The 144,179-nt window shown below is 40.3% G+C and overlaps 3 protein-coding genes across 4 annotated transcripts; 2 read left to right on the forward strand and 1 right to left on the reverse strand.

Moving 5' to 3' along the window:
• Window positions 1–5,093: 5,093 nt before the first annotated feature.
• DMGDH (dimethylglycine dehydrogenase) lies at window positions 5,094–70,897 on the reverse strand. 2 transcript variants are annotated; one of them, XM_059916630.1, is made up of 17 exons: window positions 70,879–70,896; window positions 64,992–65,432; window positions 63,901–64,075; window positions 55,787–55,885; window positions 54,169–54,333; window positions 51,260–51,464; window positions 44,572–44,820; window positions 42,509–42,707; window positions 35,859–36,028; window positions 35,212–35,365; window positions 33,039–33,204; window positions 32,445–32,575; window positions 30,957–31,174; window positions 29,406–29,563; window positions 26,987–27,046; window positions 11,736–11,870; window positions 5,094–5,470 (listed from the first exon to the last, which is right to left on the reverse strand). In XM_059916630.1, exons 2-17 carry the CDS (start codon window positions 65,075–65,077, stop codon window positions 5,255–5,257), a joined length of 2,586 nt encoding a protein of 861 aa, XP_059772613.1. In that variant the 5' UTR covers window positions 65,078–65,432; window positions 70,879–70,896; the 3' UTR covers window positions 5,094–5,254. The 2 variants fall into 2 exon arrangements, with proteins under 2 accessions (XP_059772613.1, XP_059772614.1); XM_059916631.1 differs by lacking the exons at window positions 32,445–32,575; window positions 33,039–33,204 and having other exon boundaries at window positions 70,879–70,897.
• BHMT2 (betaine--homocysteine S-methyltransferase 2) lies at window positions 65,073–81,049 on the forward strand. The gene is made up of 8 exons (XM_059916632.1): window positions 65,073–65,277; window positions 70,101–70,233; window positions 72,182–72,273; window positions 73,238–73,429; window positions 74,672–74,819; window positions 75,889–76,071; window positions 76,334–76,562; window positions 80,084–81,049. The coding sequence occupies exons 1-8, from the start codon at window positions 65,245–65,247 to the stop codon at window positions 80,163–80,165; spliced, it is 1,092 nt and encodes a 363-aa protein (XP_059772615.1). The 5' UTR covers window positions 65,073–65,244; the 3' UTR covers window positions 80,166–81,049.
• Window positions 81,050–100,942: 19,893 nt separating this feature from the next.
• Window positions 100,943–121,125, forward strand: BHMT (betaine--homocysteine S-methyltransferase). The gene is made up of 8 exons (XM_059916634.1): window positions 100,943–101,039; window positions 104,594–104,726; window positions 111,220–111,338; window positions 112,677–112,868; window positions 113,241–113,388; window positions 116,836–117,018; window positions 118,469–118,697; window positions 120,442–121,125. Exons 1-8 carry the CDS (start codon window positions 101,007–101,009, stop codon window positions 120,623–120,625), a joined length of 1,221 nt encoding a protein of 406 aa, XP_059772617.1. The 5' UTR covers window positions 100,943–101,006; the 3' UTR covers window positions 120,626–121,125.
• Window positions 121,126–144,179: the final 23,054 nt, after the last annotated feature.

The raw sequence follows: 144,179 nt of genomic DNA on the forward strand, positions 1-144,179 counted from the left end.
GCTTACATACTTATAGAGAATCTCAAGAAGGATACAGAAGAAATGATAACATTGGTTGTCTTTGGATAGGCTGGTTGACTGCAGACAGGGATAGGAGAGAAATTGACTTTCACAATATATCCCTTACACCTAAATTTTAAACTCTGAGCATATATTATCTGTTTCTAATAGTATTATTATTAACAATTTTGTAATAACATAATTTACATTTAAACAAAAAGTAAAATGAATTTTAAGTTAGAACAGAGTGCTAAGAATAAATATCCCCCAATGAACATGGTTGTAAAGCCCAAAGGCCGTACACTGAGAAAATCACATGGATGCTTTTGCTGTACTTCTTTATTTCTCTGGTTTGCAGAGACTCGGGTTCTTGTCATGGTGCTAACTGGCTATAAGCTATGCTCAGAAGTCATGATACCTGTGTTTCAATGCTTGTCTCAACCTGTTTGATTTCAGTGCCTTTGAATATGATAAATTTTGTATACAAAGGCTGAACAATTTTCAACATATCTCTAAAGGTTTAACCGTTGGAGTAGAGATAAGAATGGCAAGAGGTCTTTCCTCAGAGAGATAATCTGAAGTTTACTAACTAAATGTGGTTAATTATGGTTGGTGTTACTCATTGCCCCATCACTACCTTGAATAGTCCAGAAGGAGATAGACTTGAATATCAGAAAGAATAGCCATACTTTGTTATTTTAGATGTCAGCTATTAAATTATTTTCAAAATATATTTAGTTTTGAAAATTGATCTGGGATGGGTTTGTTTCTACCATATCTAAATGAGGGGGTGAGAGTCTTCTTAAAGGCTTGTAAGGTCATATACTGGACTTAGAGATGAGTATATAAGTTGGCAGTAGTTACATGCATCAGTTATATGCATGAACTGCTATCAGTGCTAACTACTGCCAAGGCATTAACAATCGTCAAGCCTCCAAGCATGTAGGAAGGTAATTTTCTCTAAGAAGCACCTTCAGTTTATTGTTGGTTTTGTTTTGTGTGTTAGTGTATGTGTGTGTATTGAGAGGAAAAGGATCTGTTTAAAAAAAGAAGAAAGATTTCTTTTAACTCTGAAAAATCTCCCAATTTCTGAAATTGAGAGTCTGGCTAAAAAGAGCTATGGCCAACTCAAATTGAAACTCCTTTTACCCCCTCATCTTGCCCGTTGCTTATCACCTCCTACCTCCTCAAAACCAACTAGATGAGAGTAGATAGTGGAAAATAGTACCATTTGTATAAAAAAGATTTTGATATAGCATTTTCTGTGTGCTTAAGACAGTGCACAAAAGTGTACATAGGTCAATGAATTCTCAAAAAGTGAACAGACTCATGTAACCACCATCCTGATCAAGAAACAGGATGTTGGTATTACATTTTGTCTTGTGTCTTATTTCCTTACCCTCAGCTTTCACCCAGCCTGAGCCTTAGTGTTCACACAATATTTATTATATACAACAACTGAATTGCATTCACTTTATCTGTATTGAATTTTTTTACATTGTATACCAATTTCTTAAGCAGTTCTAAGCCAACTCTTTCCAGCCATCCTTAAATATCTCAAACCAATGTGAATACTGTATTAAAAAATAGAGGGTCACATTACATGACCAAAAATAAGAACTTACTTTTACTAGATAAGAAAGCACAATTAATATATATGTGGTCTTTTAAAAAGTGAAACATGTACATAATTTAAATAAATCATAAAAGACACACAGTGAAAAGTAAATTTCAACCCCTCCCCAGAAATACTAGTGTTACTCTTCCAGAGATAGTCTATAATATATAAATACAATTTAAATATTTACATTTTTTCCAATTTGAACCTAAATGATAGCATGTTGCATATTGTAATACACCATGCTTTAAAAAAATTTTTATTTAGTATTTATTTATTTTTTTGGCTGTGTTGGGTCTTCATTGCTGCGCGCAGGCTTTCTCTAGTTGCGGCGAGCGGGGGCTACTCTTCATTCCAGTTCACAGGCTTCTCATTGCGGTGGCTTCTCTTGTTGCAGAGCACGGGCTCTAGGTGTGCAGGCTTCAGTAGTTGTGGCACGTGGGCTCAGTAGCTGTGGCTCGCAGGCTCTAGAGTGCAGGCTCAGTAGTTGTGGCGCACGGGCTTAGTTGCTCCGTGGCATGTGGGATCTTCCCGGACCAGGGCTCAAACTCGTGTCTCCTGCATTGGCAGGTGGATTCTTAATCACTGCGCCATCAGGGAAGTCCATACAACATGCTTTTTAAAAATTATAATGTAAGTAGCCCTTTTAAATGTGTTAGCCCATCCCACGACCTCCTTCCATCCTACTAGCCATGTTTGCACCTCTTGACCCTTTGGCCAGAGCTGAACAGAGTGTTGGTGTTGTATGCCAGTCATTGTCTTTTGCGATGCGATCCATTTCATGATCTTTCTTTTCTCTGCTCTGTATCACAGGTGGGCCAAACCCTACAAACTACATATCCCAGGCTCCTTTACCTACATGGCTCCCAGCTAGGTCCATCCAGTGGGAGGCACTTGTGAGAGATTGGAAGGTGGAAGGAAGAAAGAAGCCAGGGTGTTTCTTCCCTTCTGTCTGCTTCAGGCAGCATCTTCACCGGTGTGGATATATCTCTTCTATGGTTCCTGCTCCCACTAGCAGGCCCTCCCTGTATGGTCCTAGTGTCAGCTTGGCAGCTGGCATCCCTCGCTGATTCTCCATGTTAAGTTCCCTCCTCTGAACTACCTGGCAAGTCAGTCACACAGTGAGGCCATATGGAGAGAGGTGCCCTGCCAGCCCCAGGTGTTGCCATCAACCTTAGTGAGGTGCCAGACTTGTGAGCGAAGAAGCTACCCTGGATGATCATTTTTTAACGATTCTCTGCCCCTTTTACATGACAAAATTATTTTTAGCAATAATCACAAAATGAAATAATAACAACCAGAAAAGAAATGCAAAGAGTGAAAAGTTTCTATTAAACTTTGAATATATAGTCATGCCAGTAATAAGAAAAATAGAAATAAAATAAATGTTATAGTATAAAAAAGCAAGGGGTTAATATTTTTAAATTATATTAAGTAGTTTTGAAAAAGGAAAATATTTATACCCACAAATTGGTCTATTGTAATAAAGTGGTCTGTTGCCTGTGAATAATAAACATTTTCTGTTTTTAAGCTTTGCAGTGACTTCACTGAATTTTTTCTTTGCATATTAATATTTACCAGACAGTATAGCCAGATTTATCCAGTTGTCTTTGCACAAAGTTGATAGAAGAACATTTTTTAAGCTTTTAATTTCAAAAGTTTCTTTTACATGAGCAACAGATGTAAAAAAAACTAGGAAAGGACTTTAACATAATGACAAATTTGGCAGAAATTCATAAAAATCTTTCACAACAAACTCCAGGAATTGCAATACTGCCTTTGGTTCTTTGGGAACAATTATAGTGGCTTTCAAACATGTCTATAGTTTAAAAGTTTCCACTAAAATATCTTCATCAGAAAATTCATCATACATTTCTATTACATACAGTAAAAACTTCTGAAGTTTTTCTTCATCTGCTAAAAATCAGAGAAAGTGGCTGAATGGTAACAAACTTTGATGTTATTTGATCTATTGCTTTAGAACAAGTGCCCAATTATTGGTGAAAAAGATGAAGGCATTCAAATACTGCTTTACTGATTTCTTCTAGCAATGTAAGATCAGCATCTTTTGTTGTTTCTCCTGGCATTCTTTAAAATTTGACTTTTTAAAATAAATGACCATTTCTTTAGATTTTGTTTTTGCATAGTCAATTGCCTTCTCCACAAGTTCTGAGTACTGTTCCTTTGATTAGAGTCTGCTATAATAATATTTTATGTAAATAATTTTCCAGTAACTAGTTACTGAAAAGTTACAACTTAGGTAACTATTAAATTGTGCCACTGACGTAGCGTTATATTTTCTCAATTCTTTCATTAGTTTTAACACAATTAACAATTGGGCTACAGAGAGGCAGAGAATGAAAAGCACCTATACCCTATACCAGAACTGGGAGAGAGGGTCTGGATAATATTCTAAATAATTAGCAAATGTTTGTTACCCAAAAGATTTCCTTCATTTCTCATGTAAGAGGAGATACCAAAGATAAATGAATGGCATGTTGAAGAGTTCTGATACATGATTACTTTTATAAAACATTTAAATGTAAATTTGGCATGTTTTCAAAACTTACAAGTTAAGAAATTATTTTAAAATCTATTCTAACTATAGAATCTTATTATGCTTCACATTCAGCTTCTTTAATACCTATTTACTGAACTTTTCCTAGGCAGCAAGTGTGTGTGTAGAACAAATGATAAATGACAAACTACCTTTTATGAAAAATTTGATTTATTCTGTCAACTAAACACAAATAATTTCAAGAGGTACATCAAAGAATTATTCCTAAATGGCTTTTTTTTCTTGCTGTACACAATGTTAAGGGCAATCCTGTCAGCTCTTAAAGCTCTTGTTTGACCTGCTTTGTCAAATGCTTGTGAAATGATATTCAGAACGGCACAATGTGATGTCAACTTGCATTAATTCTTTCCCAAAGAGAGGTGTTCAGTATTCAGACTGTGTTTGTACTGGCACAATTTATATTTCGGCTTCATCTCAGAAGGTTTACAAGTACCATTTCCTTTGGAAGACTCTGTTCTTGTTTGCAATTTCTCTTCTAAAACAACCTTTGAAAGGACAATAATGATGTCCCATAAAACTGCTTTCAGGGAAGTCATTAAGGAAGTAAATATTTCAAGGAATTGAATAAAAATGTTACATATACCTATATTAAATTTTACTATTTTCTTCCTAGATATATTATGAAAAATTAAAATGATCCCTTATTCAACTAGTATTTTTCAATGAAGTAAATCCATCAACAATACTGCTTTTGTCTTTATGTAAAACATAATTTGTTTTCAGCTAACAAGAACCACATACAAATGTTCCTAAAATTATATAATGTTTTCTACTTCAGTTGTAATAATGATTGTATGTCAGCAAACACTTAAATGTTTTGCTGAGTTTCATAAACAACAATATAGAATAGTAAAAACATTAGCTTCAAATTTCATCTGAAACAACAATGTAAATCACTCATGCATTATTCTATCTTGCTTAGAAAACAAGAGAACGGTTTTAAGATTCTGATGATTTTGAAATAAATTTTTTGGTTTCCCTTATTCCCCAGCAAATCAGTTATAATTTTCAGTGCAATCATATAGCAACCATAATTCAGTTGCCTGCTCAAAGTCTTTTCAAATTTTGTCCTTTCCACCTTTTTTCTGAAGTTGGTTTCTGATTGGTTCCGTCAACACCAAGGGTTCTTTTATGACGGTTGCTGAGTAATTTTTGCCTAATAGTTCAACTTCCACTTGTTGTCCCACTTTACTTAGCTCTACAGGGACGTACGCGAAAGCCAGACTCTTCTGGATGCTGTAACTGTAGCTTCCGGAGGTCGTGTTGCCAACCACCTGAAAAACAAGACCCTACCGCCCTCAGCATCTCGGTCACAGCTTTGTGTGCTTCCTCTTTAGATGAAAATTCTCAAAAGATACGTTCAACTTACAGAGTTTTATGATATGCTGTCTGTGAGGATAACACTAGGAGGAAAACTTCACTTTTTTGAGAAGCTTAATGAAAGTTTAAAACTTATGAAAAACAATTCTCAAAATACACATCCATGTTGCTCTGAAATTTATCAGTTTTAAATAACTACATCTAGTTTCTTAATACCTAGGACTATTTTGCTCAGTTTCATGCCAAGAGATCTGATAGGAAGAAGGATCAAATATTTTCATTTTGAACTTTAAAAAATTCTCTTCCATCAAACTAGCATGGCAATAATAGATACAAAGGAGAAAAATCTAAAAATCCAAATGCAAATCTAGTCAACTGTTCCTGCTGGTATTTAGAAAATGGCCTGCCAGAATAGTGCTGAATTAAACTCTATTAATATATCAATAGTCAATGTGAAGTGAATCTTCTATATGAATATATACAGATTTAACAATTCCTGGTAATTGCTAGGCATTTAAATAAATGTTAACTTTACCCTCTCTAGCTCTACCATGTACAAAACATTTTGCTAGACATTCTGGAGAATGAGCAGAGGCATGGTTCCTACCCTCATGAGCTTCCTGCCTAGTTGAGGAATTAACATACAGACACGAGAAACTGTAACCAGGAAGCCAAGGTAGGCAACGTAAGTAAGCCAGGATTTGTTCTACATTTTGAAGGTAGGTGGAGTTAGGTGGGTAGAGAAGGTGGATAAAACTTTCCAACATGAGTGGAGACATGGAGTTCGGTGTGAATGATCAAAATTAACAAGGATGAAATAGGATAACTTGGGATGGCAAACCAGAGAAAAATACTGAACAAGGAATCAAAATTTAGGAGATGAAAACAATAATTTTATGCTACCAAAAAAAAAATCTATGTAACAATCCTGATTAGAAGATTAGATCTGGTTTCCACAACTCCTCTTATCTGAAGGAAAAGATGCAAGAAAAGGAAAAACAGAGTAAAATGCAAAAAAATTACAATACTGGTTTAAACACCACTTTTTTTTTCTAACATCTTTATTGGAGTATAATTGCTTTACAATAGTGTGTTAGTTTCTGCTTTATAACAAAGTGAATCAGCTATACATATACATATGTCCCCATATCTCCTCCCTCTTGCATCTCTCTCCCACCCTCCCTATCCCACCCCTCTAGGTGGTCACAAAGCACCAAGCTGATCTCCCTGTGCTATGCGGCTGCTTCCCACTAGCTATCTGTTTTACGTTTGGTAGTGTATATATGTCCATGCCAGTCTCTCACTTTGTCCCAGCTTACCCTTCCCCCTCCCCGTGTCCTCAAGTCCAGTCTCTACATCTGCATCTTTATTCCTATCCTGCCCCTAGGTTCTTCAGAACCTTTTTTTTTTTTAGATTCCATATATATGGAATATGTATGGAATTGTTATATAGATTTTATATAGACCTAAGCTTCTAATCAGGATTGTTCCATATAACATATATATGGAATATATGTTAACATACGGTATTTGTTTTCCTCTTTCTGACCTACTTCACTCAGTATGACAGACTCTAGGTCCATCCACCTCACTACAAATAACTCAATTTTGTTTCTTTTTATGGCTGAGTAATATTCCATTGTATATATGTAAACACCACATTTTTAAAAAGTAAAAGGAAGACAACAAAAGCAAAATGATACATAGCCCGACTTAAAACTGCTTCTCCTGGCTACGCAACATCGCACTAATCTTTACAGCCTTACTGTCTAGCACAGCGGCTGCTTATAGCTGGTGCTCAAAAATATCCATGGACATGAATCAGCCTGGTGATGTTTCAGCTGCCTCAGCAAAGGGCTCACGACAGTCAACAGTCATATTACAGCATTTCTAGTCTCTTATGCATATATGACATTAAGTACAGACTCCTATCTCTGCAGCCCCAGTTTTTAATTATCTTGTTGAAACCCCAAATCAGAAGCTCTCCATATAATTTCTGAACTTGTTATGGTGATAAAAAAAAGTGAATGCATTCATTAGTAAAAGTTTCTCTCTGGCAGATTATTAACTGCCAAGGTATTGCTGAGATAAAACACATGTTTTAAAATGGCTTTTCTCCTCTAGATCATATTTCTGTGATATAAAACTGGGATTTGGGTCAGGGAGGCTGGAGTTTGAATCATCGCTTTTTTGAAAGACCTTCTTGGTAACTTTGGTTTCACTTCTGAGTCTCTAAAACAGAGATTTGTGTTTGGAGCTCTGGGAAAGTTAACCTGGTTTTCTTGGGCATCTTAAGAAAACAGGAAGAATCCTGATCGAATCTCTTGGTCAAATCCCCTAACTCACTGGGTAAAAAACCCACAATCACTCTTCAGAGACTGCGTGCCCCATCTCCTTGGGCCTTCCCATCTCTTAAAATCCCAGCAGTGATTCTTCTTGCAGTTATTTCTGCATTAGTAACTTTAAAGAAATTGCATGTTTATTTTGTGAGTGCTTTTCTTAAAATATTTATTGAATACTTTGCTTTCTGTTCGATTATTTTCATTTCTCCTTTAATTTCTCTCTAATCCAGGGGTTGGTAGTCCAAAGTATTTTAGAAAACTGGCCTTTCCTTTTATCTTATTACTAAATCTCCAGGGAAAGGTTTTCCCTGGCATAAATTCTATATCATTCTACCTTAAAATCTTCCAGATTCAATTAAATCCATTGCTTCGTTTTGCTCAGTGAATCACAAGAACAAACCACCCTCACCCTTTGCCTAGTAGATTCTCATATTCTTTGTGAAATCAAACGTCAGCCTTCTTTTTACCAATGTAAACAATCCTCACTTATTTTTAGCCTTGTCTCATTCTTCTCTTAATTATGAGACTTAAAGACGCCTGTAACAGACTTAGAGAAGATAACATGGTAAATAACCTTTGAAAGCGGGAACATAATTTAAATTGGATGATATATTATGTTTCTTTGGCTGTCCCTGTGTGTTTTAGTTTATTAATAATGAAAAAGAAGACTTTCTAAACTCTTCAAACTTCCTTCCTCTAAAACCTTTTCTTCAAAACTTACTTCCCAGCAAAGCTGCTTTTATAACTAATTAAAGCCCCCTCCTGCCCACACTTATGCCTTGATTTTTTTATATAAAGCCTTACTTAAAGTCATAATCCCTCCCTCTAGCACTGCCCATCTCCCAATTAGACTTTACTTTTCCCCAAAGTATTCATCGCCCTCTGACATGCTATTTATTTTATGTTCATTGTTTATCTCTCCCTCTCCTGGAATATAAGCTCCATAGGGGCAGAGATTCTTGTCTGTTTTGTTCACTGCTGCATCCTTAGTGCCTAGAATATTTGTCACATACCAGAACTCAGATCTGTTGAACAAATAAATTAACATGTACCCTATCGCTAGCATTGCAAATATCTGCATGAATAGAATACCTAATACAAAAGGTAGACCAAATCCAAAGTCAGGAAATAAAAATAAAAAAAATTTCATCTCATTCTAGAGATAAGGAAGATCAAGGAGTGTCATCTGCATGATAAAATGATGATCCTACTAAGCATCCAAGAGCAGACAAGCTGATATCAGGAAATTTAAGAGAAATATTACTAATAACTAAAATTACAATTGCCTTAGCAGCTCTATAAACAGATGGCACGTATAGGAAAGATGAAAAATATAATGTGTAAACTCAGTGCACAAATGAGGCAAAGGGAATAAAATTTAAAAATGGAACTTGAAGGGGATATATGTATACATATAGCTGATTCATTTCATTGTATAGCAAAACCAACACAACATTGTAAAGCAATTATACTTCAATAAAAAAAAATGGAACTTGGGTTTCCAGGGTTCTTCTTTTTTTCCAGCTTTGTTGAGATACAATTGACATATAACATTGTATAAGTTTAAGGTACAAGTTTCCAGTTTTTTAACTTGGGTATGGTCGCATTTAAGATGACTAAAAATCTGTCAGTTGAACATGGTCGATGTGGGGTTGCATACAGAATGTTATGACAGAGCTTCTCGTTCATTCCATGGCCAAGTAAAACAGACTATCAGTAGATGTATGAGTGCAGACCGTATTAGGAAGACTGAGATAGTTGGATGAGAATAGAGTGAAAAATGTAGAACAAAAAGATGAGGTGAGGGAAGTGTAACAACCACGGAAAAATTAATTAGAGGCGGAAAGAACCTTAGACATTATCTCACTCAGTGGCTTCATTTTGTAGATGAGAACACTGAGACCCAGAGAGGCTCAAGCAGTTAGTTAATGGCAGAGGTGGTTATCAGTGGAAATTGTGGGCAAATCTTAAATCAGAGAAAGAGCATATTAAGAAAAGAAGGCTGAACCAGAGGTCTAGAATAGAAACAGGAAGGGGAGACCGGGAGGTAAGACTAGGAACGGTTCAAACAGAAGAGCAAACAACACAATTAAAGGTGAGGCATTTGAGAAAGAGCTTCAGATCTGAGAAAAGATCTATTGGCTTCATATAATCTAAAACTATAACATCCACCTGTTACTCAGATGTGCAAGAACTGTGGGTATATAATGAAGTGCTTAGGAGAATACAGTGGGCCATCAGACAAAGAAGAGAACAAATGGGGGTATTCAGCATGGCTTAGAAGAAAGGATAAGAATTCAAAGTCCAACTGTACCTGGGTCAGAAATCAGCTTCGTCAATCACATGTCATAGCTGTGTAACCTCAAGCAAGTTACTTAATCTCTCTGAGCCCCAAAGCCTCATCTTTAAATGAGAATGATCATACATATCTAGGAGGGGTGTTGTAAAAGTAAATGAGAGAGGGACTTCCCTGGTGGTCCAGTGGTAAAGAATCCGCCTTCCAATGCAGGGGACACGAGTTCAATCCCTGTTCAGGGAACTAAGATGCCACATGCCACGGGGCAACTAAGCCCGTGCGCCATAACTACTGAGCTCACGCGCCTCAAGGAGAGAGCCCGTGTGCCACAAACTACAGAGCCCATGGGCCCTGGGACCCACGTGCCACAACTACAGAGCACATGCGCCCTGGAGCCTGTGCACCACAACTAGAGAGAAGCCTGAGCGCCGCAATGAAAGATCCCATGTGCCACAACGAAGAGCTCGCATGTTGCAGCTAAGACCCAATGCAACCAAAAAAATAAATAAATATTTTTTAAAAAGTAAATGAGAGTACATAAAAATATCCAGCACTAGTAGGAACTCTGGAGATGTTAGTTCCATGTCAAACTGACCCCTGCCTCAGGCCAAATGGCCATATCTTTAGTAGTCCAAAGGCTGAGATTGACACCACTGGCTCTCCTCTCCTCCAGTGCTCGTTTTGTCACTGAAGAGATGGGGAAAATGAAAACAAGTATTAAGTAGGCTGTAGTGCGTAAGGAAGAACAAAACCCAACCTGGGAATAGAATCTCTGAGTATTTGGGTGTTGACCAAGCAGACCCTGCTCAATACAGAACAGATGTTTAGATGAGTCTTGACGGCCCTGTGGTCGCCACATGGTCTAAGCTGAGTGTCCCTGCCTGATAACCCCTGCCTGATAACACCAGCCAAAACACAGCAAAACACTGAGCCAAACTGGGTTTTACAAATAGTCATAAAAAGTGGAGGAAGTGAAATTCTATTGATAGGTTATCTAACTCTGGCTTTACTGAAGACCAAGAGAGACAGTGAAATGTAGCATCCCGAAGGGAGAAGAAGGTAGTCTTACTCCCCCTGAAGAACCAAAGGACTTCCACTTTTTCCTTTATTTACTAAGGTTTAACCCTCTCTTGTCATAGATGTTTTCATTTGGAAATTGTTTTCTGCTAATGTGCTAAGGTACGAATTGCTTCCTCCTGAAAGATCCCTGAGAAGCTAAGTCAGAATACTAAATTCTCTATAAAATCTCTCTCTTGCATTCACAGATACAGATGTGGTGAGCCAAGAGGTCATTTTACCTTCTCAATCATACCTTCCTCATTGTCCAATGTATTTCAAGTCCTGCAGTTTATTTTCTTTCATTAAACCATATAGAATATTATGTTTTCCAAAATGAGCAGCATTTCATTTTCCTTTCTGTTAAGTAATTTCTGTTTCTTGAATGTCACTTCAGAATTCAAAAGAGTGTCATCTCACCAATAGATAAATAACTAGCAAAAAACTGTAAACGGAAACAGAGACAAGGAGTTTCTGCTGCAGAAACACTGCAGTGGCCCCTCGCTATGGGGCCTCAGCACTCACCTTGCCATCATACCAGATGCTTTCATTTCCCTCCGGATCAACATCGTCCGTTGCCAAGGTGAGGCAGACCAGTCTCCGTTTCAGCCCCTTGGCTTTAATCTGTTTCAGTGCTTGCTTTCCTATGAAGTCTGCTGGCTGCAGAAATCCAAGATAATGATGATGAATGAATACTCAGACACTGTGACAAGGTTAGAGATGCAAGCATTTAAATTTGCCTTTGCTATTTTCTCGCCAATTACACATTAAATAAAAATACAGATTGGATCAAACGTCTAGACAAATATTTCTTAGTCCCTGAATGACACCTATTCTTTCAGAAGAGGTTAGACTTAAGGGTAATAACTTGTGATAACAATTTTACCAGAACTACCTAGGCAGAAAAACGTAAGGCATGATATTGAGATGGTGGGTTACGAAAGGGACCCTTGTATCTACTGGTTCTGGACAGTGGGACCGGTGGACAGTGATCAAGGCGCGACTCAGTTTCTACCTAAAGTAAGCCTTTCCTAAGAAGGAAATTCACTTTTTTTGAAATGTGATGCCAAAGCAACTCCAAAATGCCTACAGTTTTTCCTTCTTCAGAATAATGGTCCCCGGAATGCATTAACCTACTGGGTTACACCGTTAGTTCATTCAAGAAATTTATTGAGCCCCTACTGTGTGGGAGGTATCATGCCGGGCCCTGGGTTACAAAATTAGTCAAACACAGACATTTTGATCAAAGAGCTTATTCTGTAATGCTGCGCTTTTCAACATTTTTTTCCCCTCCTTCCCCACAACACATGACAGATGACATTCCTACTCCTAGTGCAGTCCCCTGGGCACAATCAGGGTTATTCCCAATGCAGCACAAGTGAGTGAGAATGACACTGTTATACAGAGGACGTTGAATCCATTCTTACACGCTAAGAAAAGTAGGGAGCATGCAAACTTTCATGTTTATTAGTAACACACCTTACAACTGAGTAGGACAAACAGGTGAGCCATGACTCCTCAGTGGAGACACTTAGCTGATAAAGGAGACACCATTCTATCCAAGCAGAATGCCAGGGACACTTGAGAAGTATAAGAAACTAGTCAGAGGCTAAGAGCAGTGAGAGTGCAAAGGAGGGAAGGCTGACCCGGGTGGGGTGTTGGGGTAAGGCTTCTACATAAATGTGCCCATCTCTTTTCTTAAGGAGCCAAAGGAAGAATTTGTGATATCTAAATCACATCTCTGGTGAGTTAGATTTATAATGTGGAAGAAAAAATTCTCAAAACAGTTCTCAAAGACTATTCTCTGAAAGAAAAGGAAACAATAATTTTGATTTCTTCACTGGTCACAGAAGAAAGGAAGCACTCTTTCATGCCAAACATGTCCTCTGCTACCAACATGTAGGATTTATACAGCTCTTTCTGTGCACATAACATTAAGGATTAGGTTCAGCAAGCCCCTTCACCTCTCAGTGAAGCAGCAGGAGGGGTCCTCACACACCCTCTGCCTGAGACCCTCCCCAGCTCACTCCCTTACTGACTCAAAGCTTCTAGGACAAGCCCAAAATGCAGTATGATTTCTATGGATATTGCAACTTTTGATTGCTGACTGCACAGGAAGCTAAAGAAAGTTTCCATTGGCCAAGGTTAAAATAATTGCAAAACAAAAGTCCAGTTCTTTCCCCTCTGCTGTGATCCAGATAGTGAGAACCAACTACAAGCTTTATTATGAAACCAGATAAAAATTCAAAGAAGACTGGAACCCATGTTATTTAAGACAGGACTACTGGGGGAAAACAAAACAACAAACACAGGAAGAGCTTGATTCATTTGAGTTCTTATGTAGGATAAATTCATGATAACGCAAGTCATAACAAACCAAAGTTTATTATAGTTAAAACATGTTTATCTAAATACAGAAAGAATGTTACAACAGAATTTTTTTGCTATCTTGGTATATTTTTAAAAGAAGACTTGCTATCATGGATACATGATGACAAGGGATGCTTTTTAGTGTTCTTGTCTCTATAGGAAGCCAATGATTGCAATGAAAAAAAAAAAACCACTTTATCGTGTGGAAAAGCACACAATCCTGGAGTGGCCAAGCACTATATAGTGTGTTTTGTGGAGTGCTGGGAGATCCTGAATAACTTCCTCATCTCCTATTATGAAATCTGAATCTTTGCTGATAGAGATTCATTTAGATCTTGAAGGTTTGGGGTCCTCCTGAGTCCCTATTAAAGAATTTTCTTTCAATTATTTACTCAGTTGTTGTTATGCCCCTGCTATGTATCAGGTACTAGATACAGGATATTCAGAGCTAAATACAACAGGGTCTTGTAGCCTCTGGGAGGTCCCTGAGGAGATGTGACCCCTTCCCTCCACATCACAATATGCCCAGCGCTGAAATTATTTTATCTCCTCAATGTTTTAACATATCAGAGGAAAAAAGAATGATTTGAGATTACTGGAAACATGGTAGAATATGACAGCAATAGTATACAAATCAGCTATACCAATTTGAAACACGATTCACTGTTGCTTCTGTGTGTTTTATGAGAGTGTGAAAATCACAACATTTTGGAAATTTAAAACAAAAAATGTCTAATGCATGTCTAAGGCAGAAATGCAAACAAACAGTTGCTATGATGGGGGCATGTACAGTGGGACCTCAAGAAGGCGTATGATCAGTTCTATCTAGGGTGAGAGGGGGTCTGGGGCAGCATTCTGTCAGCAACAGCTTTATAGAGGAAGCAGCTTGAACCGAGTTTGAAAGATGAGGCTTCATGATAACTACTGTCTGCATACCCTTCTCCAAAAATCCTCGCGCTTTTAAGTCGATCTTCCCAACAATCCATAGATGGTGGATTTGGGGTCTAAAAGAAGTGAGTTAATTTAGCCAAAGACACTCAACCAAGATCTCAGAAGTCCCAGCCCCATTCTTTTCATCTATTTTGAGCTGCCTTCACTGAGCCTCTTAAGCCAATATCTGCCACACCTTCAGAGGGACTGTGGTGAAAGCTGGCCGCATCCAAAGCTTTCAGAAATGGGCACTCTGGGGGGTGCTGGACGAGAACTGCTGGGGTGGATGCCATGGGGGTGGGGGGAATAAGATGTGCTGGAAGGGGAGTCTAACTCTGCCAAATTCATAATTTTACCAAAGTCTAAGCAGGAACATAAGGTACCAGTGAATCATAAGAAATAGGAAAGATGGGCACCCCAGAAAACTTCCTTTAAAAGAGAAAATTTATAGTAAAAAATTCAAAAAATAATTTAATTCATTATTAATTAAATTAAGTTACTAATTTAATTCAAAAATTAAAGTAGTAAGTAAGTAATATTAATAATATTTACAATTTATTAGGCACTTGCTATGTGCCAGACACTATGCTGAGGCCTTTACAATCATGAGCTCATTTAATCCTCATTAAGATTCCTATAAGACAGATCATTTTATCCCCAGCTTAAGAAGAGAAGGCCCAACAAAGTTAAGGGTCTTTCCTGAGGCTCGGTTATGTAAGTCAGCACCTTTAGATTTTATCCATATGCATTTTTTAAATGGCTGTGCCTGGAGTCTATCACTGGCAGGAACAGCTGATGTAAATACTCTAAAGAATGTTTCTTTTAAATTATTTTGAAACACAAATATCTGATATCACTTATATGTGGAATCTAAAAAAAATGATACAAATGAACTTACTTACAAAACAGAAACAGATTCACAGACATAGAAAACGAATTTATGGTTACCAAAGGGGAAGGGGGGAGGGAGGGATAAATTAGGAATTTGGGAGTAAAATATACACTCTACTATATATAAAATAGATAAACAACAAGGACCTACTGTATAGCACAGGGAACTCTACTTAGTATTCTGTAATAACCTATATGAGAAAAGAATCTGAAAAAGAATACATATATGTGTATAACTGAATCACTTTGCTGTACACCTGAAACACAATACTGTAAATTAACTATGATTCAATAAAATAATTAATTAATTAAAAAATTATTTCTAGGTAGCCTGAACCTATCTTGAATGACATTCACTACACAATAATATTTTTGTACTATGTGAAAGGATTTGAAAACACCCTGAAGGTTAATATTAATGAAATTTAACCTCTATATCTGTATATCCCTGAATTAGGAAGTGATCTTGTCAGCAATATCGTCCTTAGACATGAATGAAAACAATACTCAAACAACAACAACAACAAAAACCTAATTAAAAGTAAGGAACACATACTTAAAATACAGATAAGAGGTAACACCTGCCCCTTGAGACAATTCTCCCTTCCCAAGCTAACCTTGGGCCTGACTTGGGAAGATTTAAAAGTGGGGTACGCAGTGGTTGAGAATCCGCCTGCCAATGCAGGGGACACGGGTTCGAGCCCTGGTCTGGGAAGATCCCACATGCCACGGAGCAACTAGGCCCGTGAGCCACAACTACTGAGCCTGCGCGTCTGGAGCCTGTGCTCCGCAACAAGAGAGGCCGCGACAGTGAGAGGCTCGCGCACCGCGATGAAGAGTGGCCCCCACTCACCGCAGCTAGAGAAAGCCCTCGTACAGAAACGAAGACCCAACACAGCCATAAATAAATAAATAAAAATAAATAAATAAATAAAAATAAAATTTAAAAAAATAAATAAAAGTGGGGTGATAGCATTTCATTCTCATTTTGCTTGGCTTTCCTCCCAAGATTGTAGGCTTTATTATATAGTTATTATTTATAAATGAGAGAGGAAAATGTGTCTGAAGGTTAAGTGCTGTGATTAAAATTGGTGCCTTCAGGATGACCTGAGAACAGAAATGTATTTCTTAATGAGTCACTACCAAATTAACTACATAAATAGCTGTTTATGTCTTTGAGAAATATTTCTGGGGCACTGAGATTATACCTTAAAATAATTTTGCCTTATATTTCTAATCTATTAATTTTTAAGAAGCAGTAAGAGCCATTAAAGCAGCCACCTGTGATGCATCCTAAATATAACATCCACACAGATGAAAACATTAAGTAGATTTTAAGTGAAATGTAACTCCTCATCTCTTACTAGCTTTATTAAAAGCACACATATTATTGAAAAGCACATGGAAATGAAATAAATTAAACCAGTATATTTTGGGTTGGGATTCTCAGAGCAATGGAGAGTTTTCAGATGTGTAGCTAAAGCGAATTAGACAGCAGCAGTGGAAGGAAGGTTCTGATACGAACTCAGGGTGGTGGGCTCTTACAGACCAGGAGAGAAATGATAAAAACCTAGTTTTAGACCTCTTGTGTTCCATATTTAGAGTCAAAACCCATCAGAAAATTCAAAGCAGTCATCAGTTTGATTGAATTTCTGGCCAAAATCCTTTTAATCTAAATGTAAAAAGTTTCCAAAGGCATAAGAGGATCAGTGTAACATCCTGGGTCCTAAGAAAGCCCCCCTTAGAAACCAGGCACAGCACTGGTTGTGGAATGACGCTCCCGTGTTTGCAGATCTGAAGACAGCTGCAGAGAGACCCGGTGGTCACCAACTACCGTCAGTGGCAGAGGAGAGATGAAAATCTGGGTGATAGATTTCTGTCGCTGTCCCTCAACACATTCCTGAAAAGTTCCTTATTTAAAATGAGGCCAGGAATCATTCATTAAAAACAGTCCTCATGGGACTCCCTTTAGAAAGCACGTGGCCCTGACTAACCTGCGGTCCATATGAACCTTAACTTTCTCTGGTCATTTGTCAAATACCAGGTGCATCTGTGTTTGTCTCGCAGTTAAACTGATGAAGCCATATACTGGATTCGTTCATTTGGGGGAATGGATCTGACCGGCCCACCACCCCATCAAGACAAATTATACCAACATTCATTTCATAGTCACACAGTTAGAATCACAGAAGTTTTTAAGCAGGCAGAAAACTTAGTCCAAGGTCATTTTTCATATGAGAAAATTAAGGCCCAGAGTTAACGTTCTTGCCCAAAGTGACAAAGTGAGTTATTACCAAACCTCGAATCCAGGCTTCCCAATTCTTGCTTCCTTTTCCTCTATGCAGAACTTTGTAACATTCCATGTAAGTTTATAATAACCACAATTTCTCTATCTCTTTATTAGCAAAATATTAAATTATGAGTGTAGCAAGTCCAGTCTATTATTGACTGGAAATGAATACTCTCACATTCAGTTTTTATTCTTTGCTCTTGGCAATTTAAAACAAACAATTTATCTAGCATTTTTCTAACCAAAACCACTAATCAGTTAAGTATTCCTTCTCAAAAAGGTCTTTAATATAACTAGAAAAGGGACTCTATTAACCCAAAGAAAGGTGTGGATACATTGAAACCTGGAGAAAATATTTAAAATATGATTCCCAAGCCAGGCCAATAATTCGTTAATTAGCATCCAAACCAAACTAGATGTTTTCAAAATGAAAATAGCCCCCATTGTGTTTTATGAATATTACTAGATTCAATATTAAAGAAAATATTTACTTTTCAGTCTTTGAGTCTTATGATTCACAGGAAAACAGTGGAATGGACTTGTGGCTTTGTCAGATGTACTTTTTTTTTTTTAATTGGAACATAGTTGATTAACAATGTTATGTTAGTTTCAGGTGTACAGCAAAGTGATTCAGATGTACTTTTATGCTTAACTGCATTAGCAACAATTAGAACATAGAGTTTTCATAATAGCTTTCATCTCTCTGGACTACAGTGAAGAACAATTGCCCATTTGGTGTTTTAAGTAGAGCACTCAAGCCTAAATGCAAAGTAAATAATTATTATTTATTTCTTAAAGGAAATAAGAAAAACACAACGAAATGAAGCTGGAGTCTTCAAAAAATTGAAAGGGTTTTATCTATAGTTGGTTTTCCATAAAAGATTTGTTTTAGATTCCATTCAATAAGATGGAAGGGACCTAACATTTATTGAGGTATCAAATGTTCTTTAGCTCATCTAATATTTATAACAAACTTATAAGGTGGATATTTTCTTCATTTTACAGCTGATAAAACTAAAGTGCTTTTAGGTTAAGCAACTTTAGTTTTAGAATAGGTTAGTGGCAGAGCCATGGTTCAGACCCTTCAAATACTTACTAAACTGGTACGAATTATTGGACACAGAACCAGCCCTGAGGATTCTTGGCCTCTGTCCCCAAGGAGCTCAGAGTCTAGCTAAGGAGGCAGCCAGTATTATGGGGTGTAAAAATATCATGGTAGAGATAAGTACAGGGTGCTATAGAAGAGGGATCCCAGCACTCCCCTGGCTTTAATTGCCACCTATATATCAATGATCCAAATCCATACTTTCAGAGCAGAGGTCTCCAAACCAATGTGCTCAGCTGCCACTGAGACTCTCCACTTGGCTGTTCCATAGCCCTCAACCTCGCAAGTCCTTCCAACCTCTGAATCACACCCTACCTGTGTTTCCTAGTTCATTAACAATATCCTAGATCCTACTTTCCACTCCCTTCACAAATAGTCCTTCATGTGGTCTCCAGCCTACCTTTTTATTATCACTCATACCTCTTTCTTCTCTATCCTATGGCCACTGCCTTAGTTGAAGCTCTCAACATCTCTCCACTAGATTTCTTCAATAATTGGGGAAAGTTATCTTCCAGTCACCAGGGTAATTCCCTTTTAACCTGTTTTCCATCACCAGAATGTCACTCCTTACTCAAAATCCTTCAAAGGCTTCTCAGTGTCTCCAGGATACACTCCAAATTCCCTAGCCTGGCAGATGAGATCCTTCCTGATGAGGTCCCAGTACTTCTCTGGCATTATCTGCATCTGCTATGTGCCAGCCCTGATAAGTGTTGTGGATAGAATGGTAAACAAGATGTATTTTGTATTGCCAGAATCTGTACTCAAGAAGTTTATGTCAAAAGATCAAGAAAAATGAACAAAATAATTGCAAGCTGTAACATATCCCATAAGGAGGATGTAGCTACAAAATTTCTTTTAAAAATTATCAAATAAAATCCAATAACATAGAAAAACATAATATATCATTACTAAGTGGGTTTTATGCCAAAATTAAAGTTGGGTTAACATTTGAGAATAAATGTAATTCATCATATAACAAAGTAAAAAAGAAAAACCATATGATTATCTCAATGGATGCAGAAAAAGCACTTGCCAAAATCTAATATTCCTAATTCAAAAAACAAAAAACCCAAACTTTTAATGCTAAGAACAGAAAGGAATGTCCTCAGCCTGATAAAGAGCATCTATGAAAAACCTACAGCTTACTCTATGAAAAACTTACAGCAAACATCATACTTAGTGATGAAAGACTGATGATGATGATGAATGTTTTCCATTTAAAATCAGGAAACAAGATAAGCATGTCTGCTCTTACCACTTCTATTTAACTTTGTTGCAGTTTCAACAAGTAGAGGTTCTAACCAGTACAATAAGGCAAGAAAAAGAACTGAAAGGCATCCAGATTAGAAAAGAGACAAAGAAAAGCTTTATTTTCATACAACGCAATTGTCCATGTAGAAAATCCAATGGAATCTACAAAAAAAAAAAAAAAAAAAGAAAGAAGAAAGAGAACTACACAAAAAAAGTACTAGAACTACTAAGTGTGTTTAACAAAGTTGCAGAATGTGAGATCAATATACAAAAGCCATTGTTTTCTACACACTAGCAGTAAACAACTGAAACTTGAAATTTAAAATGCCATTTACAATAGTATCAAAATACAAAATACTTAAGGATAGATCTGTAAAAAGATATGCAAGAGCTATAAACTACCAAACATCTTTGGAATTAAAGATTACCTAAATAAACAGAGAGATATACCTCATTCATGAGTTAGAAGACTTGAACTGACCTATAGATACAATGCAATTCCAGTCAAAATCCCAGCAAGCTTTTTGATTCATGGAAATTCAAAGGACGCAGAATAACTAAAACAACATTGTAAAAGAACAGCAAAGTTGCGGGACTATCACAACGTGATTTAAGCTACAGTAATCAAGACAGTATGGTATCATTATCAAGAAAGATAAATAGGTCAATAGAACACAGTAGAGTCCGGAAACAGACCTAAACACATATGGACAACTGTTTTTTGACAAAGGTACAAAGGCAATGCCATTTGAACATATAGCCTTTTTCAACAAATGGTGCTGTAAACAACTGGACATCTATATGCTAAAAAGTAAACTTCAATCCATATCTTTTACCAGATAGAAAAATTAACTAAAAATAAATCACAACTCTAAATGTAAAAAGATGATAAAACATCTAGGAGAAAACAGCAGAAAATCTTTGTGACTTTGGGTTAGGCAAAGATTTTTTACATACAACATGAAGAGTATGATCCACAAAAGAACAAATTGATAAGAACTTTAAAAATTCAAAAATTAAAAACTTCTGCTCTTTGAAAGTCACTATTAGACAGCTATATGTATACATATATCCCAAGTTCCATTTTTAAATTTTATTCCCTTTGCTCCATTTGTGCACTGAGTTTACATGTTATATTTTTCATCTTTCCTATACGTGCCATCTGTTTATAGAGCTGCTAATGCAACTGTAATTTTAGTTGTTAATAATATTTCTCTTAAATTTCCTGATATCAGCTTGTCTGTTCTTTGATGCTTAGTAGGATCATCATTTTATCATGCAGATGACACTCTTTGATCTTCCTTATCTCTAGAATGATATGAAATATTTTTTTATTTTTATTTCCTGACTTTGGACTTGTTCTACCTTTTGTATTTGGTATTCTATTCATGCAGATATTTGCAATGCTAGCAATAGGGTACACGTTAATTTATTTGTTCTACAGAGCTGAGTGTCTAGCTGGTATACTTTAAATGTCAATTTATTGCATGTTAAGCTGTTAAAATTATAACAATAAAATAAAAGCAATCTAAAGAATTACTTCAATTCATTCCCAGCCCAGGGTTTCCATAGACTTCCAAATTAGAAAGCAGTGAGCTAAATAGCACACTTAAGCTTTTAGGCTGGAAATAGAGTATTGTTTCATAACAGAAATTGGATATATATGAGGATAATGATTCAATGGTTGTAAGCTTAATGTGCTCTGACAGATGTTTCAAGAATGATAAACTAGATCTCAGACTAGATTTTACTTCCTTTTTTTCCTCCCTTTCTTTTTTTCCCCCGTTATCATTCAGCAACAGAAATGGGTAAGAGACTAAGGATGGCTTAATTAAAATAACACAATCGTGTGGCTCATATAGATAACATAGCAAGTGTCTTCGACCACTCTGCAAGGTGGTATTTCATAGAGTTTTAGACACGGAAGGGAGCCCTCATTTTACAGACTAGCAATCCCAGATGGAAAATGAAGTTAAATAGCTTTTCCAAGGTCACAGAGCTAGAATTTGGTGACATTTAAAAAAAATTCATTCAAAAAAAGAAAAAGAAAAAGAAAAAGATTTGGGGCAGAATATATTAACTGGTAGCCAATTGTCTAACCAGGCTGTTTTTCTGCTTTCCTGTTTATGCACAGGACCATAAGCAGGTATGAGGTTAAAATAACTAAGACAGTGGTTCTCAATCTTCATTGCATAATAAAAACAAGAAACCAGACCCTACCCCCAGGGTTGATCCAATTGGTTTGGGCAGGTCAGTGTTCTCAAACTTCAGCGTTCATCAGAATCACGTGGAGGGCCTGTTAAAACAGATTGCCAGCCCCACCCCCAGAGTTTGATTTTGGGGGTTGGAATGGTGCCCGATAACTTGCATTTCTAATAAATCCTGAAGTCACATTGATGCTGCTGGTCTGTGAACCACACTTTGAGAACCATTGAGGGTAAGGCATCAGGTAATTTTTCTTTAAGTTCCTCAAGATGGTAACGTTCAGCCAGTTGAAAATCACTGGCCTAAAAACAATCATTCTCAATCTTTTTTGGTATCACCTGGGGAATTAAAAAAAATACTGCTGCCTGAGTCTCTACCCCAGCGCTTCTTTTTTAATTGATCTGGGATGCAGCCTGAGCCTTGGGAGTTTTTAAAGGATTGCATGAATAAAGGAATCGTACTTCAGATGATTGTGACATGCAGTCAGGACTGAGAGTCGCTGAAAATTTTTTGCCTCCTCAAATCTTATTACCATTTACCTAACATTTCCCCAGAGCTGGGTACTTTCACCACCATCACATATTAGAAATTCCTTTCTAACTGGTTGTCTATGAACAATGATTTATTTCCACTTCGATGTTTTACTAATGCTAATATTTATTGAATACTTGGATGCAGTCGGCCTGGCGGTGAGGGTTTTGCCTCTTTACCATCCTTTTGTTTTGCTTTGCTTACTGAATGGTTATGCTTTAAATCATCTTTCCTTAAAGAGAGACCCTGTAATTTCTAGAATCAATACTGTCTTCTAAGTTGTGGTTAATATATATCACGTTTTATTCTGTTTCTGCTGGTTAGAAACTCAAGACAGGAAAAGAGAGGGAGAGAGAGAAAGGGTGGGGGGATCTTATAGAAAAAAAAAAAATTCTTCTGATCTTAACACATTACCCTTAATATTTGCTTCTCTGTGGCTCTTGGCTGGGGTTATCTGGAAATGGATAGATTCAGTAATTCCAAGAGGAAAATTCCAAGAATACTTATGACTGCAACCTAAGGCAGCTGATTTTCCTTTTGCTTTTAATTAATGCATTTCTTTCATTTCCAACTAAAAAAAAAAAGCCACTAATTTTTTCCCCCAAAAGTAACTTCCTCTGGAACAAATTATAATACTATTAAGCACAATGATATGACTTGTTTCAGGTAAAGGGGATTTAGCTGAGAAGACTTAAAAGGAAATATTCAGTTATTTTTACCTGTTTCACAGCTGTGCTTAACGCTTCCTGTCAGGACCCTATGCTCACTCTTTACAAGACAGTACGGATACGTGCTACTACACAGCCCTCCTCATGCAGAACAGTATTTTCAGAATTAAGGTTAAGAATGCATCCTACAGCTTTAGTTCCCAAAGTTCCATTTGTTCCAAGCTTCATGAGATCTGAGAGCCGTCAGGAGCTGTATCTTTAACTTTTAGACCTGTGGCCTAGCGAGGTGATTAATAAATGGTACTTAATTAATGTTAACTAGATGAATGAATGTATACACATGTCTGTATTTGCTTCACATAAGCCCACACCATAGGGAGACCAAGGCTCAGACAACTCTAAGAGTTAAGGAAGGCAAATGCCACCTTTACGATCTAAGATGTCTTCGATACTCCGTTTTTCTTTTCCTGACTTTTGTACCAGTTTTGATAAGAACACAGTTCAGCCTAATGAGGTCAGATGGTCCATCTCCTCACCCACCCACTTTCCTTCTTAAAATGGCCAAAGCAGCTATTCTGATCCTACCACAAAACACAAAATTACTGATCACAAAAACATAACTGTGGGAGGTATTCATCGATGAAATGTAGCCATGTAGATTCTATGATACATGTTGCCAGAAAATTTGGGGGCAGTTTTTCAAGGCCGATAAGCCCCTTATGGGAAAGGACCTGGCTGGGAAAAGTGGTGGGTGAGAGAGCACTGCAGGGAGGTCAGAGTTCAACCTGGGCCAACACACAGGACAGCACCTGGGTCACTTCTCTGCGCTTCAGTTTCCTCATCCTCAAAGGAAGAGGCGGTGCTGAGTGATCTCCAGTGGTCCTCCTAACTCTGACACAGCCTGCATCTCTATATTTCTCTTCATATTATGGCTTACACAATCACTGTGGAAACACTTAAGGGCCGAGCAGGGAAGTCTACATATTTACTTTGAAGGATAAGAAAAGAATTGATTTTAAACTATTGTAAAATGTCAGGATTTAGGGTTTTGTTTTATTTTGATTGGTATTAAATACAATTATTCCCCTGTATTTGCTGCTTCAGTTTTCATATAACATCAATTTTCCAAAGCAATATGGACTTGCATTATATTATTCTTTAAAATGTTGTATGAAGCCAGGTTGGGTAACATTTTTGTTTTGAGGCACAGGACTTGAATTACCAAGGGACACAGTTCAGTTTATACTATAAATAAGTTTTCCAGGAACCTGTTTTACATTAGAGACTGCTACAAAACTAAGATAAAATTGTTGTGAGACCACCAAACAGGCTTGAAACAAAGTTGATCCAACCTATTCACCTGTCTTGGAAATTAGCAAGCATCGCTACAGTTAGGTTGATGCCCACTAACGACCTAAGTCATGGTAATTAAAAAAGACTGGCTTGATTAGGTCCAGGTCCTTGTGCTACATGGACCTTCACCCAATGAAAGCATTAGAAATTAACTTTATGACACCAAAATGAGAACCAACAATACAGAAATCATAAAAAATACCATAAATCAAAATCATTATCTATTAAATTACTTAGTTTTGAGCTGAGCTTTGGTTACTGAAATAATTTAAAGGAACTAATAAATATGCAATCCACACTACACCTGCTTATAATCATAAAGAGATTATAAGAGAGTTTTAAAAATCCATTTTCAACATGAAGAGATTGTTTGTGCCTTATTCCCGAACAATAATACCCAAACACTGAAGCAAAAAAGTCAGCTATCTATTTACCTATTGGTGACCAACAACAGAACTTTAGTGCTTTCAGGAGTCAGGCCATTTTCACCCTTATTTTACAAAGCTAAACCAAGACTTCTGTTATCAGAAGGAGCAATCTGCTGCTAGGGTCTGCCCAAACTTCAAGCACCTGCTTTCTCTGGTCTGGAGGCAGATGGTACATCATAAAGATAAAAGTCATGGGGAAAATGCACAGAAAGATATTCCCTTTAAAACCCTTTAGGAGGTTCTTTTTTCCTAAAATCTAATGCTATAAATATACATGTTTATGTTAATATCTTAGCTTAGAATTTGGGAACTGATTCAGGGGCATTAAAAAAGTTTCCTTAGCCTGATTCATATTCATGTGTTCACATATTTCCATAGAATGGGGAAACAGCCTTTACTTTAGCTGATTAGCACCTAAGGCAGGCCAGAACAGGAATTTTGGAATTCTAACAAATATCCTGAGCGAAAGCAGCTGCCATCCTTATCCTTCAATATTACTGCTAACTGTACCTCCATTAAGCTCTCTTATAGTAACTAAGACACCGCTTAACAGGTGTCTGAATCAGCTCAGGCTGCTATAACAAAATAGCACAGCTGGAGTAGCTGAAACAACAGGAGTTTACTTCTCACAGTTCTGGAGGCTGGTGAGTCCAAGATCAAGGTGCCAGCCAATTTGGTTCCCCCATGAGTCTCCTCTTCCTGGCTGGCAGACAGTGCCTTCTCACTATGTCCTCAGATGGTAGAGAGACAGAAACCTCTGATCTCTCTTCTTCTTCCCATAAGAACATTGATCCCAACATGGAGGCCGCACCTCATGATCTCATCTGAACTAATTTCCTCCCAAAGGCCCCGCCTCCAAATAGCATCACATGGGGCTTAGGGCTTCAGTGTATGAATTTTGGAGGGACACAAACATTCAGACCATAACAATGGAATAACCTCATTTATATTTGTGGGATTTGTATAGATGAGCTAGGGTGTAATAAATTGGCCTCATAATATGCTTTTCCACAATAATTATGTAGGGTGGTGTTTCTCAAACTTTAGGTACATCGGAATCCCCTGAAGCTTGTTAAACACAGATCTCTTGGCCCGACCTCCAGGGATTCTGATTTAGTAGGTCTGTGCGGGGACCTGAGGATTTGCATTCGTAACAAGCTCCCAGGTGATGCTGACGCTGTTTGAGAACCACTGATGCAGGGGTTCCCTTTGGAATGTTAATATCAGTTATGATTCTTTGGGCCTGTATTGGCTTCTCAGTGATACCTGTTTTATGCTGAACATATTTGAAATGTGTCAGTTTGCTTATACGCAGATGTTGCAATTACATACAAAGATGCTCAATAAGCAGATGGATAGATCTGCTGGGGCGAGGCTTCTTCGTGCTGTGAGCACCCAGGGAGAGTCAATTAATGCAGTATGTCTCATTAGCCAATTGTGACTTCACAAGTCACCAAGATTTACAAGAGTGTCTGCTGACACCTTATCCTTACTGATTTTTAATCTTAGAATTTAGATCTAGTCTTTAAAGTCGCTGGATTCTGCTATCTTACATCTACAAGCACGTTGCAATTGTTTGAACGAATATCAAATTTTGACAAATATTAATATGAAGCATTTGAGCAAATGCTTACTATACATGTTCAACTCATTTGTCCTGTAATCATACTTGGCTAAATTTTAAAGCATGGCTCTGTCATGAAACAGCATAATTTTAAGATTTACTTCAAATACACTTTGGAATGTAAACATACCTTATTTAGCTTTACAAAATATTGCAGTCCAGCTTCCAAGGGATTTGTATCACAGTTCATCTAAAAGGGAAAACACGTATTTTAAATCTTAGATGAGTGCAAATTGTTTTAATAACATCACTTTCATATATACTTTTTAGGGAAGAGAACACTTTTTCACTATGAATATAGATTCTGAAAAAGGAAAATTGTGGACTGGCCTCAATGTAAATTTTTTTAATCTAAAATTCAAATGTAGCCTTTCAGCAAATACTGTTATTTCAATAGCAAATTAGAAACTAAAATTCACAGTTTGTTTCCAAGGCTCTCTTTGCATAATAAACATCTGAGGGATACCACAACAATGATGTCTTCCCAGAAACAAGACTTTCAGAAGCCTTTATCTAATAATTTTACATAAATAGGTTTTGAAAAGGTATTAAGTAATTTACTTATCTTACAATCACCCAGAAATTGGGATAAGTAGAGGAAAAAGCAAGTGGTAGGAAAATGGCTTCTACAGAGTTCAGGAGAGGGAAAAGGAAAAAATAGAGATTGAATCTCAATCTTTTCAAATTGGTTGAGTTATTACAATATAGTTCAAGGGGAACTAAAGCCACTATTTGGGACTAGACTTGATTTTTGTTTGCTTGTTTATTTTGTTGTCGTTGGTCTCTTTTGCTCCAGGAGAACTGGTCTAAACCTCATAAAAAGTAGCCAAACTTAAAAAAAAAAGACAACACAGCCCTCGTATGAACTGGATGAGTAATATAAACTTGTTTTACATAACATAACATTTTGGCCTCATATTTCCTAATCCATTTGAGCACCTCTAAAATTATTTTTTACCTGCTCAGTTTCAGAATTCCAGGAAAAAAATGAAAACAAAGCCCAGATGCTTGATTGATGTATTAACACTAGAGGGCGTGCTGGCACTGCTGGGAAATCGGAGGGACAGGGGATGGAGAAAACCATTTCAGAGGAGGACTCCCAGGGAAAAGGCAGGGAGGCGCAGAAACGCCTGACCGCAAAGGCTGCTTCAGCTGCTTCATCCCTTGTGGAGTGAGGAGCCAGAGCCATCCTCTACTTTTCTCCCTGCAGCAGCCTCCGCTGAGAACCCCACCCACACCCGGCTTGTAGGCTGAGAATCCTTGTAACACAGCACCTCTCCTGCAAAACAGTGACTTGCCCCAGGGCCCTTGTTCTTTCAGGGGCTCCAGGAGGCTGCCCTCTCTACCTCAAAGCCCACTTGCTTCTTCCCCTGGTCTAGCTGTCCAAGGGACCCTGCCTGCACTTTCAAACCCACTCTGCCCTCAAATTTATTGTTATATCCTAGGCACTTTGTAGACTATCTAATCTCGACAATAACTCTGGAGGAGAAAGATTGGCCCTATCTTATAGAGAAGTAAACAGACTCTAGAGGGTTAAGGCCACACAGTTAGTTAGTATGTGGTGGAGGATACATCTGAACCCAAGAGACCCTACCCTGAAGTAAGTACATCTTTTACCACTGTCCCTTATCTCAACTCCCAGGCCTAAAACCTTAACATCTTCCAAGGAAACAACTAGCAAATCTGAAAAAATTAAGGGATCTAAAAATATCCTGCCATATTGGAGATAAAACAGAGAATAGAGCCACTTTTGTGTAATCTGGACCAAGTTGTTTATTATTTCTTAGTGTGATTGTGTTTTGAACAGGGATTGTGTGTAGAACTGCCAACCCCTTGCCCAAGAATCACCAATAATACCTCCTTCAGGGAGAGTTGAGAAGGTAGATGAGATCATGCCTAGGAAAGTGGTGTGTCACTACACAAATAGAAACCCTGAGTTCCCATTATTAATGGTGGGAGTGGGCTGGACCAACACATCCCAGACCACCAACCCCGCCCCCCCCCCTCAGAAAGACCCCTTTGGTTGCTACTTCCCCAAAAGGTGCGGGATAAGAAAGAACTGAGGATGGGCAATGTGACAGAGGAGAAGGAAGAATTTGAAAGGTAGTCCTCAAGTCCCGTGCGGTAGGCAGGCTCCCTTGGGATAGCCACAGCTCCGCACACAGTCAGAGACAGATGTCCAGGGCTCTCTGCTAAGCCGGAGGAATTAGGGCAGAATAAACATTATGTCATAATTCCACTGAATTTGCAACTGGGAAATTGAGGAGAAAAACCTCTTTCCCTAATTAAATAAAACTTCGGGGAATTCCCAGGTGGTCCAGTGATTAGGGCTCTGCGCTTCCACTGCAGGGGGCATGGGTTTGATCCCTGGTCTGGGGAACTGAGATCTCGCATGCTGCACGGCATGGCCAAAACAAAAAAAAATTTTTTTTATAATACATACTTTCTCTTACAGCCAGAGCCAATGTTAACGCAGTTAAAACTAACCCTTATACAAAAATCAGATACAATACACGTAAAATTTTAATAAAGATGCTAGCATTTCAAACCTCTGACCCCCAGGCTCTGAAAGCTTTCTCCAGTCTTAAGGCATTCATGGCATAGGTTCCAAAGTTGTCAATTCCCTCTTTCTGGCCTGCATTCATGATAATGTCATAAAGTGCCGCAGAATCTTCTCGTCTGTGGTACAGCTCCCAACCCAGCTCACCTGAAATACACCCACAAGTGCCCACCAGAGTAAGAATGATGATCATTGAGTCTAATGTGCATTAGCTAAAACACATCAATAAATGGAGAGATTCCATTTATGCAATATAGACATTGTTGAGTTTTAAAAGACCAGTTCAGAAAAAGGTTGCAACCAAACCCCACTGCAAAGGAGCCTGCCATATCACAGACGCTTTTGTGCCCAATCCTGTCCCCCGCACAGAGGGTAGCATCTAGGACATCTCATGACACAGAAAGACTGTGATGCAGGAGGTACTCTTGCCCCTTGACCTCAGCTTCATAATGTTAAGTGAGGAATTAGCATGGCAGAGTTTATCAAGAAAAGGGGTTCAAGGTTTAGACACATCAACCCCCAACTCCTTGGCCCCAAATCACAAGGCTTAAAGATAAAGGCAACTGATGACAATTAATCAAATGGTCTTCGCTGTGGGATAGCCATAGTCTCTAATGCCCCCCACTCCCCCCTTCTTCCCCATTTGGTCATTTCATTCACCATTAGAGCGGTGGGCAAAAAACAAAGAAAATGAAACCCAACCCAAAGAGTCTGCTTATTTTTTATTCTGCTTATGTTTTATTCTGGTCACCATTTTGCCAAGGTTGGGCAGAGGAAGGATGGTGAAAAGGGACAGCAGAAGCCCAGGGAAGAGCTATGGCCTTTATACTGTGTGTTTGCCTCACTCCTCATGTCAAGGGCTGATGGTGAGGTGCTTCTCCAGGACAAACACCAGAACGTGAGCAACACGTAATTGAGTGAATGCCTGGGCACCCAGTACGCCTTCTGTGAAGGGACAGGGAATCTAGAGGGAGTTAGAAGTGAGCCCAGAGCACCAATGGGGAGCATTCATTCATCCCAGTTTCCAAATATCTACTATGTGCAATGTTAGCTGCAGAGCAAGTCTCCCCTAATGCACTTAGAGTCAGAAAGAAAGATGATCAGTGATAATGCTTTAAGAGAGGTGCCTGATACATTCACGCTGTTCTCCATGGGAGACTCTATCAATGGGAGACCATTTTGAATGTTCCCAAACAGAATCAGCTGGCCTGAATATTCTGTCAACCCTTCCAACTATTCCAACAGCCATCTTCTTCCCACTTTCTTACCTACCTTTCCAAATGGTAGACAGCTAGCTATGAGCCTGGAACAACAATTGGAAATCTGTGGAAGGACTCTCTCAGACTAGGAGTGAATAAACAGAATTGTCAGAAGAGTCAGGCAGGAGAAATCTTTCTCCAAAGTTAAAATGACCAAAATGAATGTGTGTGTGTGTGTGTGTGTGTGTGTGTGTGCTGTGTGTATGTGCATGCATGCACACATTTCTGGTAACTGCTTTTAAATTTTAGAGACTTATTTTAGGTTGTTTTCCAATTCTTACCAGTATAAGATATCCTGATAGCAGTGACAGGAATGTTGGAAACCTTTAAAGACTTGGTCTGAAGAAACTTGAAAATATCATCACTAAGATCTTCAGAGGTCAGTTTCTGAAGGACCTTTCTTGCATGTGGCCCTGCGACGCCAAGGACTCCAAGCTCATCGGTTATGTTTTTAATTTCAACATCATATCCACCTTTGACAGCCTCTTCTTCAATCCATCTGCATTTGAGATTCATAAACATCGTGTTAAATCTTGCTTGAATAATGCATGTTAGTAACAGATTATTTCTCGGAAGAAATGCTCTGTGTCTAGAATTGCCAGAAAGTCCCTAGAATGTCATTTCATATAATCCCCTAATTTTTAAAGTTGAGGAAACTGAGTCCCAGAGATGTTAAATGATCCTCTTTAAACTACCCACTTAAATGTGTGGGTAATTTTTCACAGTACAGAAGGACCCTTCCGTTTAAACAAGCTCTGCCACACGATTCTTTTAAATAGTGACAGCCCTGTTGCATTTAAACTGATGATTCAATCTTGGGAGAATTTTCTCTAATACCTGTACACAGGAGGCATGCTTGTGCTGCTAAAGGTTAATAATGTGCCTGCCACCAGACACATACTTGCTTTGACAATGACAAGGAAAAGATTAAAACTCTAAAGACTAGTTTCAATTTCTGAGTCTTGATGAGTTATTGGAACCCAGTTATAGGGTTTGTTTATAATTTATTGAGCAGTCCCTGGAGCTACACAAGTCTATCATAAAATGATCATCTGGATTGACACAAAGCTAAGCTACTAAGATGGCTCCCAAAGCACCTTGGAGTGGAGGATATAATTTGCATCATTTTACAACTAGAGTGAGAATCTGTCAGAGTAAGATGTTTATTAAATAACAATATTCCAAATATTTTTGAAATACTGAAGATTATAGATTTTAGAGTAGACTAAATAGTAGACTAAAGATTCGTGTGAAGGATTGACTTGGCAGGTCAATGATTTAGATGCAGCTTTGTGGCACAAAGCATGAAAAAGGAAGAAGAAAAACCAGGGAGGCAGTTCACTAAAGTGGACCAAATGTGGGCATCAGAATCAACAAGGCTGGCTTGAGCAGGTTACTTTAACCCAAACTTCACTTTCCTCACCTGAAATAGGGAATAATATATACCTTGTAGATATATCTATTAAAAGAATTTATTGAGATAATGTGTAAAAATGGTTTTGACATATTGGTGATGCCTAACAAATGGGAGTTAATATTATTAAAACCAGTAAACCCCATGGATGGATTACCTTTGGGAGGGGGATGGTTATAGGGACCCTTCAAATAATTTCCTCTAAGAGACATGAAGTTTATTTAAAACAATAAGATTTTAAGAATTAAAGTTGTACTTTCAATTACGGGTAAAATAAACAAATAAACAAAACCTCGGTGCAAGATTGGGTCAATATATAATCCATGTAAAATTTTCTTACTAGGTGTACACTTACCTAAGATCATGAAGTTCTGATCCAGAACCAGTTATTAATAGAAACTGCCCAGGAGACTGGTGAGAAACTGTCAACTCAGCATATACTTGACCTTTTGGTGTTAACATGTGACTTATATTTGTAAAACCCACCTACACAAAAGAATTTTAAATTACCTCAGGATGAAATAAAAATCTTATGTGTCCTTTTAACACCACATGGAAATAAAAATGTGGGTGTCAACAATGAAAAACATCTGAATGCTATCATTTATATCAATTGTGTGAACTATCTGTAAACTTAAACCCATTAATTTTGAAGTTTTCAGTTTAAATGATCATTATAATTACTTGTCATAAAAATTACACTTCAGCCAATTTGGGGGTTCCCATTTACACAACTAAACAAAGTCATAAGGTCCTTAGATGATAATTCATTTAACAAAAATTTAAATTTGAAAATTAGCTAGAATACCCTTGGTTAGTTGAAGGGTTCTGGTGTTCATACAGAAATCATTAGGTGAATTGAAATAACATATTGGTTTTTTTGAAAACGAGAGGTAGAGAATTAAGTAGGCCAGAATCCTGGACCTTGTACCCCTATAAGGTTATTTACCTTGGGAATGACATTTGCAAAGAGATGGTCCAACAATCTAATGGAGTCTTGGCCTTTGATATTAAACTTGCCAAATGGTGACAGGTCAATCACCCCTACTCTTTGCATAACCTGTTTATACTCAGAGCCCACAGGATCAAACCAGTTTGTGCGGTGAAAACTTGGCCTGAAACACAATGTTTGTCATAAAACAAGAGTTACTCATTTTCAAAAAATTACAGAATAAGGATATTTTAATACACCCTATTTGCCTAGAAAATTTCATTTGGGGGAAAAGTGCCACCTGTTCTACAAATCATACATATATACTGGAATCTGATTTTTTAAGTTACTCATCTATCCCTTGACCCATTTCATAGTGAATGAAGTATTAATTAACTAGAAAATAAGCTAGGCCATGTGGGTTCTCAGATCTGGAAAAGAGCTTAGAAGTTAACCAATCCTGTAGTTTTCAACCTTGGTTACATATTAGAATCACCAGGGGAAGCATTTTAAAAATACTAATTTGGGGGACATAATTAAACCAGAATATATGAGAGGTAGAGCTATCTTGTTTGTTGTTTCTCAAACATTTATGCAAATACATCACTTGTACTTGTTAAGATGCCGATTCTGATGCAGCAGGTCTGGGGAGGGGACCTAGATTCTGCACTCTAACAGGCTTCATGCTGGTCCACCTGGAGTAAGCAAGGATCTGGTCCAACATCTTCATTTTTTAGAGAAAAGGCACAAAGTGACTTCCAAAGTCTTTGCATTAGTTAATGACAGAGCTGGGCCTGGAACAAAGGTCTCCTAACTCATTATGCAGTGTCGTTTCTACTTTACAGAGCTGACTATTAATGTGGTATTTTAACTTCAGAGCAGGATGCTAAGTCTGCAAAAAGTTTTCAGTGGTTTAATTATTAAAATAGTAGAAGAAACAGGCCAGGTCCAAATAGCACAAGGTGAAGAATAGATCTGGCATTTATCTGAGCCATTTAGGAAAAACCAAACCAGTATTTTGCCCCCAGGTAATCGCCACTGGCTGACTACAGAGTCCAAATTCATTAATCAACAACTGGCCCTCTACTATACTTTGGACCTTTTAGATCTGATCTTAAAGTAGACATCAAAACCTGTTTAAATAAGCAAAATGACAGGTCAAAATAAAAAGAGAGAGAGAGAGAATTGGACTTCCTGGTGGTGCAGTGGTTAAGAACCCACCTGCCAATGCAGGGGACACGGGTTCCGATCCCTGGTCTGGGAAGATCCCACATGCCGCGGAGCAACTAAGCCCGTGCGCCACAACTACTGAGCCTGCACTCCAAAGCCCGTGAGCCACAACTACTGAAGCCCGCGTGTGTAGAGCCTGTGCCCCGCAACAAAAGACACCGCAATGAGAAGCCCGCGCGCCGCAAAGGAGAGTAGCCCCCTCTCGCCACAACCAGAGAAAGCCCATGTGCAGCAATGAAGACCCAACACAGCTGAGAAAGAAAAAGGAGAACTTAATGTGAAAAAGAAACTTTGTTTTCTCTTGGTTTATGGATTCTCATGAGAAAAAATATATAATCACTATTAATCCCAAGTACAACAATGGTATGCAATCCAAGTATAATGGCAACAACTTTAGAGGAATTCAGAGAATTGTTTTAGTGATATGCTTTACGTTTTAGCTCAAATTAAAATAGTAAGTAAATGACCTTTTCCCCTAATTTATTAGCAGTGCGTATAATTTGCATGATTCAATGCACACACACTAGAAAGCAGTTGCTTTGAGCTATTCCTTGACAAATAGAAAATCCATATTTCCATACTGTTTTCATACTATGTGACTTGGCCAGGCATCCTAAACCAGGACAAACCTTTAGGAGCCAACTGAAGCCATGTGGGGATTTGGAGAGGGTGGGGAAGGTTCTCTGAGCAACTGGAAAACGCCAAGCAGAGGCTTCATCTGGGCTGGTTATAGGTCTCGCGAGGCCACATGGGTCCTAGATGTGGGCCAATGTCATGTGGGATAAACTAAGGCCTGCACGGCACAAAAAGTGATTTTTGTGGGAAAAGGCTCAATGCTCTTTGGAATGGGGTGGAGTGATGCGGTGGGAGGGGGACACGGCACTTCTCTGGGGTCCCTCCATTCCACCCCCAAATTTCATTCTGCGTTGAGGGTGACAGGCAGGTTAAGTCACTCACTTACCTGTACCCAGTGTCCTGGCCTGGTTTATAGAACCAGTGTGGCTGCTCCCAGCCTGCATGGAACCCCATGGAACACTTAGGCTCCAGGGTTTTATAAAGCCCACTGACTCGCTGAGTTGGCCTCCCGGCAAACCGTTCTTCTTTAGGGTAACCAACTGAAAAAGGAAGATCGGTGCTCTGAATAGCATAGAACCAAAACTATAAAATATTTTGAAGGGATTCAGAAAATGGAAAACACAGCACTTAAAGTCTAGAAGCATATATATATGTATATAAATATAATATATATAATATATGTATATATTATATGTATAATATATATGTATAATATATATGTATATATAATATATATACGTATATATGCATTAAATTTGTTTGAAAAAAACCCAAAGCTGTCATTTATATTGATCATCAAAGGGTAAAGTAAAAATAGATTTAAAAGTTAAAATCATTTATGCATTCCTCACATTAAAGATATATATTCATATATATATTCATATAGATTCCTTTTTGTGTCTTAGAAGCACATGCTTTTTAGACTCCCTAACCATTCCCCCACGATACACAGAATAAAAAGCTTCTAAAGTCAGAAGTGATGTAAGTCAATTCTGAACACACTTCATAGACAACAGTAAATTTGCACTTTACCAATATTGTTGAATCCATATGACTCTCTTGCTTTGGCCTCGGTGTACTGAGTTGTTGTCCATTTGCCATAGCGATTGGGATCCAATTCTATCAGATCAAAAGGAGGTTCTCCATGCAGGATCCAGTCACTGAGATATTTCCCTACCCCACCAGCATGGATTATGCCATACCTTTCAAATACAGAAATAAATACCCTGTTACTAACACATATTGTTTTCCAACAGTGAAACATGTCCACATATTTAACAAGGCCTCAAAGCTACAGCGTTCTGTGCTATTGCTATTCAGAACACACAATCAACATAATCTTTATGCTATCATTTTTTTTCCTCAAAAAAAAAAATGTTTAGGCATCCAAATTAAATGTGCCTGACTTAATAGCTAGTTTCTTTCCACAGTTTCAAGAGCTGTATATCTGCAAAGTAGTCTATGACTCTTAGCTAGTAAGGATGCTTGCTTTAGGAAAAGGGAGGAGAGGAAGCACATAGGCAGATGTGGTTGGTACCTTATCAGCCCTCTTGAGCTATGATTATCCTCACTAATAGGAACTTTGCAGGAGAAATATGTACACTGTAGAGTGGCACACCCATCTCTTCTCAGACTCAGTTTAGTTCAGGTTCCCATAGCGATGACCTCTGCACAGGGATCTTGGGCCATTATCATAGAAGCATTCAGACAAAGAGGCATTCACCCAAGGACTTGTGGGAAAGAAGAGGAAGAAACAATGGCTCCTGTATTTTGCAATTTGGGTCACTTGGTGGGGAGGGTTGGCTTGTTTTCTATTTCCACATGAGGATGCTTTAAAATCAAGAACATGACTGTGGCAAATAATTTAATACCAGATGGAGGGATCACAGTTTAACATTGCCCATGGGCAGTCCTACCCATTCATTCTTGTGGATAAAGGAAAGTCTTGATGAAGGACTTTACTGTGGGTTCGTCTGTGGTTTAAGTCAAGAGAAGCTTCTGAGGAATTGGATGAGCAGGGAGTCACTGGTAGAGGACCAGGAAAAGGAGCTACACGAGCAGACTTCAAAATGCAAGAAATTCCAGTACCCCAGATGACAGCTACTTAGCCAGCATCGCAGCTTCTAAGAGCATGGGAGGACCTTAGCAAAGACTGGAAATGTTAACTAACTTTTTCTACAAGATACCAGTTTTTCTACTTTATAAAAATGAATGCTTATATTTGCTATAAGGATATTTCTCAAGCAGAATAAAAAGACAGCAATTTATACTTCTCTGGATAGTTTTAAAAAGAGACATGGCTCATCCAAATCACCCACAAACAATCTCATTAAGTTTCAAGAAAGCAAAAAAATAAATAAATAAATAAATACATGCTTAAAATAATTGTGAAATATATGCTTAAAATGTTTATTCACTTAAACAGTCCCAATGTATGATATACAACACTTGCCATTTTTGAGAGCTAGAGATACTGTTTACAAGACTTGAAATTATTTAAAGTTCTTCTGGGGCTTCCCCGGTGGCGCAGTGGCTAGGAATCCGCCTGCCAATGCAGGGGACACGGGTTCGTGCCCCGGTCCGGGAAGATCCCACATGCCGCAGAGCGGCTAGGCCCGTGAGCCACAACTACTGAGCCTGCGCGTCTGGAGCCTGTGCTCCGCAACAAGAGAGGCCGCGACAGTGAGAGGCCCGCGCACCGCGATGAAGAGTGGCCCCCGCTTGCCACAACTGGAGAAAGCCCTCGCACAGAAACTAAGACCCAACACAGCCAAAAATAAATAAATAAATTAAAAAAAAATAAAAAAATAAAAAAAATAAAGTTCTTCTGATATTCACTGAGTACTTACCATTTACCAAGCTTTGTTTCCTTCTAACATGTACCGGCTGATTTATTCTTTAGCAACTCTATTTTACCAATGAGAAAACCAGCCTGCACTCAGGGGTTAGATAAGGTCACGCAGCAACAAAGTGCAGATTCAGGATACAAACTCAGTCTTCTGCCCCCAGTATACACTCCCTGTTATTGGACTTTACTTCTTCAATGCTTCTCAATCTTTTTTCAGCCAAGACACACATAACAGAATTTACATCCTTGGCAGACTCCTTGGGCATAGCTAGGGTTGTGCTTCAGTTTCCTGTGGTCTCACTGCTACACCATCATGTTCTTTCCAATAAATGAGGCAGAGTGCTGTTATTTGAGGATAATACTGAATCAAATCTATTTTTAAAAAGTAAATTTCTGCAAACTTCAGCTCTATAACCATTATTAAGTTATCTGTAAAATCCCATACAACTGAATGCTATGAAACATCTATTGAGAGCCCCTGGTGTAGTGGTTGAAAGTGTAAAAGCATAGAGTAAGAGAGATCTGGGTAGGATTTTTGTTCTGCCACTACCAGCTGTGTGACCTTGGGTAAGCTGTGTAACTACCCTGAGCTTTAGTCTCCACATGTGCACACTTTATGGTGCTGGTGGAGAATTAATTGACATGGCATTTAAAAGCACATAGTAGGCAAGCAGTACATGGTGGCTGTGGGTCCTTGTATAACCAACAAGAATATGTCTCTGCCCAATGGATAAGATTTTCATAAGGAAGTAACGTGTGAAGTGGAAGTGAAAGGGAACTTGAAGAGGAAAGAAGAGTTAGGCTCTTCTTCTAGGTCTACCTTTAATCTGTAGAGCCCACTTCTTCTACATGGCCCAGCTGCTATGCTTTTTGAGTGTTGTATGCTTTTTTATGATAACTGTGAAACTGTCTCTCCTCTCTTTAAATTTGCTGTTTATAATCTGTTCTAAGCCAGGATAACTAGATTCAATTCAATCCAACTCATTAAACATTTGGGGTAGTCACCTAGAAGCAGAAGAACTTATTAGATCTGGTATAAAAGTAAAACAGCTTTGACTGAGGGTATTCTGTGAGTAAGGTAAATGAGCACTGGAATATATGTAGACAGTTTGCAAATACCTATTCTCTCGACTGGTTGGACTAGAATAACAGACAATGCTGAAATGCTGAACCCTGGGTCCCTCTCCAGACTACTGAATCAGAATCAATAGGAGGGGTGTCTGGGAATCTGTTTGCTTGTTGGTTTTCCAATTCCACACACCTCTCATGGATTCTAGTGATAACTAATAAGAATTTCACAGATAAGATGCAAAGGAGGATGAAACACATGTAAGTGACTAACCACAAAGTTGAGATTCTGCTTTTTAACAAGCCCTGGTGCTCAGCCAGATATGGAAATCACTGGCCTTCAGAACCATGGGATGGATCACTGATATAAACTGGGAGGGGTAGCTGATGTGAGGATTCCACCATGTTACATAAGAAATATCTTAGCAATCCCAACTTTTAAATAACAAGAAGGCCTTTTGGGGTCAGACCAAATTGGTCAGAGAGAGTGTGGCACTTTGTCCACCCCGATCTGTTATCTTCCCCATTCACCTCGCAATGTCTACAACCTGGGAAAATTACCCAGAGCAATCAAAGCAGGAGTCCAACATCAGCCCCATACAAGTAGATACAATTTCTAGGTGATAAGTAACTAGTGTTCTAAAGAAAGCAACTTCCTAATTTCCTTAGTGACAGGTGTTCTATTAAAATACAAATATCATGAGGCCAGGAATACTGTCTGCTCTTGTTCACAGATAAAGAGCAATGATCTGAAAATATGTGTTGACTAAATCAATAATTCAGTGATTAAGCTAATTGCAGAATCAAAAAGAATAAAATGTTTAGGAATAAATTTAGCAAAAGAAGTACAAAACTTACACTCTGATAACTACAAATCATTATTGAGAGAAATTTTAATTAAAAATCCTAAACAAATGGAAAGACATCCTTTGTTCATGAATCGGAAGACTCAATATTAAGATGACAATACTCCCCAAGTTGATCTACAGATTCGATGCAATCCCTACCAAAATCCTAGGCGGCTTCTTTGAAAAAATTGACAAGCTGGTCCTAAATTTTACACAAAAATTTAAGAAGCCCAGAATAGCCAAAACAATACTGAAAAAGAACAAAGTTGGAGGATTCACACTTCCCAGTTTCAGAACTTACTGCAAAGCTACAGTAATCAAGACAGCATGATACTGGCGTAAGGATAGACGTATAGATCAATGAAATAAAGTTGAGAGTCCAGGAATAAATCCATACATATATGATGAATTGATTTTGACAAGGATGCTGTGGTACAATAAAAAAAATAAATATTTGGTCTTTGTCCCCAGTTCCTGGCACAGAGCTCCTAAAACTTTTGGAATTTATATTATTTTGTATGCTAACAGATAGCTCCATGGAAGGGGGGGGGGCAGGGGAACTAGATAGCTTCAGAATAGGGGCTGGTCACCATAAGTTCAATCACCAATGGTCAATGATTTAATCAATTGTGCCTGTGTAATGAAACGTTCACAAAAACTCCTAAACAACAGTGTTCAAAGAGCCTTTGGGTTGGTGAACCCATTGATGTACTAGGAAGATGGTGCACCAGAGAGGGCACGGAGGCTCTGCACCAGACCCCTCCCTCCATACCTTGCTCTGTGCATCCCTTCCACTTGGATGTTCCTGAGTTGTATTCTATAGAATAAATAGGTAAAAGTAAGTAGGGTTTTCCTGAGTTTTGTGATTATTCTAGTGAATTATCAAACCTGAGGAGGGGGTTGCAGGAACCTCCAAATGTATAGCCATTCAGTCAGAATTACAGGTGATCCCTGGAAGCTGAAACTGGCATCTGAAGTGAGGACAGTTTTATGGGACTGAGTCCTTAACTAGTGGGGTCTGCACTAACTCTGGGAGTTAGCAGCAGAATTGAATTGAATTGTTGGATAGTCGGTTGGTGTCAGAGAATTGGAGAATTAAGTGTCAGAAGTGGCGTCAGAAAAAAGACATCATAGATGCCAACACATTTCAATGAGTAAAGAATAGTCTTTCAACAATTGGTGCTGGGACAATTGGCTATCCTCAAATGAATCAAGCTGGGCACTTACCTCATAGCACGTACAAAAATTAACTCAGACTTGATTAAAGACCTAAACGTAAGAGTTAAAACTAGGGACTTCCCTGGTGGTCCAGTGGTTAAGACTTTGCCTTCCAATGCAGGGGGTGTGGGTTCAATCCCTGGTCGGGGAGCTAAGATCCCACATGCCTCAAGGCCAAAAAACCAAAACACAAATCTGAAGCAATATTGTAACAAATTCAATATAGACTTTTAAAAAAATGATCCACATCAAAAAAATAAATATTTAAAAGAAAAGAGTTAAAACTATAAAACTCTCAGAAGAAAACACAGGTATAAATCTTCATTAACTTGGATTAAACAATGGTTCCTTATATATGATATCAAAACTACATTCAAAAGAAGAAAAAAATTCACATTCTGGACTTCATCAAAATTAAAAACTTTTGTGTTTCAATGGTTACAATCAAGAAAATGAAAAACCCACAAAATGGGAAAAAATCACTAATCATGTATGGGATAAGGGTCTTGTATCTAGAATATATAAAGAACTCCTACAACTTAACAATAAAAAGACAAATAATCCAATTTCTTAAATGGGCAAAGTATACAAATAGACTTTTCTCCAAAGAAGATATATAAGTGATGTACAAGAGAAACACTCCCACACGAACATGCCTACATACGGACTCTATAGGGGATTTCCTAAGCCCTCAGTTACATTATACCTTCCAGCTTCCTATCTTCATCTGGTTTTCTCCCTCTGGATGTCCCAAAGACCTAAACTTAACACTGTCAAAAATGGAACTCATTATTTTTCCAATTATTTCTTCCTTTGGCCCCAGCGTCCAACCAGGAGTCAAGTAAGAAAGGTTGCCATCATTTGCTATTTTTCTCTCTCCCTTAAGACCTAATGCAATCAATCACCAAATCTAAATAATTTTGTTTCCTATCTCTCAGTGCCCACTGCTGCTTCCTTAGTTCAGACCCCAGCCTCTCTACTGTATTGGAAGAACAGCACCCCAACCAGCCTTGTGCCTCTGATGAGACTTACTGCCTTGTTCTCAGCTGTAGCCCAGTGCCCAGAACTAGACCTGGTACAAAGCTGGCCAATCATCAAATATCAGTTGAATAAATGGCCAAATAAAATGGGGAAGAAAAGTAAAATATTAGAAACTGTGGTATGATAGTAAGGTAGGTTTGACGTTAATATTCACCAAATTAATGGGACAAATATTAGACATGAAACATCAAATGGGTAATGGAACCATAAATAGTAAGTAACCAGAGGAATCATAAAGAAACAAAAATCATGTTGAACAAACATGAATTATGGTGAAAACTGCATCAGACATATTACACATTTGATATTTGGTTTATCTTTGTCACATTGTGTTATGAAAACATCCTTGCAAAAGTGGGGCAAATTGACCCATCTGAACATTCACAACATGAAAGGAAACATAAATAATGGAAATGGCAGGAAATATGCAAAGAGAAAATTCCAGGAAATCATTGCCCTTCTGTGTACAAATCTTTTAAACCAATACAAGTCAAAGTTTTAAGACTAAAATTTTTTATTCCTCACATTTCATTGGTCATAAAAGGGAGAAGACTCTCTGCCTCTCTCCCATTTTCCGTTCTTGGCCTGAGATAATGGGATAAGACTTCTCTAAACTACATAACTCTATAATAAATGTTGAATTACATAGAGATACTCACCCAAAGCCTATAGCCACCCAGTAGTTTCTGACCCCCTGATGGGGCCCTACCATGGGCAGAATGTCAGGAGAATAGGTGATAGGACCATTGACGATATTGATGATGTCAGCCTTCTTCAAGACTGGAACCATTTCCATGGCAGCCTCAACGTGTTCCATGATTCGGTCTAGATCAGACTCAAAGAGCTCCTTTCCAAAACCTGAAGAGAAATGCCACTGTGGTCAGGATGCCACAGCTGCCCTGACGTGTGCTCCAAAGTGATTTAAATCTCTGAATCAGCTTACATTTAAAGATGGCCCGTTAGGAAGGTATTGTACTTTCTTTTTTAAGCCTAACCTTGATATTTACTATCAACAGATGAGTACCGTTATATTAGTATACTATATTACTGAGAAGAATAATGTTATTTCCTGAAACAATAAATCATGAAAGTTAACCTTTTTAATAGAAAATTTTAATTTATGCATATTAGCAGTTTCCAGCATTTAGGCCGATCACCATTTTAAAAAACAAACAATAATAATTTGGTTTGTCAAGAGAGGTCTTTTATCCTTCAATTAACCATAGAAGTCTGCTTCATCCTCTCAGGTGAGGGCAAATGGGAGTTTGCAAAGTCATGTCAGGACACTGGGGATAAATGCAAAACCACTTTAGCATCTAGGATGATGAATTCTAGACACCTTTTAACTCTTAGCGGGGAAGGAATGGCATGGAGGCTTCATTCCCCTAGCCCCCTTCTATACACATCCGAGGGCTGGAATTCTGTGAAAAGAGTCAGGGTCTTGGAGCACAGTCACCCTCTCAGTCATAAAAGGCACTGGGATTGAAGGCAGGGCCACAGATGAGCAGCTGAAAGAATATCGCCACCAATACCAGGGATGCTCCCGCATAGCAGCCAGCCAGCTCTTTCTTGTCCCTCCTGTGGACGGCACGTCAGGTCAGGGAGGCCTGCAGATCGCTAGGGTTAGACCAGGGCATGTGGACGCCCAGGGCCAGCCAACAATCTGGCTCTTCCTCCAACTGGAATTGTTTAAATATTTGTTCAATAAATATTATTAAATATTTGTTCAAGTATTTATTTGGAGGAGAGATTGCCAGCATGGGGGAAGAACAGAGAAGGAGACTCCCAGGTGGCAGATTAGCCCTCCCTCTGGGATCAGGAGCTATTCCCCTCAGGCCCGAAGGTGCAGAGCCCACCCAGCAAAACCGAAGCCCTCAGTTGGCTGGCCCAACTTCTGTGGAAGGTGGTTTATCATTTGTAGTAATGTGGGCACAGATGTTCTTTGAAGAGTAGGAGGGAGGGATTCATTCCCTAGCCCAAGTAGCTTATCAAAGTATAATTCCAGAAAGCACAATTACCTCCATTTCTTTATATTCCCTATAATATTTGTGTGCCAATGACATTTTAGCTCCTTTTATAGATTAAAACCTGAGATACCTCCTTAGGTGGACCAACCCTTCATCTGGCTCTGCAGAAATGTTTCATGAAAAACAAAAACAGGTCCTTCTCTCCCTTACAGAACTTGAAAGAGAAACTATGGTACCTCCTGAGTTAGCACTGAGGCCTAAGACTTTTCGACATCCATTTATGCAGCACAGGAGGGCTTCAGTTCGCAGTACCAACTTATCCTGCTCTGCTATAGACTTTGAGGCTTTCATTCTTAACAGGCTGGATGTCCTATCTCTGCTACCTGTTGTGTTTCCAACTGTCAAAGCACAAGAGCAGCTATATCCAAATCTAGAAACTAGACCAAGTAAGCAGGGGAGTGAGGAGAAAAGGGGGATGCAGGAGGTTGGTGTGGGCAGGTAAAAATTACCTGGGGCCTTCCAAAGCAGCGGGGAGCATCTTTTTCAGCTTTTCCACCACCAATTCTCTTTCCTTATCCCCTGCTGTGATTGTTCAAAGGGATATGAGAACAGAATTTACCTCGAATCCCCCACTTCCAATGTCCCAGGTATCTGATAGTCTAGTATTATGGTGTCATCTTATTCTACAGCCAGCCCCGAGTTACAAGGAAGATAAAATAGATGTGTCTGCACACACTTCTATTTGCTGAACCCACCTGGAGGAACTCCACTGGTGACCCATGAGTCCTGAACTTTCATTTTCTCTTGACTTTCATATGGACCAAACAAAAGCCCATCCCTTTCCTGTCGGAGGTAATAAGATCCTTCCAGGTCACGGAGCACCGGGAGTTCTCGCTTTAAAGCTTTCACTTCAGGGATGGTGGATGTGACAACATACTGATGCTGAACCGGAATGAGAGGATGTTCTAGTCCAACCATCTTACCTACTTCACGAGCCCAAAACCCTGAAATTAAAAAAAACATTTAAAAATGTCACCACGTATAAAAACATACCACAGATGACATTGATACAGCAATTTCAATTAAAATAAAATATTTAGAATACTTCAGTGTTCATGGCAAAGTCTAAAGAATGTCCTAACAATGCAAATGAACTTATCTACAGCACAGAAACAGACTCACAGGCATAGAGAACAGACTTGTGGTTGCCAAGGGTGGGGTGGGGGAGGGATGTCCTGGGAGTTTGGGGTTAGCAGATGCAAACTATTATATACAGAATGGATAAACAACAAGGTCCTACTGTATAGCACAGGGAACTATATTCAATATCCTGTGATAAACCATAATGGAAAAGAATATGGAAAAGAATGTATAATATATATCTGAATCACTTTGCTGTACAGCAGAAATTAGCACAACATTCTAAATCAACTATACTTCACTAAACTAAATTTTAAAAAAAAGAATGTCCATAAAAACTTTACATTTTTTGTCATTGCAAAATTGAACGGGAGAAGAGAAGACAATATTTTACACTACCCCAGAGTTTTGAAGAATCTAAGGGAACTCCATTCCTGAAAAACAATTTTGCCCATAAGCAAAGGTGTGCAAAAAAACACAATCCAAATATATAGAATGTACAAATGTTGATAAGAAAGACAGTAATGGACTGACCTTACTTATAGAGCAGGGACAGTCAGGCAATGGAAGAGGCCCCGGGTCGATGTGATCAACATAATAATCATGCATAATAAAGCCCTGCTAGTCAGTCCTCTATCCCCCAGACCCTCCTCTCCCCAAATTGTTGAAGCCTAAAGTTCCACAAACACAGAATTGTTCTGTTAACTTAAAATTTGAAAATGTATACACTTTGGGAGAGATAGCCTTTTAAGTTTTCTCTTCTTTTAAAAGTTTAGTTTGAATATGTTTGGAAGATCCTTTCTTGCAAAGGCATGAAGGCACCTGGTGTCCAGAGCAGGGGGGAGGAGGTGCCACAGCAAAGAGGAGAGAGCTCATAGATAAGTGGGAATTCACACAACCTATGTTTCTCCCTTCATTGTACAAGGGGACTGTCTTCTTGGGGGAAATGAATATTATTTTTTTTCCTTTGCAAAAGGTGGAACCAGATAATTTGTGACTGAAAGACCCTTGATTCTCCCCCTAGGTGACTCTTCAGGCTACAGATGTGGAGCTAAAGTCCAGAACGATAAAGAGACACGCCCAAGGTCACACTGGGAGACCCTGAAATGGTGGTCACATCTTATTGGTTTTTCTTGCTACAGAAAGACTATATTAAAAATCCAAGACTCCTTCACTTGTCTAAAGGTATTTGACAATCTAAAATGATAAAAATGATTAGTTGGCAGGGATGCAGGGTCACCTGACCCATCAATAAATTATTGGGGGGAAGGAGGGTTCTATTTGCTTGTTTGTTTGTTTCATAATAATTTTGAATAATCATTCAAATGATTAGGGAATCTTCCTAAAGTTATTTCTTTAGAGGCTGCATTCTCTAAATTTTTAACCATTTCTGTTTCTCCTTCTTTTGGCAATCTAATAAGGAGTTCTGAAGTCTCTGTCATTATGAAGTTCAGAGCTAGACACAAATCATCAATTATGAGTCTAGGAAACCTGACTACTGTACTCTTACATGGCATCTAAACATCACTCTTGCATTCTGTTGTTTTGTTTTGGCCTAACGGCTAAGTTGGTCACACTTGGATAACAGCCCCAGAAATGGGTGTCCATTTGCAAACCAAAAATCTTACCTATGGACATTAGAGCTGTTTGCTGGTCTTTGAATAATTTAATGACTTAATTTATTCTTGCCTAGGAAGATGTGAATTACCAATGTCAGGACTTTGTAGGATAATATAGTAAAGCCACATATTCTAGTTATATGCACTGGAGCAGTTTTAAAATATAAAAAGCCAAAATATTTAGCCTAGCAATTCAAACTACTGCAGTGGTTAATATACTTGCTTCAATTAAAAACATAAATTGAAGAAAATAAATCCTGTCCTATTCAAATATATTTATAAATTTCTGAATCTAATTGCTTGTTTATTAATATACTTCATCATTAAAATAAAGTGGAAGTGTATGCATAAATATCATATAACTATGTTACTCCAAACCCCATAGCAAGCTCGACACTGTTTTTCCCTATGTGGTGGTGTCTGTTGGCATTCTCTTCCTCTATATGTCAATCAAGTTAACATAAAACTTGCCAGGATTACACTTCAACCCTTGCTAGATCACCCACCCAGCAAGTTCAAAGGGAAGAGAAACAAATGTGGAGGAATCCTCTATAATCTACCATTATCACCTGAAAAAACACTGAAGAGAAGAGTCAATAAAAAAGTGATCATTAGAAATGGCTTCCAATTTTTAAAAATGCAGTGACTGACAGAAATGGAGTTAAAATGAACAGTACAGGTTGGTGGACAGGTTTACTTCTACTAGATGGTTTATACAGTGACAATGATGTTTATACAGTGACATTCTCTGATGCAAAGTATTGGTAAAATTAAGCAATTCTTTTTTGGCTGAACACTGGGCTTCATCTTGGCATGACCCAATCACATTTCTAATTTACCATATTAGGAAAATTCTTAAGTAAAGTTTACAAAGTTATCTCAGGCTTAATGAGTCAACTGTAAACAAGGTCAAGAGAAACATTCCTCACCGTGCAAAGAAGAAGCTTGCATCACAGTGAATAGCTCCTGTCCTTGCCTTCGAGCTGCCTCTGGGGCTCAGGTTTGACCCAAGGTAGAGTGAAGCTGTGTTTAAAGCAGTACTGAAGGCAAGTTAGCCTATTGCATACCAAGAGGTCAGCAGGGTCAGAAACTGTTCCTCAGCTCTGCTTGCTCAAGAATAAGGTTTCTACATTCCCTCTTCTGTAGGAACACTGATATAGCAGTGTTTCTCAAAAGATATTTTACAGACTATCTGGTACAGACAGTACAGTACCTGGAGTACTTGTTTAAAATACAGCTTCCCTGGGCTTCCCTGGTGGCGCAGTGGTTGAGAATCTGCCTGCCAATGCAGAGGACACGGGTTCGAGCCCTGGTCTGGGAGGATCCCACATGCCGCGGAGCAACTAGGCCCGTGAGCCACAACTACTGAGCCTGCGTGTCTGGAGCCTGTGCTCCGCAACAAGAGAGGCCGCGATAGTGAGAGGCCCGTGCACCGCGATGAAGAGTGGCCCCCGCTTGCCGCAACTAGAGAAAGCCCTCGCACAGAAACGAAGACCCAACACAGCCAAAAATAAATAAATAAAAATTTAAAAAAAAAAAAAATACAGCTTCCCCGCCAGACCACCTGGGAAACTTCCCACGGTGACTCTTACGCACCTAGGTTGAGAACCAAGCTCTTTGGGAAGTCAGTTTACCAGCAGAATGGATGCTGGATGACTACAGAGCAAGTGAAAGGATCTGGGGAATCTTAAGGCTGGTACCAAGAAGCTGTGACACTTGACGCTAGTGTTTTCCAGACCAGGGCATAGACTTTCAAGGAAATAATTATAATAATCATAAAAATGATCATTATTATACTTAATTTGTTTAGTGCTTTCTATGTGGTAGGACTTTTCTGGGTACTTTACATCATTTACGGATCAGAATAACTTGTTCAGATGGCAATTATTATCTCCATTTTACAAATGAGTAATTTGCCCAAGTCACACAGTTGGCAATAATGTGTCTCTGGTCGAGATAGCCCCACTGCCCTGGACAGTGCTGGAGACACAGCAGCAAACTGACAAATTTCTGCTTTTAGACTTCCCTTTCCATGGATATCCTGAAGATCCAGCAGCCTTCTGTTATGACCCCATGTAAAGAAACTTTTAGCAGGTTATGGTACAATTGAGTAGATAAGAGTGGCCTTTACATCATTTACGTTTTGGTTGTATTTCCAAGTCTATATGCTGGTTACTTTAATTAGGTTTCAGAGCTGCCTGAGGGCCTCATCTGAATTTATGAGACATCCTGGACTCACTGAGTAACTCTGGGAAACATTCCATCAGACACACATTCTAAATCCTGTTAGCACAATGCCTTCTGCAGATGGTTGCTTTTATTCGTAAAATTAATCTTTGTTAGCTTTAAAGTCTAGAAAGGGGCATATCCAAAACTTCACCCCCAATTACTGAGGTTTACTTTTTGGGGAACGTCTATACTTTAAATAAAGTTTTTTTTGAAAACAGACATAAATAACTAAACACACACCCCTCCACACCTTCCACGGACTATTTATATGTGATCAGTTAGACTGTCTCCAATAACTTTTGCCCAGTGGAAGAGAAGAGATGGAGAAGAAAAAGGAAAAAAAAGATATGGGCCAGAGATGTGATCTGAATGATGTAAAGAGCTGAGAATTGAGACCGTATAGTTCTTCATACAACTGTGAACAAGGAGCTGCCTGGAGTTACCAAGACCTGAGGATGGAACTCAGACGTGGCTGAGTTAAAGGCATCAGGAGCAAATAATGAAGAAGGACGTCCTGAAGAACAGTTTTTCTGGTGCTGGTCTGGGATTTGTTTTCTGAGGGCAGCACCAGAAAAACTGTTCTCCAGGACCTCCTGCCATTGTCCTCCTCTGCCCTGATCACCCCACAAGATTGCACAGCTGCACAGAATATTTCATCTGGTAACCAATGTCCTGGGCTTAGGTCAGACCTCTTTGGAAATTATTCTTTCTCTTCAGAGATTCCTTATTCTTCACAGATTGTGCTTTAGAAAACAAAATATTACAATGGCAATGAATCGTGCAAATAAATATTTATCCATTTTAGGAAAACAATAGATAAATGTGTTAAATTAAGGTCTTCTATGTTATTTGTCAAAATATCAGTTGGGAGTGTGTGGCCGCCTGAAGCACTGTGTTAAGGAAAATCGTGGGGTTTGTCCAAGTCTCTCTGAAATGAGTGCAGTGATCAATTAGCAATGTCTGACACAGGTGCTGGATATGAAGTCAGAGCATGTTTATTTAGTATTTGCTATCACTATGAAAACAGTCAAATGTTTTTAGAGGCTGAATTCATGAGACCATAAGAAAGTTGCAAGATTACAAAGAATTTTTGCTACTTGTAAAAAAAAAGGATGAATGATTTCATTGCCTTAGATCTTCTAGCAGAATTTAGACCAGATGTACCCAAGGAGAGTGGGGGATGGGGGGGTTGCCTGATGGGGATTTCCTTGGGGGCGGGGCAAGTGAAATTCAAAAACAAAGCAAAGTTTTATGCCTTTGCTCTTATTTATTAGGTAAGTCGTTTTACATTATTTGGAATTTCAAATGATGTTAAAGAATGAATGAGATTTTATGCTTTTCAAATGGGGGGTATGGGTTAGAAAGATTCAGAAATACTAACTTAAACTCTTAAATACTGAAGACATGACTTTTTCCAGGGCCACTAAAAATGGTTTGTTAAAAAATAACATCAATCAGAAGTTACGATTTAGAGGAAAGAATCCTAAGGTTATTAGTTTCTGGCATGTCCTCATGGCGTATCATCTGATCTGATAAATAATAAAGATTGTTTTCATTTTGTAAATTTAAGCAATGACTCAAAGAGCAGAACATGAGAAAATCAGTAGCTGCCTCATGTTTATTTTAGGTTTTAAATTAACCATTATGAACTATAGATAAATATAAATTATTAGCCCAGTTTAGATTGCACAAGCAGTTTCATTCGCACGAGGATTTATTTTTATGTGTGATATTTGAAAATTACTTCATAGGCAAAGAACCTGATAGAAAGTATGTTAATTCAAGAATCAAAAGACCCAGGTTCAAGTCCTGGCTCTGACATAACTGTCACTTTGCCAATTAGTATATCCTTCTTGGACCTTGGTCTCCACAAATGGAAAATGAGTGAGTTGTTAGATTATCTCAAATATCCCTTTTGGCTTCATTACTCTGAGTCTAAATTGTAACAGAGCAACCTAAAGATTATGAAATATATTTAATAATGTGCTGAAAGGAAAAGGGTTAAAAGTTTTTTGAACAGAGTAAAGTAATCATAATAGATGAGAAAGAACATAAATAATCAACTCTGCTCTAAAAAGCAAACTGAGAGCAAAGAGGATGCTCGTGAATTTGAACATTAGAATTTGGCTATTATTATAAAGAAAGTGTGAACACAGGAAGGAAAAAGAAGCATAATTTGGCAAAACATTTTCCGGAGCAGAATAAAATGGAGCATGGAGAAGAAAACCAACTCGCTATGGATAACCAAGGACAGAGTTGTATCTCACACAACAAGAGCAAGGTGATGGAGGGAGAGCTTTGTAGCTCAGAAACAGACAAAATGTTCGCCATGGGAGTACCACGGTGTTTCATAACAATGTTCATGGTATAAAACATTACGTTATGACTAAATATCTTCTTTCTTTGCCACTTGAAAAAAAAAAACAGTATTTTTTTTTTTTTAAATGACGCTTACCTGCAGCATTCACAATTCTATTTGCTCTCATAGATCCCTGTGGTGTTTCAACATCCCATGTTCCATCTGACTTGGGTTTCAGAGAAGTCACCGGTGCAGGATATTTTAAAAGGGCACCATATTTCCTAGCCCCAGCAGCCAGGGCCATAGTTAGAGAGTAAGGATCAATGTGACCATCTCCAGGATTATACAGTCCAGCTAAAATCTAAATCGATCACAAAAGAGTCAATATTCAAATGAATACATATACTCACTTAGTGTAACTGTATCCTGCCAGCAAATGTTTAGCAAAACTGGACTTGAAAAATGCATCATGGCATCAGATTGATCAGTCTCCACTTTTTTTTTTCCTATGTCCAAGCTCAGAGCTAGGCAGGACTCACATTGAGAGTTAAGTAGACAGGCTATTTGACAGAGGCTTGCAATTGTCTCTAACATTTATTCTCCCCTTCCCCACAAAGCAATGGAAACCAAATGTTTATTTAGACACATAACCACTAAGAACAAAGAGTTTCCAATAGTTGGCAGCTACTAGTTCCAGATGGTAGCTAAAACTATCACTAAATTCTGGTCAATGAAATGCAAATGAAAGTGTCAAATGAAAGTGTCATGGTCACATGAACCATTTTAAGGAGACAACTGGCATATGCCCTTTGTCCCTTCTTTGTCCCTTCCTCCATTCTGCTGTCTGGAATGCAGACATGATGGCTGGTGCTCTAGCTGCCATCTTGGAGTGAGAACAAAGAAGTCACATCCTAGGAATGACAAAGCAATGATCCAGAAGGCGACTGGATTCCTGAAGTCTTCATGGATAAGAGCCACCATTCAGCCCTGGACTGCCAAAATGAAAGAGAAATAAACGTCTATCTTGTTTAAGCATTATTATTTTGGTTTCTAACATTTGCAGTCAAATCTAATACTAATTGATTAATTATTTATATTTAATTGTTTAATACTGTTAATAAATTCACATGTTAAATATATATCTGGTGTCAGGAAAATGTATACTTGATTCAGTCATCAACAACTAGTTCTTAAATACCTACTTTGTGCTAGGGCTTGAGGTACTGTGGGGGAAACAAAGAAGAATAAAACTCAGATGAAACAAGGAGGGAGCACTGAAATAGTACAGTTAGTTCTCACCCATTCAACAAAAATCTGTTAAGCACCAAGTATGGTCAAGAGGCTTTTGTCAATTTTTTTTCTGCATCTATTGAGATGATGATGTATTTTTGTCCTTCATTCTATTCATGCAATATTGCATTGATTGATTTTTAGATGTTAAACTAACCCTGCATAGCCAGGATAAATTCCACTTGGTTATGCTAAAAAAATCCTTATTATATGTCGCTGAATTCAGTTTGCTAGTATTTTGTTGAGGACTTTTGCATCAATATTCATAAGAGATACAGGTCTTTCTTTTCTTGTGATGTCTTTGTCTAGTTTTGGTATCACAGCAATACATTCTAGCCTCACAGAATAAGTTGGGAAGTGTTCAATTCTCTTCTATTTTTCGAAGAGTTTGTGAAGAATTGTAGTAATTCTTCTTTAAATGTCTGGTAGAATTCACCAGCGAAACCATCTGGGCCCCAGCTTTTCTTTGTGGGAAGTTTTGGATTACTAATCCAATCTCTTGTTATAGGTTTAGTGCAAGAGACTTTTGGTTTTAATGGAATTTGTATTACTGTAGACTTCTAAACGTCACTTTGGTGTTTTATAATGGATATGTCCTTATGTAGTGACCCTAGATCTATTTGATTTGGCACCCGGCCCACAGCCAGAGAATACTCTTCCCACATATTTCCATTGCCCAATGTCCTTGAGAAAAATCTGTGATGGTGAGAACTTCCAGCAGAGCATCTCAAGATTGACATATAAACAGATATAAGAATATCCTTCCTGGCAGTGGTGGCAGAACTTTAACGCAGACAATGCAATGCAACACCAATCTGCCACCACATTGGCATCACACAAAACTACTGAAAAGGGAGTGCCAGCAACCTGTCAAGACTCACAGGGGCTAACAACCCAGCTCCCAGAGCAACGCTATGAACCCTTAGGCGTCAGAGATACTACACTGGGGAGAAACACAAACCTCTGCTTCCCTGAACAGCTCCACCTTGTACCCTTAGGTAGCATATGTACAGAGGAGTCAGAGAGCCTGGGTTCAAATCTCCTCCAGCTCTTTCTAGCTGGATGGGCTCGGGCTCACTATGTAAACTATCTAAGCTGCAATTTCCTGTTTGGTAATAATCTATACCTTCTATTATTATTGTGAAGAGTAAATGAGATTATACATGTAAATGGCTTTGCATAATACCTAGTACATTAAGTATGTGCTGTAGTGTTAGGTAGTGCAGTATTAGTCATTGTTATTATTATTCAAATGGGATTATCACCCAGCAAAAAAACTAAATTCCCAAGTGGATCTTCTCAGCTAAATTTGGTTAGATCAATACCTGTCAGGGTAGTACAGCTATGAGTTAGGTGATATCTGTGTAGCACTATAACATGTACTTTTACCTTTGATTTTGTAAAAAAAAATGTCAGTAACACAGTCTTTCTATACACACATTTGTCACACCTGGTTATTGTCTTCTCTGCATTTCTCAAACAGAAGGTTTATTATAGAAACCTCCAGATCTGGGGGACACAGTAATAGAGAGGTATTGAAAATGTTTCCTCAGTTGTAATAGGTAGAAAGCTAATAAGATTTTTCATTACCTTTACTGTATTTAGCAAACATAATAGCCCATCTTATAATTTACCCAAATTCCGGCATTAATCATCTGATTTTGACATTCAAAATGTGTGCACAAAGTTTTTCTAATTAAGTTTCTAAAATAACATTTTCTGATCTTAATTAAAATCAACAAATGGTAAAAAAAAAATGCCCTTAGGATAAATACCTTATTCATGTTGAGTAAAGGAAACATCTCTTGTATTTTTTCAGGTTCAATAATATACTGTTCCGTTGCATGCCAGCCAGTCCGAGTCATTTGATATTTAAATTCATCTACCCTTACAGGAGTTGTAGCAATTCTGATACTACCTGGCTGATGGAATCCCACCACCTGTGACAATAATGCCAGTAAAAACTCATAAATAAATCATTATTTGGCACTCAAACATGGTTCTTCTCCAGCACAATGAAAATGAAGGTGTGTAAAAAAAGAGATTCACTATGCAGTGAAAGTGATAGCTATATACCATATTTACATCATATGAAAAGATGTTCATTTTGCAAATATTTACTAAGTGTCTCCTCTGTGCCAGGCACTATGCTAAGCCCCAGAGATGCTGTTGTGAACAAGAGATGAAGATCCTGCCTGGATGGAGCTGACAGTCTATAGGTGAAGATGGACAGCTAAATGCATAATTACAACATGAGATAGTGCTCATGTACAGAGTGGAAGAAAATTATGTGAAAAAAAGAAAGACAAAGGATTTGAAGAGGGAACATGAAGAATCGGAATGTTGCAGTGAGGAGATTAAGTGTGAATTGAAATAAACATTCATCTGGCATTTATTGAAGTCCTTTAGTTGGCCAAGCACTCAACAAGGCCCTGGGTGACAGTGATCAAAGATGCAGTCATTATCTTCAGGTTGCTTGGAATCTGTAGGGAAGACCAATCAGTAAAGCAACAATCACAATTGAGAGGGATTCGTATTATAAGAGGTATGTGCACACATGTTCTTAGAACCAAGAGATATGCCCTCAGCTCCGCCTGACTGCTGGGTGAACAAAGTCAAGGATGTCTTCTCAAAGGAGACGCCCCCCGGGAAAGGGTGGAAGGTGAATGCTGAAATGGGGACCAGAGGGAATGCTGTCTCAGGCAGACAGCCCAGCTCATTCTAGAACTGTAGGTAATTAAGAATAGCTGAAGCATCTGAGCATAGCAAAGAGTGGCAAGAGAAAACCTTGGAAAGGCAGGCAGGGCTTAGCTAATGAAGGCCCTTCTTCTTCTTTGGCTTTTGTCCTGTAGACTGTGGGGAGCCATGTGATGGTTTTAGGCAAGGGAAATAGCATGAAAATTTTAAGTAGACTTCAGTCTTAGTCTGTGGATACTCTGCCTGCCACTTTACTTTGAATGTACTAATACAAATGAGAAGAGATAAAAATAAAAGTGAGGGGCTTTTACTGAAGTACTTTTCAAAGGCATGTGACAATCTGGCATGTACAGTTGTCAGATCCTTTGCAATCCAGTGCAGAAAGGCTGTGATATCTTAGTTTCTAGATATAGCAGCTGACTAAAGATATTTTTGAAAGCTGCTTTTTATTCTTTTCTCATTTAAAAAATCAGGAGCAGATAATTACATGGGTAATACACTTAAAGAAATTAAATTGATTGAAAAGCAAGCTCTAGAGGTTCTCATCTTAAACTCTCATCAGAATCTTCTACCACATTTCACATGCCATGGCTGTCACTACACACAGCGATACATGATGATATCAAAATCCTTCAGTAATCTTATGTATCTCTAAGAAACTGACCTAAAAGACAATTTCAAGCTAAATGTATTTACCTGTCCGGTTTCTTCTTCCAGTTTCTCATAAAGTTTGATGCTATCATAATGTATTTTCTTTAAGTTTATTCCAGGATGAAAGTAAGTTGTTAAACCTGCCTTAAAAGTGGGGAGGAAAGGAAATACCGAAAAAAATTAACATTCTCAAAATGCTGATAGTTTATCTGTTAGGAAGTAATTTACTACTGGCAAGAAATTGACAAGCACCAGCCAGTCCTCTGGGATGAGAACACATCAGCACCAGTTTGAATGCACACTGCATAAGGCTCGTGACAGTTATAAGAACCCACTTGAACCACATAAATAATGTGAGAGCCAGCCAACAAACATATATAGTTAAGTCCCTAAAAGTTATTAGGGAAAGGATTGCTTGCAGATTCAGAAATGGGATGACTTAGATGGAATCACTTAGGTTAGGAATGTACGCTATTAGGAAGAATATGGGGGGACGGCATACAATGTGGATTCAAACCAACAAAGCATGTGCTCCCTTAAGGAGAAGGAATATGAACAAGCAAGCAAAAAGTTTTCCTTGTCCCGATCCCCACCATTCCCTTGAATCGAGCGGCCCTCCTATTCTCTTTCTTGGAATTTCCAAAATTGAAGAAGTGGAAGATTCCTAGGAATCAGAGCCTGTTGAGTGGTGAACAGACCTTTGTCATAGCTTAACCAGTTGATGAATGAGCACATAGATTATACCCCACAAACATTTCCTGAATAAATATTGAATCATCACTTTCAGGAAAATATCTAAATATTACCTGCCAAACCCATTTTATCAACACTGGCGGATGCAATATAGTATCCAGACAAAGAATTCTAAGCAATGATATGAAGCAGTTTCTCTCGGTTAAGTGTCTGGGGCCCCATTCAGCAGCTAATTTATCCTGGAAAGCTCATCCGAATACAATCTATTTAAAATAAAGTCTGTTTGGGAGTATTTATAAAGTTCTTCGTGTTGGGCATTTGGTTCTCCTGATATCACTTATATGCAGAATCTAAAAAAAGTGATACAAATGAACTTATTTACAGCACAGACACAGACTCACAGACATAGAAAACAAACTAATGGTTACCAAAGGGGAAAGAGCCGGGGGAGGGATAAATTGGGAGTTTGGGATTAACAGAGACATACTACTATATATAAAATATTGATAGATAAACAGTGAGGACCTACTATGTAGCACAGGTCTTGTAATGTCTTGTAATAACCTATAATAGAAAAGAATCTGAAAAAGAATATATATGTATAACTGAATCGCTTTATTGTACACCTGAAACTAACACAACTTTGTAAATCAACTGCACTTCAATTAAAAAAAAAAAAAACCCCGCCATTAAAGTTCATCAGTGATCCTTTATGGACCAGAATCCTCCGTACCTATCAAGTACGTGTTCAAGCATTTGGCTACTTTTCTGAGAAAAATGTTGGCCCAACGTCATAGGTCCCCTCATAGCACAGCCCCATAATGAGGCAACTGTGGGTCAGGCTCCCTAACTTTCAGCCAAATATCACATCCTTCTTTACATGCTTGGTATCTAGTGTGATATGAAGTTTTCTAGTTCAATAATAGAGAACCTCTGGCCTTCAGGTATCTTCTAGAGAACTCAATTTTGTTTTCAATATATCTCGTGTCAGTTGAGAAAATGGATATTCACAAGCCTGGGCCTAGGGTTCTGTTCACCAGTCACTCCTCAAGATCCTCTAAGTTTAACCTAGGTTAAGCCAGACCACCCGAAAATGAAATATCTACACTACATCAATCTTCTTCCCCACCCTGGAAAGCTGTTTTCATAGAATGAGTTAATGATCTCTCTTCTGAAAGAGTCACATCGGTTTGTTTTGTAAAGCTCTTACTCAAAACATTTAGCTCAATATCCTTTTTTTAGGGAACAAATTCTTCTAGGAATTTCTGGTCAAGGAAAAATTGGTCTTTCTTCCTGAAATGCTATAACTATTTCTACTGAACAATTCATACAACCCTAGTTTCCTTGCTGCCAGGACAGTCAGAAGCAAATTCTGAGCTCAATTTTTTGTCAGGTATAAAATCACACATATATATATATAATTTTTGTATTCCTTATATTTTTAATCAACCGGTTTTTGTCTTTTAATCTGTGTTAAAAATTTGGGGTCATGGGGCTTCCCTGGTGGCGCAGTGGTTGAGAGTCTGCCTGCCAATGCAGGGGACATGGGTTCAAGCCCTGGTCTGGGAAGATCCCACATGCCGCGGAGCAACTGGGCCCGTGAGCCACAACTACTGAGCCTGCGCGTCTGGAGCCTGTGCTCCTCAACAAGAGAGGCCGCGATAGTGAGAGGCCCGCGCACCGCGATGAAGAGTGGCCCCCACTTGCTGCAACTAGAGAAAGCCCTCGCACAGAAACGAAGACCCAACACAGCCATAAATAAATAAATAAATAAAATTTTAAAAATTAAAAAAAAAAAAGTTGGGGTCAACCGTATCTGTGCTTTTGTTGTGAGTTATTTGAATGTAATGTCCTGCACGGTATTTATTGTTAATTTGTGTGCCAGTCCTGCGGCATGGGGTGGAAGAACGGTACAATGCTTTTCCTTTCTGGGCTTCAGCAAGGATATTTTAAGTGGGAAGTTTGAAGAAGAAGAAAAACACTGTTCTTATCCTTCAAGATTTTATAGTCTGATTGGGGTCATGAAACTTTCATACATGAAACAATGAAATCAAGAGCATATGATTAAGTGCCAGAGCACAGAGAGAAAGACAAAAGAACTAAGGGAACTAAGAGAAGAAAAGATGCTGGAAGAATCACAGAAGGCTTCATGGAGGACAGGCAGGGGCTTACTTTCGATTTGAAGAAAGAAAATGATTACAGTCGGTGGAGAAGATAAAAGAGGGAAGATGAAACACAGACAAGAATAATCATTAAGACAGCAAGGTCCTATTGTATAGCACGGGGAACTATATTCAATATCCTGTGATAAACCATAATGGAAAAGAATATTAAAAAGAATATAATATGTATAACTGAATCACTTTGCTGTACAGCAGAAATTACCACAATGTTGTAAATCAACTATACTTCAATTTAAAAAAAAGAATAATCATTAAGAACTATAACCCTTTGAATAAAATAAGAATTTACAAATTCTTGTTGATATAAATAAATAAATAAGTAGGGAGAGTGGAAAGCTCTTCCTTCTAGCAGACTAACAATAAGTATGAAAGGAATGATGCAGTTAGAAAAATCATCCATGGATGCTAAAGTTAGTGATGTTCTCTCTCTCTTTAATAATCCTTCCCGCTCTGTCATGAGCCTCCACAGCCTCAAAAAGCCCAATGACTGACCTCAAGCCTTCCCATATCCCAGTGCTTCTATGCACTTGCACCCAATAAAAACATTTGAGCATACCCACTAAAATATGTGTATTTCTTTACTCCCACATGACATATAAATATGTATTACTATATTAGCAGAGATCATAAAACACACAAAAACAACTGGAAATGAATTAAATATCATAAATAATTCTTGCTTTATTGATTGTGCAGAAAGGTTTTTGAATTTTAAAAATTTATTGTGTAGAAAAGCTTTTGAATATTAAGCTTATTAATATTTTAGCAAGGGCTATGTAATATTTTATATTACTAAAATATATATGTTGGGTTAATGTTGGTAAAACAGCGATTTGAAGGTCTAATTTCTTGGTGTGTTTTCTTTTGCGATGGTTTGAATGGCTGTGATAGCTGAAGAAGCTGTCAATGATACAAAGATGTAAGTGGGAGAAGTGCCCCCTCTTGGCTGTACTCTCTGTATCTTGATGCCACTTCTTCCATTCCCATCACCACCTACCAAAAGGTTTTTACTGAAATTTGACTATTAATGTTTCACGTTCTCTTGTCCATCAGCTGTCATAAGTTAATTGGGAGGTATTGCATTTTACATTTTAAAAAATGGGTACAAACCCACTGAAACTCCTCATTTGGGAAAACGTTAAATGGGTTTAAACTTAACTTTAAATTTATCTCTTGCATGTATGAGAGTTTTTTCTAGGCAATACATATCATTTTGGCCAGAAAAATCTAATAATGATACGAACATTTCCAAACACCCCTTCTCAAAATGCTTTCTTTCCAACAGGACTATTTTCCAAAAATTATTTTTCACTTATTGCGAGCGTCACCTTGACTTTGAAGGAATAAACTGCATCTATTGTTTTGTATGTATCTACTACATAGAATGACCGGCAGCCACTTCCATGACTACAAAGATCACCAAAGTGGGGACACTTGTCTTTCTGTAAAAGAAAAACTTTAAGTTTTACAACTCTTTTGATTATTGTTATGGGATAACCAACAAACCCCTGTGTAGTACAACACTCTCAAGGTCATTCCCTCTCCCTTTCATCACAAATAATATTATTTAAAGCCTTGTTTCTATAAAATCGATCATAACATTGATATCCTATAGCATGTGATCTGCAATATGTCATGACAGACTGAAGACAAAAGAAAGAATGAGGACACTCCCATTGTACAGCACCAACCTCTCCCTTAGGCAGCATTGGTATCATACACAATATGTCACCCACATCAAAGGTGAGGGCTATTTATAAAGATTAGTAAAGCTTAATGTCTTTCTTATATTTTTAGATAAAAATAAATAGAAAGGTCCAACATTGTTTTCCTACACCCCAAATGGATAATCTTGCATCTTTAGTCCTCAGCCCTCCAAAACATCCACTTTGGCACCATTCCCAGGGGCAGCCTTTCCTGGGGACCCCATATGCCAAAACTGCTTCTTGCTCCATTCTCTCCCCTTTCCTTCCATCCTACAAGAAACGTTCTATATTAGCAGTAGTATTGGGTGCTGACAAAGCAGTCTTGTTAAAATCCAGCAAAACCTCAAGACTATTGGATTTGTGATTCCATTTTGAATATTCACATTGCAAGCTGTGCCCTCCTCCCCAGCGCATCTGATTCCTGCATGTTCCAGAAATGTTTAGCCTTGAGCACATGTTATTCTTCAGTGAGACTGCCTTTATTTTTGTAGTCTGCCCCTTCAGCTGGCCCCCCAAAACGTCCACATTCTCATATCTGCTCCAAAATTTCTCTGTGTTAAAAAATGAATGGATAAAGAAAATGTGGCGTATATATATATATATATATATAATGGAATATTACTCAGCCATAAAAAAGAAGGAAATGCTGTCATTTGCAACAACATGGATGGAACTTGACAGCATTATGCTAAATAAAGACAAAGAACTATAAATACCAAATACCATATGATCTCATTTACATGCGGAATCTAAAAACAAACAAACAAACAAAACAATGGAACTCCGAGATACAGAGGACAGATTCATGGTTGCTAGAGGCAGGGGTGGTGAGGGGGGTGAAATGGGTGGAGGGGGTCGAAAGGCACAAACTTCCAGTTATAAGATAAAGAAGTCCTGGGGATGGAACGTATGCCATGGTGACTACAGTTAACAATACTGTATTGTATATTTGAAAGTCGCTAAGAGAGTACATCTTAAAAGTTCTCATCACAAGAAAAAAATTTTGTAACTACGTGTGGTAATGGATGTTAACCAGACTTATTGTGATCATTTTGCAATATATACAAATATCAAATCATTATGTTCTACACCTGAAACTATTATGTCAATTATACCTCAAAAAAATTCTAATCTGTGGCATTTCTTCAGGATGGTCTTTGGTGGGAGACCCCCTTGTTTGCAAGAAATCCTCTAATCAGCTTCCTAGGGCAATCCAGTTTTCTTTTCCTTTATTTGTAGGGGCCCAAATAACCTGGCTTCTGATGCCTGAGTCCATCTTGAGCTCACACTGCATGAATCTCATTTTGTGAACCAGAGCCTACTACTTTGTTCACAAAGCAGAAAAATGCCTTTTCCACTCATTCTGGTATCTCTCTGCTTAAGGGGAAATTATTTTGCACAGTTGACTTGTAAGAAGAAGCCATCATCTTAAAAACTTTGCCCACTTTTCTTAAAAGATCTTAGGCTAAGGATATGTTGCTTTATTGTTATTATTATTCATGGGATGTTTAAGAAGTAATATTCAGGGATTCTAGTTATTCTAGTTATTCTAGTAACTAAAATGCAGGTTACATCAAGTCAATCCACTATAAATGAACAAAAAAATAATTAAAATATTAAAGTGTACACCCTCCTTAACAATCCGGAAGTGTTAAAAGGGTGTAAGCCCTCCCTCTCAGGATATTCCCACTTGCCAAAATTTCCCTCTGCTCACATGCTCTTACCTGGACAGCCTCATGGCCCCCTTGCTCCCTCACTTCTGCCCGGTCTCTGCTCAAGTGTCACCTTTTCGAAGTAGCCTCCAGGCTCCTCCACCCCCATCATTCTTCATCCCTTTACCCCGCTCGACTCTGCTGGCGCTGATTACTCTAGAGCATCATTTGCGTTTTTTCCATCTGCCCCATCAGAATGTGGCTCCATGAGGGCAGGGGCTTTGTTTTGCGCACTGCTGTGTCCTCACCTCCTAGAACAGTGCTGGCCTGACACAATATAGGCTCTTCATAAATATTTGTTGAAAGACTGACCGAATGTCCACTAAAAAGAAGTCATAGGAGAGCTGTGGGAGAAACTCAGGCTATCTATTCCATGATAAAAGGAAATCTGCATAGAAAGTCTAGTTCAGGGAGGGGAGAAGAGCCAGAAGGGTCAGTGGCTTCCTGGACCCCTCTCTCCAGGTAGCAGGAAGCAAGCTGAGGGAGAACTGGTGACACAAGAGACAAATGTGCCTACTCAGAAAAGACACTCAGGGAGGACCAGGTAGCTGGGCCTCCCACCCAGACTGAGGGGTGAGGGGGCTGGCAGGAGAAGAAAGAAGGAAGAGGAGTAGGGCTTGATGCCGTTTTTCTAGAAGTCTCCATCCAATTGGTGGGTGTGGTCTGACTATGTGACCACAGGAACTCTGGGGTGAACCGGGCTTAAGTCTGGGCATCAATCTCCCCGAAACTCAGCTGGAGGCAGGAGATCCAACTCTATCCCTTACCGTGAGCAGGTTCTGGGTGTCAGAAGGCCCCTAAAAGCAGGGTTCCCTCTTGTCTCAGTAGGGGAAAGCTAATGATGGAAAGGGGTGTTGAGCAGAAGCTAACACTGCCCAACTTTTTTTTAAATTGAAGTATAGTTGATTTACAATGTTATGTTAGCTTCTGGTATACAGCAAAATGATTCTGTTATACATATATATATTCTTTTTCATATTCTTTTCCATTATGGTTTATTACAGGATACTGAATATAGTTCCCTGTGCTATACTGTAGGACCCTGTTGTTTATCTCAACTCTTCCTCCAAACAAAAGTGGCACCTGCAGTCATAAAATCTTCCTCTCCCATCTTAGCTGACTTCAGAAATAATTGGTTTGGCAGTATGAAAGCAGTGTCAATCACCTCATTTACCTGAGCAGCTTTCAATGTAAGCCCAATTATTATACAGCACTGGAACAATTATGCATACCATTAAATAGGCGAGATTGACTTGGTCGTGTGTTTCATTTAACACAACATGAAAGCTGTGTTGTATGTTCTCAGCCCTCATAGTTAAGCCATCATGAAGCCAAGCTGTTGCCTCACAACACTAGCTTAAAATCATAAATCAATAAACATAAAAGGATCACTAAAGCCAGGTGAGGGGACGTAGGTAAAGGTCTCAGGCCTGTATTCAGGATCCCGAGCCACTATCCTTCGGTACAAAAGCTAACATTTACTAACCACTTACCATAATAACTTTACACATATTAATTCAATCTTCATCACAACCCTATTAGGTAGGTACTATTAATATTCCCATTTTACACATCGGGAACTAGAAACTTAAGTAAGTTGCCAGAAGTCACATAAGTAGAAAATGACAGAGTCAGGATTTGAATCCAGAGTCATAGGTTCAAGATTATCTTCTCATGATTATCAACATCATAAATGTCGATCACCCCCTTAAAGTATACCAACTAAACTGCAATTGCACCTTCCAACGCTATAGAAAGGGAACTCACTCTAAAGAGCTCTCAGTGGGGAGCTGTGAATGGGAAAAAAAATCAATTGCACAAGTGACAATTCAGTGCATATGACAGTGTTGAGATGGTTTTCTTACTGCGTGCCAGGTAGATCCAGCAGTGAGCTCCGATTTCTCCAGGAGGACCACGTCTTTCATGCCTGCTTTGGCCAAGTGATAAGCCAGACTCACACCAACACAGCCACCTCCAATTATCACTGTTTCTGCTCTGTCTTTCCATCTTGTTTCTGCACATAAGGGTGGGTTTTCTTCTCTGGAAGACATTTTTTTTTAATAGTAGCTTTACTAGGCTATAATAGTTATAGTTTTTTTTTGGTTTTTTTTCTGACTAGTGTGATTCTCCTTACTTATTCTTCCAGTACTTAACATCTAGTGCCTGTGAGAGTTACACGTGCTGACAATCATTTGGGAGCCTCAACCTGACTTAGGCAACCTGGTTGGGGGAGGGAGGAGGAGGCATTTGAACCCCATTCCCCTAATTCTGACCCATTGTAGATACTTAATAGAGCTAAAGAATTGAACAGATGACTTCTTTTTCTCCAAGAAATCTAGAGAATAATTTTTCTCAGTCTACTTTAAAAACACACTGATAAACATTTTATTCCATAAAAAAAAACCCATAATCATCATGAAGTCCATTATCTATAAATCTTGGATCACCTTCTCCCTCCAGTGTTTTCCAGGCTGAAGAGAGCCAGATGGAGTACAATGCTCTTCCTCGCTCAACGTCCTCTCACCGTGCACCTGCTTCTCTAATTATAAAGATTGCTCAGTGGCTTGATATATTGATTTGCATGTCTGTCTTCCTAGCTAGATCATGAGCTTCTCCAAGGCGCATTGTAAAAAGCAAGGTGTAAGTAAGTCAAAGAAGACCATATATACACCTGCGTTTGCCTCCCCATAGACCATCTCTGGATAGATACAGAAGGCACTACTAACAGTTGACTGGGGAAGGGAATGGGGGTAGGAGAGTCTTTGCACGAGGAACCCTTTGATATTCTCAGTTTGAACGGTTGTGCATGGAAAAGAACACACATAATTCGAGAAGAAAGCCGAATGCCCACTTCTCGGGGTCGGAAGCACCCCTAACCCGAAGACCGCCTCAGCCCTGCGCTCGCACCCCGCAGCTGCCCAGCCGCGGGCCTCCGCGCAGACCCGGCCCCACTCACCCTTCGCGGCCGCAGACGGAGCGTGGGCGGCCGAGCGAGCCCCGCAGCGGGAAGCCCCGCAGCTGCAGCGCACCCGAGCGGAACATGGCGAGGTCGAGGCCATAGGGCGAGGGCGCGGGCACCTACTCCCAAGCCAGCAGACAGCCGGGGCGGCGGGGCCGGCAGGAGGCGGCGGGACCCTCCCCCCGGCGAGGGGCGGGCTTCTGGCTCCGTGCGCTGCCCGCCACTCAGCGCCCGCCACAGCCGCCGCGCGATGGCACTGGCCGGAAGCCCCCGAGCCAAGAAGGTGAGTTTCGGGGAACCCGGGAGGTACTCACTCAGCCCTCCTGGCCGCGGGGCTTCACCTCAGCCCCTAATCGAGCTCTGCGGTCTGGGCGGGGCACCTGGACGGCTCTGAGCCTCGGTGTACCCGCTCGCGAATCGCCTGGACGCCCGTACTGCCTAGGTGTCAGGATGAGATAACAATATTGGGTAGCATTTATGGCGCCTTGACTCGCTGCCCTGCACTGCGCGAGCGCTTCATGCAAATTATCTCCTCTTCACGTTTATCCCCATTTTACAGGTGAGGAAACTGAGGCTCAGAGTCCGTCAGCTAGCTCAGGGTCACCGATCTAGTCCAGGTGGAGCAGGGGTTTGAAGTCTAGCCTTCGGACTCAGGCCGCGCTCACATTTTCTGCCCTCCGCCCGCCCGCACCTACAGCTCTTCGACTCAATGGCCCCAGTGCTCGTGCCCCTCGTGTGTTTGGGAAGGGCCGTTGCCCGGTCTCCCAAGCCTCGGACTGGCCTGAAACCGGTCCCGGGATACCCCTAGACCCGCGGCGGGGATGGAGGGTGGGGTGCGCGGAGCCGGGGGTGGGGTCTCCGCCTCATCTCACGCCGCAGTCTGGGTCTCCCGGCTCCCCTTTCCCGATCTGCTCGCCAGCTGTCGCCCTGTCCCCCCATTTTTACGCTGGATGTGTGTGGTGGGGAGAAGGGGTGACAAAACAAAATTAGGAAAAGGGCATGAACTTGGACGCGGGACATCTCCAAACTCCTCGAGGCAACCCACCTGTGCTCCCTAATTCAGAAGAGAGGGTGGGGAAGGAAGGGGGGGATGTGCACCACCGTTTTATTTAGTAATACTAAAAAGATAGGAACAACCAAGATGCCCTGCAATAGTGGGCTCCGTAAATAAAGTGCATCCACTTAATAAGTTATTAGGCAGCCAATTAAAAAGCTAAGTATGGGAACAGGCAAAGTGCTTTGCAATGTTAAGTTACAAAAGGAGATATATCACAGACTGATCCCAGCTACATAAAAATATTTATACACACACTGTAAGGAAGGACACAATAATGGTAGTAGTTACATAAGATGTGGAATATAGGTTTAAAAAACTTAACAAAGAAACATATTTTGGATATGTTTTTCTGATTATAAAGGTAAAATATGGGCATTGAAGCAAATGAGCATGATAAAAAGAAAAAGAAGTAAAGAACATTGTGCTGACTTCTTTCTCTGAACTTTCTCTAATACTATGTTCACTTTTACAGTTCATTTTTTTTAAAGGTTTTTTAAAAATATGCTGTCCCTGTTCTATTTTTCCTGGCCTCTGCTCTTTGCAACACCAAGATTATCATATGAGAACCCATGTTAATGTGTACCTGGGAGTTAAAATGTTAGTGGGGCAGAGCTAACCTCACCTCTCTGCTCAGCTAACAGGTGCATTTTAAGAATTCGTTTAACTGCTACAGAGGACACCTCCAATTTCTTCTTTAATCCAAAAGAGCAGTCCTGGTGGCAATTTCAGGCAGATGGACCTCTGGCAGCTTCCTGCCCTAGGGTGAAGTTGGTCTACTTCTCTGTGTATGAATAGAGGTCCCTTGAAGCCAGATCTTAAATCCAAGAGGTCTAGATACTGTTATCTGCAAAAAGAGGACATAAATGCCTCTCAGAGATCACCATCAGATCCAAGGTAGAGTCACTGCCACACTGAAAGGGAGGATGGAATGAAAATATAAATATACTGCAAATAATTTACAGTGTTCTTTATTTTACACAGTCCTGTCATTCTAGAGCTGGCTTTAGATCATACAGGTGTAGCAGTTAACTGAGGTGGTAAGTCTATCAGTGAAGGAGGGGCTAAAAGATGCTCTGAATTCAAATATTGATATTTTAGTTATTTTGCTAATGGCTGTTTAGAAAACTGGCAAAATTTAAAATGTTGGACAAACATCCAGATAACAGATCAAAATGCCTTACCTTTACTTGGTATCATGAAGGCAACAGTCAAAATTTGCACTGTCATTTTCTTAAAATCCTAGCTAATTTTCTGTTAAAGAGTATCATCTTTTTCCTCCTTGTCAGGACCAAGCTTATAGCATATGTGAGGTTTGTGCCATTTTCAAAACAGTCCTGTCCATCTGCTAACTCTTGGCACATTTTATTAAGGGCCTACTCTTTGTTAGGTGTTGTATGAGGTGGTAGAGATAGAGCCTCAAGCATCTTACAGCCAAACAGAGGTGACAGGAAAGTAACCAGGTACTGCAGCACAGGTGATGGATGTAGGAATAGAGGATGTATGAACTTAAGCAGGAGACAAAGGAGGATGTAATCACGAATAAGAGTAGGTCAGGCAAAGCTTTGCTCTGGCAGCAATGGGAGATAGTTTAGAGTGGGCTGGAGTGAATTGGAGACCATTTCAATAGCCCAGCGGCAGTGAGGATGGGGGGACATATGTGAGATGTGTTGAATAGATATGCTTGGTGTAACCCTATGACAGATTAGAGGTGGGAGGTAAGAGACTAACCTGTAACACCCAAATTGTGTGTTAATGTTTTTCTCCTCTAGAATTGTTTGATGCATAGTATTAAATCTGATGAAGTTAACCTGGTTAACTTCATTGAAATGTGTTAGATTTTCAAGATGCAATTTTGGAAAGATGACGATACCTCTGATTCTCTCTTCTATGTCCCTCTGCAACATTTATTTATTACACTGTGCTGTGATAATCTGTTGACCTAATGGCTTTCCCCAAGGTAGCCAGACTTGGAGCTTCTTGAGGGCAGGGACCATGTCTTATTCCAGCGTTTACCCCACTTGCCTAGAACTGGACCTGGCATGTGGGAAGGTCTGAATGAAAGCTGAAAGTTTAAGTCATTTTCATATTTTGAAAGTCCGAAATGAAAAGAGCAAATTTCATTTTATGGAGGGAGTAGGGAGAGAGGTGAGAACCGTAGACTACATTAACATTTCTTCTACATTCAGCTAAAATTCATCCTTAGATATAAAGCATGGAAAAATAACCAGAGTCAGGAGCTCTCTCTGTCAAAATAGTGTTTATGGTTAACAGAGCTGGGCTCCACTCCACTTCCCTCCACAGGAAAATGGAGATGTGGTGGAGATGGTGGCCTGGTGCTTAGCCTCAGGGCAACCGCTTCTAATGTACCTTCCTGGGCTGCAGATGTGACTGGTTAGAAGGGGCAGTGGGGGCCTTTCTTCCCCCATTCATGCACTGCTCTGTGTCCAGCTGTAGGCAGGGCTGAGAGGACCTGGCTGGTAGTTTCAACAAAAGGCTGTATCTTCAACTAATGCAGTCTATACAAGAGGGATAGGGATCCCCATGGGGGTGTTTGCAGTTTTTATAAATCGCAGGGAAGTTCTCTCTGAAAAAATGACACTTGACCAAAGACCTGAAGAAAATCAGAGGGCGAGCCGTTCAGGTATCTGGGGAAGCACTTTGTAGACAATGGAAACCATAGCCTTGGATAACTGCTCTAGATGCCTCCTTGTATTCAGATTATGGGTGGGCTGACTAGAAAGGTGGTAAATAGAGACTAGGTTAGGAATTTAGAAGGTCTGATGTCTGCTTTTTCACTTACTGAGCTCTATGATCTTGAGCAACTCACTTAGCCTCTCTGAACCTCAGTTTCCTCATTTATAAAGTGGGAATAAAAACTATCCGCCTTGGGGCTTCCCTGGTGGCGCAGTGGTTGAGAATCTGCCTGCCAGTGCAGGGGACACCGGTTCGAGCCCTGGTCTGGGAAGATCCCACATGCCGCGGAGCAACTGGGCCCGTGAGGCACAACCACTGAGCCTGCGCGTCTGGAGCCTGTGCTCCGCAACAAGAGAGGCCGCGACAGTGAGAGGCCCACGCACCGCAATGAGGAGTGGCCCCCGCTCGCCGCAATTAGAGAAAGCCCTCGCACAGAAACGAAGACCCAACACAGCCAAAAATAATAAATAAATAAATAAATAAAATTAAAAAAAAAAAAAACTATCCGCCTTGCCTAGCTCCCAAAGTTGTTAAGAGTGCCAAATGATAACGTGTCTGTGAACATGCTGGAAAGTGTAGGGTATAATTATAAAACAATAGGATTATGTCCAGTGGTTCACACACAAAAGAGTTTTATTTTCTCACCTAATGAGAGGTCACCTAACGGACGGTCACCGTCCACAGCCTCTGCAGCTACTCCAAGATGTCATTAAGACGCCAGGCTGCGGTTATCAGCCTGCGTGTGGCTTTCAGTGGCATGGCTGCAAGATGATGGCTATACCTCCAGGGCTTAAGTTGACATTCCAGACAGGACAGAGGAAAAGTGACAAGAGGGAAGGGAGTGGGCATCTGTATCAGGAAAGCAAAACTTTTCTGGAAATCTTCAGCAGACTTTCACTTATTTCCCATTGGCCACTGCTGTGTCACATGGCCACCCCACCCCCTCAGCAAAGGAGCCTGAGGATTTTTTTTTTTTTTAAGCTGGGGACATTGTCTCCCCAAACAAAATATATTAGCAAAGAAGAGGAGAAAAAATGCACATTAGGTGACTAGCAGTGTCTACCACAAACATCTTGAAAAACCAAAATAACCATTATGGAATCAGCACTTTAACTACAATTTGACTCAGATTAAATTGTATTTGAGAAAAAATAGTCACAGAACTTTGCACAAAACAAGTACCTGGACTGTCCAATAATAGAGTATTCTCAATTTTTCTGAAATACTATTAGGCACGGATGATTTCAACAGAACTGGAGCTGTGAGAGCATTGTACCACCTTTCCTAAAATTAGAAACTGCTTTAAGGAAAAAAAAAAAGAGGGGTCTTAGGTGATTTTTCTTTCTCTTCTTCAGGGCATTTTGGAACGTCTGGATAGTGGGGAGGTTGTGATCGGAGACGGCAGCTTTCTCATAACTCTGGAGAAGAGGGGCTACGTGAAGGCCGGGCTCTGGACTTCAGAAGCCGTAGTAGAACATCCAAATGCAGGTCGGTGCCAGCATCACCCCTGAGTGTTTATCTGGGTGACATTTTGCTTAAATCTGACTGAGAGAAGATAAATAAAAGCGAGCATTTTCTTTTTTTTTTAAATAAATTTATTTATTTTATTTATTTTATTTATTTATTTATTTTTGTCTGCACTGGGTTTTCGTTGCTGCATGCGGGCTTTCTCTAGTTGCGGCGAGCGGGGGCTACTCTTTGTTGTGGTGCTCGGGCTTCTCATTGCGGTGGCTTCTCTTGTTGCAGAGCACGGGCTCTAGGCATGCGGGTTTCAGTAGTTGTGGCATGCAGGCTCAGTAGTTGTGGCTCATGGGCTTTGTTGCTCCGTGGCATATGGGATCTTCCCAGACCAGGAATTGAACCCATGACCCCTGCATTAGCAGATGGAGTCTTAATCACTGCACCACCAGGGAAGTTCCGTGAGCATTTTCTAGGGACTGTTTCACTTGCCAAAACTGCCAAGATGTGGAGACAGTGGCAGTACATGAGCTGAAGAAAGGGCTTCTCTCTCCTTCCCCCCCTCCTCTACACACACACACACACACACACACACACACACACACACACACTTGCATATTCATATTCAGGGAGTACTAAAATATACATACCAATATTTGTTCCATGAATATTTACCTTGTGTATATTCAAGAGTTTCCTTAACATAGTAAAACTGTTATTGCTTCAGATTCATCCTTCTGGCTAATTTGCATACGATATTAAAACAGTACATTTGGTAGGGACGATTAATGGTAACCACCAGCATAACAGAATATAGACAGTAGGCAGCCAAGTTCTGTTGGGCAGAGGGGAGGGACAAAGAAATAAACACAGTTATACCTCATCTTCCTGGCTGAAAAAAAAAGAATTGGAGGTAGAAACTGTGATAGGATTGGTTAGTAACATCAAATTGGAACTTTATTTCTATGTTTGCTCTTTTTCGTATTTGCTGTTCTAAATGAAAGTGGGAAATAAAGCCAAAGAAGATATGGGTGAAACGGGATACAAGCTGGGAATGGAACTTTTGATTCACTCTGATTTTATTCATATATACACAGTGTATCACACAAACATGGGGTCATGTCTAGGTCCTTCTACTGACCAGCTGAGTGACCTTGGACAAGTCATTTGACCTCTGAGGATCAGTTTCTTCATCTGTCACACGGGGGCATGACATGGGCTGGTGGTGAGGACTTGTGAATTAACCCACATGAAATGCCCATATAAGTACCCACTGGCCATGATTACTGTTTCATCAGACACCCAGAGTTATACGGTAGGACACAGTTTTGTCTTTCTGGTGTTAGCAGGAAGATTTCATCTGACCCAAGAAGAACTCATTCTTAATTTTAGAAAATATTCTTTGCTCAACCAGGAAGAAAGTGTTGAAATAGCAAGGATAAAGACTGAGGTGGGGAGGAGATGAAGAGAGAGAGAGGAAGGAGTTTCTGATGGGCCAAGGAAAGCTCCTTGACTGCGTCTCCCCAGCTGCTTGCTATTGAATACACTTGATGGGGGCGCCACCCATATGCATTCTGCCCACTGTGAGAATTCCCTCATCCTACTTTGAGGGCTCCCCAGTGCTGACTGTAAGTAGACGAGCTACATCCTTCATGACACTGGCAAATGAATAAACCCTCTCTAGACCAAGAGACCAAGGGACAGTTGGCCAACTGGGCCTTAGTGTCTGCCTGTGACTGCACCAGGCCATGGGGCCCACTGGCAGGTCAACATGAGGCTACTCTAAACAGCCCCCATTTGGTATGGACTCTGCCTTGTCCCTAAATTCTGCTGACCTGAATCTGAATTTCTTTATAAGTACCAGGTTTGAAATTGTGTATGATTGAAAGAGATGTGAGTGGATGAGCTGCCGCTGAAAATGATAGCTTCTGTGATTTTTACTTTTTTAATTTCAATGGAAAAAACAACTCCTTTGTAGTTCATCAGCTTCACATGGAATTCTTGAGAGCGGGATCAAATGTCATGCAGACTTTCACCTTTTCTGCCAGTGAGGACAAAATGGAAAGTCAGGTAAATGATAATGGGGCAGGTGGGAGCGGGGAGGGGTGGGGAGAGGGATCATCTTTAATAAAAATAACCTCTTGATGGGAATCCATGGAATTGACCTGATGTGTTACTACACTTTATTACAAACTCCTCCACATAAAATATCTATCCAGTAATTAATCATGATGTAAACATATATGTACTAAATAAATAAGCATTTTCTGTCTCTTTATCTAGTGGAGGGGGTAGGACTGGGAGAAAATATGCCATTAGAAGGGCATGGCCATCCTTCTGTGATATGTTTTTGTAGGGAAAGAACACTTTATAGATGCTCTTGTTACCTTCTCATTTCACATTCTTCTTTCCTGACTTGTCCATGTGGAGACAGGGCGGTCCTAGGGAACACAGCACTGGCCTAGGAATGAAGAGAATTGGGTTTTATACCCAACTTTGCCACCTACTGGTTGTGTGACTTTGTGTTAGACACTTAACGACATGGAGCACTGGTTTTCTCTGCCAAATGGAGGTAACTGATGCTTACATGCATAGGGTTGTTGAGAAAAGTGGGTGAGGATGTGGAAGTATTGTGAGATATCCTGCAAATATAAAGTATTAATACTTGTAAACGATAATGCCCATTTATTCATTCAACCAACCAACATTTATTGAGTACCTGTTATAGTCCATTCTCTATGCTAGATACAAAGATGATACAAAGGCATAGACACTATTCTGAAGTGGCTCACAGTCAAGTATGGGAGACAAACAAACGAGCATTTACTAAAATCCAGTGTGGTAAGTACAATATGGAAATACAAGCTCCCTGGGAGTAGAGGAGATGATACCCAACTCTGCTGGTCTTCTCGAATTGCAGTTTAAACCAGTGACTTGTGCTCATGCTACTTGCTCATTGCCCCCTTTGATATCTGTTATATCTCACCTTTAAAATGCCAAGCTCACCATGTGTACTCTTGCTGTCTAACCTCAGTGGGAAGCTGTAAACACCGCTGCCTGTGACCTTGCCAGAGAAGTAGCCAACAAAGGTGATGCTTTGGTAGCAGGGGGGATCTGCCAGACATCGTTGTACAAACACCACAAGGATGAAGCTAGAATTAAAAAACTTTTTCGGCTACAGCTAGAGGTTTTTGCCAGGAAAAATGTGGACTTCCTGATTGCAGAGGTAAGCCTAGCATTAAAGGACAGGGCTGGAAGGAGCTGTGGAGGGGGGGATAGAGGCTGTCGGGGAGTAAAGCCTAGAGGGTAGGTGGCTGCTCAGGCCTCACCATTAACACTAAGTGCCAAGTAGTAGTTTCCTTGCCCTCCTCCATCCCTGCCTTGCTCACTTCCATCTCTCTGCTTTCACTAAAGCTATAACATCTGAGCGATATTTTGAAGTTAGAATCAATAAGCATTGTCACTGACTGGATATGAAGGCCCGGAATATCCTCTTTCTCCCATCTCCCTATTTCCCATCATGATTGCTAGCATCTAGAGTCAAGACCTCAACCCAGCTCTTCACCCCCAACAAGGACAATAGCCTCCCAACTGCTAGTTCCCCAATTGCCCTACCGAACTTACTGAAAACCTTGCTATGTCAACCTTCCCAAGGCTTAGGGCTACCCAAGCCTGGCTAACCCACCTGGAAAAAATCATCTACAGAAATGAACACAAACTCTGCCCTATATGTTCTCCAGATGGATGAGAACACGAGTTTGTTTTTTACGAACCTCTCTTTTGACTTTCTCTGCCATTGCTCACACACTGCTTCTGCAGAATCTAAGTCAAAAAGGAAGAAACAGGGAGATTTCTGCTAGCTTTTCTCCACTTACTTAAATTAAGTTCAGCTGTTCAATTGTGGCACTTATGGGGTTTCCTGGGAAGCACCCCTGCAAATGGCCTGGGTTTACCAGACAAGGTGTCCTGTCTATCATTGGCAAAGACACTCAGTAGCTACCCCTCCCTTCTCTGTGCCTCGATGTTCTCATCTGGGGAAATAATCATATTTCCCTTCTTACTTTAGGAGCACTTTAGAATATCTAACTGGAAGTGAATATAAAAATATTTTGAATTGTAAAGCATGATAAACAATTATTCTGCAGAGATCACCCAAGTTCCATAAAAAATGAGTCCAAAATTTCTTAGCAAAACTTTTGTTCCTTCAAAAGTATGATTTTAAATACTCAGTTACTTTAAAACCTTTTTTTGTATGATATCTGAATGAAAACCTATATGTTATTGTTAAAGGAATTAAAATATTTACTCATAAAAGTATTCTTTAGTCAGTCCGATAGAGACACATTTCTTAGCACATTTTATCACATATATTTGGTAATTTTTATAACTGTTTTTGCAACATTTGCGGTCTACCACTCAAAATCTGCTTTATATTTGGACAAATAGAAGAACATGAAATTTCTCTTAGTATTTTGAACATGCTGAAGAAGCTGTGTGGGCTGTGGAAGTCTTAAAAGAAGCCAGAAAACCCGTGGCAGCCACCATGTGCATAGGCCCAGAGGGAGACATGCATGGTGTAACACCTGGAGAATGTGCTGTGAAGCTGGTGAAGGCAGGTAATGTGGACCCATGATGTGATAAGCAGTTCAGTTATTGTTTATGAAATGTTTCTTAACATTGGGAGAGCAGTTCGGAAATAAAAACATTAATTGGAATCCATCTCTTTATCTGTAAAACTTAGGAGGTAGAGGGGGACAGCTAATTTCTAAGACACCTTCCAACTATTAAAAAAGAAAATAAAGATCTTTGTGTCTGTTTTTGTGCCAGTACCATACTGTTTTGATGACTGTCGCTTTGTGGTATAGTCTGAAGTCAGGGAGCATGATTCCTCCAGCTCTGTTCCTCTTTCTCAAGATTATTTTGGCTATTCAGGGTCTTTTGTGTTTCCATACAAATTTTAAAATTATTTGTTCTAGTTCTCTGAAAAATGCCATTGGTAATTTGGTAGGGATTGCACTGAATCTATAGATTGCCTTGGGTAGTATGGTCATTTAAAAATATTGATTCTTCCAATCCAAGAACAGTGTATATCTTTCCATCTGTTTATGTTATCTTCAATTTCTTTCATCAGTGTCTTATAGGTCTTTTGCCTCCTTAGGTGGGTTTATTCCTAGGTATTTTATTCTTTTTGATGCAATGGTAAATGTGATTGTTTCCTTAATTTCTTTTTCTGATGTTTTGTTGTTAGTGTATAGAAATGAAGTCAGACAGAGAAAGACAAATATCATATCACTTATATGTGGAATCTAATAAAATGATACAAATGAACTTATTTACCAAACAGAAATAGACTCACAGACACAGAAAACAAACTTATGGTTCCCAAAGGGAAACAGGGAGGAGGGGGGTAGGGAAAAATTAGGAGTTTGGGATTAACAGATACACACTCCTATACATAAAATAGATAAACAACAAGGACCTACTGTATAGCATAGGGAACTATATTCAATATCTTGTAATAACCTATAATGAAAAAGAATCTGAAAAAGTATATATGTATAACTGAATCACTTGACTGTACATCTGAAACTAACACAACATTGTAAATCAACTATACTTCAATTTTAAAAAATAAACAAGTAAATAAATTGTGAAACAAGTAAATAAATGTATTTCTTTGCATAGGGGCTTCAATCGTTGGTGTGAACTGCCGATTTGGGCCCTGGACCAGCCTGAAGACAATGAGACTCATGAAGGAAGGCCTATGGGCTGCAGGACTGGAAGCACACTTGATGGTGCAGCCCCTGGGGTTCCACATGCCCGACTGTGGCAAAGGAGGGTTTGTGGATCTCCCCGAATATCCCTTCGGTAAGCTCAGGCATGTATTAGAGACCTTGTGGTTTCTTGTTGTGACAAAACGGAAATGGCTATAATGAACAACTACAGTACAGACTTACAATACGAGATTGTATAAGACAAAGACATTCAGTGTTAACCAAAAATTAGCTATCTGAGGAATTCATACTCTAAAATTTATAGTTTCTTCATTGAAAAAAGAAAATACCCCTTGAGCATCGATTGTTTGAAAAATAGAGATGGTAACAGGAGTACCATAACTATTGTATTACAGCACTGGAGCCCAGAGTTGCAACCAGATGGGATATTCAAAAATATGCCAGAGAGGCCTACAACCTGGGGATCAGGTACATAGGCGGGTGCTGTGGATTTGAGCCCTACCACATCAGGGCAATTGCAGAGGAGCTGGCCCCGGAAAGGGGATTTTTGCCTCTGTCTTCTGACAAACATGGCAGCTGGGGAAGTGGTCTCAACACGCACACCAAACCATGGATTAGAGCCAGGTGGGAATTTTTAAATTAATTTACTATTTTCCTCTAATCTCATTTTATTTATTGTTAGCATTATGCATGCACATGGTAATACAAATTCAAAAGTATAGAAATATACAAAATGAAAGGTAAAAACCGCCCATTTCTGACACCCATCCCATTCCAGGGGTAACCTGTTTGCCATTTATGTTTTGAAGTCTTATTTCTCTATTTCTTGTTTTATCAATTTTAAGTGGTAATTACCCTTTATGAAAGCTGAGGGATTTAAATCACATAATCTTCCCCCTTGCCCTGATCTCCTTTTCACAAATTTGACTTATTACATTTTTGCTTGTTCTGTTGGCGATCTTTACAAGTTTGAATTTCATATTTAACTACTTGTTTTTTAATCCATCAATTAAAAAAGAGAGTGGTATCTCTTGATTCCACTCTCTGTAAAATAAGAATTGCCTTCCTCCATTTCCCTCTACTTTTTCTCCCTCATCTACCTCTTGGTTTCTTTAAGGTATACAATTACTTTTTTTTTTTTTTAATTTTTATTTATTTATGGCTGTGTTGGGTCTTCGTTTCTGTGCGAGGGCCCTCTCCAGCCGCGGCAAGCGGGGGCCACTCCTCATCGCGGTGCACGGGCCTCTCACTATCGCAGCCTCTCCTGTTGAGGAGCACAAGCTCCAGACACACAGGCCCAGCAATTGTGGCTCATGGGCCCAGCCGCTCCGCGGCATGTGGGATCCTCCCAGACCAGGGCTCGAACCCGTGTCCCCTGCATTGGCAGGCAGACTCCCAACCACCGCGCCACCAGGGAAGCCCTAAGGTATACAATTACTTTTACATCATCAAGGTTTATAACCAAACACAGTATAAGCAAACACAGTGACAATTCAGTAATTAAGTGTTCAATTCCATGTGAAATCAAGACTTGGAACATGTTTCAAACTTTTTTCCAGCAGGAGATTTCAATATGCAGGAAACCAGGGAAGGCCAGTCTGATCTTTCTCTTTCTCTGTCTTATGCTTCCAACCCTCCCTTCCCATATTGCTAATCATGGTTTCTGACCTCTTCAGATTCAAAGAGAGAGGAGAGCGGATGGAAAAGGGAGTAAACTTGTATTGCTTAATTGACACCCTATTAGGAAGACCACATTCTCTGGACCTGGCACATCCTCATGAGTGTATTTATAGTTCTTCAGAGGCTGCCACTGGGAACTTTTGTCTATATTTCTCATGCCACAGGCATTGCATTTTTCTCTGAAAAATTTTCTCTGCTTCGCCCTCAGATCCGAACTTTCTCAGCAGGTCACTATAGATACACACTATTTTGGGGAGTCTCATTTTCCTTCCTGGTGTTTCTCTTGAGCCTGATTTTAAATATGCCCAGGCTGGCTCCCTCTCTCCTAATAGGCTCAAAACTGGCTAGAAGACTTTTCATCCTTCCTTTAAGGAGACAAACTGAGAGTGTGGTCTGATCCCAATTTAACCACACTCTCTTCATTCACAAAGTAGCTGACCCATTGGTCTCTGTGATCTAGATTTTCCAGTGTAGAGTCAAGTGAGTCATCTGACTGGCTCTTAGCCACCTACTTTGAAACTTCTGCAGAGTGTCTGTCTTGCTTTAATACCTGATATCTATCATATCTTGTGCCACCAATAAAATTTCCGATCTAATATCCTGGTACCCTGATCACTATTTTCTAAACATTATTCACTGCAGAACCAAGAGAAAGAGAAATAAACCTATTTTACAAAACCTGAGCCCCTTGTGAGAGAACGTTCCAAGCATCAAGGTCAAATTGATTCTCTCCTCTTAGATTTCATTCATAGTCCAAATTCAGGCCATACTTTAATTTACTTCATAGTTGGACTTTCTTTGTACAATGTTTGGTTTTATAGGAATTTCTAATTAACTTTCTTTTTTATTGTTGAAAGAAGAATAATAGACCTTCACCTTCTCTAAGGTCTTCCAATATCTAAATTATACTGTTTGTTACAATCAATCACTTTATTATTGAAGATATTTTTCTAGGGGCTCCTTGAATTACTGTTCTGTTTTGAATCATTCTCTCTCTCTCTGTCTCTCTCTCTCACCTGTCAATCTTTTCCATCTTTTAGAAACTAACCACAATTTCTGCTCTTCTCTAATCAGAGCTGTTATGTCTTTAATCCATTTTGTACTTCTTTATACATTTCAGTAGAATTTAGAACAGTCTTCATTTTTTAAAATTTAGGACAACGTTCCTAACGTAAATTAATTTAGATTGTAGAAGTAGGCAAGAAATCATTTAGGCAAACATTTCTTCTGGGAGGTATGGATATTTATCCAGGAAGATTTTTTTTTTTTTATAGGTCTTATGCTTAGAAAACAAAGTACTAAATAGAAATATAGGGACTTCCCTGGTGGCATGGTGGTTAAGAATCCGCCTGCCAATGCAGGGGACACAGGTTCGATCCCTGGTCCGGGAAGATCCCACATGCCGCAGAGCAACTAAGCCCGTGCATCACAACTACTGAGCCCACGCGCTCTAGGGCCCGTGTGCTGCAACTACTGAGCCTGCGCACCTAGAGCCTGTGCTGCACAACAAGAGAAGCCACCGCAATGAGAAGCCTGCGCACTGCAAAGAAGTGTAGTCCCTGCTCACCGCAACTAGAGGAAGCCCACACGCAAGGAAGACCCAACGCAGCCAAAAAATAAGTTAACTAATTAAATAAAATTACTTAAAAAAAAGAAATATAATTAAAAGGTGAGGAAAGCATACTTTGATGATGATTAAAATAGTTCAGATAAGTGAGAAATGGCTTATTTTAATAAACACTGTCTAGGGATCCTTAAAATTCATTAGCAATTTCAAATAAAACATTATTCTATAGAATAAAGCCAGACATTCCTTGTACCCTAAACTCCCAAACATACTGATGTTCACAAAAAATTTGTGATTACCCAGAAACCTGTAGACACCCCAGATTTCTGACATTTTCATCATCCAAAAATATTGGTTTATTCATTGTTTCATAGGTAAAATGGAAAAAACTATAAAAATACATTTAACGCAAAGGTCTGTGACCAGGAACCTTTGTGTTCTTTCTTTGTCTAAAAACAAGGCACAAATACTGACAAATTAATTTGTATTCTGTTTTTGGTTACTTTTTGAAGAATTATACTTTGTCTCATTACGTTTAAAACTGGTTTCATATACTTGTCATTATGTTAAAATATTGAGTAGAGCCAGAAGGACCCTGCTAGAAATTTCCGAATGAATATAATTCACAAAAACATGTAAAATTCAAACACGTTGTTTTTTTCTGAAAGGTGGTATGAAACCCAGTGACTGTTATTGAGGATAGAAATGCAGAAAGACTCCTGGAATTAATGGATATGGGCATGGTTTTTCTGTCTGTATATTGAAACTGAAATTCTACTTTAGCCTGATCATCCACCAAACTTATGAGTATTTAGCCAATATATATATATAAAGTATTGGACTTATAAAATAGACATGAGTCTTTTAATTGATTAACTATTTATTTTTTAAAACACAGGGCTAGAAGGGAGTATTGGGAGAATCTGCTGCCGGCTTCAGGCAGACCTTTCTGTCCTTCATTGTCAAAGCCAGATGCCTAAGGAGTAATGAAAGAAAACACTGAAATAGCAGAATGGAAAGAAATCCCCCTCAAGCCCCATCTGGAACCCTTCCTCGCGTCTATCCTCAGGCCACCCTGATGTCTCCAGCTGCTGAACAGCTAATGTGCTGTCTATTCAACATAGGATGCGTATTGCATTCCTGCTGTGCTTAAGCTCCGAGCAGGATGCTGGGGGAAATGCAAAGCTGATGAGAAAGGCTTCGCGTCCTCCAGGCACTTACTGTCCAGTAATGCTGCAGGACATGCTTTTGAAGGGAATCAAGAATAGTGAAACTTGTCTTTTAGGGTGAATTTGAGATGTTAAAATAACCAAGTCTGTGAGCAACAAACCCAGTGATTAATTCCGGAGACTAAACTAGGTACAGAAGGAGGATAGAGCAGCATTCTAAACTAAAATGAAAGTAATGAGTCTGCCTTTCTTAAATGATTTGTATAATGACTCCAAAGGCAATCCCAAAGGAAAAGATGCAAAAAAATGTTTTAGGATTTTTTGAAATCATCATATAACCTTCCAAAGTGATTACTTTCAGAGATGATTTTACTTAAAGGTGTTAAGTCCCAGAATTTTTTAAATGTGTCTATATAATCACAAATAGCTAGATTATAAACTACTAAGGACAAAGACAATGTGATATGCTTCTTATATTTTTCCTTAAAGTATTTATCATTGTGCCAGGCATACTAATAGATGCTCAATGAGATACTTATTGTTGATTGTTTAAAATAAATAAAAATAGATAAATAGTTTTGGAAGACCTTTTTAAAAGTCAGAGTTCAAATCTATCTTGGTCTAATATTTTCTTGACTTATGTTTGAGCTATTTGCTACATGCCAATTTCTCTCTATTTTTCAAAACAATGTATCAATTTGTAACAATAAAATTAAAAATAATTTACCGTTTATAAAAGTGTTTGAATACTTTAAATTTTACGGACATTCTTTGGAATAGTAATAACAACAAGCATTTATTACATATTATGTTCCAGGCTCTTGCTTCTCTCTCTCTCTCTCTCTCTCTCTCCTCTCTATCATATATATATATATGACAAAAGCCAACCTAGATTTATGAAACACACAGGTTTCATTTTGGGTTAGTAAGTGCAATGCTCAGAATAGAATGTTGATGAGATGGAAGTTGATAAAACTTCCAAGAGACAAACAGGTAACAAATAAAGTCCTTAAAAAATAGATTTCCTAGATTGAAAGAAAATTTATATAGTAATTGGATCACATTTTATTATAGATAATAATAAAAACATATTGGGGAAAAGTATTTCAAACCATGTGGTTCTAACTCCAATTTAATAATTATGCCCCAAAATAAAGTCAGAAAATTATGCTCAGTCCTCCACTGTTATTGCCTTGGTCTGACAAGACTAGAAAATACATTTAGATAATTAAAAATAATGGAAAAGTGAAAATTATATTTTATGTAGATGAAATGGTTATATAGCTAGAAATCTCAAGAAGATCATCTGGAAAGCTCTTACAAACAACAGGAGAATTCAGTAAAGTGACTGGTTAAAAATTTTATATACAAAAGTCATTGCTTCTCTATATACACTTGACAACGATTTTGAAAGTATAGTGGAAATAAAGATCTATTTTATTTTTTCAGCAAAATGATTAAATATCTAGGAATAATATTACAAAAAATGTGTAAGAGCTGTTGAAGGAAAGTTGAGGATGCAAAATAAGACGAATAAATCTATACACATACTCATAAAGAGAAAGACAATATTTTAAGACACAAAGTTGCTCTAAATTGATTAATAAATGTAATATAATCCCAAGGGTAAAAAATCATGAGTATTGAGGGGAAATAGACATGCAAACCCTCAAGTGCACATGGGGGTGGGGGTTATATTCTAGGGGTTATGAGAAAATTAGATAAAGAGAGATAGTGAGGAAGGTGTGGCCTTGCCAGATAACCACTATATATAACATAGTACTTAAAGCCACTGGATACTTGTATTAAAAAAAAGTTCAGTGGAACATATATGTATATATATAAATGTTAATGTATGATAAAGGGGGTATTATTTCAGGTCAGTAAGGGAAAACTGGATTGATAAAGGAGGTATTTCAGGTCAGTGAGGAAAGCTAGATTGTTTAATAATGTTGGACATTTGGTCAATCACCTAGGAAGAAAAAGTTGGATCTCTTAGAACAAGTTCAAGGTTGATCAAAGTTTTAAACATAAGTCCATAAGAGAAAAGCCATAAAAGAAAAAAAAAACATAAATTTCACCATATGAAAATTTTAAATGTGTGCACAAAACCCAAAATACTCTAAACAAAGGTAAAGTCAAATGGGAATAATGTGTAACGAGGGTTAGTAACCACTATTCCAGTAAGGGGGTCTTGAGCTGTCTTAGTTCAACCATCCTCCCACCTATGTAGATGTTGTGAGGAGGGCTCTCCTATGTGATTGGCCTTCAGAACTCCACCCTGTTTTCTTGGGCTTACCGGTGTTTTGAGAGGGAGATGTACCCAGCTAGGGACCAAGCAAAGCCTTGGGGTCAGTACTAGCATCATCACCCTTGCTTGACCATCACTCTTTCACTGTGGGATATGATGCTGTGAGTCAGGTGCACCAGGAAGCACAGGGCACCTGGTAGAGATGATGTGAGGTGCTGGGTAGTGAGTCTGCAGGCACTGACAGGGAGTTCAGGCAGCTTCTGAGCACTGATACATTATTCCTTAATGTGGTACTTAAGGAACCACAGGCCCAACTTGACTCTTTCCTTCCCAGGCAGCAGGTCCTCTCCCTTCTTCGGAAACTTCTGGGGATCAATTCTCAGCTCCTGTGGCCCACATGCAGCTCATACTGTCTCTTCCCCACTTCCCCCAATGCCCAAAACCTTTTAAGTTTTCTGAAAAACCTCTTTCCCTCTTGCTCTGTTGATATAACAGGATATTAGACCAAAAGTAATGGAGAAATGAGGTCCACTTTCCTAAAGGCACCCTTATTGGAGGTAGGGAAAATATTTGCTCTTTATCTTTCCAGTGCAGGAAAAAGAGGCGGAAAGAATAATAATTTATTCTTTCTTTTTAATCTGTAAATTATTATGCATAATAATAATTTACAGATTAAAGCAATCTGAATGCTAGTATCCTGCCACAAATATTTACATACATTTGATATACCAAGGGAGATTTTCCTTAACCTATAAATCAGAAAATAGATTTCCTTAACCTATTAAATATAGGAAAAGATATGTAACACATTCAAAATTAGGTAAATGCATGTGAAAACAAGAAGATACCTTTTTTCACCTATCATTAACAACAACAACAAAAATGATAATATCTTGTGTTGTTGAGAGTGTAAAGGAAAAGTCATTATCGTACATATGCTTTTTGGAGAAGTGTAAATTGTACAAGCTATTTGGAAAGCAATTTGGCCATATCTATCCAAATTTAGAATTCACACACCCTTGGATGAGCAATGTCATTTCTAGGAATGTAGCCTACAATTATTTTCATATTTGTACAAAAGCACAAGTCTGGAAACTGCCAAAATATCCATCAGTGAAATACTAGTTAAGTGATTTATGGAATGTGTACAGGATGATAAACCATGGAGCCATTAAAAGGAATACATGCTATGATATCATATGCTATTGCTTACATGTGGAATCTAAAAAACAAATGATACAAATGGACTTACTTACAAAGCAGAAATAGACTCACAGATATAGAAAACAAACTTATGGTTACCAAAGGGGAAGTGGGGGAGGGATAAATTAGAAGTTTGGGATTAACAGTAGATATTAACACACTACAATATATAAAATAGATAAAGAACAAGGACCTAGTGTTTGGCACAGGGAACTATATTCAATATCTTGTAATAACCTATAATGGAAAAGAATCTGAAAAAATATATACATATATGTATAACTGAATCACTTTGATGTACACCTGAAACTAATACAACATTGTAAATCAACTATATTTCAATTTAAAAAATTAAAAAAAAATTTTTTAAATTAAAACAGAAACAGAATACCTGAGCTCAACATGTACTGAAGAGGAAGGACTTCCCAGATAAGTTCTAAATGAAAGTATGCTCCCATCATACATGTATAGAATATTTCTGGGAGGAATGCTTCCCTCTTATGAAAGGAAGACTAGTGATTGAAAGTATGGTGTAGAAGGAAGACTTCATTTTCTCTGATACCTTTCTTAGTGTCTAAATGTGTTAATATGGGTAGTTATTACTTTTTCAATGAAATAAAAATTTTTTAATTTTTATAATTTTAAAATTTATATCAAGATTTCTGATTGCAAGAGGGAAAATCAGATATCATGAATTTCCTGTTGTGATACAGAATGAGAAACACTATATCAGCAATGATGTACCAGCCAAAGGTGCTTGAGTGGAATCTAATCAAGCCTTTGGATTTCACTTCCAATTTAGAGGAAATACAGGTGATCTAGGAACAAGGTAAATAATTCCACAAGGAAACAATCAGATGAATCATATATGCTATAGGATAGCTGGCCTGGTCCATTCCACAGATCCGTGTATTGGGAGTGTATAATACACGTGTATAAAACAAACCAATGCAACTCATGGTCTCGTATTGGATCCTAGTTTTGACAAGCCTACTATAAAAGGCCTCTTGGGTACAAATTATGAAAAATTTAATATGGACTTGTATTAAGGAATCAGAATTAATTTTGTCCTTACTTTTTAGAGATAAATAAGAATTTTTAATGCATACTAAAATGGTAAATTACTATTTATAATTCACTTTAACTATTTTAACATAAAAATGAGGGTTTTCTTAAAAAGCAAAATTCCTATAGGTTCTGATTTGGTATAGAGAAATTAAGAAAAAGGTCATTGTAAAAAGTCAAAAATGATCAGTGAAACTAAGAAAAACTGGTTTGAACTAGCTCTTTCCAGTTCCATAGCAGATGTTTACTGTACTAGGGAGTTACCAGGAAGAGTAGATGGCCCTCTGATAAATCCTGCGGTGCTGTGTGTAGAAACAGCGACGCAGACAGGCAAATTGCTGGCATGGAAACCATCACAAGGGATCGAAGAGATGTGCTGAAACTAAGAGGCGAAGTTCAGTTGGAAAAACAATTCCTGCTTCACAATGAACACAGCCACGATTTGATACCCTTAAGCAAAATTGTAAGCAAAGTTAAGCAACCCATTTTGGCTGTACAGCCAGCTGCCTTGAAGTCAAGCAGATATTTTGTCTAATCAATAATGAAAATGCTGAAGAGTGTCAGAAGGGTGCAATTTTGCCTGACATCAGAGTTATTTTATTAGAGTTTTGAGCAAAGTAGATGGGGCATGCTGACTATGGCACTGCTGGCACTCTGGCAGTCACATTTCATTTCATTCCTGCTATTTGGTCAGAAGAGAAAGGAGAAGAGGAGAAAGGGGGGAAGTAAAAGTTATATTTTTCATCATAGGGATTCATATGAGCTGGCCTCTTCAAAATAGTGAAACTGGAGAAACAGCTTTCCATGTGATGGTGACTACATACCGTGAAGATTCTGTGCTCTCACACCAATTATATTCACTCATTCATTCATTTATTCACTCAGCCACTCACTCGTCCATTTGTTATTCAAATAACATTTTCCTAGTGCTTGACCTCTGTTAGTTACGGCACCCCTCCCATGTGCTTCCAAAGTACCCTACATTTATCATGAATAAGTACAATGTAGTTTTACTACTCCCTTGATCATTCCTGTTTGTTTGCCTGTCTCCTACTAGAGGGGTCAGAGAAAATGTTTTGTTAATTGATGTATTCCCATTACCTGGCACATTACAGAACTCAAAAAAGATGTGTTGGTTGAATGAATGAATGAGTGGGTGAATGAATGTACAAACCAAGCTAGGGTCAAGGGATGCAAAGACGAATAAGCCACTGACTTATGCTGCCTTGTTGAATTCTCTTGCCAAAAATATTTTGAAGAACAAGTACCTGACATATGACACACCGGCATCAGATTGTGTTCGTTTGAAAAAGCTGAAGTTGGGGAGACTGGTGTGAGAAAATAGGGGGCATCAGGAATCGGAAGGGCATGCTATGCAAGCAGAATGGCTTGGGGGCAACCCCAGGAAGGTCCTGGCTGGAGTAGATGGAGGAAGCGTTAAGGTAGAGGAGGGAGTTGGCACTCAGGGTCATTAGCAATGGGAAAAAAGCACACCTTTAAAAATGCATCATTGCCATTTAAAATATGGAAACCACTTTGAAGTCTAAGAAAACGTAAAGCCAACATGGCCATTCTAACTGTTTCTTGAGAAGATGAGTGTGGGACACACTATTCCAAACTACTTTTAGCAGCAGCAAAATGATAAATCATACTTTTCTGATTAGGAGATGAAGAAATATTGGTTCCCTATTCATGAAAGTTGGGCTTCATTCCATGCTGAAGAAGCCTTACAAGTTGCTATGATGAACAGATATACCTATATGTTCTGATTTCAGGGGCAATAAACACTCGCCTACACTCCCCTCTAAGAGTGCTTATTTCTCTTACCTACTTGTTTGTTCATTCATTCATTCTCTTCCAGAAATATTTATTAAGGCTGTTATGAGCCAGGCACTGTTCTGGGACTACACAGGGTGATCAAATGGATTGGTTGGTCCGGGACAAACCCAGTTTTAGCACTGAAAGTCCTGTGTCCTGGGAAAACCCTCTCTCCTGGGCCAAAGTTGGTCATCCTAGAGCCTGCATCAGTGAGGTGAGGTTGAAATATTAGATAGAGAGGGCCCTTACTAAAAAGGTTATTTTCAAGAAAAAACTTGGAGGAGGTAAGGCCAATAACACATGGATAGCTTGGAGAAGAGAAGTCCAGAAAGGTCAAAGCCTGAGGCAGCCAGCTTGCCCCACGTTTTCGAGGAACAGCCAAGGCGTCAGGGTTGCTGGGGACACAGTGAGAGAGGAGAGAGTGACAGGAGCTGAGATCTGGAAAGTAGGGAAGTCACATTATGTCAGGACTTGGCAATCTTAACGAGGATTTTGGCTTTTACTCTGATTCATATGAGAGGACACTGGAGGGTTTTGAACCAAGAGAGGACAGGATTACTTTGGCTGTTGTGTTGAGAATAAGCCACAAAGAGGTCAGAGCAAGGAAAGAGAGGTGTAGGATTTAAATTGTCGTTTTGAAAGTTCTGGTTTCTCTCAGCTGTGCCCAAGGAAACTGAAGGAAATGTTATGGTCCATTTGGGTGTTCAGTTTTATCTTTAAAAAAAAAAAAGGCCAGAGGGAGGAGTCTTTACTCTTTCCTTATCCAATTGTGACTGCTGATTCTCAATTTTATAACGAGAGAGAAGCAGTTTCAAACATGATGTTATCTAAATTGAAACTCAGAGCGGTGCAATCTTACTGCCATGGAGTGGTGTTAAGAATGTGCGGTCTGGGGCCAAACCACCTGAGTCTGAATCTCAGCTCTGCTGCTTACTAGCTATGTGGCCTTGAACAAGTGGCTTAGCATGGGGAAGCTCCTTGTTTTCCTCATCTGTAGGAATAAGGACTATACCTACTCTTAGAGTTGCTGGGACAATTCAATGAGTTAACACATGTGCCTGGAGCAGGGTAAGTACTCATTCATGTTAAACATTATTATAATTATTAAGTCATCCAGCAACAGATGCTCAGCTTTGAAACAGATGTGAGCTTTCAGAGACAGGGCTTGTGACTTACTAATCACCGTATCCTTTTCAGCCCTGAGCACAAGATTTGCTGAATGAATAAATAACTGTTACTAAAGCATCAGTCATATTATTTTATGGACTAACAAAAATTGAGTTTAAGAACAGATAACTTGAAGATGATTTTTTGTCTTGGAAAGTAAATACTTAGGTCCTGGACACATAAGAGATTACTTTGAAAATAAATTCTATCAGTCAATGTTCTTGTTTGCCAGCAACAGAACCCACTCTACCAAGTTTAAGCAGGAAAGGGTTTATTAAAGATTATGCAGAAGTTCAAAGAACCTCCAGGAGGGCCAGAGTCAGCCTGATCCGATTAAACAACATTCCAACTAGTCCATGGTGACGCCACTGCTGACACCAGATACAAAGACCACCCCTTCCATCACTGCTGCCGTGGCCACACCCATTCCAGAATAGGGGTCCACTTGATGCCTGCTTCATCACACCCACTGCGTCTCACTCAGACTCTCAAGTTGGTGTATGTGATTAGGAGGGCCTCAGTCACAGGTCTGCTACATCCTAGCTGTCAGGAAAGCTGAGAAAGTGAATTTTGGGAATTCTACCTTGGGAAGGCAAGACTCCTAAAATGGGAAAATCCCCCTAAACATAGGAATGGTATTCAAAGATTGGTAGGCAGCCAGACAACAGGACCACATTAACCAAGAGAAATCAAACATTCAGTTGACTAGAAATACTCTTATGATACTCTCACATTAGAATCTAATCATATGTATGAGATATATATCATATTGAATGTGTAATTGAGGTTATAAACTGAAATTACAAGTTAGAGATAATGACTGAAATAAAAACGAGAAAGAGGGGGAAATTCTGTTTAAGTTTTCCATAAACTTTAACGACTGTGAGGACCTGATTTAAAATAGAGTATTTACATATAACTCTTGGACCTGCTCAATTTATTTTTCCAGATTTTCTTTCAAATGGAATACTAAAATAGAAATACAGCATTTTAGAGCCCAAGGAGAATAGCTCTTCTGGTTCGACTCTATTGTTGTTTGATGAGAGGAAGCTGAGGCCCAGGAAAGTTCAGTGATTTACTCAAGTGTCATTGTTGAAATGAAATTATGTGAAAGCCAAATAGTTTTATTGTTTCTTGAAGAACCCTTTTTCATAGCCTCCCATAATACAGTGAGGAAGCAAGTTGCTTTGATCAAAAGGGCCCAAATCTTGGCTCTCTTCAACATCCAGACAGAAAGGCTGCTTGCACTTGCTGTGTTCTTCTGAAGAGATTTATTCCTGCTTCCTCCCAAGGATGCTGTATCCCAAAGCCTCAGACATGAAGAATGAGACAAATAAAATCAATTTCCACAGAGGCTATAATGTGGAAAATACTGCTCCTTTTTCCCTGCTAAATCAAACAACTGAACTGGCTTTCCCTACAAATCCTCTCCTTTCGTTGTAGCATCGCAACATTTATTTGACAAATATTTGTTGGAGGCCTACTTTGTGTCAAGCACCATCCTCGGCGGTGGCCTGAATCTATTAGCATCAGTGCTTTGGGATTAATTTGGAGAGCATGGAAGCTTGCTCCATATAATTAGTCTCTTCTTTAAAATGTGGTAGAAAACCCCACCAGTTGTCAGTTGTTAAAGTCAATAAATAGCCTTTGGAAAATGTTCTGATTCTTAAAAACATTTTAAGGAAGAGAAAGGAACATTTTAAGGAGGATATGATGGTGAAAATAAATTTAATTAATTAATTAGCTAATTAATGTAACTAAAGGGACCCAGGTACGTTCTGTATCTCTATAAGCATCCCCACTGGATAGTGGGAGAGGAGGACTAACAGGGGATGGCAGCAAGAGGCTGGGTCATCCAAAGAACCAGTTAAAATTTTGTTACTTGTTTCTTTGCCTTCACAGTATCAGTTGCCACAGGACAAACTACTGTTTATGTTGATGTGACCAAATGTTAGAGAATGGGGTGAGATAGTGAAAAAAGGAGATTAGGTAAAGAGTAGAGACACATGTTCAAGTCCAATAAAGGCTCCAATAAAGATATGTGTGATCTTCACAGGTCACTAAATCCCTCTCAGCCCCAATATCTTAAAAACAAAAAAACAAAAAGAGTCAGGAAAAAAGACAAACTAAGGAATGAGAAAAAAATGTTTTGCAAATCATATACCTCAGTAGGGTTAATATCCAGAATATATAAAGAGGTCCTACAACTCAACAGTTTTTAAAAACCTAATAAAAAAATGGACAAACACTTGAACAGACATTTCTCCAAAAAAGATATAAAAATGGCCAACAAGCATATGAAAAGATGCTCAACACCACTAACTTTAAGGAAAAGCAAATCGAAGCTACGATGAGGTATCAACTCATTAGAAATAGCAAGTGTCAGTGAGGATGTGGTGAAATTGGAACCCTTGTGCACTCTTGGCAGGAATGTAAAATGGTGTAGCCACTATGGAAAAGAGTATGGTGGCTCCCTACAAAATTAAAAATAGAATTGATGGAATAAAATTTATGTTTTAAGGCAGGACAAGAAAATTTAGCATAACATACTCCCTGCCTGTACTGGGTCCTCCCTTATGTGCGATGTGCATCTGCATTATACATTAACCAGACCTCCTCAAAGGCAGGAATGCCTGTTGACCATAAAGATCATGGCTTTTTTTTTCTTCTTCTGATGACAGCAATGTAACTCCTTAGAAGATTAATTTTTCCTTTCCTAATCCTGTAAGGGGTCATGGTGACCTGTTGCTTGCTTAGTACAAGCTTATCTGGATTATGCATCTTTGGTAAACTTTATGTAAAAATGTCAGTGTGTCATTTTGATGTATAATCCTTTTTCTCCAAAATGTGTAAGACTGTGCCTTCAACTTCTAACAAAAGGAACAGTCCTCAGAGTTTTCTGAAGACTGTCTCCTGGGTTATAATCCTCAGACTGGCTTCAATAAAATTCTCTATTTCGCCTTTGGATTGACAATTCATTAATTTTTTTGTTAACAGAATTATCATATGATTCCACTTCTGGGTGTATGCCCAAAAATTGAAAGCAGAACCCAAACAGATTTTTGTATACCTATGTTCATAGCAGCATTATACACAATAGCCAAAAAGTGGAAGTAACCCAGGTATAAGTCAACAGATGGATGGATGAACAAAATGTAGTATATACATACAATGGAATATTATTTAGCCTTAAAAAGGAAAAAAAATCAGACATATGCTACAACATGAATGAACCTTGAAGACATTATGCTAAGTGAAATAAGCCAGTCATACAAGGAAAAATGTTATATGATCCCACTTATATGGTGTTCCCAGAGTAGCCAGATTCATAGAGGCAGAAAATAGAATGGTGGTTGCCAGGAAATGAGGGAAGGTCAACATGGGGAGTCATTGTTTAATGGGTACTGAGTTTCAGTTTGGGAAGATTTTTTAAAAGTTCTAGAAATGGATGGAGATGGTGGTTACAGAACACTGGGAATGTGTTTAATGCCACTGAACTGTACACATGGCAATAGTTAAAATGGCAAATTTTGTGGTATCCATGTCTTACCACAATTTTTTAAAAAAAGAGTCAAGAGAATAATGTCTGCCTGGAGTAACAGAGTGTTATGCAATCAAATTTGGGGCCTTGTACAAATAAGCAATAAGCACCCAGAACTAGTTCCCCTAATTTGACACTGTGGAGAGCTCCAGACCAGAATTTCAAGCCACTGCAGTGTCTACCGTTTCGTATCCTCAATCCATCAGGTAACTCTAGCAGATGGCTCTGATGCCCCAGCTCCCATTCCCTCCACACCTCTGACTGAAATTCACCTGTGGCTGCCGAGGCCAGTTAGTTACCTGTGGCTCAGGCTCACCTGGCCAGGACAGCGCCCTCCTTTAGCTCTGCTCGAGTCATCCTGCTTGCTGGCCCAAGGCCCTCTCCCATGCAGGCTGCAGACCTCTCTTCCCACAGGAAAACAACCAAAAGGGTCAGGGTGTTAACAGCCACAGGGCAGCCCTCAATCAAGTGGAAAAAAATCCAGTGGGTTAATGCTCCAGCATCCTGTCCCTCCAAGTAGACAATGCGCATAGACATTCTGGTTAATTCTCAGGAGGTCCCACAGCAGAGGCAAGGCAACCCCATTGCCTATAGCCAGCAACTTCCTTAGGGCACCACACCTGGGCTTTACCCCATCCCTGTCTTACTCTCCTCCTCTTCACTCTGACTTCCCAGAGTCACATCCCAGATAAACTACCTGAAACCAAATCCAGATCTCAGGAAACCCAGTTAAAAACCTTATGATCCTTAATATTTTTTTATGATCTTTAATTTTATATTAATTTCTTTAACGTTTTATAGCTTAACTTTTTTTAACAGTTCTTAGTTGTGTTCTAGGGTATGTTAACAAATTTATAAATGTTTTGAGACTTGAAACACGTCTTCCTACATTGGAAGGTGGTTGGGTTCCCAAGCCAGCACGAAGTTCCTACTCTAAAGTTAAATAGGAAGGGGTGGTCAGGGAAGGATTTTCCAGGCAAAACTTTTACCTGAATCTTACAGAATAACCAAGAACGCAAGGACAAGCACCATACACGGAAGAACTGGAGAAGAGAATATGGTCTCAGCTTCTCACCCAACTGTATAGGCACATGGTTCCTTATGACTTTACAGGGATTTCTAAAAGCAGGCTGGCTGGGATCAAAAGACTAACTCTTCTGTCACCCCCCAGGGGTGCTAAAGGCAGATTGTTGGACACTCAAAGCAGAAAAGCAAGAGAGGTAGTATTCATTTTATTTCAGAAGAAAATAAGACGGGATGGGTGAAGCTATTGGAGATGGAACTTCTCTAGGGCCTTTTGCTTTCTGTGGTCTGACAAACTAACTCCAGAGCAAGCTGACCCGGTGTGCGATGAAGGTGAAGGGAAGGGATGGTTCTGGAAAGCAACTATCTGAAGGAGAAAGAGAAGGAAGAGGGGAAATTCCAAGCGATGGTCATGAGAGAGATCGAAGAGGAGCTCTTGAGACCTGGCTGTGGTCACTGGGTGGGACCCATTCCTTTGTCAATCACTTGCTACCTAATTTCTTCTGGCTAATTCAATAAGTATTTATGAGAGCCAGGCACTGTGCTATGTTTTCATCTAACAATTATTATTTACTTAATAATAGATAATAGACTCTTATCTATTATTAGATAATAGATAATAGACTCTTAATTTGTTGACCAGCAATGAAAAATCATAACAAGTACAAAAAGTAACATGTATTTAGAACTTCTATATCCCTACACTTTATACAGAATATCTAATTTGGTGAGTAAACCAAACTCCTTCCATCTATAGCTAAAACTGTCCTCAGGTAACTTGCAAAGAGAAGGAAATAAAACCCCAAGCCCAGCCCTGAGGGGCAAGAATGAAGTGATTTCAGGGTGGTCTATTGCTACATTCATATTTATCCTCACAGAATTGGCTCTGGGCTCCCCAGTTCTGAAGTTCTGAAATGGAAGCCAGGCATTTCTTTTCGCCACCTATGTGGCTACAGTAGTTTCAGCCTCCATCAACTCTACCCGGAATACAGCTTTTTGCCCTTGTCCTTCTATAACTAGTCTCACCCTAGCAGCCAGAACAGGGTTTCTAAAATGTAAGTCAGTTGAATGTGGGCTGGCTTAGTGACTGGTTTCCAAAGAATAGAAACTGGAAAGGGGAAAATATTAACTTTATAGTGGAGAAAACTGGCAGATCCACTTGAAACAAGTGATCAGGTTAATATCACCTTATCAGGTAGATATCATGTGGCCCAGATATGATGGAATGAAAAGGGAACATCACTCCTATAGCATTCTTTCCAAAAATCCATCACTCCATTCTAATCATAAGGAAAACATCAAACAAATCTGGACTGATAGATAGTCTACAAAATATCTGATCAGTAATCCTCAAGACTGTCAAGGTCATGAAAAACAAGGAAATCATGAGAAATTGTCCAGACTAGAGGAGACCAGGAGACATGACAACTAAATGCCATGTAGTAGCCCCGACTGGATTCTGGAACAGAAAAAGGACATTAATGGAAAAACTGGTAAAAACTTTTTAAAGTCTGGAGTTAACGTAATAAGAGGAAACCAATGTTGGTTTCTTAGTTTTGAAAAATATACCACAGTCATGTAAGATGATAACATCAAGGGAACAAAGTGGGTGAGCCAGCGTACTTGAAGAAATCCTCAGAACTGGGTTATAAAAAGTTGTGGGCTGATACTGGGGCCTATACTGGGGTAAGAAGCTGAACTACCTGTGCTATCTTTGCAACTTTTTTTAAACCTAAAACTAGTTTAAAATAAAAATGTTACTTAAAAAGAAGGAAAGAAACATAATGGAGGGAATACCCTCCAAGGGTCCCTAGCTCTTACTGATGCCAACTCCTTACAGGGGCCTGCCACCCCTGTTTAAAGTTGCAACATCCTTCCTGGAATGACCTATCCCCCATCCCTGTTTTATTTTTCTGCAGAGCATTTAACCTTTCCTAACATATATATCATTTACTTATTTATTTGCATATTGTCTGTCTTCTCTCCCCACCTTACCCACAACATACCAGAATGTAAACACCAAGACATCGGGAAATTTTGTCTCTTTTGTTCACTGGGGAGAATAAAATAGGGCTCAATACTTGTTGAAGGAATAAATGAAAGCATGGATCAGTGAATCCATTCTACCTGAAAACCCTTACGACTGTAACTCTAAAACTCACCTTCAATAGTTCTAGTTTCAAAACTAAAATGACCAAGTGGAGAAAGCAAGTAAATGTCTGATAATACAAAGTTAACTATCTTCCAGACTTGCCACAAACATGGATACCTTGGAGATACTGTGGATTTGGTTCCAGACCACTACAATAAGCAAATATCACAATAAAGCAAGTCATATGAGTTTTCTGGTTTCTCAGGGCATATGAAAGTTATGTTCACACTATACTGTAGCCTATTAAGTGTGTAATAGCATTATGTCTGAAAAAACAATGAACATACTTTAATTAAAAAATATTTTATTACTAAAAAAATGCTAACCATCATCTGAGCCTTCGATCTTTTTGCTGGTGGAGGGTCTTGCCTCAGTGTTGATGGCTGCTGATTGATCAGGGTGCTGGCTGCTGAAGGCGGGGTGGCAGTGGCCATTTCTTAAATAAGACAACAGTGAAGTTTGCCACATTGATTCACTCTTCCATCCACAAATGATTTCTCTGAAGCACGCAACGCTGTTTGATAGCATTTTAACCACAGTAGAACTTCTTTCAGAATTGGAGTCAATCCTCTCAAACCCTGGGGTTGCTTTATCAAACAAGTTGGTAAATCCTAAATCCGAAACCCTAAATCCTTTGTCATCATTTCAACAATCTCCACATCATCTTCACCAGGAGTAGATTCCATCTCAAGAAACCACTTTCTTTGCCCATCCATAAGAAGCAACTCCTTATCAATTAAAGTTTTATCTTGAGATTGCAGCAATTCAGTCACATCTTCAGGCTCCACATCTAATTCCAGTCTCTTGCTATTCCCACCACATCTGCAGTGACTTTCTTCACTGAAGTCTTGAACCCCTCAAAGTCATCCCTGAGGGCTGGAATCAACTTCTTCCAAACTCCTGTTATGTTGATATTTTGACCTCTTCCCATGAATCACAAATATTCTTAATGGCATCTAGAATGGTGAGTCCTTTGCAGAAGGTTTTCAATTGACTTTGCCCAGATCCATCAGAGGAATCACTATCTATGACAGCTATAGCCTTACAAAATGTATTTCTTAAATAACAAGACTTGAAAGTCAAAGTAATTCCTTGATCCATGGGCTGCAGAATGGATGCTGTATTAGTAGGCAGGAAAAAAAAAAAACAACCATGAATCTCATTGTACATCTCCATCAGAGCTCTTCGGTGACCAGGTACATTATCACTGAGCAGTCATATTTTGAAAAGAATCTTTTTTTCTGAGCACTAGATCTCAGCAGTGGGCTTAAAATATTCAATAAACCTGTTGTCATCAAATGTGCTGTCATCCAGACTTTGTTGTTCCATTTATAGAGCACAGGCAGAGCAGGTTTAGCATAATTCTTAAGCACCCTAGGATTTTCAGAATGGTAAATAAGCATTGGCTTCAACTTAAAGTCACCAGCTGCATTAGTCCCTAACAAAAGAGGCAGCCTGTCCTTTGAAGCTTTGAAGCTAAGGCACTGACTTCTTCCTCTCTAGCTATGAAACTCCTAGATGGCATCTTCTTCCAATAGAAGGCTGTTTTGCCTACATTGAAAATTTGTTGTTTAGTGTAGCCACCTTCATTAATAATCTTAGCTAGATCTTCTGGATAACTTGCTGCAGCTTCTACATCTGCACTTGCTGCTTCATCTTGCATTTTGATGTTATGGAGACAGTTTATTTCTTTCAATTTCATGAACCAACCCCTGTTATTGCAGACTTTTCTTCTGCAGCTTCTTCACCTCTCTCAGCCTTCGTAGAATTCAAAAGAGTTAAGGTCTTGCTCTGGATCAGACCTTGGTGTAAGGAAATGTTGTGAGTGGGAGGGGCCATGAGTTGGATGAGGTTATAAGGAGTTTGGAAAGTTTTTTTTTTTAGAAAAACAGTTTACTGAAAAGGAAGAATAGAGTCTCTCTAAAGAGTATGATCTCTGACGACATTCGGCCTGGGCTGAAATCCTCCTCTCAGCTCTGTGCTTGCTGTTGGCATGACCTTGGGAAGGTTCCCATTTAAACTGTGTGCCTCAGTATTGTCATCAGTAAAATGGGAATGGCAAAGTACCTACCTCCTGGGTTTACTGTGAAGATTACATAATGCCTATGAAGCACTTACCATGGCTAACTCCACGTAGTAAGTGCTCATAAAGTTATAGTGTCTGGTTTTGTTTTGTTTTAAGAAAAAGAAGCAAAAGAACACATGACCAAAGAAGACAGACTAATTATCCTGTTAGAAAGCATTAAAGGAAAGGCAGGAGAGGAGAGAAAATTTCAGAGCTAGAAAGAGAACCTGGGAAGCAATTACCTTGCTGGGAGGATAGTCTGGGAAACTGGGGGTGTCCAGAATTCACAGGAACATTGGCTAGAGAACTCTTCTGCAGAATCCAGGAGACTGTACAAGATGGCAAATCTGTGAGCTCTGAGAGAAGCATTTTTGCCCGTGGTAGAAAGAAGTCCTGAATAGTTCAGCAAAAATATAACCCACTATTTCTCCAGGAACTAGGAATGGGCAGAAGCTGGAGGCAGGGACAGGAGCCAGAGGTATCCTCTCAGCCAGTCTAAGGAAGTGCTTGCTGACCACACGAGGAAGGCAGAGAAAGAACATGGGAAAAGGTTGTTTTTCGCTCTAAGCCTACACTAAGCCAATTGCAAAAAAGGAATCTGAGAAGTCACCTAGCTTCAGCTTGAATTTTACGTAAGCAACCAAGGCCCTTAAAAGAGGAGTAATTGTGTGATGTGGTTTAATGTGCCTGGTGTGTTGGGATCATGTTGGGTGTAGCCATTGCAATGAACAGAGGGAATGAAGTTCAGTTGAGCCTTGAACAACAAGGGTTTGAAAAGTGCAGGTCAACTCATACAATGATTTTTTTCCAATAGTAAACACTACAGTAATACATGATTTGCAGATGGTTGAATCTAAGGATGCTGAATCATGAATACGGAGGAACTGCTGACAAGGAGGACAGACAAGAAATTACAGGCAGATTTTCGACTGTGCAGAGGGTTGGCTCCTCTAACCCCTGAGTTGTTCTGGGACCAGCTGTGCTACCAGAAAAGATAAAGTGAGGAAAGGCTGTGCACCCAGGAAAGAGGGTTTTAGGTGAAAAGCCCACCCCTACCATCCCTTTACAATGATCCCAAACAGTGGCAACAAAAAATAACTGAGATTAGTGGCAAAAGAAAAATATAAGGAAAGTGAAACCTTCAGTTTGGGGGCTATTTGGGAGAACTCGGACCAAAGGACATCTCGCATATATTTGATAACCCCCAATATTCCTTCTATTTACAGCAGAGGTTGAAAACTCACATGCCTTCAAGGTAAGGTAAATATGTGAACCAATCAAGAGTGGAACAACTGGGTGTTGGGCAGACTGGCAAACGGGAAGGCACCACATAAAGGAATTCACATTCGATTTTTTCAAAACACTGGCCTTGCCAGAGTAAACACAGAAGTTGGCCCCATTTCCATGCCACCAGTTTGCAAACACTGTTCTACATGATGTTAAAACATAAAACATGTTCAACAGTTTAGAGGCTAAATGAAACATTTTTAGTCTAAAAAGATCTATGAAAAGCCACTTTCATTTTAAAGATGATCCCAGTTGAATGGAAAATGAAAAGTCCTGACATTTTTTTTCATCTGCATATTGATAAAGGGGACATTTTAACTCTTACATGAGATGGAATCTATTTCCCCCTTTTGGGAAAATGGAGGAAATATCCTTTATCTCCGGCAACAAGCATGGTGCTTGAATCATTGTATGCATGGGCCTTAAATGTCTGTTGAATGAATAAATAGGGTTATAAGTGCAGCAAAGCACTAGCTGGAGACGGAAACATAACCTCTCTTTTTGAGGTTATAAAACTGAGGGAGTGGACCTCCAGCTCTAAGCCTCCTCTTTCCCTTCAGGATATATTTTTGACCCCAGATGTCTACGTAGGAGGTCAAAGACTTCCGTGCTATTTGACCTTCCTCATCTCACTGCTCTAGCAGAGAACAGAGAACATGGACAGCCTCTGAACAGTTACTACAGAACTTACTCCCCAGGTGGCATCCAAGCCACCTTAGTACTTTGTACTTTGGAAATGGGGCACAGGGCCTTCAGAGATCACTCTGATAACTCTTCTATATCTCCCTGAGTTCATGGTTCTTGAGGACAAAGAAGGGGTGTCTACCTCACAGAATTGTGAGGAGTAAATAATATTGCATATGTAAAAGGCTTACTGTAGCGCCTGGCACATAGTAAGCACTCAGTGAGCTGTGGATATTATTAGCTATTACAGAAATAGTAGGTGCATGAATTTTTTTAATGGACCCCATTGGTGTGGGGGAGTGGAGGTAGAACAAACTGAGAAGGTGAAGAAAAACAAAATTATTTCAACAGCTGCCTATTAATCATTTTAGAAAAGGTGGAGGTGGATAAGTGACTAAATAAATTAAATTCCCTACATTTAAATACAAATCCTTACCTATACATGTATACACTTACATAGGCACAGAGTTCTAGAAGAATAGTTAACAGGTAACAGTGGTTATCTCCAGGGAGGACTTAACCTGGGAACAGCAGCTGGGGAAAGACTTTAACATTTTTGCCATGTGTCTATATTATCTACTAAAAATTCACAATTCATTTTTAAATTAAATGTTGTTACTTTAAAATCTCGCCTGAGTTTTGCTGAAAGTGGACGAACTGTGAAATTGAGAACGGCAACTTTCAGTTTTTACTGTCGAGCCCTGATACTGCCCCCTAGCGACTAGTACCCACCACCGCAACTGCTCTCTGCCGCCCTAACTAGACTCAGCCTGAACCTGCTCGTCTCACCCATACTCACCTGGTTAATATCAGTAATATACACAGTTGACGTATTAAATAACTGAACTGTTACCTACTCATATACTCCAATGCTTTCATGGTCGAAAATCTAGGCACTGTGAAGGATGCCTACATTACCTCACGCCTCATTCTTGCCTGAGAGGTGAAATAATAGATCATTTGCATTACAATATATGCATCCATCATCCTTCCCTTTTTTCCATTTTAAACTTGACAATTACCCGAAGCAAAAGGACTTTTCTAATTTCTCAGTTTTATCTCAAGTGCACCTAATTTTAGCAACTACATTTGTATTAATTCATCACTTGCTACAGTAATTTCCTTCTTTGCATTTGTTGAAATAGAGGTTCTTGTTCCACATACAAAATTTCCTTGTGTGCTTTTATGTATTTGAGTAAAAGATTCTGAACTCTACTTCAGACTTTTTAGTTGTTCTCTAGGCTATTTACTGTCACGTTGTACATTTTTCTAAAGTAATGGTTTCATTATTTTAAAGCCAATGTGTTCTGGGGGGTGGTGGTGGGGGTGTGATGAACTGGGAGACTGGGATTGACATATATACACTAATATGTATAAAATAGATAACTAATAAGAACCTGCTGTATAAAAAATAAATATATTAAATTAAAAAATTTTTTAAAGTCAATGTGTTCTCACTGTAAAGAAAGTTTGGAAAATACAGTAAAACATAATGAATAAAATAAAAGCAAGACCTAACTCTACCATCAACAGATAACTACTATTAACATTTCTATTTTCCTCCAGTTTCTCTAATGCCTATTCGTTTTTATACACAGTTTTCACGCTGAATTTTGAAGTCTCTAAAGTACATTTCCACTGTCATATATAAACGTTAAGTGCTTGTCCTTGTTAAATATTGCAAAGATATTATTAGAAACTGTAAGGCATGTTTGGATATAAGGGCAAAGTTCATTTTGAACACACACACACACACACACACACACACACAGTAATGCAGGGTCAGTATCGGACCCTTCTGTAAATGTCATATTTTGTTCGGATACATATCCACTGGGTGTGTATCACACAGGAGGTCACACTTTAGGCTGAAGTTCTTCCAAGAACTGCAAGCCTCCTCATTCAATAATCTTGTATCCTCAGCCTTTGACAAATATTTGGGCATTGGATGGAATTCTTAGGGGTCTGGCCTAGCGACTTAAGGAAGTAATGATACACGATCCCAGGCAAGGGAGAAATCAGGGTCGGGGACCCGCGAGGGGAAAAGAAGGGCCGGGCACCCATACGTCTGAAACCTGAGCGAGTGGCAGCATTATTACTATTATTATTATTTTACTTCTGGATGGTTTCACCCATTTTGGCAGAACAATCTCTATCACCTCCTCCCTACGCAGGTTCCCAAGCAGCGACAGGCCGGGATCAAGGGCTGGTGGGCGTGTTCCCCGCCCGAGGCCCGCGTTGGACCGCACCGGGGGTGGGGAAACCCACCCCGCGGGAGCAGCGGGTATAAAGAGCCCGGCTGCAGCCGCCGTGCAGCTCCGGGCTTCGCAGGGGAAAACGCTCACCTCTCCGGTCCTCATCCGTGTTAAGTACCGTCTGTCCGGGACGCCACGAAGATGGCACCAGTTGGGGGCAAAAAGGCCAAAAAGGTGAGTCTGCAGGGGACCCAAGGGCGCTGTCCATCCCGGCCAAAGCTCTGAGTTTCGGTCCACAAACCAGCCCCGCATCACATCTCAGCCGCGGGGAGCGCAGAGGAGCCCTTAGAGCCTGACTGTGACCAGAAGGCCCCCCAGAACTTCTGCTGCAGGACCCCAAGGCGCCTCTGAGTCCCCACTCCTGCCCCCTGACCAGAGCGCCCTCTAGAACTATGTGACCCCCAACTTCAGAGCGCCCCCAAAGCGCTGAGACTCCCAGCGTCTTCTGAGTCCCGCACCCCAAGACCAGAGCACTCCCCCAAGATGCGGCTCCTAGACCCACAGGTGCGACTTCCCTGCCCCACGGCGGTGGGACTCGGGGTCGCCCTGCTGCGTGCCCCGGGCTCCTCTGGGGTCTGTGTCCGTGCCCCCGCTCTCGCCCCTTGACGCCCCGCGCTTGCAGGGCAGGGAGGCGCGCGCCCGGGCTCCCACCGTTTCACGCCGCGCCCTCACAGGCGCCTAGGGTCTCAGGGCCCCTACCTTGCAGGGTTCTCGCTGCACGCACCAGCCCACCCCGCCGCAGCCCTAAGGCTCTGGCGTTGTCTGGTTGATGTAAGTTTTCATCCCGCAGTTTGGTTTCAGCGATCACAGAACAGTGCACCGTGAGGGCCTCGAAAAGACAGTTTCAGAAAAATTAAGCACAATGGCCGTAAGATATTGAGGAAGGACTGTTAATAAGTTTTAAAAATAAAAATCCAGTAACAAGCCCGCCCTTCCCTGGGGACGAGTGTTTCAGTCCAGATTGTGGGCCTTCGTCTAGTTACGGGGGTGGGGGGGGGGAGGGGGGAGGGCGGGGGGCGGAGATGGATGGATGAATGGATGGATGGATGCACTGATAGTAGGACTATGGTTAGGAGTGGGAAGAGAAGGACGGAGGGAGTAGGGAATGTGCTTGCCCCTTGGGTGTCAGAGCACCCAACTCCATGCCTGGCAGACAGAGGCCCAGGGAATGGCAGCGAAGGAGACAGGGCCAGGCCGACTGTACTCCTGCAGCTGTAAGGACCATGGGGGCAGGGCCACCTCCCAAATTCATTGCCAGCCATCCCTTTAGAAATGGGCTGCACCTAGTTTCTAAAGGGATGACCCTGCCTCAAATTAAAAAGACCTCCACACAAGGGAAAAAATTAATTCAATTAAATTTTTTAAATGCCAATCCAGTCCCAGGATTTAAGATGCTGAGATGGCAATCGATTATAGGCTGTCACCTGTTCAGTTAGGTGGAGAATTTTGCCAATCCATACATCTACTAAAGGAATAGTTGATGTAGGCTGGAAAGGATGATTCCCATAGAGATTAAAATTTTTTCTTTTTGGTTTGGCCTGATTTACATTGCCATAAATCCTAATCCACTTGCCCAGACTCAAACTCACAAAATGAAACATTTTAAAGGATTATTTTAGCAACAGATGGACATAAGATGGGAAGAAAAAAAAAAGTTTCTTTGGCAACCTTGTTTCCATGCCTATGTCACTGTTAAAATATGGACAAAAATACTTCTATACTTCTGATTGAAATTAAAACATATGTTACAAAACTAACACATGTTCATTGTAAACAACTAGGAAAAACACTAAGAACAGTGTCTGCTACATTTTGCTGTATATTCTGCTAGTTTATTGTCTAGGCAAATATGTACTTTTTAAACAAAAAGTCTGATATTACACATATTCCTTTGCAACACTTTTTCACAAACAATATCTTGACATTTTCTCATAGCACATTCCATTAAAAAAAAAAAGCCACTTAGCTTAGGAACAAAAAAGTCTGAAGTTCAGGTAATTTAAAAATGCAGTAGAATCTAAGAGAGTGTTCTTCCTGATGTAATTGTTCAATAAACTAATGTACAGCATGGTAATTGAATCACCACTAGCCACTCTGCCACCAAATATCAGATTCTTAGCTATGCTGTGCATTTAAGTGTTGTGCTACTGAAGTTTGAAAACACACACAAGAGTCCGATGAGAGTTGCTAGGTGACTGAACAAAATATCATGAATTATTTCACCCAAATGAAAATTAGTAGCCAGTCATATCTCATTTATTTGACTGTTGTTCATGTTTTTATACAACTGCACCGACTAGCAATATATCTATTTTTCTTGTTAATTGGGTCCTAACGATCAAAGTTGTAGCTTTAAAATGTGACTTTTTTTTGGAATTTTATTTTATCTATTTTTTTATACAGCAGGTTCTTATTAGTTATCTGTTTTATACATATTAGTGTATATGTGTCAATCTAAAATGTGACATTTAGACACATTGTAATCATGACAGGTATTTGGATTTCAAAATTACATGTGATCAATTCTATATTTTTGTATTTGTTATCTCATGGACTTGTATACTTGACATTTTTTCTATATGGAAGGGCTATTCGGGAATATATAGCATAGTCCTCCTATTTTACTGCTTTAAGGTAGAAATGTCAGATATTTCTTTTCTCCAAGCACCAGTTGTCGAAATGGTGTGGGAGAGAGGCAGAAGTTGGTGAGGACCTAAGATAGAAAAGCCTACGAATGTCTCTCACAGAATTTGTAACCCTTGTTATATCAGCATTTGTTTTGTCAACCATTATTAGTAACAAATGGAACGCAACAGGTAAGTACATTCCAAGTTATTACTTACATGGCCTTTGCAGGGCTATCTCACCCTCCCCACCCCCATTTAAAATCAAATCTAGATACCATTGAAGGATAAAAGAATCAGGAGGCCCTATACACTGCACCTGGGAGACCGTGTATAAATTACTCAGAGACTCTGGACCTTAATTCTTTATTTGTAAAATCAGAGTGACCTAAATTGAATTAGGGTACCTTTTATTTTTAAAGGCTATGATTTTTTGAAATTAAAAAAAAAATGGTTACACTAGAAAATTACTTTCTAATTTACAAAGCCCTTTAAAAATATTAAGTTCAAAATTTCTCTATTAACACCAGGGTAATTACTGCATAGTACTGTAAATGGAATAGGTATGGAGGTATTGATTTGGCCATCTTTGTGGTAATATCTCCTTCCTTCTGTCTTCACCAAATATCTTTTGACTTTTCAGTCTCTAAATGCCTTAATAGCATTGTATGCCACTTCAACTTCTTTATAAAATACAATCCTCTCTTTAGTTTATTGATAGAATAAGAAGAAAGACTAACAATCACCATTTTAAGAAGGTGTGCTTAAGTATTTATTTGAGGCTTTACAACAAAACCTTTTCATTTAATCCCTCTGAAGATATTTATTCAAACATAATATCCTCCCACAATACTCTTCAAATACTCTTTAATGTGTTCTGAAAGACCCCATCCCTGTCACATACACATGGATACACAAACTTTCAATATATTAGCATTCTGGTGATTCTCCTTATAGTCACAAATTTCTGAATAAAATATATATTTTCTGAGAATTCTAAAGAAATCATACTTCTCAAGAATATGATAGCAAAAGTTCTAAAGGTAGAAAATTGTCTTAAAAATTCAAGTAACAACTTTTCTTCCTCCTCTTCTGTAATTTTAGGGCATCCTAGAACGGTTAAACTCTGGAGAGGTCGTGATTGGAGATGGAGGTTTTGTCTTTGCACTGGAGAAGAGGGGCTATGTGAAGGCAGGGCCCTGGACCCCAGAAGCTGCTGTGGAACACCCAGAAGCAGGTTGGTGCACAGCTATATTCTAAGCTCTCATAAAAGACCACTATGTTGACCCAAGTCTAGAAGCATGCCATCAAACAGATACATTCATGCCGTGGTATCCAAATATTTATTATTGCCTGCTGGGCACTGTGCTAGGTACATAAGTACAGATTTGCCTGTTGGGTAAGTACCAATGGCCTGTTGCTGTCACCTATATCTACCTCTTGTTCCCTGGTCCTCACTCTAGATGAGTCTAGAACCTGGCTCACTGCCTTTCTCTGCCCCTCCCTTCTTCAACACTCTAGTTGACTTCAACACCCATACATGTGATCCATCCAGCACTCTTCCTGTTAGTGCCTTGATCTCCTCCTCATCTCCAGCAAACTTTTCCTCCATTCCCACCTTAGCAACCCTCTCCTAGACCTCACCATCGCCAATAGCTGTCCACCTCTGAAATCTCAAGGACAAATAACCACATTCTCTGACCACCCCCTCCTATCTTTACTGCTCACTTTCTCTAGTGCTCCTATTCTTCAATCTCATCATGACCCTGGCTCTATCATTTTAGTGTGTTTTAGCCATTCTCCCCCACAAGTCCACCTTCCCTCCTTAACCCACTGTAAGTTCCATGATACAGCATCAATCACCATCTTGCAGATAAGCCCTCTTCCATTATGTATCCGCCAACTAGTTAAATTCATTGTATACTAGCTCCACCCTGTTCAACTACCTACCTAATCGGCACCTGCACCCACAAACCTTATTCTCACTTTACTTTTTTGACCACAAATCTTTTATGGACAGGAGGGCAGGTAGGATGCAATCTGAAGGGGATAAATGCTGTCTTTTAAGGCCTCTGTATCATCCTCAAGCAATAGCGAAGATTTAATCTTTAAAAGGGAGGAATGGGCCACTTTTGCAGGCCCATGGAGTTCTGAGGGATGCAGGTTTTCAAGGCTGATGGGTTAATCCACCCATATGTCTTTATTCCAGATCTGAGGGTCCCATTTCTTCCTAATCAGACCCTAACTTTTGGCAATAGAATGCTTTCCCAGTTGAGAACTCTGGAACTTTGGAACTCTGCTCCCTATGTAATTTAGTCCTGGGCCAGAGCCTCAGTTTTTCTGTTCTCTAGCAACAGGAACTGAGTCTCTTTACATACCACCCAGAAGATCCTCAGACTTTCACACATTGCCTGAAATCGGTGATGACTCACCTGTAGCCTTTCATTGTCTTTCTCCACTACTTTGGTGGTACCCAAAAATAGCCATCTAATTCCAGAGTCCTTATAGTTACTACTTCCCCTGAACCTCTCAAACATCTGAGATAGTGTACCGGCAAGTGCATTCCCTTCCAAGGGCATCTCATCCTAGTTCACTACAGGTTGAAGTTTTAATAGTTGCATCCCTAGAGCATACTGGGAGCTCCATCACCTGTGATGTGTGGGTGCTCATTACTAGCTAGTCAGAAGGAGATCTGACTCTAAAATGATGCCTTCAGAGTTATTTCCTATGACTAGTTCTGGCTTCAACTCTTGCAGGTCAGACCACTCAGAAAACACATGATGAAGTAGAGAGTTGTGCCCAAGAGTTCTACTCTTGGGAGTGAACTAAGGGAGTGAGGGAAGCAGGACTGGGCAAAGGGAGGAACCGGAACTGAGCTGTGAAGAGCTGTAACAGAGAGCCCAGCCAATCTCTCAGGGAGCTCTGGAATTGCACAGGCCCCTCAGAGTTGTCCCAGATTGAGGCAAGGGGGCTAGATCTTTGTGTTTTCCCCCTACTAACAGAGCAAGCCCTGCGCACAAGCTGTCAGCCCTCCCCTCCTCCAGGAGAGGGCTTAATCCTGGGCAAAGGAGTGCCCTTTGGCCTAGGGCACTTCCTAGGAAGGGTCTCAGCCAGGAGCCATCAGCAACCAACACTTTGAAAGAATTTAAATCTTTCAGAGGAAACCAGAGTTCTTGTGAATATTGTATAAGATAATAAACAGATGTTTTTTATGTTAAAGAAGAGCATATTCCAATGAACTCAGTGATGAAGGATGGAAACTAACGAAGAACATAAACTGAGAGACAGTACAGCTTTGAGATCCAGTACGGACTCTGGATCCAGACAAACTGGATCAGATCCTGACACAGCCACTAGGCTGTGTGGCCTTGGGGAAATTACTTAGCTAAGAAAACCGAGATAATTTTGATATCTACCTCATAAAGTTGTTATGAGGATTAAATAAATTATATGTGCATTGTTCAAAAGAGTGCCTGGCTCATGTTAAACACTACAACTATTCGCTATTGTTATTAACTTGAGTGAGTTGCTTCCTCTCTTGATAATATTCTTGGTTGTATTAATCTATTACTGCTAGAGAAGTACAGAAATGTATTCAAATCACACTGTCCCTAAAAAGTATCCAAAGTAAAAGAGCCATAGTCACACTATGAAACCTAGCAAATGTATGCAACTTTTATATTTCCAAATAAAAGTAGAAATAATACTGTGTTGTACCCTTAAAAAAAAATGAAATTAGTAAGCTTTGGAAGCTAAACCAACAAGAGTTCTCAAATTTTAGTTTCACCAGCAGAGTTTGTTAAAAATAATAAATTCCCAGGCCCCACTTATAGATTTGGTTTCATTAGGTTTGTGATGGGTCCAGGAACCTGCATATTTATAATACTTGTCTCCAAATGATGTCAAAGTAAACCCCACCTTCAGAAGCATTGTGTTGAAGGGATGTAAGGAACACAATGGCATAATTAAGACCTGAGAGTAACGATTTCTAATATATCTATGGTTTGTTTCTTAAGGTCTGCTTGCTGGGTTAAACTCAGAGTGAAATATTTCTTGGGCCAAACTGACATTAACGATAAACTACCTTTGCCCAAACTCTGCCATGGAAACAAAATAAGACTGTTGTTTAAACTGGAAATTTCAATTTTGTTAGTCACGTTTACTTTTTTAAAGTCACACATTAGAGGAGCTCAAGAGAATCTGCTCTGATACCGATTTTCTTTGATTTTATTAATGCAGAAACAGCACATTTGATCTCTTGGCCATTTGTGTCTTGAATATTTTGAGCTTATTTAAATGCATTGAGCATTTGCTCCACTTTTTCTTCTGGGAGCTCCTTGCTTTTCAAGAATTAATGAAAACTCCATGATACTGAGTCATTAGGTTTAGTCCTTTCTGCTACAGACTGAAATCCCCTATATTCAGCTCTGCCAGTGCCTAGTTCAAACTCTGTCAACCACAGTGGACTACAGGACGCATCAGAAAAGACAAATCTGCTTGTAACTTATCTTCAAAGAACCATTTCATACGACCTTGGATGTTTTTAACCTTTTCTGGGGTGGGGGGCGGTGAAATGTATTTAAAACATTCATGCTCTAAATGAGAGCGGTGGTCATTGTCATGCTACTTTATGCAAATGAATTTGTTTTTGCAGGTGCTTTTCTAATTTTGACTGGGTAATAACTAGAATTCATATAGACCCTGAAAAGTTTCCCTGTAGACTGGATGGCACCCAAAACACTTTTGTAGGACTGGTGCCTGGACTTGACTTTTTAGTGCTGGAAGCAGTGAGAGAGGGAAGGTTATGCTACAGGTCTGCAATTCCTTATCCAAGCCCTTTTGGGGCCAAATGCATCTTAGAATCCAGAATTTGTGGGAATTTTAGAAAGTTAATACATTACATATGCTACATATTGCATAATGCTCTTATTAGGGTCTGAAGTGCTCCCCTACGCCCCATCAAACACACTAATACTCTTTTACACATTAATACTCTTTTTGCATCAAAATATATGACTACCCACACTAAATAGGATACAATTATAAATATCCTCACATTAGTTCAGGTGACATTTTGCTGCCGAATGATTTTACTGCAAATTTATTATCCCACTGAAGAAATACTGCAAATTTTTATTTAACCTTTTAGAGTTTGCTGTGGAATTTCAAAGACTTGCATTTCTCAAGTAAATGTACAAGGTAATATCTATACTCTGTACATATATGTCTAGGTCATATGTTTTATACATGTATACACACACACACACACACACACATAAGTTGGTAATATTTAGCTTCTGTGATGCTAAAATAAAACTAGTATAATGAAGAGTGTAAAGCCATAAAATGAATATAATTAATTAGCATAAGTTGTATCATTGTCGTAGGAACCAGTCATACCCTATTGTTGGTTAGAGGATGAAGACTCATAGTGTTATGATGGGAGGAAACAGAAAATAGAAATTGAAAGAATATTCAGAAATTACCAGACTAACTCTCCTACTAAAATTTATGCCAAAAGTTGTGGTTCTTGCACTCAGTGGAATCAGCTTTGAATTTGGCGATGAATTCAGTTTCCCTGGGTCTGGAGGGGTTTGAGGAATCTGAATTTTTAATTGTCCCCAAGCGAGTCTAGTAGGGTCACACTTTGAGAAGCATGGCATTTTTAAGAAGCATGATGGAATAATCAAATCTATTAAGAGTGAAAAGTTGTCTTCACCTTTCTGATTCACTGTCCTCTGAAAAAAATCTGATAAAAGATTATAGGCCCTCTGAGCACTATACAATGTACATACATGCAAACAATTTGCACACCATTCCAGGGTTTTTGCTTTTTTTTTTTTTTTTTTTTACAGTCTCTGGAAATCCATCAAAGGGCCAGCTGGGTGGACTTCTTATTCATAAACCATTCTGTCCCAGATACCAAGTCTGTAGTCCCTTCTCCCTTGCTCCAACCTTAGCACTCTGTGTTTATCTGATTGACTGTATATAAGGGTTTTCAGTTGATTCTGCTGCTAATTAAAACAACTTTGAAACCCCCTAATTTAGGCATGCTTTTAAGTTCCCACTGAGAACGAAAGGTTCCATGATTTTAAAAGCAGAGATTTGGCTTCAAGCTTAGAAATCCATTCTCTGAAATTCAAAAGCTTTTTTGGCCTCACCTTTTTGTCCATTTATAAACAAAAACTGAGCTTCCTATGTTCTTGGCACTCTACTAGGCATCTGGGTTGCAAAGATGCCAGACTAATCTCCAGTCTTAGCCTCTGAAGGGCTAAGAACACCAGTGTCCTAATAATTTCCTAGCGTCTAATGTAGTTGTTCCCAGACCTGCAGATTTTATAGGTCTCTGAAATTTCAAAATAAATTTTAAGGTTCGATATATGACTGTTGATTTCTTACTCTGTCCAGTCATTTCTCCTGACAAAAACAAAACACCATCTAAGTCTCACTATAATTTTATAAAAGAAACATTCTCCTGCTCTCTTAGAATGGTGATTCTCAACAAAACTGAAAATAAGAATCAGTTGGGAAACCTTTAAAAAAACTTGCTTGTGCCTTACCCCAAACCAATTAAATTAGAATATATGTGGATTTGACACTAACATTCATAATTTTTGAAAAGCTTGCAGGATATCTAATGGGCAACCAAGGTTTAGGACCACTATTTTAGAGCAAAGGATAACTCTTTAAATTGCATACATTTGATTATATGGAAAAAAAAAAAAAAGAAAGAAAGAAATCTCCCACCATATTTCCTCCAGCCAATGAAAGCTTCTCCACATGGTATTCACCCATGAACCTAGATTGCGAACATTTCTCCAACACTTATTTCACTCTACTACCAGAATTATCTTTCAAAAACACTGAGTTGGGCTTCCCTGGTGGTGCAGTGGTTGAGAATCCGCCTGCCAATGCAGGGGACCCTGGTTTGATCCCTGGTCCGGGAGGATCCCACATGCCGTGGAGCAAATAAGCCCGTGCGCCACAACTACTGAGCCTGTGCTCTAGAGCCTGTGAGCCATAACTACTGAGTCCACATGTCACAACTACTGAAGCCTGCGCGCCTAGAGCCTGTGCTCTGCAACAAGAGAAGCCACTGCAGTGAGAAGCCCGTGCACCGCAGCGAAGAGTAGCCCCTGTTTGCCGCAACTAGAGAAACCCTGCGTGCAGCAGCAAAGACCCAACGCAGCCAAAAATACATAAATAAAATAAATTAAAAAACAAAACAAAAACACAAACACTGATACCTGTGGTCTGGCGCCTAGACTCCTTGGGATGATGTGCTAGGCTGTTTTACACTCTACCTGACAGCCCGCCTTTCCAAGTGCATCTCCCACCACTTCTCCAGCATATCCTCAACTCCGGCCACTCAGACTGCTTGTCACTCCCCCAAATGCCAAGACTTTACTTGCCTCCTTGTCTTTGCTCAGGCTGTTCCCTCTATAGGGAATGCCCTTCCCCATCTTCTCTGCCTGGCAAAAGCACTGAGATGATTCCTCCTCTGTGGGACCTCCCTCTTCCCTTCACCCCACATCCATGGCAGAGATAATCTCTTCCTCCTGGCAAGAGACTCCAGATCCACCTCTCATTAGCCCCCAGGATGAGCAAATGCCAGGCAACCAGGAATTTAAACAGATATTTTCATATTTGTTTGTCTGAGAGCCTTTTGAAAGCATCACAGACTAATAAACTGTTAACAATGAATACATTTCCCTCATTCAATCTCCCAGTTCGCCAGCTTCATCGAGAATTCCTCAGAGCTGGATCGAATGTCATGCAGACCTTCACCTTCTACGCCAGTGAAGACAAGCTGGAGAACAGGGGAAACTATGTTGCAGAGAAAATATCCGTGAGTAACACCATACGTGGCACTCTTAGAAGGACACAGTAGACACGCGTGTCATTACCAAAGCTCTCATAGAGAAAAGTGTTGAGCCTCTTTAGAGTTCTGTTTTGTTTTAAACAATACAGAAACGAGGTATGTGTGAATAATATTCTTAGGTTTTAGCTAGCGTCCCCCAAATTAACAGAAAGGCATTTAATGAAGCAGATCAAAGAAGTATTTAACTATTAATGATTCTCTCAGTCTGTTGACTAAGTTGCTGAATGAGTATCCTTACAAACTCTTACATCTTTTTTTAAAATAAATTTTATTTATTGATTTATTTATTTTATTTTTGGCTGCGTTGGGTCTTCGTTGCTGCCCGCGGGCTTTCTCTAGTGGCGGCGAGCATGGGCTACTCTTTGCTGCAGTGCGCGGGCTTCTCATTGCAGTGGCTTCTCTTTGTTGGGGAGCACGGGCTCTAGGCGCGCGGGCTTCAGTAGTTGTGACACACAAGCTCAGTAGTTGTGGGTCGTGGGCTTAGTTGCTCTGCGGCATGCAGGATCTTTCCGGATCAGGGCTCGAACCCGTGTCCCCTGCATTGGCAGGCGGATTCTTAACCACTGAGCCACCAGGGAAGTCTGAAACTCTTACATCTTTACAATTTTTTAATGTGACACAGTATAGGAGAAAGGTCATATATGCTAGGAATCAGTGAACCTAGAATCTTCCAGGCTCAGCTACAATCAACTGTGTGATGTTGGGCAAACCATTTACTTATCCCATCAAATCAGCAATTTCTTCATCTCTAAAATGAAAAAGGAATTCTAAAATTACATGAGTCTGTGTGATCTATAGTACTGGGGTTTTTCGAGGACAAGCATCAATTTTTATTGTCTAAATAATTAGAAAAGACCTTACTTGTGATACGTGTATCTGTTGAGAAAATACATAATGACAAAAAGTCATGAATTCTGTAGTAGTTTAAATTGAATTTTATTCTTATTAATCATAAAAGCAAATCATTATCATCATCACCACTATTTGCTAGGTATTCTTCTAAGTGCAGCTTAGGCATTGGAGGATACCGGATCCTTTCATGTAAAGACTTTTACCCTCTCACAGATCTTTGGTATAATGTAATATCCTAAATACCATCATTAGATTTTTTTTTTAATCACTGTTATTGGCAGTGTTGTTACTGCAAATTGCTCAACTCCATAAAGCATTGAACTATTCCATCACTGTCTTTGTCTGGAATAAAATCACTATTGAAACATACAACTGAGATATGGACATTTGAATAACAATTTTGCTTCAATTTCACATGAAAATGTAGATGTATCATAAATTCATCCATTTTAGGGGCAGAAAGTCAATGAAGCTGCTTGTGATATTGCCCGGCAAGTGGCTGATGAGGGAGACGCCTTGGTGGCAGGAGGCGTGAGCCAGACACCTTCGTACCTTAGCTGCAAGAGAGAAACTGAAGTCAAAAAAGTCTTCCAGCAACAGTTAGAGGTCTTCATGAGGAAGAATGTGGACTTTTTGATCGCAGAGGTAAACAGATATGATCTAAGATGAGACGAGGACACTTAGGACATTTTCTCTGCCTTTTACTCTCATGAGGACCATGTGGGGTTAGGTACCAGTCATGACTAGTAGCTGTAGTATTTAGTTTTGAAATGTTTTTCCAATTTAGGGCTTCAACTAAATGTGATTCAGTTAATGTAACATAGTGTTCTTCAAACCTTTGGACTGTAAGTCGCAGAAATCACCATTCTATTCTGTTTTAAAAATGTTAATGGGTCACAACTCAGAGTTTGAAAAACACCCATCTGGGGATAATTAAGTTAATATGCAGTAGGATAAGTTTTCAAATTATTTGGGAAGAAACAAGATTAAAAGTATCTTGACTTTAACTTATTTCAGTATTTTGAACACGTTGAAGAGGCTGTATGGGCAGTTGAAGCCTTGAAAGCATCTGGGAAACCGGTGGCAGCGACCATGTGCATCGGCCCAGAGGGAGATTTGCACGGCGTGGCCCCTGGCGAGTGTGCAGTGCGTCTGGTTAAAGCAGGTGATGATGCGTTCTGACCAGTTTGCAATTAGTGTGTCTTTTTTTTTTTTCTTTTTTTTTTTTTGGCTGTGTTGGGTCTTCGTTTCTGTGCGAGGGCTTTCTCTAGTTGCGGCAAGCGGGGGCCACTCTTCATCGCGGTGCGCGGGCCTCTCACCATCGCGGCCTCTCTTGTTGCGGAGCACAGGCTCCAGACGCGCAGGCTCAGTAGTTGCGGCCCACGGGCCTAGTTGCTCCGCGGCATGTGGGATCCTCCCGGACCAGGGCTCGAACCCGTGTCCCCTGCATTGGCAGGCAGATTCTCAACCACTGCGCCACCAGGGAAGCCCCTACTGTGTCTTTTAAATGACATACAAATGCAGGTCCATCTATGAATCACTATATACTACTTTTGTTACAGGAAAACCATTAATTTACTTTCTTAGGAATATCTATAATATCATTATTGAGTCCCAAAGAGAAAAAAATGTTTAAAAAAATACATACACACACATACCAGCCTTTTGAAATGGGCAATTAGACCTACGCTGAAGGTTTAACACCTGGAAATGAGAAGAATTTTAGTAAATCAAAAGGAACATTAGGAAAAATTATGTTTTATTTTAAATTATCTGAAGTTGAGGTCTTTAGACATTAATAACTTTTAAGTCAGTTGCCCTCTTTGCCAAAGTTTTTCCATTCTCATAAATTACTGGTATGCTTTACTTTTCGTAATTGGCATAATAAATTTAAAAATCCTTTGATATGAGACACTGAGCACCTAATTTATCTTTTAATATAATTTCCATTCCTAATATTGGGTTTCATTTCAATTAGGGAAAATTCACAGACTGTTTTCAAAGCTGCCGCATTTTCAACCTGAGGAATAACACAGTGTCCGTGGAAGAGTCTGACTGACTCTGTGGAACAGAGATTTTGATTGACTGATTGTTTAATTTCTCATCTTTATCCAACTCTTAATATTTCATGAAAGTCACTTCATACTCATCACTAATAATAATTATTTAGGTTTAGGAATGACATTGTAGAATCCTAATTTTTTATTATACATATTAAAAATGGGGGGAGAAACCAAATTAATATGTTTCAAAATGATCATCATCCCAACTGTTAAATGGCAGGGATTCTTCGCCTGCATCTACTCCTGCCCCTGACAGTCTGTTCAGAGTGAGTGGCCACAGTGCTTGACCTCACTCTACCCTGTTTATATCCTTCACAGAACTCCCCAGTTATCTCTTTAGTTTATGTCTTGAATGTCTGGCTCTCTCACTTGATTGTAAAATCCCAGAGGGCAGAGACTATGTCTGCTTGGCTCAGCACTGAGTACCATGTGCCCAGCACAGCACCCAGCACATGATGGGTCCTTAGTCAATATCCATCTCACAAATCTAGTCCAACTTCCAATGTTAGTTCAACTTCCATGTGCCCTTACATCGTCATCCCTACCCCAAATAATCACTTCCTCCTCTCAGCAGCTGTGTCGCACATTTAGCGTATCCTCAGATGACATTTTCTAATCTGTGAGACTGTTAATAGGGTTCTGCAGTTACACACAGATAGAAAATGCTGTGTTAAGCCAAGTTAAGCAGCCTCTTGACTGCAGAACTTCTCAGAGGCTTTGACGTGTTCGTGCATACTGGCAGTCTCCAAGAAGGGACTACAGTAAATAACTACTGCCCAATTTAATTGATCATAGAACCTTGTTTTCATAGAGCAAACCTTGGGAAGCCCTGTGATAAATTATAAAATCTTTGGTGTCCTTTATTTATATTTCTCTAAAACCCCTTACAAGGACCTTTATACCTAATAGACATCCAATAAATAGCCAAAATATGATTACTTCATTAATGTAATGATATCTACCAAGGAAAGAGAAACTGTGGCTGCAGAACACCAGGAAGGAAGGAAGGAAAGAAGGAAGGGAGGAAGGGAGGGGGGGAGGGAGGAAAAGAAAGGGAAAGAAAGAAAGAAAGAAAGAGAAAAGAAGAAAAAGAAAAAGGTAGTCAAGATCCAAGTGACCCTGTTCAGTAAGCTGTTGAATATACCAGTCTGGAACCCAGTGGAAAGGTCAGGGTTAGAGAGAGAAGCTTGGGAGAGGTCTGGATATAGATGGTATTGAGAGCCTGGGGCTGAAAAGGAAGTGTAGATGCAGAAGAGAAGATGGCTCAGTGGCATCCTGGGACACTGCAGGACTGAAAGGTTTAGCCTTGAGGAGGGGTCAGCACACAACACTCAAAAAAAAAAAAGCAGCCAGGGAGGCAGGAGCAACTCTCAGAGAGTGGGGGAAGTTCTCAGAAGCCAAGAGAAGGGGAGTATTGATGACGGAGAGAGTGCCACGAGGTTGAATGCTGCTGAGACGTTGAGTAAGATGAGAAGAGAGAAGCGACTACTAGATTTGGCAAGATTGAGGTCATCGGTGCCCTTAACAAAAACTGATTCAGAGGAATGACGGGGAGTGAGGCCGGATTGGAACAAAAATGAAGAGTGAACTGCAGGCCGAGGCCAGTGAGGACCGCTAAGATGCCTGCCACTGAACACTGCAGGTCACAGCGTGTAGCGTCAGCTCTGCTGCTCCTGGAATCTGGACGTTGTGCCGCTCTCATTGTGGCCAGAATGAGAACCTTTCCTTTCCTTGTTATTGGCATCTCTCTATCCCAGCTACAAAATCCTAGGCCACGAGTTCATCAAAAAAGTCCTTTTTGGAGGACAACCCAAGTGTCCAACTAATGAATGGATAAGCAAAATGTGGTACGTACACACAATGGAATATCATTCAGCCATAAAAAGGAATGAAATTCTGACACATGCTTCAACAGGGATGAACCTTAAAAACATTGTACTAAGTGAAATAAGCCAGTCAGGAAAGGACACATACTATATGATTTCACTTGTATGAAAGTTTCAGAAAACCTTTTCCTAAATTACATTCTGCTGCTATGCCCAAGAAACTTAATAATATTATTAAATTGGCCTGATAAAAGGAAACATTGACTTGTTCCTCAGATGAGTGGTATGGTAACCACAGGTGCCATGGGGCAGCTGGGAGTCGTGAAAAATTATCATGCTTTGCAAATATAATGTCAAAGATTGAAAAAATGACTACTAAAATTTGAAGTTAAAGAACACTCCAATAATGATTTTTTTTAAACAACTACTAAAATTTGAAGTTAAAAAAACTTCTAATAATGATTATTTTTTTCAAAAAAAGATGGACAGCCAAGTGTGCATAAACGACACTTCAATTATATCTGACTCTTCAAAGCACTGTTCGCAGAAAGCACTTGGTGCCTGTTACTAATCATTCTTGCCCAAGGGTAAGATAAGTTTGCAGGGACCCAGTGCCATATTTCCAATTCACCATTCCAAATAAAACCTCCCTGAGTGAGAGGAGAGTTGGGCCCACTGGTACCTGGTGAATCCCTAAAGCTCAAATGTTCTTCCCACTTGCAGGAGCTTCCATCGTTGGCGTGAACTGCCATTTTGATCTCACAACTAGCTTACAAACAGTGAAGCTCATGAAAGAAGGCTTGGAGGCCGTGGGACTGAAAGCCCACCTGATGAGTCAGCCCTTGGCCTACCACACTCCCGACTGCGGCAAACAGGGATTTATCGACCTGCCAGAATTCCCCTTTGGTAAGACAGACGTTTTATAAATCATCTCAGGGTCTTTATGTTTGACAAATTCCAAAGAAATCTCTAGCCATAGAGCTTTATCATGTAAAGTAATGGCTGCATATCTCCTCATCTCTTGCCCCCAGCTTCTCTCCTTGCAACCCAAAAACTTTTAAATTAAACATTAGGAAAAGACAGGACCGGCAAGCAAAAAAGACCTCTGAACTTAAATGTAAAATCAAAGGTGAGTCAACACCTAGGCAGACAACCAATTCGTCATACCTGGAGTTGGCAAAAAGGATGCCCTCCTGGGTAGGATCAGCGAAGATTCTGTTTCTGGTTCCAGCTCTGTTGCTAAGTTGCAGAACCTTAGCAAAATTTCTTAGTTCTCCCAGATCTTAATTTTCTCATCAGAAAAAATATGTAGTTTAGACCAGGTTATTGCCGAGATACTTTTCTCCTATTCTGAATGTTGCTCAGATATTCTAGCAATATCTGAGTTTGGGGGGCAGAGGGAAGTTACCATCATTGGGTTACTGTGTAACAGATTTGAATGAAGAGACCAAGCAGATGAAGGGGGGGAATACTTGCAGTCTGGGCAGAGGGATAAAGCATGTGTGGGAAGTGGGGGTGAGTCTACCTGGAGAATCAAGCCACGGGTAAGCAGGCCCAGAGCCTGGCCAGCCTCCTATTTCATTCTAAGGTCCTTACCCCATATTCTAGAGGGACCCTGGAAAATAATCAGTCTAGAAGAACCATGGAAGAAGAACGGCAAGGCATTTGTGGTATTTATTGCTGTAGAACAAATTATTGCAAAATTTAGTGGCTTTAAACAACAAATATTTATTATATCTCAAGTTGCTGTGGGTCATGAATTTGGGAGCAGCTTAGCTCGGAGTCTCTTAATAGGTTGCAATCCAGACTCTAGCAAGGGTTATAGTCATCTGAAGGCCTGATGGGAGCTGGGGGATCTACTTGCAGGCTCTCTCAGTTGGCTGTTGGGAGTTAGGGTCAGTTTTTTGCTGTCTGTTGACTGGAGGCCTCAGCTCCTTGGCTCATGGGCCTTTCCACTGTGGTATCTGAGTGTTCTCACAACACCGCAGCTGGGGTGAACGTTCCAGGAGAGAACAAGGCAGAAAACATAATGTCTCATATGACCTAGCCTCAGAAGTCACAAACCATCCCTTCTGCCATATTCTATTGGTCTCACAGACCAACCTGATATAATACAGGAGGGTCCACACAAGGGTGAGAACATCAGAGGGCAGAGATCATTGGGAATCATCTTGAAGTCCGGCTGTCACAGTATTTAAAATTGGATATGTCGATGCAAAATAGCTAATAGTTTTTAAAAGTTTGGAACTAAATATTGACAACTTATCTAACTCATTTATTGAAAATTACACATTTATTATAGCTGTTTGTTTTGAATATATATTTTTAAATTTAAGCAGAGTGTCATTTATTACAGGACTGGAGCCCAGAGTTGCAACCAGATGGGATATTCAAAAATACGCCAGAGAGGCCTACAACCTTGGGGTCAGGTACATAGGTGGGTGCTGTGGATTTGAGCCCTACCACATCAGGGCGATTGCAGAGGAGCTGGCCCCGGAACGGGGATTTTTGCCACCAGCTTCAGAAAAACATGGCAGCTGGGGAAGTGGTTTGGACATGCACACCAAACCCTGGATTAGAGCAAGGTAAGAACCTTAAACTGTATTTGCCAAACCAAACTCATTTAGATTATGAATATGTCCAAATGAGGTCATTACAAAAAGTGCAGCCTATTTGCTGTGTAATGATAAAGAACCAGTTATCCTCTTTAAATTCTCTCACAGAGATGTTTATAACGTAGCTTTATGGAGTGATTTTTGGGGAAAGCTTTAAGAATATAGAATATAAATAATGTAAGTTGCCACGAAATGTGATTTCACACTCTAGGAAAGCACCGTCCATGTGGTGGACACTAACAGTGAATCCGTTGTTAGGATTTAAGTACAACAAATATTAATTGCCTGTTCTGTGCCAAGCACGAACCTTAGAGCTGGGAAGACAGTGGTGAATGAGATTAAAAAATGTCTTTACCCACAGAGTTTACATTCCAGTGGGGAAGAGGAACAATAAACAAACAGAGTTTCACATCAGGCGATGTGCAGGGCACTAGGAATATAGAAATGAAAGGCTGTGGTCCCTGGCTAAGAGAATCTCACGGTCTACTGGGGAAAATGGAGAAGAAAGCTGATGTATTATACTGTAGTTAACTGCTTGAGCAGAGGCATGGATAAAAAAGTAACAATGAAGAGAAGAGAATAACTATCTCCACCTCATAGGTAATTTAGAAGAAGGGACTTTGGGGCTGGATTTTGAAGAGCTGAGTAGGCTTCCAAGGGATAAAGAAGGGGGCGGAGGATGCACCCCAAGCAGAGGGAGCAGTTTCCCTCTGTTCAGCCAACATTAGTTGAGCACAACTATGTCAGACACTGTCGTGGATGCTGAGGGAGCACGCTGGACAAGGCACAGGCCTGTCCCCAAGGAGGTAACAGTCTAGCAGGCAGAGAAATAAACAGCTAAGTTCAAACTGGTATGGTAAGTTAAGGATGAAGATGTGCACAGGTGCTGTGGACTCTGTACTAATGGCCCACAGGGGGAAAGGTGGGAAGGTTGGTGAAGAATTTCTCATAGAGCTAACACCAGAGCTGAATTCTGAAGGACGAATTAGGTTGCCAGACAGGAGAACAGCCTAGAGGGAAGCACTGAGAGGTGGCAAGAGAACAAAGGTGCTGAGAAACTAGAAGTTTGAAAATATTGGATTCAGAATTTGGTAAAGACACAGGTCAGGAACAGGAGGTGGCCTTTGTTCATGCTCACGAGGTCTAGATGACCTCATCCCAAGGCAATGAGGAGCCTGGAGGGTCTCAAGTGGTCCGAGACAAAGTTAGATTTGCAAGTTTTAGTAGCCCCGAGACAGGGAAACCTGTGAGGAAATCTCTGCTGGGAGATACCCAACATGGCGAGGCCTGAACTAGGAGACAAGGGAAATAGAAAGGAGGCAGAGGCGGGATCCTCAGGGTGAGAGGTGCAGAAGCAACACTGGCTTTGGGGAGAGCAGCAAACGTGGGCTCAGCTGGCTCAGGAAGTAGAGTGCCAGAAAGTGAGGATGGAGAGGTAGGGTAATTTGGATAGAAAATGTCCCTATTCTAAACTCTTAGCTTTTGAACCTATGTGTATGTAAAAAGAAGAAATTCAAAGTAACTTTAGACCTACAGATTCTGAAAAAAAAGATAAATGTGTTTCAATGGACACACTCTCAAAAGCCCAAAGACAGCTCTACAGAGGTGTCTTAGCTCAGTGACCTAGAGATGGAAGCTCAGGGAGAAGTCCTCCTGACTTCTGAGGCTAGGTCATAAGAGACATTATGTTTTCTGCTGTGTTTTGTTCCCCCAGGGCCAGGAAGGAATACTGGGAGAATCTTCGGATAGCCTCAGGCAGGCCGTACAACCCTTCTATGTCAAAGCCGGATGCCTGGGGAGTGACCAAAGGAACAGCCGAGCTTATGCAGCAGAAAGAAGCCACGACCGAGCAGCAGCTGAGAGAGCTCTTTGAAAAACAGAAGTTCAGATCTGCATAATGGCCTCAGCGGAACCCATTTTCAGTGACTTCCTCTATGTTTTGGAAGTCTATGTTTGGGCCACAGTTCCAAAAATAAGGAAAAGATGGTTAAAAGGCAATGCTTATATGAACCCCAGCCTACAGGTAAAGACTGATATTAGCTGAACAAAACAATTACAAATAGTACTTGACAATATAAAAAAGTATATATTTAGAACTTGAAAGCAAAATAAATAAGAAGCAAATATTAAACAGGTTTACTAAGCACCCACCACGTACACGGTATTAAGGAAATCACTGTGGCCAAGGAAAAGTAATTTGGACATTAGTCCCACTTCAAGAAGTTTGCAGGCTAGTAAGGAGGATGAGATGTGAGCTGTCATAAATGGCTCAGCAACCAGACGGGGACAGAGTGCTATAGGAAAGTGACTTCCAAGCTCTTCTGAAGATGACCCTTCATAAGAAACACAATTTATATTGATATAATGACCCAGTAAAGTACATGTACAACCACTGAAATAAAATGTGATCCATTCTGGTATTTTTTATTCCATTCCTTTCTGTCCTATTTCATTAATAAAATACTATGCTGGTTAAGACCCCTCAAATTGATTTTATGACCCATTAATGAGTTTTGACCCACAGATTGAAAAACACTGCTATGGGACACCAGCTATGGGGACTTTGCTATTCCTTTAAGTTTCTTCTTAGAAAATCAGTCCTATGGGACCTGATCAGTAAACATTCAAAGCTCAGAGTTCCAGAGTTGTTCCCTCTCTTTTCTGACCCATCTCTACCACTAAGAAGCATTCAGACCAATGGGGAGGCCGAGAAGGGATTGGTACCCAGGCTCTCTCCATCTTTTTCTAGGCTGGATCCACCTAAATACCTCCCGTCAGTAAGACTGGGGAGCGATGGTCTTGTGTTACTTTGGTAGCTTTAAAAAATATATATAATAAAGAAAAAGAGATTCTCCAAACTCTATCCGGGGTTCCTAGATTGAGAACTATATTTTTACCTGGTAGTATCTACGCTGAAAGCTCAAGCCTGAGAAGTAAGCTCAAGCCTGAAGTAAGAGCATTAGAATAAACATGGCTACTCAATGTATTAGGAAAGAGTTCATGCTTCTTTCTAAACATTCATGGATTGGTATAGCTGTTTGGAAATTCTAATCTCTTCAGCTACTAAAATAAAAGGAGCAATGAGACTTATCTTGGATGTATTTGAATCTTATTTCTGTTCTATAATTTGCTAAGTCTTGTGTAAACTCAGTTTCTATTTAAAAAGACACAAGCATGCTAGAATTTTAAAGGAGAAGGCAGCAGTATTTAAAGGGAAAAGGGGGCTTCCCTGGTGGCGCAGTGGTTGAGAATCTGCCTGCCAATGCAGGGGACACGGGTTCGAGCCCTGGTCTGGGAGGATCCCACGTGCCGCGGAGCGGCTGGGCCTGTGAGCCATAACTACTGAGCCTGCGCGTCTGGAGCTTGTGCTCCGCAACTAGAGAGGCCCGCGCACCGCGATGAAGAGTGGCCCCCGCTTGCCGCAACTAGAGAAAGCCCTCGCACAGAAACGAAGACCCAACACAGTCAAAAATAAATAAATAAATAATTAAAGGGAAAAGGAATTTCCAGAATTTCTTTTCAAAGCAGCATGACTCTCAGAGGTTGCATATGGCTGAGGTGAAATAAGAAAAGAGTGAAAGTCACTTTTTTTTTTTTTTTTACCAATTGCTATCTACCATTTCTCACTCTCAAATCAGGTTCAATATTTAATACTTTCATTCATAGGTAATAGATACCTTTATTCAACCTACTACTGTGTAAGATGGATGCCCCTTTAATATTCTTTTCAGAACTTTCATTGCCACGCAAAACACTGTAACCCCTAATTATTCTTATACCTTTTGATTTTAAAAATGTTTCCCTCAAGAGGAAATACACATACTGAAGGTACACTGGAATGAAACTGTATGTCAACAGTGACTCCTAGTGGCATATTTCATGTTTTGAAAATTTTTTTTGAAATTCATCCCTCCACCAAGTGCATTCATTTTATTTCCAGAAATCTTGTTCATTAAAAGGGAAATTTCATTCAATACCTATAAGCTTCCTTGTGTTAAACAGACATTTCTCACTGGTAAAGATATTTTTATGGAATCAGAGCCAGAGAGACCTTAGAGATCCAGCGTCTAAACTCTCCCTTTTAAGGGTAAGATTCCGAAGGCAGGATGCCAAGTCAGGAAGGATTTCTTATTAGTGCAAGGTTGCCAGGAAAGATGGCTTTAGCTTGGATTCTTGGTAGAAGGAGAATGGAACCAGGACAGATGGTTCACAAAACTAAGGAGTTCATCCTCCTGCCAGGAAATAGAGATCCCTGCATTCCTCAGAGTCGATGTAAACTCACTGAGTAAACTGTTTGCAGTTTATGACCTGACACTTATTCACACTGTAGCAAAGCGCCTTTGAGTAAGGGAGCCAAGCCAATGCAGACCTCTAACGGAGACAGAACTGGACAGGAAGCGATTAAAAGCTTCAGTTCCCAATTTCTCCAGAGGGGGGCAGCAAGGCACCAGCTGGGAATGCCGGAGGAGCTCTATTTTTCTTTGAACTCAAGCTATTTCATCAGAACAAACTGTAACATTAAACGGCAGAAACAGCTGTAGCTCCCTTTATTTGTTTTGATCAGTTTTTCCCTAAGATACATGGATCTTTGAATCACATCCTGGACAACCCACCCAGCAAGGAAAGCCTTATCTGTCTCCAACAGGATCCTCTTTTTTTCTTCCCCCAGAGATCATTTTCCCCAGTTTTGAGCACAATGGCTGGCTGAGAATATTATACAGACTGTTTTCACAAACAGCCTCCCTGTTAGTAACATCCACTCAGCCAGTCTGGAACCTTCCGTGTGTTATGTGCCAGGTAGACAATTCTGATTCTTACACAATCGAGGAGGAAGGAGTCAATTTGAAGACAGAAAAATAGAGGAGCCCTGGGAAGTGCTTCAGGAATAGTCTGAGAGTGTGTTAAACCGCAGAGTTAGGGATAACGAGGCCCAGTGTTTCTAAACATCTTCACGAACAAATGAATGTTTAGTGTTTGAACAGAAAACTGAAAGGCAGCCAAATACAAAGACTTCTCACAGATGGTGACAGAAAGGGCAGGGTCATTTGGCCAAAATTGGTGGGAGTGTGGTGAGGGAAAGGAAGAGCCAGAAAATGCTTCCAGTTTTCAAGCAGCTGGAGGCTCTGTTGGCCTTGGATAGATGAAAAATTAAGGAGACGGAAAGTGAGAGAGACATGCCATCATTTGTGCTGCTGTGAGCTACAGAAATAATGCCAAACCATTCGAGTACAGCCAAACAGAAGGGGTTAATTTGTATGCCACTATATCAAACGCACAATCATTTTATCACATGGTTTGAGTGAGAGATCTGTGAACGTTCCCTATGTAAATTTTTACATGAAGTACATTTTCAAGGGAAATATTTAGAGTACTTTTAACAAAAATTTATTTCCCCAAATGCCTAACATATTTTTAGCAGTCATCACTTATTTGCAAGCTGCTCATGTACCATTTGAAAATGATTCCTGTTTGTTCCTTCAAGCAGGTTCAGTGAGACCTCTATTTGGCCCCATTTTGTGGTGATTTGTTCCAGTTTACTACATGGCCTTGAAAGGAAAAGGCTGAATATCTTTGAAAATAGTTCAAACTTTTCCCCCAACTCAGCCTGGCCATCCTTCCAATTATTTTGACTCAATGAGATTTTACTGTTCTCTGGAAAGGTTAATGTCTCAACACATGAATTGTGCAGAACACTACATTGCAAAACACTCATGCGATGTAGTAGAAAAAACAATTAATAAATTTAGAATCAGGAATTTGGGGTGCAAGTCCTAGCTTTGCCTCTACCTCACCATGCAGCATTGGACATATCACCCTGCTTCTCTGAGCTTCGATTTTCTCATCTGTAAGGTGACAAATCTCTCATACCATGCTTAAAGAACTCCGCAATTTTATGTTGCTAATTTGATGGTATAGTAAGCAATAGCCTCACCACTGTCAACAAATATTTACTGAGTGCCACTTGTGGTATGTTTCCAGCAGACTTCGTTGTTAATTATTCCCCTGACTAAACAGACGGCAGACTAAAACAAATAACACCGTTCAGAGAGCAGGGAAAGTTTTATTAGCCTATACTCAGCCTGGCACTGGGAATGAAAATGTCATTCTTCCCCACAAGTACTGCTTCCTAGGGAGGTTCAGGCCTGTGGTTTTTCATATTATGAACTGTTTCTGTTTTCAGGACTCAGAGGTCTTTGTAGGTTTGCATAAGCATAAGCTATGGAAGTTCTAGAAACCATCATGTGGGTAATTCTTGTTTAGAGTTCTTCATCCCCCTAGGAAGGAGAGGACTGTCTTCTTACATTTTATAATAAGATGATGGAGTTTGGGAGCTAGAAGCCTCAGAACTTTTTCCTTCCATAAAGCCATTCCCAGAAGCTTGATGACCCCCAGATTTGTATCTCCAGCCTGGACCACCCCCAAGAACATGCACTTGACATCAGCCTAACCTTTAGACCCAAGCCAGTCGCTGCCCTGAACCCTGGGGTTCAGGCCCTGTGCCCCTTCCCGTGGTTGTCCAGGCAGGGTTCCCCCAAATCTGGACCTGGTCTGCGTGGGTTCTGGTCACCATAGACGCCTTCCTCAAAATTGTCTAAGTCCCTCTGTAGTGGCTAGGACTGCTCAGGGCCAGCTGTGCCATCCGGGAGGGGCAGAGGCCCCCAGCCTGGACAGGTCAGCATGGGACCCAGTCCCAGTTTCTTCCCTTCTAGGTGCTCAGTGACAATGTACACCTCTTTCCCATGTCTCCCACTTCCACCCCAGTCTGGCATTGACCAAGGGCCCCAAGGAGCCCTGGGACTCTTGTTGGCCCCGGTTCCAGGAGGGGCAAATGGTGACAGGAAAGCTCCTGCTGGTGGGTACAGTATCTCTGTCCCGGAATCAGGTGAGATTGGGCTGCCCAGTACAGTGCAGACTGTGTGTGACTCTTCTCAGACACAGGACAAGTTCCGGCCTCTGGGCCGCCAAAGGTCCACCGTCAGCCCTTGCTTTGAGCAGCCTGTGGAGGCCCGTGTTAGTTCTCACCTATGCGGGTTCCGGCCTCAGCACAGGGCGGGGAGGGGGGTGAAGGGACACAGCCCAGGGGGACAGCAGGGGTAGCGACAGGTGCTCTTTACCCTGAGCATCCTTCCTCAAACATGGCTCCTCCCTCCCCCGCCACCACTGCCACCCAGTGGTCACCCCACCCCTCCACAGGCTCCTCCAGGGGTGACCACGCCTCAGACCCCGAGGAATTTCCAGACACTGCTCCACAAGGTCAGCAGGCTATGCCTGTCCATGTCCCCTGGCCTCTGATGGATATGGCCCTGTCCTGGCCTCCCGGCTTGGCATGAAGTACTGCCAGACGAGGGATGGACATCCCTGAGTGAATGACCCCTCTCTTCCAGCACTGCCTCCTGTGGAGTTGTGTGGAAAGTGGCTGCAGAGTCAACACTGAGACATCATGTCCAAGGAAGGCACTGTGTTGGAAGATGCACTCCTCTACGTTCACACTGTAAGATTCCCAACAGTAAATTTGCCACAAAAGGAACAGTCATTCAATGTTCCCACGTAAGACGTGCACTGTGGTCACCGTCCGCGAAGCACAACAGTCACCTCTGAGAGTCGCAGAAGCCAGTGTTCACAGGCCACACTGTGGATGATATGGTATCAGGAGTACCGATATAACCAGCACCAAATAAGTGGGATGAGGGAGCTGCAGAAACAAGATCTTATCGTTTCAATACAGTTTCCAAAAAACCATGGCATTGAGAGCAAGAATACACAGCATCGCTATCTTTTTCTCTCAGTGGAAGATATGAAAGTAGTTCGTTTGCCAAGAAAGAACAAGAAGAGATGCTTCCTATTCCTCAGTCGGAAGAGATGAGCATTTTCACAGAAGTACCACTTTCCAACGCACTGTTCTAAACCACATGGCAGATCACCACACCTCACATGAGCCCATGAATTTTTAAATACATTTTAGATTGAATACCTTTTTAAAATAAAATGGCTTATATAGACAGATATCCCATAAAAACATTCCCCAGAGACCTCCACGTCCTAGGAGCAGCCCTTGTCTGAAGACAAGGTCCTGAGCTTCTCTTGTCCCCCTAAACATGGTCCTCCCACAGCAACTGCCATCTTAGAACATGGCGGCTCCAGATTCTAAGATTTTGCTCAAGCCCAAATCCTTGACTCCTCTCTTCCTCTCACGCCCACTTTCAGTCCATCAACAAAGGCTGTCAGACCTACCTTCAAAATATATCGGCTTTTCACAACCTTCCTACCATCACCTCCCTGGACCAAGCCACCATCATCTCTCACCTAAATTATCACACAGTAAGTTTCTTAAGCAGTCTCTCTGCTTCCTCCTTAGGCTGCCTCCGATCTAATCTCCATAGACTATCATGAATGATTCTTTTAAAAACTAAGTAGATCATGACACTCCTCGATTCAAAAACTTCCAATTGCTTCCTGTCACAGACATTGAGTTTCGCCTCTCAGATGCCCTTTCATGGAAGGACAGGCTGCCCAGCTGTGGGTTATATGACCCCAGTGCCCAGCTCCTTCAAGGTCAAAGCTGCAGAGGACCTCTTTGTTCAAGGTCACACCTTCCCTAGGCCAGCCTGTACCTGGTGCCCAAGCAATGCAAGGGTATAAAAGCCTGACAGGTTGACCTGACAAAGGACAACTGTGCGTGAAGGACGACAGAGGACAGTATTCTCTCCAGAACTCACCACCGGGTGGACCAAGGCATTTCTGGATCTTCATCACAACTCAGTTTCAACCTCTACCCAGTCCTATCTCCTCCTCCCCTTTCACAGGTGCCAGACCTGCATTGCAGCCTGAAGGTTCTGCCTGTCATTCCTGGTCCCTCTCCCCTTTAACTTTCATGAGCATTTCCACCCCATCCCACCCTCCAGTCTTGCAATTCTATGTCCTTATTGGCATCTGATTCCCAGAAGACCCAAAACTGACTCATTTTCCCTCACCACTCCGTGTAAAATATCAGTGCACCCTCCTCTACACTCTCTATCCCCCTTACTCTGCTTATTTTTCTCGATAGCAATTGTCACCACTTGCCATACATTTTTTGTCAAAAAATATTTGTTTTTCACTTCCTCCCCACAAACTAGAATACAAGCTCCACAAGGGCAGAGACTTGGCTTTATTCACTTTCATACCCACGTGCCTAGAATAATGCCTTGGATGTAGTAAGAACTCAATAAATATCTGATGAATGAGAAAACAAATACACATTTGGGAGACCCCTGATAGAAAGAAGGAAACTTGAATAGTTGCAAAAATACTTCATGGTACTCTTTCAGACATGCAGGGAAAATTTTAGGAGCTGAAAATTTTTGTGATTTGCTTGTTACTTCCAAATTTGAGTCTTGAACTCAGGGGCCCAGATTCCCATCTTCTTCTTTCCTCCAAAAAGCACACATTTATGCTGCTTCAAATATTTATTGAGCACCATCTGTGAGCCAGACACAGCTAAGCTCTGGGAAATAAGAAGATGAAAATGATACCACCCTGCCTTTGGTCAGTCCCTGGACCAGTGAGGGAGACAGACAAATCCTCACTAAAGGAATTAAGTGCTATAATAGATGTCACAGAGGGCACTGTAGAGGCACAGAGATAAGCCACTTAACCCAGCATTAGGAAGGGCTAAGGTGCCCCAAGGAAGCCCTGAGAAACATCTCCATCCTGCTCACCTCTTTCTGTCCTTCAAACAGCCCCTAAGCTCTTTCCTACCTCAGGACCTTTGCACTGGCTGTCCCCTTTGCCTGGAGTGTGGTACCTTTCAGATTTTCATATGTTGGTACCTTCTTGTCATTCATGTCTTGGATCAAATGCCACCCTTTCAGGGATGCCCTCCTGAATACCTGAAGTGCTCCAATCACCCCAATCCCGCCATCCCCTACACCTTGACTAGATGCTCTGTCAAATGGCCTTGCTTTTGTCCTTCATAGCACTTCACATGACCCGTTGATTGATGACTGACTGTATACTGTCTTTCTCCTCCACCCTGTGCTGTAAGTCCTCTGAGGACAGGGACCTTGTTTGTTTTGCTCTCTGCTCTAGCTCCAGTGCCTACAAAGGGGCCTGGCACACAAAAGTGGCTCAACAGGTACGTATGAGTAATTATGTGGAAATGCTTCAGTAGAAATACAAATAACAACTAGTAAGTCAGGATGGGGTGAAAGTGAAGCAGCACCGGAGGGAAAGCTTTTGCAAAGAAGTGGATTGTCCTGCTCTTTTTATCTCCCCAGGGGTCCCAACATCAAAAATCTTCAGGTCTCGGGCTTCCCTGGTGGCGCAGTGGTTGAGAATCTGCCTGCCAATGCAGGCGACACGGGTTCGAGCCCTGGTCTGGGAGGATCCCACATGCCGCGGAGCAACTAGGCCCGTGAGCCACAACTACTGAGCCTGCGCGTCTGGAACCTGTGCTCCGCGACAAGAGAGGCCGCGACAGTGAGAGGTCCGCGCACCGCGATGAAGAGTGGCCCCCGCTTGCCGCAACTAGAGAAAGCCCTCGCACAGAAACGAAGACCCAACACAGCCATAAATAAATAAATAAATAAATAAATAAATAAATAAATAAAGAAGCTTTCATTTAAAAAAAAAAATCTTCAGGTCTGGATGATAGTATATGGGGATTCATTATGCCATTCTCTTTACTTTTATATTCTGGAATTTTTCATAATAAAAGAAATTAAGGAAACAAAAGTCTTGGGGCTGAGTAGGTAGTGTAAATGTAGGAAGCAGCTCCATTTGGGGGCCAAAGGTGGGACCTGGGGTAAACTGAAGAGAGCAGGCTCCACACACAGACATTCAGGTTCCATTTTCCCCCCAAACTCTGGTGTGGTCTGAACAAAATGCGCTGGAATTCACCAATTTGTGACCCCTGCACAGCACAAGCTAAGTCATGGATCCTAAACAATCTATTCATTCAATTCTGAAAAATTTTACAAGAAATGCCCAACCATCTGGAGACCAAACCTCAGTAATACTGAAGAATCAGGCTCTTTTCCAAGACCTCACTTGTGCTACAGCTCTGTCTAGGGCACACTGCTCATTTCCCTATGGGGAGATAATAGAAGATATGTATTGGTCTCTGCCCCCGGTTCCTGGAACAGAGCTCCTGAAACCCTGTCATTTTCTAAGTGAAAAGAGCACTGGGAGCATCTTTTATTCTATTGAGACAACTCTGGATGGGGGATGGTCACCAGAAAGACCAAGCCATGATTAGAAGCTTGGAATTTTCAGCCCCATTCCCCATTCTCCAGGGACGGGGGAGGGGCTGGAAATGGAGTTAATAACTAACCATGCCGGCCTTCCCTGGTGGCACAGTGGTTAAGAATCCGCCTGCCAATGCAGGGGACACAGGTTCAAGCCCTGGTCCGGGAAGGTCCCACATGCTGAGGAGCAACTAAGCCTGTGAGCCACAACTACCGAGCCTGCGCTCTGGAGCCCGCGTGTCACAACTACTGAAGCCTGCGTGCTGCAACTACTGAAGCCCGCGCGCCTAGAGCCCGTGCTCCACAACAAGAGAAGCCACCACAGTGAGAAGCCCATGCACCGCAACGAAGAGTAGCCCCCGCTCACCACAACTAGAGAAAGCCTGCATGCAGCAATGAAGACCCAACGCAGCCAAAAATAAATAAATAAATAAATTTATTAAAAAATAATAATAATAACTAACCATGTCTACATGAGGAAGCCTCCGTAAAATCCCAATAGAAGTGGGTTCGGAGAACTTCCAGGTTGGTAAACATATCCACACCAGGAGGGTGACGTACCCCCAACTCAACAGGGACAGAAGCTCCTGCACTCAGGACCCTCCCAGACCTCACCCTATGTATCTCTTCATCTGGCTGTTCATCTGTATCCTTTATCGTATCCTTTAATATACCGGTAAACATGTTTCCCTGAGCTTTGTGAGCCACACTTGCAAATTAATCAAACCCAAGGAGGGGGAGTCATGGCAACCTCTGATTTATAGGCGAGCCATCAAAAGCACAGGTGACAACCTGGACTTGTGATTGGCGTCTGAAGGCGGGGATGGGGACAGTCTTGTAGGACAGAACCCATACCCTGTGGGATCTGACACTATCTCTAGGTAGGCAGTGCCAGGACTTAGTTAAATCGTAGGACTCACCCCATCCCCACCCGGTGCACAGAGAATTGGATGGCGTGGAGAAAAGCCTCCACACATTTGGTGACCAGAAGTGAAGGGTTTTGTGTGAGGAGTAAAGGAGACACAGAGGAAAGACAGACTCACAGGTGCGAAACTGAGTTTTCCTATACACCTACCTTCTCCCAGACTCCCTGCAGGGGAAGGGGGTACTTACACCTCCTCTAAATGATCCACTGCAACTTCCAACTGTCACTCCCCCACCCCCTGAAAAGCCTCTTCTCTTCTGAGGTTCATGTCCTCCAACCCCCCACCCTCTTCCCATCCTTGTTCCTTCAATCTCCTACCCCAGGTCCCTCCACCATAGTCAGCAAGGGCTTCAGCACCTCCTTATGGGCTCTTTCTCTGCAACCTCAGCCTCCAATCAGTATCCCAGAAAATGACAGCCACGCACGAAGATGACCCAGCCAGCAGCCCCATCAGATCAGCCACTTCGCCACCCTCACAGGTCACTTCAGCAGAACCACTCTCAGCCACGCCTGGCACCCGGTGTTACCTTCCGTCCTGACTTCCCGATCTCCGAGCAGCCTCCCTCTTGAATCCAGGTCTCAGTCAAGCCGACTACATCCAGGATCTCCAGTATCTTGAACTTTCTACCAGCGTCCATCTAACTTCACTTCTTTTCCTTACATACAGCTGTGTTTTGCAACCTCGGCTAAATATTAGAATCAGCTGGGCAGTTTGTGCGGCTCAGGATGACTAGTCTGCCTTAATCAATGACGTCAGATGCTCTGGGGGAGGGACTCAACCATTATTATTTTGAAAGTTTCCCCAGTTGATTCCAATGAGCAGGCAAGGTGTAGGACCACTCCGTGCTCCACAACCTGGGCCTCATGGCTCGTTGCTTTAACCACTTTCCCACCAGCACTTTCCTTTCCTCATTCTCTTCTTCTCTGCCACGTGCTCCCTAAAAAGCTCAGCCTGGGAGCAACCCCACTGCACACTTCGCCTATTCTTACATGGAAGCTGCTAAGCTCTGCTGGAGGAAAATCACAAAACTATCCACTTTCTCTGGAGGACAAGTCTCACATAAGGCACTAACCTGGTGGGATTTGAAGCATCCCAGGAAAAGTCATTCCTTTGGGACCCACATTGACTTCTTTAGCCAATAATCTTACCAAAGGTATGTTGTTGGGAAAAGTTACAAATATATGAATAAGACTCTGCTTGCGAGTAACAGAAAACTCCTTGAGTTATAGCAGCAGGAGGGTGTGAGTTTCGGATTGAGAGATCGTCCTGGCACTCATGTTAGCAGAATAATTTGGGGAGCACAGCAGAGTCAGTGCTGTATTAAGAAAAATCATGAAATGCTTGGAGCTGAAATAAAGAGGCACCAGTTGTATTCCTGGTACAACTGTACTCGCAGGGGCTGGAGAGACTAGGCTGGCTTGCCAGGTCCTATCATGAGAAGATCAAAGAGGAGGAATTCTCCTTTTGGAGGAAGAGACAAGGTTTGATAAGAGACTTTGGTCTCAGGATTGGCCTCCTCTACAAAGCTGAGGGAAGGGAACGCAACAGAACCACTCCAAGTTTGTGTGTGTCTGGGAGAAAGAGAAGCCTGATATCTCGGGTCCTGGTTGCACGACTGGTGAGCACTGGTCTTGCTGATCTATCTCAAGTACCAGTGGGGAATGAGCACTGAGGCCCACGGTGTGATGGTGTGATGAGAAGGAGAGGGGCCAATGGACACCCCCTCAAGCTCCCAGGTCCTCACGGGTAAAGCATGATCCCACTCACCTCCTCCTAAGACCCCAGAGTTGGGACCATGGAATGTGTAAGATTGGAGGTGGCAGGCTTGTCAAGGACCACCGAGGCATGAAGCAGAGGGGCTCTGGGTGCAGAGGAATGTTGGGGGGGGAGGCTTCAGACCTGGAGTCACCAGATCTCCCAAAGCCTTCTTCCTGGGTTTGGGCTTGAATTCCTTAAGAGCCTCCACCTATGTCTCTCAGAGACAACAAGCTCCACCTGGAGTGCAGATGACGCCTTCACCTCAGGAAACAACTTTTCCCTTTCTCTCCTCCCGCTCCACACACTGGAAGCATCCACCATGGATGAAGGTGGGCTTCTGTGAGAGAACAGTGCATGCCCCTCCATCACTCACACGCACAAACACACAAATCCACACACAAGTCACCAGGCCCTGAGCCTCATGTGTGCTGAAAGGAGGGGGAGAGTTTTGGATCAAACTTGAAGCTTTCAAATGAATCAGGGTCTGTGGAGAAGGAATCTGATTGGCAGTATGGATTCGATGGTCTCTCCTGGTCCAATCAACCGTGGCTAGGGGTGGGTCATCTAAGCTAATAACGGCTCCTGGGTAGCCACCCTGTGGATGAGGGGGTCAGATCTAAGACAGGCAGAGACGGTGAGCGTGGCTGACACCTCAAAGGTTGTCCTCCGCGGTTGCTTTTCTTCCCGACTGGAAACTGGGAGACATGAAAATACTGAGCTTCTGAGAGGCTGAAGGATGCTGCAGGTAGCGAGGAAAGACTAAAGATGCAACAGAGAAAGGCAACTCAAAGACACACTCCCCTATCTAAACCCAGCCAGCCCTAAACCCAGCCTCGAGCCAGCTTACTTCTGCTTGATTAGTTTTCTTCCCGTAACTTCCACATTTTTCACTGCAGGTTTCGTGGTTCATTATTTACTTTACTGATATGCCCCCACAGAAATCATCTTTGACTAATATATTACCAGAACAAAATATTACTATATTACAAACAGAAGAGAGAAAAAACCCCACAGAGGCAATCAAATATCTGGAAGAACATTGAGAAGGTTAGAAAAACTAAAAAATGATTGCTAAGACACATGATAAGAAACATGGGGGGAAAAAGGTATAAATACCTTAAGGGGATAGGACAAAAAAACTGGAATTCTGTCGCGTCATATACCTGGAAAATGAGGGTGATACATAGCACCATCATGAAACATATGTATTATTACAGAAAAGTGTCTCCAGGTGACTACTCACCTGTTGGAAGCATGTGACTGTCAAGATGAATCAGAGCTGTGGAAATTAACCACTGGGTACATCGTGGGCAGAAATATGTTTTAGAGAGAAAGACTGTAGCCTTGGATTTGTGGGTAGGAGTAGGTGTGCTGAGAATGAAAAACAGAGCTAGGAAAGAGAACAAAACAAATGCCTAATTCTTCTCTTGTACAATTCAGTAGCTGGGCTTAAGTTTTCCAACAAGACAAGAGATGGGAAGTACCAACATCACCCAAAGTACTAACTCAACCTAAAGAATGGTTTAAAAGAAATTTTGCATGGGATGGGAAGTATAATTAGAACTGATGACATTTATTTTAAAGGAAACTTTAAAGTATATTTCCTTAAGCACACTCAGGACTGGATTAATGGAACCAGGTAGAGTGAGTGATTAATTAACAAGTCTGCTCTCCAGTACCTAGGCTTTATTTACGTTTCCAAATTTTAATAACCCAATATCCTTTTTTAAAAAATTATTTAATTATTTATTTATTTTTAAATTTTTTTGGCTGTGTTGGGTCTTCGTTTCTGTGTGAGGGCTTTCTCTAGTTGCGGCAAGCAGGGGCCACTCTTCATCGCGGTGCGCGGGCCTCTCACTATCGCGGCCTCTCTTGCTGCGGAGCACAGGCTCCAGACGCGCAGGCTCAGTAGTTGTGGCTCACGGGCCCAGTTGCTCTGCGGCATGTGGGATCTTCCCAGACCAGGGCTCGAACCCGTGTACCTGCATTGGCAGGCAGATTCTCAACCACTGTGCCACTAGGGAAGCCCCCCCCAATATCCTTTTGAATGATTAAGAGCGAGGAATAGGATCCAGGTCAATGTAATGAGTATGTTAAAATAACCAAAGCTTAAGCAATAAAGGATGTGGGATCCCAGCAATGCTGTTTTGCAATAAGGCACACAATCCCAGATGTCACTTCTTAAAACTTCCAACACTCCCACCAACACACTGTAGATGTTGTCGCTGGAGAGAATCATCAGAGCAGTGAAAGTAGAGGCAGGGAGAGGGGAGCAAACAGAAAGGGATCCTATGAGAGACCTGGATCTGGAACTGGGACTATTCACCTTAGAAAGGGAAGAATTGCCCCCTTCATACTGCCATACCAGCCCCCAAATTGGCACAAGAAAAATTCTCTAACAATAATATATCCTCCATGGTCCTTTAAACTCTCATCTCAACAAGATACGATGTCACTGGTTGCCCATTCCCACCTGGGAATTCTCAAAAATGTGAAATACTTTTCCCACTAGATCCACATATTTCTAAGGAATTTGTGGATTTCCTGGAACTATTTTGTATAATTTAAAAGGAGCCTACCATAATTCTCACCCTGAAGACTCTGCTGAAAAAAAATTGATGGGAAAATGTTCGAATACTCGGGAAGCTTTCTAAAAGTGAGATCTATGACTTCACTGAATAGTAGAATGGAGAAAGAAATATTTTTAAAGGTATTTAGCATTAGAATGTACTAAATATTGTAACTAAAATTGTACCTTTGAGAATAACCTGTTCTGCTCACAATGTAATTCTTTTTTTTACAGATAGAGTGATGTATTAAAATATTTGTTATTTGTGCATTCATTTGTTGACTCAGTAGCACTTATTGAGTGTCTACCCTTAAGTGCAGACACCACGCCAGGTGCTGGAGTGGCAGGGTAAATAAAAAGAGTGATAAAAATAAGTGCCATTTCTTGGGCTTCCCTGGTGGCGCAGTGGTTGAGAGTCTGCCTGCCAATGCAGGGGACACGGGTTCGGGCCCTGGTTTGGGAGGATCCCACGTGCCGCGGAGCGGCTGGGCCCGTGAGCCACAACTACTGAGCCTGCGCGTCTGGAGCCTGTGCTCCGCAGGGAGAGGCCGCGATAGTGAGAGGCCTGCGCACCGCGATGAAGAGTGGTCCCCGCTTGCCACAACTAGAGAAAGCCCTCGCACAGAAACGAAGACCCAACACAGCCATAAATAAATTAAAAAAAAAAAAAAAGTAAAAAGTCTATTAATTAAAAAAAAAAAAAATAACTGCCATTTCCTGTGTTTATTATACGACTATCTCCTCGAGCCTCACAATAACACTAGGAATTACATATTATTATTTACATTTTCCAGAAGAGGACACTGAAGCTTGCCTAAAGCCACCTAAACCAAAAAGATGGGGCAAGAGTTAAGCCAGAGGTGGCCCTGGCATCTGCTGCTCTTAATCACCATGTGCACGCCTTCCTGCAGTAAGCTAATTAGTTTAAAATTAATTTCAAAATCTCTAGCAGCCAGTACATTCTTGGCACATGGTAGACTCTTAATAAATACTTTCTAAATAAATTGAAAGTGAATCACCAAATTTGTGTTTTAATTTTAGTTTGTTTTTAAAATTATTTATTTATTTATTTTTGGCTGTGTTGGGTCTTCGTTTCTATGCGAGGGCTTTCTCTAGTTGCGGCAAGTGGGGGCCACTCTTCATCGCGGTGCGCGGGCCTCTCACTATCGCGGCCTCTCTTGTTGCGGAGCACAGGCTCCAGATGTGAAGGCTCAGTAGTTGTGGCTCACGGGCCTAGTTGCTCCGCGGCATGTGGGATCTTCCCAGACCAGGGCTCGAACCCGTGTCCCCTGCGTTGGCAGGCAGATTCTCAACCACTGCGCCACCAGGGAAGCCCTAGTTTGTTTTTATAAGTGTGTTACCTACTTACTCTGTTTGGAAGAGGTGATTATAAATAATCATAATCTTACCAATTGCTTGTAAATATTGTGTTGGTCGCCCTTAAGACTCTTACTACAGTTGTCGATTGTGAGGCTCCTGGATGAATAGATTCCGAGAATAAATTGCATATTTTAGAAGTTTATACAGTGTAATTCCAGAGACTAATATTCCTTTCCCTCTACAGATTATTCATATTTTGGTCTTGACTGAAGTTGCTGGAGCTTTAGAAGCTGATTTAAATTGAGCATTTTTTTTTAATGCCATTTGTAGCAACATGGATGGACCTAGAGATTATCATACTAAGTGAAGTCAGAGGGAGAAAGACAAATATCATATGAGATCACTTATATGTGGAATCTAAAAAAAATGATACAAATGACTTATCTACGAAACAGAAACAGACACACAGACAGAGAGAACAGACTTGTGGTTGCCAAGGTGGAGGGGGAGTGGGAGAGGGATGGATTGGGAGTTTGAGGTTAGCAGATGCAAACTAGTATATATAGAATGGATAAACAAGGCCCTACTGTATAGCACAGGGAGCTCTATTCAATATCCTGTGATAAACCATAATGGAAAAGAGTATGAAAAAGAATATATATAGAAGTATAGCTGAATCACTTTGCTGTATGTCAGAAAGTAACACAGCACTGTAAGTCAACTATATTTCGATAAAATAAATTTAAAAATAACAAAACTTTAAAAAAATTGAGCATTTTTTAACAAACAAAAAACACTACTTGCTGTAAGAGAGAAGGACTAGGTAGAGGGTGTGGTATAAGGACACCTGGGTCTCATCCCAGGGGTGCTATGGGCTAGTGGTATGACCATTGTAAAGTACACCTCGGAACCTAATTCTGAAATAGGTTCAGAATGAATGGTCTTCCAACTGTGATGTGACTCCAGGACTTTTCTCTTCCGTACACAGACAGAGGTCGTTTCAAGGAAATCAGTTTCAGATCCTCACCTTGCGTTTGAAAGGACTGTTTCATACAGTTACTCTGCCTGAAAACACACCTGTTGTCCAGGTGTTTATGGGTTCTCCTCCTACCTTTCCTCTAATAATCACTGCCCACATCAAAAATTTTTTAAAAAACACACCTTTCACTCATCCCAAATCTTCCTGCACTGCATTGTAAAACCCGAAATTGTCCTGAGAAGTCAAAACATCTGAAGCTCCAAACACAAGGAGATTCCTAAATACTGGTGTTGGGAAAGTAAATGACTTTAACGGTTGGGTTTTTGTTTTTTGTTTTGGTTGTTTTTTTTTTTTGCCGCACCGCGTGGCATGCAGGATCTTAGTTCCCCGACCAGGAATCAAACCTGTGCCCCCTGAAGTGGAAGCATGGATTCTTAACCACTGGACCACCAGGGAAGTCCTAATGGTTGATTACTCTTTTTGCAAGTCAGCTGGTTCCTAATTCTTTGCCATCGATGTAACCAAAGTAGGACATGTTAGCTAATAGGGCATTAATAATAGTTCCTGGTAATATATCATTATATAATTTCTGATGTAAAACTTGGAAGGAGTCCAGGAGATTGAGTAATAGTGCTATAACAAAATATTCTTCTTTCCCATCTGCTTATTTATTTGAATAAGTTTTCTCAGAACTTACCTTTATAAAAAAATTAAGTAGGCATAGAATTGATGCTAAACTCTGCCTCATCCTAGCAATAAATAATATTCAAACATGCATACATAAACTAAATAATAATTGAAAGAACAGTTCAACTCATCTAATTAAGAAATGTGTTTCTAATAACATTTTACTTTTCATAATTACTTTTTGTAATCAAAATTTGTCATATATTTATTTTTTGATAATATGTATAATAATAATAATAACTCAATCTAGAAGAAATGTTAAATATTTTGAGCTTGTTATCACAACAAAAACTTTACAAATTTACATTTAAATGTATATATATATATATTTTTTGTTATATAAAAGTTTGATGGGTCTATCCACAGAAGACTTTCAGACATGAAAATATAGGACATTGAGAGGGAGAGAAGGAGTAGAATGAGAATACAGATTTAAGGAAGAAAAATGAACATTATATTATTTTCTACTATTAAAGAAGAGTTCATTAATGTATTTCTAAAAGGGATAAAAACAGGAATCAAATTGATTTGGTATTTTGCTTCCAATTAATACAGTTGGCTTTTTAAAGTCTCAGTTTACACTAAGTCAGTAATGACATCATTTGCAAATATTTAAACTTATGATTTAAAAAATAATAACTTGAAATGTGTGAGGGTGTCAACTCTCTTGCTCTGTTTTCAAATTACTTGGGGAGCTAATACAGCAAGAAAGTTTGAAAGCTGCTGTATCACGGATCTGGGTCCCACACAAACTCTAAAGAATCTGGCTCTACTATTTCGAAACTTCTGGTCAAAGAAATGTACACGTTGTGATAGCACGTAAAAACTACCATTTCAGAAAATTATCCTATTAGCAAAATTAGTGCTCCTAACACTTTCTATGCCATCACGCTTAATTAAAATGGGTCTTATGAAAAATCAACATTCATAAATTCCAAGAACAAATTCGAGAGATTGATATTAAATCCCATGTAACATTCATTCACTCATTCATTCAACAAATTGTTGAGCCCCTCTCCTAGGCCAAACCTGTGGGAGGCTCTGGGAGCACAGCCTCAGCAAAACAGTCAGAGGGTAGCGCCAGCTCACGTGGCAGTGGGGGAAGGCCATCTGGACACAGGCAGATGCAGAACTAAGGTAAGTTCGGGCTGTGGCTAGTGCTGAGGAAAATGAAAACCAAGGGAAGTGGTAACAAGTAATTGAGGAGTGGAGTTGAGGGCCATTGACTCTGACCTAATGCAGCTTAAGTTTCAGAGCTCTTCATCTGCTCAGGCCCAGTCCAAGCCCCCCGGAGGGGCTGTGATGCTAGGCTAGTGTGAAGAGACACGCACACACACACCACACACATGCACATACCACACACCCCGAAACAAAAACGCTTGAAATGCCCTAAAGTCTTAGAGCCCATATATGAAAAAAAAACCTAATAGAGATTTCTTGAATTTTGACAGCAATCCTAAAACTTTACATGGCACTACCAATAATGAGTAGTGAAAGCAAAGAACAACTTTTCTGTTCTATCAATCATAAAAACACATTTCAATCAGTGATACTCAACCGAAGACTGAATTACCTTTTTATCCACTGTCTAGAAAATATCACACCATCGCTGTCTTATAAAGAGGTGACCAAAGAGTATATACACAAAATGGCAGGGTAAAAACATATTATGTCAGGCAGTTAATTAATAAAAATATGTGCTCTTTTTCAGGCTTTTCTGATGATTGGGGTATGTGCCAGCTTTTTTTGTTTTGTCCTTTGTTGTGATTTTTTTTCTAAGTATTTATTTTTGTATGAATTTTTATATTCATAATTTTGTATTCTCTTTCTCAGATTCAGGGCTAACAAAACCTGTCCGGTCCCTGGGTGGAGCTACTTTAGATGGAAGGATCTGTAAAGTCCTGTTTGAGTTGCTGACAGTGGAGCAGAAACCTTCATGAGGATGGCATTCCAGGAAGAAATAACAAGTGACCAGGCTTTGGAGGGAGACGATCTTGCCTCCTTGAGAAGGCCGGCATGGCTGGGCAGAAAGGTGGGGGTCAGCCAGCTCCTTCAGGGCCTTGGAGGCTCAGGAAGAAGACTGATTCATTCTAAATGCGACCAAATGACCATCTGATTCATATTTAAACCCAGCAGCATCAATGTAAAAATATGTAGACTATTTAAAATAGCCTAAAGCCCTAACATATTGGGTTGGCCGAAAAGTTCATTTGGGTTTTTCCAAATCTTACAGAAAAACACGAATGAACTTTTTGGCCAACCCAATATGTATATTAAAACACCTTCCCATCCATAAAAGATAGAAATCTTTACCTTCTGTGTGAAAAGCTACTGCCCCTCAGTGGTAAAAGAAGAAATATTCAGAATAACACGATTTCTAGGCTAAAGTAAAACAAAAATTCATTGGTGGTGGTACATTTTTTTTTCACTAAACAATAAACCAAAATACCCAATTTTTATAAAATACGAATTCTAAGGCCACAGAGTTAACATGTAATTTTCAAGTAAACCTAAGAATACTAAGCTCACAAACTAATTACTGATGAGGAATGCACATAGGGAGAGCTCTTTACAATGGGCTTTAATGTCTTTTTTTTTTTTTATTCAAACAGAAAGTCACAAAAATTATAATCATCCTCATCAGTTCACTCAGTCCCATGTAATTAGTAGTTTTTTTTCATCTTGATCTTTTGTTACCACTTTTATGAATTCATCAGTTTTCCATTAGAGTTCTGAAAATGCTTATTCATTCAGTTCAGCAGTATAGTCAGTTACCAGAAACCTGTACTTGTCAGAGTCTTTTCCATGAATTCCTTGAAGATGAAACCCTTTTATAGGAACATTTTTGCGAAAGCATCAGAGTACACCCAGAACTGTCTGTAAATGACAAAAGACTTAAAAATGACCATGGTTAAAGATTTGATGAAAGTTCATAATAATGCAATTGACAAGGAAATTTAGTTATTTCTGAGATATACATTTTAAAGTAATAACTAGAATTATGACTTATAACGTTATACCAGAACATATAAGATTTTTAGAAATTTCATGTAATGTCTTGATTGTTACTTCCTTTCTTCCTTCCTTCATCTCTACATGTTACCTTCCCCACTTCCTCCCTCCCCCACCTTCATTCCTTCCGTACTTCTTTTCTTCCTTCCACAAGTGTGTATGAGCACCTGCTGCGTACTATGCATGTGTACAGAGGTAACCAAGACAGACGTTAACTTGAGGCTTAGAAAGGAAAACAGACATCAAACAAATAACGTATTAATTGCAATTGCAGTGTCTACTACTGAAAGAGAAGTTTCTGACGCCATGAGAGCTTCTATCGGGGGACTACATTAGGCTGGGGAGGTAGCAAAGGTCACCTTGATGAAGTGGCCTTGAAGTTGATGGCTCAAGAACCACCAGGAATTAGGGAGGTAAAGGTGGAGGGGAGGATTGTTCCAGGCAGAGCATCTGCAAAGGCCATGAGATGGGAAGGAGAATTTTGTTTGAGGAATTGAAAGAAGACCAAGCCACGAGGGAGAGGGGCTGCAGATGACGCAGGGGAGGGAGATCAGGGTCCTGTGACGAAGCACCTTGCAGGCCATGAGAAGGATTTGGACTTAATCCTAACAGCAATGGCAAAATGGTGAAGGGTTAAATAAGTGAGTCAAAGGGGACTTTCTGTGCTGTGAGGGACAGAAACCATAGTTCCCTGTTACCTATCCACCCAGTACCCTGACCCAGAGGCAGCCAATATTCCTAGGGTTTTATAAGTCCATTCAGGAATAGCTATGCATATACATGCAAATAGGTCTGTTTATATTATCATCACTTAAATAATTTATGGTTGCATACTGCATACACCACCTTGAATCTTGTTTTTCTAACTTAACAATATATCTTAGCAATCATCCCCTATCAGTAGATACAGAGCTGCCTCATTCTTTTTTTCCTCTGGACTAGATTATCTGTTGCATGCATGTACCCTTATTTATTTAACTAGTTTCATACTGGTAGACATTTAGGTCCTTTCAAGGCTTTTGCTACTGCAAACAAGACCGCAGTGAATGTTCCTACCTGTATCATTGCCACCTGTGGGAGAATATCTGTCAGATAAATTCCTAGAAGTAGAATTCCTAGATCAAAGAGTATGTTCATTTGGAATTTTGATAGGTATCGCCCAAATGCCTTCCCTAGAAGCAATATTAGTGTACACAACTAACAAAGTGTTGATCCTACGTGCACAACATATACAAGGATAGGGCAAGTGAAAATGTGGTATCTCTGTAGAGTTTTAATTTGTACTTCTTTTATTAAGAGTGAGCTTGGGTGGGCTTCCCTGGTGGCGCAGTGCTTAAGAATCTGCCTGCCAATGCAGGGGACACGGGTTCGAGCCCTGGTCTGGGAAGATCCCACATGCTGCGGAGCAACTAAGCCCGTGAGCCACAACTACTGAGCCTGCGCGTATGGAGCCTGTGCTCCGCAACGGGAGAGGCCGCGACAGTGAGAGGCCTGTGCACTGCGATGAAGAGTGGCCCCTGCTCGCCACAACTAGAGAAAGCCCTCGCACAGAAATGAAGACCCAACACAGCCAAAAATAAATAAATAAATAAATAAATAAATAAATTTATTTTTAAAAAAACAAAAAAAACAAACATTCTACTAAACCCATTCCCTCAAGTTTAAAAAAAAAAAAAAAAGAGTGAGCTTGGGCATCTTTGATCTGATTAAGAGCTAGTGCTTGTGATGAATTAAAAATTATCTTATTAGGCAGAGAACCAAACAAGGCCTAGAGCTAAAAATGATGTTTCATTCATTCAACAAATAGTTTTTGAAAAACAATTCTGCACTAGGCACACTCATACCATAGGCACTGATAAATCTAAGATGGGTGAGACTTGGTCCTGACCCAGATAAGCCCAAGTCTAATGAGGGATGTGGAAACATACAATTAAATATAATATGCTATTTTTAAAAAAGAGGAAGGAACACAAAAACATGGGATCACACAGAAGAGCAGCTAATGCTTATATGCCAACCACTCATATATAATTTCTTAGAATACTTAATTTTTAAAAGGCAAAAGGCAAAGAGTTGGGAGAGATTAACCAAGATGGCGGAGTAGAAGGACGTGCTCTCACTCCCTCTTGCGAGAACACCAGAATCACAACTAGCTGCTGGACAATCATCGACAGGAAGACACTGGAACTCACCAAAAAAGATACCCCACATCCAAAGACAAAGGAGAAGCCACAATGAGATGGTAGGAGGGGCGCAATCAGAGTAAAATCAAATCCCATAACTGCTGGGTGGGTGACTCACAGACTGGCGAACACTTATACCACAGAAGTCTATCCACTGGAGTGAAGGTTCTGAGCCCTATGTCAGGCTTCCCAACCTGGGGGTCCGGCAATGGGAGGAGGAATTCATAGAGAATCAGACTTTGAAGCCTAGTGGGAATTGATTGCAGGACTCCGACAGGACTGGGGGAAACAGAGACCCCACTCTTGGAGGGTGCACACAAAACAGTGTGCGTATCAGGACCCAGGGGAAGGAACAGTGACCCCGGGGGAGACTGAACCAGACCTACCTGCTAGTGTTGGAAGGTCTCCTGCAGAGGTGGGGGGTGGCTCTGTTTCACCATGGGGACAAGGACACTGGCAGCAGAAGTTCTGGGAAGTACTCCTTGGTGTGAGCCCTCCCAGAGTCTGTCATTAGCCCCACAAAAGAGCCCAGGTAGGCTCCAGTGTTGGGTTGCCTCAGGCAAAACAACCAACAGGGAGGGAACCCAGCCCCACCCATCAACGGTCAAGTGGATTAAAGTTTTACTGAGCTCTGACCACCACAGCAACAGTCAGCTCTACTGACCACCAGAGCCTCCCATCAAGCCTCTTAGATACCCTCAAACACCAGAGGGCAGCCAGCAGAAGCAAGAAAAACTATAATCCTGCACCCTGTGGAACAAAAACCACATTCACAGAAAGATAGACAAGATGA

This window comes from Balaenoptera ricei, chromosome 3 (genome assembly GCF_028023285.1).
Source record: "Balaenoptera ricei isolate mBalRic1 chromosome 3, mBalRic1.hap2, whole genome shotgun sequence".
Taxonomy (NCBI): Eukaryota; Metazoa; Chordata; class Mammalia; order Artiodactyla; family Balaenopteridae; genus Balaenoptera; species Balaenoptera ricei.

Coding starts and splice junctions, on each gene's coding strand:
- DMGDH (XM_059916630.1), bottom strand. CDS start 65,077: ATGTTCCGCTCGGGTGCGCTGCAGCTGCGGGGCTTCCCGCTGCGGGGC. Junction 64,076..64,991: donor TCCGTCTGCGGCCGCGAAGG/GTGAGTGGGGCC, acceptor AATGTCTTCCAG/AGAAGAAAACCCACCCTTAT. Junction 32,576..33,038: donor TTGCAAATGTCATTCCCAAG/GTAAATAACCTT, acceptor TCTTTTGTGTAG/GTGGGTTTTACAAATATAAG.
- BHMT2 (XM_059916632.1), top strand. CDS start 65,245: ATGGCACTGGCCGGAAGCCCCCGAGCCAAGAAG. Junction 72,274..73,237: donor AGGACAAAATGGAAAGTCAG/GTAAATGATAAT, acceptor GTCTAACCTCAG/TGGGAAGCTGTAAACACCGC. Junction 76,563..80,083: donor AAACCATGGATTAGAGCCAG/GTGGGAATTTTT, acceptor TTTAAAACACAG/GGCTAGAAGGGAGTATTGGG.
- BHMT (XM_059916634.1), top strand. CDS start 101,007: ATGGCACCAGTTGGGGGCAAAAAGGCCAAAAAG. Junction 104,727..111,219: donor TGTGGAACACCCAGAAGCAG/GTTGGTGCACAG, acceptor TCAATCTCCCAG/TTCGCCAGCTTCATCGAGAA. Junction 112,869..113,240: donor TGGACTTTTTGATCGCAGAG/GTAAACAGATAT, acceptor AACTTATTTCAG/TATTTTGAACACGTTGAAGA.